General features: G+C 41.4%; 4 protein-coding genes across 10 annotated transcripts in view; 1 reads left to right on the top strand and 3 right to left on the bottom strand.

Annotated features, from left to right (window-relative positions):
* LEF1 (lymphoid enhancer binding factor 1) overlaps positions 1-12,125 on the top strand; it is a 70,938-nt gene extending 58,813 nt beyond the window's left edge. For 2 of the 4 annotated variants that reach the window (XM_068136894.1, XM_068136892.1), the window contains one exon: positions 10,572-10,660. Coding sequence is in view for 2 of the 4 variants with exons in the window: in XM_068136893.1 (XP_067992994.1) it covers positions 10,572-10,651 (80 nt within the window). In the remaining 2 variants the exon portion in view is untranslated. Of the gene's footprint in view, positions 1-10,571 lie in introns of all 4 variants that reach the window. The other 2 variants (XM_068136893.1, XM_068136890.1) reach the window with 2 other exon arrangements.
* A 14,524-nt stretch (positions 12,126-26,649) lies between these two features.
* On the bottom strand, positions 26,650-48,768 carry HADH (hydroxyacyl-CoA dehydrogenase). The gene is made up of 8 exons (XM_068136889.1): positions 48,602-48,768; positions 44,772-44,900; positions 43,778-43,935; positions 37,901-38,027; positions 34,356-34,445; positions 32,785-32,857; positions 29,539-29,655; positions 26,650-28,726 (listed from the first exon to the last, which is right to left on the bottom strand). Exons 1-8 carry the CDS (start codon positions 48,728-48,730, stop codon positions 28,608-28,610), a joined length of 942 nt encoding a protein of 313 aa, XP_067992990.1. The 5' UTR covers positions 48,731-48,768; the 3' UTR covers positions 26,650-28,607.
* A 1,297-nt stretch (positions 48,769-50,065) lies between these two features.
* CYP2U1 (cytochrome P450 family 2 subfamily U member 1) lies at positions 50,066-64,857 on the bottom strand. Its single transcript, XM_068136888.1, has 5 exons — positions 64,378-64,857; positions 60,760-61,392; positions 54,882-55,043; positions 53,770-53,937; positions 50,066-52,980 (listed from the first exon to the last, which is right to left on the bottom strand). Exons 1-5 carry the CDS (start codon positions 64,799-64,801, stop codon positions 52,802-52,804), a joined length of 1,566 nt encoding a protein of 521 aa, XP_067992989.1. The 5' UTR covers positions 64,802-64,857; the 3' UTR covers positions 50,066-52,801.
* Positions 64,858-68,761: 3,904 nt separating this feature from the next.
* On the bottom strand, positions 68,762-108,887 carry SGMS2 (sphingomyelin synthase 2). 4 transcript variants are annotated; one of them, XM_068136886.1, is made up of 6 exons: positions 108,863-108,887; positions 82,954-83,609; positions 82,059-82,176; positions 80,151-80,304; positions 77,414-77,580; positions 68,762-76,585 (listed from the first exon to the last, which is right to left on the bottom strand). In XM_068136886.1, the coding sequence occupies exons 2-6, from the start codon at positions 83,406-83,408 to the stop codon at positions 76,382-76,384; spliced, it is 1,098 nt and encodes a 365-aa protein (XP_067992987.1). In that variant the 5' UTR covers positions 83,409-83,609; positions 108,863-108,887; the 3' UTR covers positions 68,762-76,381. The 4 variants fall into 4 exon arrangements, with proteins under 4 accessions (XP_067992987.1, XP_067992988.1, XP_067992986.1 ...); XM_068136887.1 differs by lacking the exon at positions 108,863-108,887 and adding an exon at positions 105,464-105,490; XM_068136885.1 differs by lacking the exon at positions 108,863-108,887 and adding an exon at positions 105,084-105,161.
* Positions 108,888-144,179: the final 35,292 nt, after the last annotated feature.

The raw sequence follows: 144,179 nt of genomic DNA, 5'->3' as shown, positions 1-144,179 counted from the left end.
GCTAAGCAGAAGTTCTTCAGTCAAACAAACAAGTCTTGCCCTTTGCAGGATGCCTGAGTCATGCTGATTTGAGATGTGGATTGCAGCGCTGGAGTTCTGTAGCCTACACAACAAATGTAGCTGGAAAGTAGCATTGGTTACACTGACTGCCGTAACTACTACACCTATTTTTCAAACAAAGCAAAAAAAAAGCAAGCAAGTGCCTTAAACTTCAGTTTTACAACTGATATTTCAGCTTGGTTGCCCAGGTTTGTGACTGTTGTATTTTTCCAGTGACTGTTGTAGAGTCTTCTTCTATGGAGACTGTCAAGACCCATCTGGATGTGTTTCTGTGCAACCTGTGCTAGATTCTATGGTTCTGCTCTGGCAGGGGGGTTGAACTTGATCATTTTCAAAGGTCCCTTCCAACCCCTAACATCCTGTGATCCTATGATCCTATTGATGTTAACGCAGGACTAGTAAGCAAACCGCACAATTTTACCTGAATTGATGCAGAGCACTCAATAGGGATTGGAATGAAACTAAGGTTCCAATGACAGTTAAAAAACAGGAGGTAGTTGGTTTCTTGGAGGCTTTGCAGTCTAGGGCTGACTATCTTGCCTACATTGAACTATTTTTGTTGGCATTGCTGTGTTTTCATTTTCCATAGTAGAGGGTGAGTCGACATAGAAGAGGGTGAATGTTCTGCATATGTTCTCTTTTACTCTACACCACTTCCTTCTTTCCTTCCCTGTAACAGCATGGAAACTGTTGGTAATACTTGTCTCTGTGTCCTCATGCATTTTGTAGCAGAGAGGATGAGAATAGTAGGTATCTTCTTCCACTGGAGGAGGAGTGCGCTGTTGACTCCATATATGCACATGAAGGCAGCCTCACTAAAGGTTGCGTGCCAAGTGAATGCTCTCCACTGGAGATGTACAGATGTGCTCTAGCTGGAAGTAAATGCACAGAATGATTTAGGGAACCTGAATGAGCCAGACTTCAAAGCAAACTTCTGAAGGTTAAGAGTCTTGCCCTTTCCAAGCCTAATCCAAAGAATGTTTTGCCCACAAGCATAATATCTTAGCAGGCCCACAGCAGAGCTGTTGTAGTTTTTACTGGATGGAGATAATAAGTTTGGGAATGCCTCTCAGTGAGTGCCACAAAGAGCTCTTGAAGACAGGAAAACACCAGCCTTCTTACTCGTAGGGATGGTGCAAGGAAGAGGGGGAAGGAGGGTGGGAGGTCTGGGAAGGAGACAAGCATTCTGTTATCTGAGAAGAATCAGAAATGAGTAGGTGGCAAGACCAAAGAAAGAATCTCAAGATCAGCACAAAGGAGATGAGGCAGGGTGCAATTACAGTGATGTAAGTGAGAAGGATGAAATGGTGGGAGGCTTGCATGGTGGGATGTTCTGAGGAAAGTAACGGAAGAGACATGCAAACAGAAATTATTTAAGATACTGTGAAAGTTCTGGGCATGTTTTTTTAGTGAGGTTTTTTTTTTGGGGGGGGGGGGTGTTTGTTTGTGTGTTTGCTTTTGGGTTTGGGTCTATGAACAATTCAATACAGAACTGATTGTTAAGGTGGACCTCTAACTTGCTTTTTGTCCTGGACATCAATTGAGCAGCAAAGTCAAGGTGGTAGCATTAAGTTGCTCTTCTTCCCAGGATTGTATACAGCAGCAGGCTTCCTAAGGCTTCACTGCTTAGGATTTGGCTGAGTTCCATGATCTCCTTCAGCCTGCTGAACGGCCAGTTTGTAGAACACTGGAATATTAGAGTGCTTTAGGAATACTGTGACCTGATACTGCTAAATAATCTGCCAATTTATCCTGGGGTACTCCAAAACATGTCACCAGACAGCTCAGTAACTGTTCCCAAGCAGGACTTTGTCTTCAGCTGACACAGCCCAAAACAATGTTTGAAATTAACTTTTTCTGTGTTGAGGAAATAACTTGTTTTTATTTTTGCCTTTTGAGAGTGGCATTAGACCTGATAATGCCAAAAGATTTGGAGTTTGGGAGAGGCCAGCAGGGAAGGGGAAAAGAGGAAAACTAAGATTAAGGACAATGTAGAGATTGGGTGTTAAGCACCTTTCAGAAAGGTGGGTATTTTCTTGTTACTTTTAGCACAGCCTTCTAGAAGACTTGTAAATGGAAGCTATTCTGTGTCCAAAGTGGGGATTTCTGATTTCCTACACAATTTGACTTCTGAAAGAAAGAAAAGGAAAAAAAAAAAAAAAAGAAGAAGGAAAAAGCGGGGGGCGGCGGGGGGAAAGCTGTTCTTTGTCATCTCACAAGTATTTTTAGATCAGGAAGGAAACAGAAGGGTACTGACAAAAATCAGTGCCAATTGTTCCACAACATGGCAATAGTTAACTTCTCATGGCTTGCAATGTACAAAAGGCACATCATTTGACATATGGCAGGATGCAACTGGGAAGTCTTCACAAGCTACATAATTTAACATTGTGTTTTGGCATATCTTCAAGGGCTAGAAAGGGTGATAGAGAAGCTTAATAGGCGTTTGAAAACCTGTGAGAAGTGTGTTTGGGGCTTGCTTGCGAAATTTCGTAACAATTTGCATTTGGATTAGGAAAGCTTTCAAAAATGAGAAAACTTGACTAGTACTGATTTGCAATCAGAAGAACTTAAAAGCATCAGATTAACACTGTTTAAACAATGATTTATCAATAACCTTTCAAACTTCCTACATGGAAATCAGAGCCAAAATTCGGTGCAGAACTGATTTTTGGGTAGTGTTATAACAAATAATCTGTGACCGGGTTATGTTTTCCTTATTACTTAGAAATAAAATGGAGTAAGGTGAAAGCAGACTAAGAACTGGACCACTCTACAGCCAGAGTACTGTGGAAAAGAGCTGTCTGATGACTGTGGTCATGGCTACCCAGGGGTTTCTGGCCAGTGTGGTAGAGAGGAGATGCCAAGAGGATGTGGTGCCTTGCTTTCTCAGGCACATTTTCTAACCTGTCTTGCCCAGTGCTCTGGAAATTGCTGCTGGACTAGTTGAAAATGAAACAACTGCTCCATCCTTTTCCATTCCCACTGACTGCACAGAAATGTTAAACATAAGTTGCAGTTGGCCTGTGTGAGCATTTGTGTGGTGATGGTAATGCAGAGACTTGTCCTGATTTGCTTTTAAGTTTGCGTTTCCTGTGTGACGCATTTCCTTATTTTGCCTGTGAATGTTGGCCGTCAGCACAGGCAAGAGGCACAGAATGAACAGAAGAGAATTTGCTGGATTGAAACTTTTATTATATTGAATACTTTTGCTAAATTCAGGCTTTTTCAGACAGGCATAGACATTTCCAAAGTTAAGAAGTGTAGCCCTCAGACAGATTCCTTCCTAAAACTTAATTCTGACCTGAAACTAATCTTGCTGGGGTGAAAGATGGAAAACCTCCTCTCAGGATCTCTGACATCAAGAGAAACGTCAAAAGAGCAAACCTGAAGAAAAGCTGCCGCCTGTTTAGGTGGCAGGTACAGAAGGGCACTGACACCTGCTGGGAGAGATGCAGCAGAGCACACCAGGTTCTCCAGTTCCCTTTAACAGCCTGGCGAGGAGCCTTGTGAAATGCAGGAGGGAAGGAAGGAAGGAAGGGTATAGAAAGCTATTTTGGGTGCAATCAGAGATTCTGTGAGGGATGAGGGTAAGTGAGTGTAGGGCCAAGTGTAGGTTTTCTAAATAAAAGTAGACAATCAACATGGATGTGGGAGTAGGGAAGCAAGAGCATTTGGTCAGTATTTACAAAACATTAGGGTTTTGCAACCAAAGGGTGTGACGAGGTCAGCTGTAAAGCTGACCTTCAGCATTTCATGTTTTAAACTGACACTGACAAAGGGAAACAGCAGATTATGCCACAGGTGAGCATCTAGAACCCATTTATTTTATCAGAGATGCTCAGGTTGCAGATGCTGCTGTGAAGTTGGAGATGCCTGATGACGTTTGAACTCAGCCACATTTACAGCCCAGCCCATTTTGTCTCACATCTGAGGGGTCAGCAGTAGGCAGCTTGGGCTAGGATGAAGGAACAGTGGGAACAACTATTGTTCTAACACTTCCTGTGGGATAGGGTGGGGACAGGGAGTTGACCACCATTCTTCTCTGGATAAAATGGTGTATTTTAGCAGATTTATAAACTTGCTACCAGACTGAGAATTCTAGGATTATGAAAAAACCTCTGTAGAAACAAGCTGTTTCATAAAGAAAATGTAAGGGTTTGAAATGTGATTTCGTTCCCACCTGGAAGGAAATCTCAACATCGTAGTGTTTGTCTCAGTTCTGTATTGCTGTACCAGCTTTTAGTATTGCATTTTCACATTACATGAAAGTTTTCCAAATGAGAAACTAATTCTGTATTCCTGAACAGCTGGAGTGCATGTAGTTCTAACACTGTCAAGGCCTTCCCCATTTGTTTCTGGAGACAAAGCTTGGGTGAAATCTGTCCTCTAGTTTCAAGAGAACCATATTCAAATGCTGTTCTGTCAAAGCTTAGCAAACTCCTACCGCTTTGTTTCTGCTTGCCTCTGACTTTAGAAGTTACATTTGGATTGAAGAGGTTTTCTGATATCTGTGAATGCAAACCCAGCCATCCTGAAGACAAAAAGCAAAAAGCCTAAGTCTGATGTTTCCAAAGTCACTGCTAATAGAACCAACCTTCTCATAGCTCTCAGTTCCTCACTCATCTACTTCTAGCCTTTATGCAAGCCATCTTTTAAATTTCTATCCTCTAAGGACAGGAATCTTTGCAGGGTAGAAATCCTTATCCAGGTTAAGACTGTGCCATATGAACAGCTTTCAAAGTGTGCAGATTGGAAAGCTGTACAAGGAAGGAAGCTCACAGCAGGGCCAGCTGAAGCACCAGAGTCTAGCCAGCTGAATATGTGACTGGCAGCTAGTTAGTATAGGTTTTAGCATCACCTTTCAGGACACTAGCTTTATGCCACTGGTTCCTGCAGTGAAGGTACCATTGGGGTATGTAGTTAGGTGCAATGAGGGAAATGGTGCCAGGCACCATCTCTCTGAATTGGTGTTTTGATACAGGCAGCAGTAAAGTGGGATCAAGGAGTAAGAGAACTCAGGAGGCTTAACTGAGCAGAGACATAATTTCTGAAGCTGCTTCCTCCTTGCAAAAGTAACGTATGTGTTTCCTTGTGAATATTAAGCTCAATAATAGTAATCAAATTATAACAATTCAGGAGTTCTGAGAGCCCTCTGTCCCTCATCTCTGGGATACCTGAAATTACACAAGGTAAAGTGTTGTTTGTTTGCCAAAATAATTACATACAATTAGTTTTATGGAGTGTGTCTTTGCCTCAAGAGTAGGTAAGACTGTGTTTTGATGAGTACTTTGGTTTCTTCCTCTATGTGCGTCCTTCGAGATACACAAATCTCCTGTTGTGTATTTCAGGCCAGCAGAGATTTTCTGCTGAGGTGACTTAATTGCATCAAAGTGAAGTTGGTGTGGTTTGAGTTCTGAGGTAGTTTCTGTGCACTGCTCTCTTCCACTGGCAGTGTTGCTCTGGGGATGCATATGTGTAGAAAAGTTGGTGAAGCTCAGAAAGATACTCGGGTTACATCTGACTTGCCTTGAGTTGCAACTGTTTAAATTATTCCATGTGCTAGAAGGTTGAAATGCTGAGATCGTCTTTCAAAGTACAGCCTAAATTCTAAGGCGTGTTAAACTGTGACAGAAAAGGTGATACACAACGGAAGGCTTACCTCTCTCATTTCTTTCCTTTGGAAGAATTTTCACTTAACATTTTACCAGTGCCTCATGTCTTTTCTGTTACAGCAGGTGAAAACTGGGGGCACTGGAATTGCTACTTCAAAACAGATGCATCTTCCTTCCCAGCTCTTGGTCTATAAAATAGTTTTTAAAACAGTGTTCTGAATATTTATTATATGCCATAAAGATACAAAAAAGAGGACGAGCCCATTTCTTCCTCCTTTGCACATGTCTTTTACTATATTACTCCTCTTTAAGAAGCTGCTAGTGATGGCTGCCTAGAGGTAACCCGGTTTTGATTATAAACATGAAACCTCTCTCCTCCCACCCTCAACAGGAAAAACACGCTGTGGGTCTTCCAGTACAATCATTTTGAAGATTGTAGCACAGTGATAGAGCTTCTAGTTTCATGCTGCCCACACCAGGGGCCTTTGATAAGAACCACACCTGCTTTGGCATCGCTGACTTCAGCTGCACAGAGTGGGAGCCCTAAAATACCTGAGCGCTTCCCGTGCTGACACTAACAGCTCTGGAAGAGGCCTCTCATGGAAGGGAGGCTATTCCGGCTCTTTACCTAATACCTCTACCTTAGGCCAAACTGAGAGGACAGAAGTTAGGACATCAGACCCCAGCTATAGTCAATGGAGAGGTATTTTCAGGGGTAGCTGCTTCAGGGCATCTAAAAACACCAGTGGGTAATTTGTTGCTGAAGATTTGGCTCACAGTTACCAGCAATGTGCTGAGGCTAACAGCAGCAATGCTGGGGGAGCAGGGAAAAAAGAAAATTACCCCTAACCTTGTTTCAGCAGGGCAGTATCTGTTCCAGTTTTAGGATACAATTTTATGTAGTTTCTTTGGGGAAAAAAAAAAAAAAAAAAAAAAAAAAAAAAAGAAAGAAAAAAGGCAGCTTGAAAGGTTTTGTCTGCTCTCACAGAGAGGGCTTTTTCATGTCTCACATAGGTCCCCCATCCATGAGCTGTAACAGCTTGTGGGACCCTGCAGCAAATTGGATTACTAAAATGACTGGGGTTTTGTTGGGAGGTGGGGCTTTTCGTTTAGAAACAACAAAGGTTGTGGAGTGTTTGTTTTTGTTTGCCCTGAACATTTGTAGGATCTGGTTCAGGCTAACCCCACAAACCATGGCACAGCTGGGCAGGAAGGGGAGCAGACTGCAGTACTAGCATGGTATCTGCTTGCACCTGAAACTCTTCCCCAGCTCTGCTGCCAGAGAAAATACAAAGGGGCTTCACAACCATCATGAACCTTTCAGATAAATAAGGACCTGGTTTTGCATATCCAAGTTCTGGAGTATTGGATAAACCCTGGCAGTAAGGTGAACAAGTTCGCTTGGGTCTTCAAATGCAAAGAGCAGCTGGAGCTGCCGGGTCTCTGAGTTTGCCGTGTTGTTTGAAATACTGGATTAAAAGCCTGGACTGGAGACTGAGTTTTTAAGAATACATGTAACTGCCATTATGTGTTGTCTTTTTTCTTCTTTCAGCTATATGGAAACAGCCTATGGTGGGGGGAAATGTTAAAAAAAAGGGGGGCAAAAAAGCACCCAGTTTAAATTTTTTACTTCCCCTTGCTTTCTGTGAAGGGTGAGCTGTCTCTTCTGCTCTGTGCTTACTCCTGTACTGATCCAGACACTCTGGATTTTTGTCCATAACCTCTTCTGATTAGCTTGACCTGGATGAAGCTGCATAATCCTCTCCTTTGTTCCAGCAAAATGGAGATGAGTTAAAAACTGGAGGAGGAGCACAAGGATCCACCCTTCAATCCACCTCATTCCCAAGCATGGGGAGGACTTCTGATCCCCCTCCAAGGCTCTTGGCCTCAGCTGTTGAGCTGTAGTTTTGCTGTAGTGATTCTTGAAATACAGTTTTATCACTTCAGTAGTAAGACTTTTCTTTATACACTGAACTGCTGCTGAATTTTATGTCTGTTCCACTCGAGGTGGGTTTTTTCCTTTCCTTTCCTCCTGCAGTCAGATGTACACTGCAAATGGCACAGACAGTGCCTCCTATTGTGGCTGGGGCTCAAGACTTCACATATGTAAAATGTGACTTGCAGCACTTTCTTTGAAGCCTAACCACAGCCAGGGAGCTGTAATTGCAGCCTTTGATTGCACCGACTTCATTTGTGGATTGGGCTTTGCTAGGGCATGCCTCGCTTGGCCAGACTTCAGCTACAGCCCCCCAGTGAAGCCTTAGATGTGGGAAGTCTTCAGTCTCCTTAGCACATGCCTGTGGTTTCTTGAAAAGAATCCTGATTTGACCTGTTTTGTGTCTGTAAGGCAGCACCATCGTCACTCCTGGGTTTTAGGTATTGGTTTATCAGTGGCAGGAGTAATTTCCAGCATGGAGCCTTCAAGTGCAGCTGGGGAAAGGCTGGGTTCTAGGTACTGTTCTCAGGACAGCTGCTGCAGCATTCACTTAAGAATAAAAATATTGGGGGCTTCCCTCTGCCTGCCCCCTTGCAGAACTGCAGTCGTTATCTGCAGCCTCTCTACTGGGTATAATGAGGTGCTGAGAGAGTCTGTGGAGAAGAGACAGGTCCCGCCAAAGCCGCCTTTGGATTGAGAAAGTGGCGTGGTGGCCACTGTTTGGAAAAGCTGAGGGCCAGAGCAAGGCCACGGTCGTTATTTTAACCTCCTGACTTCAAAGACAGCTTGCTGGTAAGGGAAGGGGGGAGGAGGCAGGGAACCATCTCAACAGAAGAGCATTTCATTTCCTTCGGAGAAGTAGACATTCCTGGCTGGTAATGGGGAGTAGCTCTGAATCACAGCGCTTGTATCAGACTGCTGTGAACTACTGGCCTGGCGCCTCAGGGCCATTCCTCAACAGGAAGCTGAATGTTTTCATGTAAGACTGAGAGGAAAACCTTCCCAGGAAGAGCAACCTGGACCAAACCTTTGAAAATCCGGGATGAAAAGGCACAAAATAAATATAAAGCTGCAGGGTGCTCTCCCCAGTGTTCCTCCGCTGTTTGCTTGGCCTCTCTTCCGTGCTCCTTGGAAAGGTAGAGCCCTTCACAGCGCTTTGATCCGCATGTGTTATGGAGCACTGTGCTACTTTATAACACACAAAAAAAAAGGGAGCAGGAAGCTCAAAAGCCTTTTTTTAGTTGGGACTTGGGCTGGTTTTATGAGGAAATAGGAACTGAATTAGTCAATATAGACCACCTCTGTTGAAACCACTGCTTTGCCAGTGGACTTTCAGCTGTGCTGTTTAAGAGGCCACAGTGGCTTTAAATCTCCTTTTGTGGCTACCAGCAGTAGGTGAGAATTTTTCATTATGTATCAGGGATGGTGATATTTAGGGGAGGGGAAAGCACCCTTCAAATTAAAGCTATACAGGAAAGCGTGGTAGAAATTTATGCTTCTCTCTGCCTTTCTTAGCCTGCAGCTAAGCTTCATCACTGTCCTCAACTTTCCACTAGAACAGTATCACGTGGGTGGCCTCTGATGAGGAGTCAACTTTAGTAAGACTTTTGGGGCCTCAGCTTGCACTCACTAAAAGCAAAGGATCCCAAATCAGGTTTTCTGCCCTGGAGTACATTATCCTGTGTAATTCCTTTTTTGGGAGCTGTGCTCAACCAGCACAGGCAGAACACCTTGTGCTGCAATGGCTCACAGGTAAGCTGCAGCAGATGGGGATTATGGCCCAGTTACAAACGGCCCTGGTTTAAATGCTGCTGCTGGTGGTGCAATGTTTGCAGCTTAACTCCGTGTGTGGCTCTTACAGGCTCAAGCAGTCTATTAGCATTAGTCTAGCACAAGTTTGACTTGTGGTTTTAAGCATTCCCTCATAAACTTGTGCTGTCTTGCCATGCATGATTCAAGGTGGTGGCAGTGTATTTTCTTTGTGTGACTAAGCATTTTGTGTTTCTTCTGGTGCAAAGTTACTCACCTTCTCCACCAAACCGCATTCCTGGGCTAATTTTGGTCATTCTGATTGGTCTCTCTGTTTGGCAGCTGAGCAGTGCCTGGAGGCCTAGAGAAGAATGTAGATTTTTTTTTTTTTTTATGATACCAACAATTCTGAGACCTTTACTGGAGAGCATGTGTCTGTCTGTGGAGAAATGCCTGACTCATGAGACAGTCTTTGGGTGGAGTCTCTCTTATAGCCCAGTTGTCTCGGTCAGAAGGGCAGGGGTGATAGGGGTTAGCTAACGATCAATTACTCTATGAATGAGCAATACCGATAAGCCTTGCACTGCTGGCCTTTTGACATGCTGTAGGAACATAAATCCTTCCAAGATCCTGGTGAACTTTACTGCAAGGTAAGAGGCTTGTGGGTCTTAGGCAACTGGAAGATGTTCCTTTCCTGATGAAGAGCAGAAAGAATCCTCCCCAGTCACATGGATGCATAATACAATCATTGTCCACACAAGCCTCATCCACCACATTCTTCTGCCCAGCAGCTTACAGAAGGCAGCATTTCTTCATTTCTCCTGAGTAGACATTTAATTGACCTGTTGTACCAAAACCTCAGGATGTCTGGGTTTGTAAGAGATACCTGGGTCAAATGTAGATAAACGAAATCCACTACAAAAGGATGTAAGTTACTTATGTAGTATGGTGAATGTCAAAATAGCTAAACCCCACCTTTGTAGTCGGTGTGGACATCTATCTACAATCCAAAGTACTCTCCATAGATACTCTTGCAAACTTCAAGCAGCAGTACTCTGCGCTTACCTTTGACATTGCAAACATGTATCCCGCTAATACAGTTGTGTCACAGTTACAGTGACACATCACCAGCTGCTTTAAAGGATATAAAACAAAACCAAAAAACCTTCATACAGTCTTTATCTTTCTCTCTCTCTCTCCCCTCCCTGTAGGTGGGAAAAGAAATGCTTTCTCAACTTGCAAAGCAAAGGCGGCGACACCAGGACCCCTTCTGGAGATGGAAGCTTGTTAAACCCTAGGTGTGTCCTTCATCCACACAGACCACCCCCAAGGAGTCTGTCTAGGATGTCATTCACTGATGTCACTGCTAGAGACACTGAACCATAAAGACAATCACTGCCAAAATCCTTCACTATCACAAGGTCCAGCCCTGACATATGTAGAGCAAATGAGCTCCTGGGTCAGCAGGCAGCTTTTTTGCCTTCACCTCTGTCTTGCACTCGTAAGCCCCCATCTCATCTGTGTCCATATCAAGTCAGCAAAGTAGCGTGGCTGTTTGTGCCTGCTTCAGCCACCAGGACAACCTAGAGCACAGCTGCCCCATACAGCACACCGAGGAAGGGGATTTGCTTGGGCCAGGATGCCACACTCGACCTTCTTGATATTTAATGGTGCGACAGGATCAATTTTTGGTTTAGCTTTTTTAAGAAACTTGAATGCTTTTATATTTTAACTTTTAGTTTGTAATTTCTTTGGTGTATATTTTACTAGGTATGAGCTTTTAAACAGGTGTCAGAGATCTGAAATACTTTTTAAATAAAAGGGGTTATTCTTTTTTTATTTGTTTGTTTCTTTTTTTTTTTTTCCTCTCTCCCTTTCTTTTTGTTTTGTTTTCTGACAGAGGAAAAAAAAACCTGTATGGAAGAAAAAAAAAAAAGGTGGCTTTTCTGTTAAACTATTTGTAACAAATAGTGGCCTCTCAGTCTATATAATACAGTGTCCTATAGAACTAAATAAATGTAACAGGAGTCAGCTGGTCAGTAGACACGTCAGTCTTGCATCACCTACTCTGTGAGCATAAGCAATACATCCAGTAAATCAGACTGCAGTGAGTTCTCCTTCTCACCCATTGCCCTTCTCCTTGTAAAAAGCCCAGCACTTGAATTATTACTTCAATTGTTCTGTATCTGTATCTGTTTTTGTTAGCCTGTTAGTGGGATTTTATGCCAGTTGTTGAAATGAGCATTGATGTACCCATTTTTTAAAATAGTAAGGCACAGCCTTCGCCAAAAATACTGTCAACCTTTTTTTTGTTTTCTTTTCTTTTGTTTTGTTTTGTCATTCCAGTTTGAGTTAAATGTGCTGAGCATTTGTTTTTTAATAAAAGCTTTGTAATAAAACTCAAGTTGATTGTCTGGCTTCAAAGAACGGCTTATACCAGAATCCTTCAAAGGTAGAAGCTCCTCCCCCCACCCCGTCACTACCAGCAACTTCTCTGACATCTTTCCTCTTTGGTGCAGGAACTGAAGTTCCACAGCTTTGACAAACAGACTCAGCTGCCCAACTTCTACTGAAACTCTTCAGAAGGAAAAAGCCAACACCCTGGTAGCCATAGATGAACCATTCTGGTTTGTGAGCACCACTGAAAAACAAGGGCTGTGAACTGCACGTGGGATCAGCATACCTGCTGCTCTACCTCCTGAGCCTCGTTTGGTGTGACTGGGTCAAGCTAAGCTTGAGTTGCAGGACATGACACAGACAACTTACTGCAAAGGAAGCTTTGTGATCAGATTGTTTATAACAGATCCTTAAAGCTCAGTTGTGTAAGAAATTTCATAATTAAAAATGTTCTCAGACATCTTCCTTTGAACCAGCTGCCCTGCACACAGACCCAGCTGTAAGCATACCACCAGCTATCAGCTGTTGAAATGTTTATTTCTAGCAGCTAGTGATGAGGTTGACTGGCTGCATATCAGGTGCCCACCAAAGCTGCTCCATCACTGCCCCTCCTCAACTGGACAGGGGAAAAGACAACAAAAGGCCCATGAGTCAAGATAAGGACAGAGATCACCCACCAGCTACCATCCTGGGCAAAACAGACCAGACTTGGGGAAATGGTTTAATTTGTTACCAACCAAATCAGAGTACAATAATGAGAAATAAACCCAGATCTTACAAACACCTTCTCCCACCCCTCCCAGACTCAACTTTACTCCACATTTTCTCTGCCTCCTCCCTACCCTGAGCAGCAAAGGGTGGGACAGGGAATGGGGGCTGTGGTCAGTTACACTTCATTTCTGTGCCTCCTTCCTCCTCAGAGGGAGGACTCCTCCCACTCTTCCCCTGCTCCAGCAGGGACACCCTCCCACAGAAGAACCCTCCACAAACTTCTCCAACCTGAGTCCTTCTACAGGCTGCAGCTCTTCAAACTGCTCCAGCGTGGGTCCCTTCCATCGAGTGCAGTCCTTCAGGAACAGAGTGTGGGCTTCCTGTGGGGTCACAAGTCCTTCCAGTAAACCTGCTCTATCATGGGCTCCTCTCTACACAGGTCCTGCCAGTAGCCTGCTCCAGCATGGGCTTTCCACAGGGTCACAGCCTCCTTTGGGGGTCTACCTGCTGTGGTGTGGGGTATTCCACAGGCTGCAGGAGGACATCTGCTCCACCATTAACTTCCATGGGCTGCAGTGGGACAGCCTGCCTCCTTATGGTCTTCACCACAGTCCACAAGGGAATCTCTGCTCCAGCACCTGAAGCACCTGCTCCCACTCACTCACAACTGACCCTGGTGTCTGAAGAGTTGTTTCTCTCACATACTCTCATTCCTCTTTCTGGCTTCAAGTTCTGCTGTGTGGCAACTTTTCCCTCCTCTTAAATATGTTATCCCAGAGGTGCTACCACTGTCCCTAATGCGTTTGGCCTTGACCAGGGGTGGGTCCATCTTGGAGCTGGCTGGTGTTTCCTCTATGAGCTATGTGGGAAACTTCTAGCAGCTTCCCACAGAAGCCACCCCTGTAGCCCCACCACTACCAAATCATTGCCTAACAAACCCAGTACAATTTAAGAAAAGCAGAACAAGTGATGAGGCAAGGGAATACTCCCAGATGGCAGGAGAAAAAAACCTCTGAGAGCACAGCAACTGCACACTGGAGTTTGCAAGGATTGGCTACATTTCCATTCCAGTCAGTTATTCCAGCCTTTACTGGAAACCTGTCTGCTTTTTGGGTTGGGGTTTGGCTTTGGTTTTAAAAAAGCAAGTACTTTAGTAATTGTTCTAAATCAAGGATTACTGCAGTGAGTTCTGTAAATGACATGTTCCAAAGAGAACAGTTCTTCTGAAAACATGACGACTTCATTTAGATTTCTAATGGCTACATAAAAAGCCACTTACCAATCCTTGCAAAAAAACCCCACCCCAACAAACAAAAAAACACACTAATAAAAAAATGCTCCCAACAGAGGCATTAGCCCTATGGTAGCAAGTTGTCCCAAGTACACCATGCAGTGAGCAGTTGCCTCTCCTAAAGACAAAAGGTCTTTCAGCTCTAGTAGAGGAGGAGAAAAATTCAGGAGCTAAAAATAACATCTCTCCTGTTAACATCCAGTGGGCAAGCACCATGTGTTGGGCTCATTCACAGATCAAAGACTTTTCACATATAGTGACTGTAGGAAAGGCTGACCAACATGCATGGCTTGGGATGCTCCTGTGAGAGTACCTGGAACAGAGTAATGCTGCTGTCCTGGAATACCCTCTGTGACCTGGGTCAGGGTCTGCTCCTGCCCCCCCACTGCTAGCCAGCATTTGTTCCCATGGGACTGGAAGAGCAAAGTGACTTGTGCCATCACTGCATCATGTCAGCTTGTCAGTGGAGACAGATGAGCTGGAGGAATGACCTATGATGATTGTGCTACCCTGGCAGCAAGACCAGGTGTAAATCCTTCTGATACCAAATAAATGATTCTGGGTGAGACTCCAAAAAGATACCTGAATTCCTGATGTGCAATTTCGGCAGAAGTCAGCACCTAACCATGTTTCTCCTGCAAGCCTGAGAAGATGATTACCCTGCTCTTCCCACAAAAAATGTCTTTAAGGATGTAAATGCTCCTACCTAGCGGCTGAGTTAATTATCCAGACACTTCTGCACAAGCACTCATAAACCTACTCTCTCCCTCCATGCCTCATTCCATTCATGCACCAAGAACAGTTCTGCACAGACCAAGGGACAGGTAGTTCCCATTCATAAGCACGGGTGCTATACTAGTAGCCAGGAAACACCCATCCTTCTCCCTCCCCTCCCCAAACACACAGCAAAGGGCAACAACACACACCAGGGCAGCTGAGCCAGGATTATTTACAGCTCATCAGGCCAACATCACAGGATGGTCTAGCTCCTCAGGCTTCTGGATCACCTGGACCAGAGCCATTTCCCCTCTGTTACATAAAAGAACAATGCTCCAGGCTAACTGGCTTCCTACACAGTGAGTGATGACAGTTTCACTAGTTGTACTGAGAGGGACTCACCAGCTCTGGAGAATTATATTCTGCTGTAGTTTCCTCTTTGGATTAGCTAACAGAAAAGGCAGTAAGTTATCTCCAGTAAGGCAGTAAGATATCTCCATGGTTAAGTCAATTTGCAGAAAACATGGGACCTAAAGGACTCACTCCTTGCTCCAGGCTGTAGGAAGCAGAATCCAGAGCACCAGTCATCTGCACTCATTTGAAACCACTACAAAGTGCAAGGCTTTGAAACAACCATTCCCTGTTTCCTGATGGCCTCCTGCTCTGATCTACATGGTGTCTCATTACGCTAAAGCAAGAAAGGCAGAAAATGAAGGACTCTACAGAGACTAAGAAATGCCCGCTAACCTCTCCAGTAAAATTCTACTCCCTGTCCTCCCAGGTAAATACTCATACCTTCAGGCCATGGGTTTTACTTTACACCTTCTCTCCCGCTGGCACACTCCTGCAACAACCAGAACTTCCCTGAGCCACCGAAGCAGCATCTGCTTGGCATCCACCTGGATGAGTTCCTGTGTGACCTGGTATAGGTGATCCTGCTTTGGCAGGGCAGTTGGACTAGATGATCTCTTGAAGTCCCTTCCAGCCCCTAACATTCTGTGATCACTGCCTGCCTAGCCTGGGATAACAAAGTTTCTTTTCTCCATATGATATTCTACAAAACACAGTTTGATAAACTCACCCATCCCACCTCCCAGAAGCCCAACACATATGGATAAGTGAAAGGTTTGTTCATCCCTCTCAAATATGGAAAACCAACATGAACCAGCAGAGCTAAGAGAAAAGTTTCCATCTGCCTCAGAGCATAAGAGCAACTCACCCAGTAACTTGGTCTTTCCTGTTCACAGTGCTAAAGAAAGGTAAATATCACAAAATCAAATTTTCAGCAGGGTAAGAAAAAATAGAATAGAATTAACCAGGTTGGAAAAAACCTTTGAGATTTGAGTCCAACCAATCATCCAACACCATCTAATCAACTAAACCATGGCACCAAGCACCCCATCCAGTCTCTTCCTAAACACCTCCAGTGATAGCGACTCCACCACCTCCCTGGGCAGCCCATTCCAATGGCCAATCACTCTTTCTATGAAGAATTTCTTCCTAACATCCAGCCTAAACCTCCCCTGGTGCAGCTTGAGACTGTGTCCTCTTGTTCTGGTGCTAGTTGCCTGAGAGAAGAGACCAGCCCCCACCTGGCTACAACCACCCTTCAGGTAGTTGTAGACAGCAGTAAGGTCTGCCTTCTCTTCTCCATTCTAAGCAATCCCAGCTCCCTCAGCCTCTTCTCATAGGGCTTGTGCTGCAAACCCCTCCCCAGCTTTGTTGCCCTTCTCTAGACACATTCCAGCAAGTCAACATCTTTCCTAAACTGAGGGGGCCCAGAAGTGGACACAGGACTCAAGGTATGGCCTAACCAGTGCTGAGTACAGGGGCAGAATAACCTCTCTGGTCATGCTGGCCACTCTGTTCCTGATACAAGCCAGGATACCATTGGCCTTTTTGGCCACCTGGGCACACTGCTGGCTCATGTTTAGCCTACTACCAACCAGTACCCCTAGGTCCCTTTCTGCCTGGCCACTCTCCAACCACTCTGACCCCAGCCTGTAGCTCTGCATTGGGTTGTTGTGGCCAATGTGTAGAACCCGGCACTTGGATGAGTTAAATCTCATGCCCTTGGACTTTGCCCATCTGTACAGCCTGTCAAGGTCCCTCTGCAGAGCCTCTCAACCCTCCAGCAGATCAACTCCTGCCCCCAGCTTGGTGTCATCTGCAAATTTACTGATGATGGACTCAATGCCCTCATCCAGATCATCAATAAAGATATTAAAGAGGACGGGGTCCAGCACTGATCCCTGGGGCACACCACTAGTGACTGGCCACCAGCTGGATGTAGCACCATTCACCACCACTCCCTGAGCATGGCCCTCCAACTAGTTCCTAACCCAACACAGAGTGCTGCTGTCCAAGCCACGAGCTGACAGCTTGGTCAGGAGTTTGCTGTGGGGGATGGTTTCAAAGGCCTTGCTGAAGTCCAGGTAGACTACATCCACAGCCTGCCCCACATCCACCTGGCAGTCACCTGATCATAGAAGATCAGGTTGGTGAGGCAGGACCTGCCTCTCCTAAATCCATGCTGGCTGGGCCTGATCCCTTGGCCATCCTGTAAGTGCTGTGTGATTGCACTCAGGATGACCTGTTCCATAATCTTGCCTGGCACTGAGGTCAGGCTGACAGGTCTGTAATTCCCTGGCTCATCCAACCGGCCCTGTTTGTGGATGGGCTTCACATTACGGACTGGCATAGTCCATAACTTAATGGTGGCCAAGATGCTTATTTGAAGAGGCAACTCTGAATTTGGACTAATTTCCTACAGCTAAGAAAACTGGCTAAGGCTGAGGTAGGACCATCTCTGTGTTTTTGAAGACAGAGAGAACAAGCCACAGAATCAAGGACTCAGGCCCTGACAAACAAAATGCCATATAAGGGTTAGTTTTTCTCAGCACTTGCCTGTGAAAGTGATGTGCTGGGTAATAAAATGGACAGTGCACACCAGAACATGGCAGTGGCTACACCCCTTGACTGAGCCAGTTTCAAAGGCCAAGATGAACAGGATCCTTTAAATCTAGACGCTGCTTTTGCTGCCTTGGAATGTTTCCTTCTTACCCTTCTCCTGTGAAATGTGTTTGTCACAGCTAAGATCATCAGCAACAACTTCCTCCTCTCCACTCAACTGTAAACTAGATAAGCAACAGTCATGTTTGTCAACTGCTTTTTTCCTGTTAAAACATGCTCCAACTCCACTCAGCTTTTTAGTGCAATGTCTTGAGGGCTGGAGGGTAGCCCTGAGGAGAGAGACTTGGGGGTGCTGGTGGACAAAAAGCTCAACATGAGCTCTCAGTGTGCACTTGCAGCCCGCAAAGCCAATCAGATCCTGGGCTGCATCAGGAGAAGTGTGGCTAGCAGGTCGAGGGAGGTGATCCTCCCCCTCTACTCAGCCCTGGTGAGACCCCACCTGCAGTACTGTGTCCAGTTCTGGAGCCCCTATTACAAGAGGGATGTGGAGGTGCTGGAACGTGTCCAGAGAAGGGCCACGAGGATGATCAGAGGGCTGGAGCACCTCTCCTGTGAGGACAGACTGAAGGAGTTGGGGCTGTTCAGTCTGCAGAAGAGAAGGCTCTGAGGTGACCTAATTGTCGCCTTCCAGTATCTGAAGGGGGCCTACAGGAAGGCTGGGGAAGGACTTCTCAGGATCTCAGGTAGTGATAGGACTAGGGGGAATGGAATGAAGCTGGAGGTGGGGAGATTCAGGCTGGATGTGAGGAGGAGGTTCTTCACCATGAGAGTGGTGAAACCCTGGAATGGGTTGTCCAGGGAGGTGGTCGAGGCCCCGTCCCTGGGGGTGTTTAAGAGCAGGCTGGATGAGGCTCTGGCCAGCCTGATCTAGTGTGGGGTGTCCCTGCCCATGGCAGGGGGGTTGGAACTAGATGATCCTTGTGGTCCCTTCCAACCCTGAATGAAACTATGAAACTATGAAACTATGAAAGAGTCCACAATCAAAACACCTTAATCTAAGGCCCCTCAACAGATTTATCAATGACAGCCTTTAGTCATGGTTTGACAATTCAGATTTTCCTATGATTTTGATACATGGTCCAAAAGTTTCCCTTTGTGTGGGCCTGGTGTGACTACATGACTCAGAAATAAAGCCATTCACAGCACTGAACAGTCTAGTTCTGCCTATACATGGTGTGCTGAAGCAGCTACTCCTCACCTGCAGGGGTTTTTCACTTGGAGTTTGGTTTTCTTTTGTTGGTTTTTTTTCCTCCTGTGTGTGTAAATTTACTGAAATTAGTGAAACAGAAGAGCAAGCAATTTCCCAACATCAAGGCAGTTTATTCCCTCCTTCCTCCGGTCTGCCTCACTTCACTCCTGCTCTAGGGTTTTTCTGTTCTCCCACTTCTCTCTTGTCTTTGACTGACTGCTCTGCTTGCTCTTGCCCTGCCTTCATGGGCAGCTGGGGCTTCCCTGATGGTGGAACAGCGGTGCTAAGTGCTCTTGTCGTTAGGAAACAGTCTGCCCATTGCTGATGCTGGAATCCCTGTGAACATAAAACAATGCACAGGTCTAACACCTGTACTGTATCTTCACAACAACACAGGTAAGACAACTGTCTTCAGTACAGTTTGGAAATACCATTTGGAGAAACAATGGGAGAAGAGACTCTTTTCAAGGCAAATTAAGGAATAATCTCCCTGTATATTTATTTCCCAAATGCATTTCAAGGATGGTGCTTCCTCAGCTCATGGATTAGTTGCAAGGATCAGATGCAATCACAAATAACTACTGTAAACCAGACAGCAGAATTAAGGGATATCTTAAATGAGATGCATACCACTACACTATGGGTAGAGTTACTCTAACTGTTACCAAACAATTACAGATACATGGAATATTTATCAGCCAACACCTGAAGAATTCTTCCAATGCCCTTAGCCCAACAGCTGTCTCACCAGCCTAACCCCCTGTCATTTCTATTTGGGAGTTATCTCACTTCCAGAGGCAACAGTAACAACTCAAGGAACAGTAAGAGAGCAGCATAAGCTGATGGGTGTGGATTTGAGTGTTTCACCTGAACTATTTTCTCTTGTGCACTATTGTAGCATTACCCTTCCATGATCCCAGGAAGAGACACACTTAAGGCCAAGGACTGTAACAAAGCAGAATTAACAGCTCACAGAAAAAGCAAAATGGAAAAGCATTAACGCTAGTCCCAGCTACCCACCACTACTGTGACTGCTGAACAATGCAGACCAGGCAGCACTTTCTCACCTGTCCCATTACAAGATTTCATCCAGTTTTTCTCAGATATTACAGTCAATACTTAAGTAATTTGTAGGTATGACCACTCCTAAACAGGACAGGAAAGCCTGTAAAGTTCTTTGGCTCATAGACTGGTTGGGTTTGAAGGATGTCCTTGCCAATTCACATCTTCACATCAATTCCATTCAAAGGTATCCAAAATCCTTCAACACATACTGGATTTCCAGCTACCATTTCAAGTACCAAATTTTGTTAATTCTCTGTTCCTCAGCAGATTCATCAAGTTCTCCAAAAGAACCTCCTTCCACACAGAAGGCAGAGAAAGTGGCACTCCTTCCCTGCCAGTAGCCAAAAACTTACATGCAGTATTAGCTAGTGGAAGGTTTGTGGGCAAGAAACCTTAGCAAACTGCTATGCACAAATCAGGATAACTTGCTGTATGGGCACTGCTTTTGTTTAGACTAATTTAATTTTTTAGATTGATTTTAATATTTCAATTCTCAATTTCAATCTCTATCCATTGCAAGTTGAGCTAGGTGCCTGAAGCTTTGCTCTACTCTCATAACATGAATTAAAACTAACTCAAAGTCAAACTGGTACCAGCCATAACTAACCCAATCCTATCTGTCACTGCAACAGCTGGTTCTCTAAAAACACAGTAAAAAGTGAATTTCAAAACCATAGTCCTCACTGGAAACTTCCCTCCTTATGTTAGCTGCCACTGTAGAAAAGCTCTGCCCTTTGCCAAAAAGCAGCGAGCCTGGGGGTGCAGATTGTGCCTATTGTATGACCGTTGACATATTCATCACATTTGCCATTATTTCTTCATCAGAAGCAATCCTTTCAGCTGTGAGCCTGTGCAAATCATCTTTAGGGTATAACCCTGCCCCTGAGGTAAACTATATGCTCAACTTTCATTCTAAGACAACCAAGTGTCCTTACAGATTTAGATCCAAGTAACAATACTGGCTTCAGTTCATAGATTTGCCAGTGTAGTGTCAGCTGAAGCAACAATAGCTTTCAGTCTTAGCCAAACATAAAATGCCAAGTCTCTAAGAAAGAGAAAGACTTCTTCCTCGCTTCAAATTAATGCTTTTGTTTAAAGACATAAGAAAGACGGTATCAGGAAAATCACTTATGTGAAATTTACATCATCTTTCCCCCTCTCCACACTCTCTCCTTTTTGAAAGGAGAACAGGCCACTTAAAAAACTTCATCTCTCCAGTATGGAATAAATTAAATTCTCCAAGTAGCTTACTGTAGAGTAGGAGACAGAATATATTTAGATGTTTATCATCAACCTCACTCTTCACAGACATTTTTAGTTTCCTAAAAGCACCCTGCCTGTGTTTCAGAATCCACAGCATCACCCAAACCTGTTCTCTCTCAGGAAGTTGTTTCTCTGTAGCCTATTTCATCCACACTCCTTCCTCAAAGGATTCACACCAGGCCTTTTAGGCACTTCAATATTATTTGGGTGCCACTGCTTGCTCTTGGGCAGTAATGTCCTGTACCCAGAAATCCATCCATAAGCAGTTGTGATAAGCCCTTGGCTCAAAAGAAAGCGCAGCAGGAGGGTGAAGAAACCAGGAGGAGTTATTTTTTCTTACTGTAAGATTGCTACTGTCTGAAATAATTTACAGCAAAAGCAGAATTTTTATTATGTTCAAGAAAGCAACTAAGTAGCAAATGGAGGAGGGAAAGGCTGAATATTGCTGTTTTCTTACACATTCTTTCAAGAACTGAAGAGGGGTAGGAGAACCTGTCATGCAAATCCACACTAGTTTTAATATTCCCCATTTACGTTCAAGATTGAAATAAAACAGGGACCCCCAAAACCAGGCTGCTTCATAAACATTTCTTCTTTAAGTTCTCAGAGGCATTTAAATGTTGAAAAGAAATCACTAGAATCTAGATGTCTCACCTGCTTTGACATTCTGAAAAACATCACTAGACTTCCAACTGCAAAAAGCTTTTAGAAACCTTACCCTAAACTGCAAAGAAGAAAGAACTGCAGTATTGTCTGTAAGGAACACACTGGCCCTCTTGTCATCTTCCAAGAAACAGGAACTTAAAGCAGTTGTCAGAAACATTTTGCCTTTTACAATCTCTTTGGAGAAAACCAACAACTCACAAGCCTGTGAAATAGGCAGGACACCTTGCACCTGCCTATGCTTGCAGCATTCTAGGATTCAAAACAGCAGCTCTCAAACAGAGGTGATAAAATGCAGTTGAAGATACAGAGCTCAAGCAAGGGCTACCAGTGGCTGTGGTGCTTCAGTCCAGCTCAGGGCATCACAGCACATTGATGAATCAGGGACCAGAGTCATAGGATCATAGACCATTAAGTTACCTACAAAGGCCCTGCCACCAGCAGAGCAGACAAGTCTGACTGTGCACAGTCATAACCCACTTATTGTAACTGTGTGGTTTTACCAGTTTCTATTGCACAAACTTTTAATAGATCTATTTGAGTATGTAAGGAGAATTAGGGTGCGAGGGGGGGAAAGAGGGAGTTGAGGGAGGCAGATTTTATTTGGTGCTAATTCACCACATGCAAATTCAAGCCATTTACTGCAGACCTACCACCAAGCATACACTTCTTCCCACAGCTCATCAGAAAGCCTCTTACTGGTGAAAGTGGTTAATCCACAAGATTTTTCTTGCTGAAGCCAAAACTCCAAATGGGGGTTAGGTTACTAATGACAAAAATTTTGTATTCCTTAAGTAGAGAATACTGTAAGGGTCTGTCCATTTATAGCAAACCATGCCAGCAGTGGTTGCTGGCAGAAGAACATGACAAGAATAGAAGAAGCTGTTACCAGGCAGGACAGAGATGCACCAAGCAAAGTAGCAGGGAACAACAGGCTAGGAAAAAATCCTGTTATCTGGCAGCATGAAACAGCCAAGAAAGCCACAAGTTCCTTAGTGCCCGCCAAGCAGAAGCCTTCAGCTAAAATATCCTCCTGTGCCCTGGCCAACTTACAGCATCTGACCCACGACTGGAAACAGAATCTGGCCTTATGCCTCATTCCACCACATAACAAAAGAAATGGCTTTTTCAATAACTAGGTTTGATGGCTTGTATTATTCCCACCCCAGAAGCAACCAACACATCCAGCCAGGGTTAGAGCTTTATGGTGCTAGTTTGTCTGCAGAGAATGCACTGCGGCAGCTTGCCTGTGATTTATAGAAAATCAAACTGAGAAACTCCAATAGAATAAAAGAGAAGAGTGAACTGAACAAGTGCAAAGCTGCTCCATGGGTACACAAACCTAAATCTGATCAATGGAACACTGGTAACAACCCCAGACCTGTTCTGCCATCATATACACTTAATATTCTACACAGTGCTGCATTTATAAATGGAAAAGTGTACTGGGTAGCAAATGGTACATAAAAAGGGATTTCAGCTTTAACATGAACTTTTGAGAAGATCATAAAATTCAAGACAGATCATTCTACAAATCATCTTTACAGTTACCAGATTGTGGCTCTACTTAATCTTTCTCTAACAGAATTCAACAGAAGCACTTCCCTCTGGCTGTGAACAACAGGAAAAGCTACTGAAGGAACACGTAACATGAAAAGATCTAGCTCTGAAGAGAATCACAGCATCTGCTTTTGCTCCTGTCTCAGCTCTTCCAAAAAGCAAAGAGAAACAGGCACCATCAGGTCAGTTTCACAATTGCTCACATGGCTGCAAATTGCAGTGACTAGTGCCATCACTGCTGTGGTACTAGTTAGAAAAGTCAGAAGATAGCACCACAGGTACAGGTGCAAGAAGAGTACTGCATCTCCTGAAAAAATTAACTTCCAAACTGCCAGGAGTGTATTTTAAAGGAAAGTTGGTCACTACAAACTAAAAAAAAACTTTAAAGACACTCAGTATTGTAAAGTGGCTTTCTCTAGATATAAGAATAATAAGCATCTATTAAACTCTGGCAAATATGTGGATACCATTCATTTATAAATAATGTATATTAATAGTTTTTACTAGTATGCATTTAATATATACTTGTTAGTTGCTCAGGGATGTGGTTGGGGCCCCATCCCTGGAGATATTCAAAGTGTGGCTAGGTAACCTGATCTAGTTGGGGATGTCCCTGCTCACCGCAGAGGCAGTTGGACTAGATGACCTTTGGAGGTCACTTCCAGCCCAGCCCAATCTGTGAGTCTACATTAGTATATATAACTTATATATTACATTAGTATATATTATATAATTCATATATAATAAAATTATTGATAAAAGATCTATCAAAATGGACACAGGCTTGAAGAGCAATACTCCTGAGAGATGGAAAACATTCCATATCTCAGGATGCAACACACTGGAAGCTTACACAAAGAATTCACTAGAGAACAGCAAGGATCTGTAGTTTCACACAAGTTCTCCTATCCCTCTGGCAAGGAGAATTTTTCATGAAATAAAATAGTCAGAAGTGCTTTCCCAAAGAAGCAACAGAAACAGCAGCTACTTTCTCATGGCTGATCATGCTCTTTTTTCCCCCTAAGGAACAATATGATCCCATCACCTTCATGTTACTACAACCATCCTTAAGGATCTCATGCCTCAATACTGCACTGCAATTAAAGTACAAAGCTAACACCTAACTCACTGGCAGACTTTACTGACCAAAGTCTGGCACAAGTCAGGAACACACAAGACCTTTTCACATCAAGACAACCATTTGGGCAGGCAAACAGGAAATGGCTCTTTTTCAGATAGCCTTCTTCTCCTATCAAGTACAGATATAACCAGACAAACACATCTCACTACAACTTAGCTTTATACAAGTTTCTTGGCCTTTTTTCTTCTCCAGCCTGATAAATATTCACTGATTTATAGTAACTGGATCTACAGAAGAGATCAACTGACAAACCTCAGAAGCTTCACAGGTATCTGAAAGTGTGATAAAGAGCCTTTATCCACAGGATAAGAGAGGAGAGAGAAGTGTGGGAGATGAACCACTAAACAGGACATTAAGGAAACAAAATCAAATGTTTAATCTCATTTTGAAGCCACTACCACATTTTTCAGAGGCCTGATTCACTGCTGGAGCACTGGGCTAATAGTATTTGGTCTCCTGGCTCTGAAGAGCCTGTGCTGGATGCTGGAGTTAACTCCTGTCGTAACAGCTTGCTATTTATAACAACTGCTTTTTGAAGGGCATGTGCATTGTTACTTCAAAACCCTAGGTTCAAATATTGTTTGGGGGAAAATTCCAATAGTCCAGGAGACAAGTAAAGATACTTTTTCAAGTTATTTTATGCAGTTGCTCAGCCAGCCCTTCTTCACATTGTATGAAATAAGACATAGGACCACAAAACTCACATCTGGACAGAACTGGGGTATTCAATTCAAGGCAGCAACTCATCGCCAGGAGGAGACAAGTGACATACATCTAATTCTTTGGCAGTGCTGCTTTCCCAACTAAATTCCTACCAAGGAAGGTTTTTCAAGTCTCCACAATGAAGAAGGAATCAATAAACTCCAATTTATATTCCACATTTAAATCTATACTGTGAGTTGATACTCACTTCTATTAAGAAACTTAATCTCCTACATGAATATGCTGGAAAAGCTCAATGAATTATGCAAACATGGATGCAGATTCAGAATCTCAGGAGGTGTGTACTCAAACAGGCAGCTGTTACTACATACATACAGGCATTATTGGTTTCAATGCCATTAGTGGAGAATGTTTATGTTGTTAGAGCAAAGTAAAATTTTGACTTCTGCACATTTAATTCCTCCTCAGTTCAGATTTAAATGCTGCCTCTGGACACGATGATCTTGAAGGTCTCTTCCAACCTGGTTTATTCTATTCTATTCTCTTGACTTCATACTCCATAAGCTGCTCACGTGGAGCATCCTGTGCCAGTCAAATTAAGATTTTGCTTTCAATTCCCTCTGTAAAGTTTGCTGCACTCCTATCTTCTTCCCAGCCATGTCAGCAGCTAGGATGACCATAGATGGAGCATGTTTGGCAGCTGAAATGACCCAGATGCTGAAACTGGAGCCATCTTCTCAGCTGCAGTAGCTGGGCTCACATCCGAATCCTCAGCTGCTGGATGTCAAGCTGCCCTCAAGATGTGCCAAGCACACATCTCAAAGCTTTGACCCAAGTGGGGCAAATGCTCTAAATCTGTGAGGCCTGCTGACAAAAAGGATAATGAAGACTAAAGGTTTAAGATTAGACAGTGTGGGAAATTAAACACCCTTCCCCTTTTCTATTCCTTATGCTTTTCCCCAGAATCTTTTCCCCTATTAATAGTTAAGGAAGAGCTGACTGGTGAGAGCAGTCTAATGTACCACATCCTAGTCTGAAGTATTGGCTAGCAGGAGATTCCCCATCACTCATCAACACTATATGCAGTGGAAAATGCCTCTTGTACCTCCACATCAAGCCACAGGCTCAGCAAGAGCTGGGAAATAATCTTTATTGAGGGAAAGAAGACACACAATTCCTTTAGCTCATTACTCATCGGACTGTCAAAGCTGCAGAAACTCTTGTACAAATCAGGAACAACTAATTAAAATCCTCCTTCTCACCAATTTCAACTTGATCTTGAAGCCAAGAAGGGACTTCTACACCCGCCATGCCTCCCCACTGAGGAGCAAAAGAAAAGGCTTACTTCGGTTCAACAGCCTCAGTGATTCAATCACAACTATGCATTCTGATCTAGATTTAAGGACAAGTATCTGAAGTTTCAGCCCTTTACCTTATCACTGCTTATCCTGGCACAGCAGTCCACACAGTGATAAAATAAAATCAAGTACCTCCACACGGCCTGTTTGCTACTGAGATAAAGAAGTCTCTTCTGAAACAGCAAGCCAAACTCACAAATGCCTCTTTCAGATGTATCTATTATAAATAGATATTTATAAATTCATAAATAAGGAAATATATAGTTAGAGCTCCTGAAAGAAAAACACCATTTTAGAGAAAGTTTGGGTCTCTAAAATATCCCATTTAATAGTGAAAGTATTTTGCACATTTAACATTAAATACATTTACAGCAAAGCATAGGCTAAGTGTTTCCAAACTAAAAATGATCTTCCAAAGTAAAAGGAGCAGCACTGAGTTCACACTGCCTAAATGTTGTAAAAAACAGACACAAAAGTAATACATGTTCCCATTTTTAAGTACTACTCGAAACAGTAGTTCTGAAACTAATTTCACCCTGCAGCACTTGAAAGTCACTGGAACTGATTTACAGGCATGAAGAACCTTCAAGTGAAACAGACTTCAGATGCAAGAAGTGGACTGTGTTTTAAGGAAACCAACTCAATTTAACAACACATTGGGGGGTAAAGGAAAGAGAATGTCTGCAGTACCATTTCTTTCCTTAAGCCTTTTGTTTCAAGATAAGCAAGTCAAGAAGATCTTTAATTAGCAACAAGGATCCAATAAACCAACAACTTTTATTCCAAAGATATTTCTTGTATGATCACGTCCAAGCAAATAGCATGTGTCAGCCTCAGTTTCTTTATATGCAGTCAGAATAAGATGTTGGAGGAGAGAGTAAGAGGCAACCTAAATAATTCTTCATAATTTCTTTAATTAAAAAAAAATAATATATATATATAAGCACTCAGTTTGCAGATCCAAAATACAGAAAGGAAAAGATGGCCATTACTCAGCTGAACTGGAACTCCAACCCTCATGCCCACTCACGCTGCAGTTCTTGGAGAAAAGGCAAGATTTGCAGCCCTCCCACCAGGAACAAATTCATTCTGCTAAGTTCCAAGAAATAAAGCTGCAAAACAGAAGGTACCTCACACAACCAGACACACCTATTTGTTTACACAGCACAGACTCCAATCCCTTGAAGTACTCAACTCAAGTACCCAAGTAGTAGTGTAGCATGAGAAAATGACACTTGAAATGAATAGCCAGTAAATGAAGCAAATTTGCTGGATGCTAGAAAGCATGTGTAAGCTTTCATCAGCTCCCTAGTTTAGTTATTGGAACAGGCTGCCCAGGCAAGTGGTGGAGTCACCATCCCTGGAGTTATTTAAAGGACACATGGATGTGGTGCTGAGGAACATGGTTTACTGGTAGTAACTTGGCAGTAGTGGTGGGATTTCAAGCTCTGGGTGAGCTCACTTGATCTCAAAGGTCTCTTCCAACCTCAGCAGTTCTATCATTCTATGACTTGACCTTTCAGAATAGAAGCTACCTATTTATTACATTTCTAGAGGACCTAGGAAAAAGAAGACCCCCCCCCAGCTGGTATTCCAAACTACTGGAAAATACCAGTACGAATCATGAGTTCTGCTTTTAAATGCTGTATTTGGAACCTTTTGTCCAGGTGACAGCCTGCCACTGCAGGATTATTTGATGTTTTCTTGTTAAACAATATGACATTAAAACAAATTATTGTTGAAGGCACTGTAATTTCCACCTACAGATTAGCACTGCACTTAGGAGAAACCCTAACAAAACACCTTTCTGTCTTTCCACCGTGACACTTGCCAGAGTGAAAGGAGACTGCCACCCAGTGGGCTGCAACCAAGCACATGAGCTGCAAGCTAGAACATTCAACCCAGAATTGTTGAAAACTTTATTTTTAAGAAAGTGTGGTTAATTTTTTAGAATTTCCCCTATTAACATAATAATGTTTCAAATCCATAACTTCACTTGTCAGCCTGTGCTGCATGTGAAAAATCAACCTTCACATGAAGGCACTGTACATGAAGGCTTGTCAGAATTATAAGAAAACAATGAATCTACCAAATCAAGCTCTCACCAGAGAAATAGTTACCTAGTGCAATCACTCAGTTCAGAGATGTCTTATTTTCTAAATGCAGTCTGTGCCATCCTTGTGGAGGTTTAAACTGAATTCACCTGCAATTGCCTGGCAATGCTGTGTAGCACAGAGAGTTTAACACCTCTGGAGTTCATTTGTACTTGTAAAAACCTTCTCCCGTCTTCTTGCCCAGCTTCTTTTCTTGTACCAGTTTGTTCAGGAGTGGGCTGGGTGCAAAAAGGGGATTGTTGGGCTCTAATGCATGCCATCCTAGCAGAGGAAAAGAAGTGGCTAAATTAGAAACAGTTCTGCATAAACAGAAAAGGCAACAGAGATCCACATCTCCTTAGAAAAACATGAAGAGCTCAGAAAACTGAAGGTGGTTTGCAACTTACTCTGGACTGAGACCTCACAATACAGCTTCAAAAAAAAGCACAGATCAGCACTGCTAATTATGAGCAGCTAGCATTCAGGCATAGTCTATTCTGAACCCCTTATAATGTCCACAGCCGAGCACTTGTAATGCTTCCAAAAAAACCCCATAAAATTAAGGAAAACATCAAAAAAAACACATTTAAGTACAAGAAAACAGAACAAAGGCTACACTGAACAGAAATTCAAGTGGAAAGAAATTCCAAGCTGAATCTCCACCTGTGCAAGACACGGTCACTTAGAACAATGTAATGTTGCTCCACAGTACTGGCTAAAATGAAAAGAGGTTTCCCTGTGCTTTTCATCAGAATTTCTTACCTCCAAGCACATGTTTCTCTTCCCATTGACTTTTTTTTTTTTTGTAGTTACATAAAGTTCCATCAATACTATTATTTTCTACTGGAACTTGATGAAGTCAGCAAAACCACCGTTTTTTCTGTCCTCATGTATGCAGGGAACAGGCATACAGTACAAGTACTGTACTCATACAGCTTTCTGAGCTGAATTCGCATTCCCTTCTCCTCAGCAGTTAAAAGGCTATGCCATAAGCATTCAGTTTAAAACTAATTAAAGAGTTAGATTTTCATTAGAACATGCATCTACAATTTTGCTAAAAAGGGGAAAAACAGAAGAAAATAAGCATGCAGTACCATCTATAATGTATTTACTGGTATCCAACCCAACATAGTCCAGCAGTTCAAATGGACCCATGGGATAGCCAGCCCCAAGCTTCATAGCAACATCAATATCTTCCTTTGATGCATCTCCTAGAGAAAAGATTGACAGTTTGATGAACAGAGAAGACTCTGCATATACTTGGCACCAGTAATAAATAATTAAGAGAGTGTTATTTCACCCTGGTGCAGCTCTTCACAGAAATCTCTGCACGTTTCAGAACCACAAAAACTGGAGTCAGCATACACATGCTGAAGTACAAAGCTAAATCTCTCTCCAAAAAAAAGAAATTTAAAAGAAGCCCTGCAGGCCTGTTTTCCATTTTTCTGGCTTCCTCTGGCATTTCCATATAGATCACTACACTACTGATGGAGCCATAGCTATGGTACTCAACCTGTCAGAAAGGCTAGAGAAAGAAATGGTCACTAAGAACTGAGAGCTTCTTTTAGAGCCAGCTGAATAGTGGAAGGCAGGCAAGATCTCAATTTCAGCTTCAGAAGATCAGCAGCAGCTTCTGAATGGTGCAAAGGACACAGCTTCCCTTAATCCACAAGAGCAAGTAATACCCAGCTGATGGACAAGGCAGGGATGGGATGGGGAGGAGAGCGGAAGCAGAGTAGCAGAATGAATGAAAGCAACTTTTACCAGAGGTTACTCATCAGCATCAGAAAGCAGACAGGAATGACCTGAGGAGATAGTGCAGGTGCAGTTAAACTTGTGAATTCCAAAATGGTAAAAAAAAAAAATTACAAATTATCAGAAATTTGTTATTCAGTCTGTGCCTATAAAAATATAAACCCTGTGTTGCCACACTGTCACAGCTGACATTCACCTCATTCTGGGGTGAAGTATGCTCCCAGTCTGCTGGGAATGCATACTTAGTAGTGTCATGAAAGCAGAGGCACCTTTTCTGCTTATTTCTAACACATATTTTGTTGAATACAGTGCACTTCTTTGCAGATCCTGTTAAAAGGATGATGTTAAACAAACCCCAGAGGTACTTGTTAAATAATGTCCATGCTTGATGCATTCAGGTAGTCAGGGTGTCCCAAACCTTGGCAGACACAACCTGTGCAATTTCTATACCTAAGATCAGAGAATCTTAGAAATACATTTCAAAAATCTCTTGTAAAGGCAGCAACTTCAGTGGAACTTCTGTATGAAGTAATAATTTTTATGTATCTCCTTTTTACTCTTTAAGCTGACAATTTCATTTTTTAAACCACATTTTATTTCTGAGAAACTACAAAGATTAGCCTTACCTAGTTCTGACATAAATTCAGTTCCCTAATTCAAACACAGGTGAATCCCTAACTCATTTGAAGCTGATGCAGATGCACATACTTTTTTACCCACAGATTTGTCTCACTTTGTCAAACGTGGGACTTGGCTACCTGACAGTACACAGTTTTGTTACAATACAATAAAAAACAGTAAAAGGGCAAACAAGGGTTGTATCCCCAGCTCATAGTAGTCTCCTAAAAAAATCAGACTTCCACAGAAACTTGACTGCCTGCTTTCTTTGGGGTTTCTGCTAAGAAGAGAGCAGTACAGAGCACCGCACAGTAGTATTTCTAATACGTCCCCTGTTTAAATCACAGATAACATGCTAAAGGTGTTTTGCCTATGCAGAGGCACACATTTAACCCAAGGAGATTTTGTGCATATAAAAACTCAAGGACTGACCCAATAAAATGGTATTTCAGTGCTTGGGGTTGCCAGGAGAGAGACCCAGTTTCATACTAATGTGGATGACAATCTGGCTCCAGTGTCTACTCTGAGAATTAACGCAAAGGGTATGATAAAAATTTAACTTGATTCAATGGAAAACACGCATTAGAAGGCAGCCATCAGGCTTTTCAAAACATTAACCAGCTTTGTAAATAGACCTCATTAGAGTTAAAAATTCATAAGTGAACTTTTAAGCAAGTTTGGAAACATCACACTGTTGAACAAAATACAAACAGAATAAAGATTAAATCGAAATATTGTTTCGTTTAGGCAGAAACCGGCCAATTTTAACACACAATCTCAGTGACTTTTCTTCTACAGTTAATTAAAAGTTCTATTGTCTCCTGAAATATGCATAATGATATGCATCACTTAACAAAGGCACCTTGCACACACACTGGAACACTCACACATTTTATTAAAACTGTGACTTTTTCTAGGGGAATAATGCCCCCTCACATCCACGCTTCTGCCTTTCAAGTCATTAAATTTGCTCTTTTCTCCCTTTGAGATGTAATTAGGTACATCTGTTGATGGATAAACAAGTAGTGTTGGTTTAGAGGTTTTTTTTTTTTCTTCCTGGAGATCAAACCATCCTTCTCATGTGCTATAAAAGAGATTTTTAATATTTAAAGCATATTTGGTGGAACCCTCATAATGGAGTGCTTTCATCTGTAAAAAATCAGTGATTTCAAAAACAAAACGTTTCAAATGACATCCTTAGTAGCAGGGAGCTATAAGCAATGCACTTGAAATAAAAGCAATTATAGCCTGTAATTTCTTCATCCACTATATTATAGGCTTGTCTCCTTTTTGAAGACATTACCAATGCTCTGAAAAATTTAGTGGTTCTTTGGAGATTTGTCATTATTCCTACATATCCTCACTATTAACATAATAGAGACCAGCAGTGAGATGGGAGTTCCTCAAGCACCTGTGTTGAAAAAAAGGACATAGAAGATGAACAGGGTGTTTTGTGGGGCAATGGTTGAGCCCAAATCACATGTATGTTTAGCACTGTAGTGTGACACTCAGTATATATTACCTACTTTAGGTGAAAGCTGGAGTTGTTTGCTCACAAGCCAAATATAAGCAAACTCTGGAGAACTTTGCTATGGGTCCCATTAGGGAGATTTTCAACCACTTTCATTAACAACTCAGGATGGAAGAGTGAAGTTCCTGGTTAGCTGGCAGAGAGTATTTTTACAAAGGCACTACGCACACCTTGCCACCTCCAAATCAGAAACTTTTTCCCCCACCAGAATTTCCCACTGAAGTAACTAGTACCTTCTGACTCTGCATACACTGACATTTCAAACTGAAGACAAGGTGTTCCCAGCTACACATGCTGGCTCCTATTTGATGTTCATTGTTGACTTCCAACTGTTAAGGTCTGAAAGTTTTGAGGGAATCCCAGGGCTTTTCTGAAGGAATATAATATTTAGCAGTTATTTGCCAAGATTCCCTGAATTCAATATCCCAACAAGTACCTCTCTCAAAAAGTCGAACAGCTTCCATCATGTAAGGCACCAAGAGACGGTTTACAATAAACCCTGGAGTATCCTATGAGAAAGTAAAAAAGGGATTTTAAACAAACATTCTTTAGCAGTACTACACTCAAGGCCTATATGATAGTTTAAATAAGTAGATGTAGACACTTATTGAGTCATCAACTGCTGGTGCTCTCCAAACCATATTTTTCACGATTGATCTGCTCAGTGCTAAAACACAACAGAGGAAATTCACAAACAAGGAATGGCACAGAAACACTCACCATGACTGAGAACAATAAAACTACCACAAGCTCAACTCCTTAATCTTAAAATAATTTAATGAGGCCAGTTGGCAAATGCCTTTTCTTTACTAAAATTCTGCTGATAAAATTTCCTGAATGATACCAGAAGAGCATTTCCAACATTTTCTTTTTTAGTGTGCTCACAAAAAAAACCCAAAACAAAACACCAACAACTCCTGGCTAAACAGTCTGCTTCAACAACAAACACCAACACTATCAATGGAAAGATAAGATACTTGCTGCCAGAAGAAGATAAACTGATACAGGACTTCTTTGATTAAAAAAATCAAAATAAATACAGAGAAAGTGCTTTGCAAATATAGTATTGTTTCATCCACTACTACTGTTTCAGGTGCTCATTGTTCATTCTGTCTCAATATTTAATCCAGAGAATTCCAAGCAACTTTTCTTCTACAAACAGGAATAAAAAATTTTAAAAGGACAAAAACCCCCAAAAAGTTCAGCCATTCAGACTGCATTGTCCTCTATCCAAGCTGATTTATAACTGTAATTCATTATATATTCTGCACATCACATACTGCAAAACTGTGACACAAACTGGGGGGGCTGGGGGAGGGGGAAGTCAACTAAGGCCACAGAGCTATTGAGGAGTACAGCCAGAATTAGTCCAGAATCCAGACACTGAATGACTGGCAACTACCAGATTGCAGGGCCTTCTTTTTATGAACAGATGTCTCCTGGGGGCTATGAAAATCAAGGCAAACAGCTTGCATAAAGCTACCCAGACCACAAGTTAATGGATTTGGAAAAAGTGGGCTTAGGAAGTAGGGTGCTCTGCTAGAGGGGGTAAAAAAGAGAAAAAGAGAGCTGCAATTCAATAGAAGATTAATATGGGTCTAATTACTTCAGTGTTAAGAAAAACTTGCAGTAAGCACACACCATGGAGGATTCATCCAGCTGCCTCACAGTAAAAGAGGTAACAGTCTTGTCTCAAGAAGGCCTAAAGGTGAGCTCCTACTTAACCTCTCCAGTCCAGGCTTCTGCAGGACTGGAAAAGAAAATAAAATGTAAAAAGCCCAATACTTGTGAGTTTTCCTGCTCTAGAAGAGATGTTTCAATCACTCTACTTTGAGGGATTTGTGGGTGTTTTCTTTATCAAAATGCTTTTAATAGGGAAGAGAAACTGGACAAAAAGCAGCCTGGAAGTTCTTGAAATGATCTTGTATCTACTAAAACTTACTACCTTAAAATTAGTAGTTTTTAAGCATAGATCTTTTGAACACCATACAATAAATATGTACTCACCTTGCAACTGACAGGACTTTTCCCTACTGCTTTGCTGAAATCCATAAGTGATTCAAAAGTCTTTTGGCTGGTCATTGGAGTCCTGATGACCTGGCCAGAGGGAATGTAAAGAGGTTGCAAGAACACTTATTTCCCAGTACAGCAATGATTAAATTGTAATCCAAAGCACTGTTCCAGAAATTCACACATTTATTTTACAAAAAAAACCCACCAAAAAATATTTCAGTGGATTTATAGGTAACAGACACATAAATCTATTTTAAAGGTAGGTACAACATTTTGCACATTTCAAAACTAGGTGTTTAAGAGAGTTTCCCACCCTGCCAGTATGGATGGTAAAATAGATCATCCTTTGCAACCACGTTTACCCATTATAGCGTAACAAAACAAACTTTAAATGCTACAAAGTCTCTGCCGCCTTGGGAAACAGCAACTTCATCTCTGGGGAGCCACACCAACAGATATAGTGCCTGATATAAAGCATTGTGACCAATGTAAACGTAAGATTTAATTCTAAAGGAAATGGAAAAATCTATCTTTCAAATCTATGACAGCCTCTTAGCTTTGAGCAGTACATTTCCACGTTTATTTTCCTCACAACCGAGTCTTTTGTCACATGGAGTTATTTTCAATACTTAACTGGGATGCACAAAGTCATTAAGAGACCTACCCTCAACCCCACCCCAAAAAGAAAAAAAGGAAGAAAATAGACCTGACAAAGTTGAACTGCTTGTGGTATTTGTGTTGAAACTGACCTGTGTGCTTTAACTGAAAACTCCTACACATCAGCAGTTATGGCTGACCTTGTTCATACCTTAAGTCACAGAGACATTTCCTCTGACTGATGCAAGGCCAACAAAAAACTGCTGCTAGGACTGAGGAAAAGTCTTCTTTGTCAGCAGTAAAGAGTGCTCTTTCACTTTGATATCAGATAAAAATATCTGAGATACTTACATAAGACTGTAACAATTTCAAGAATGAGCTTTTACTATATACTTCAGAATTTTGAATCATTAACATTAGCCTTTTGAATTGTTAGAGAAAGAAATCCCCTGGAAGCTAAGTGCTTCTGAGCAAGAGATCAATAATGAAAAGAGCAGGTAAGACTCAAAGGCACTACAGATTTGTGATCCATGAAGGACAGGTTCCATGACAGATGACTGGCAATTCCAGTAATATCTTTCATAGCTTTTATGCACTTCTCTTGACTTTTCCCTCAGTATCTCAAACTGAAACTTCTGTTTTACACAGAAAATGTTGTTTGACAGTGTTTGTCAAAACCAAGCTTGGTTTACAGCAGATCTGAAACATAAGCAAAGCCTTTAAAAGTGCATTTCAGAAGTGCATTTTAAAAGTGCATTCGGTGTTTTAAAACTTCATCAACTGGAGTGTCTCTGGGGTAGAACATTTGTTAGGTCAGGTGAAAAACCCTACAAATTGACTGACTACAGCATCCAGACAAGGATTGCTCTGATTTATTGGGGGGAGGGTGGGGTGAGTTTGTGGGGTTTTTTGGTAGTTATTTTTTCACAAGCAGTAAGTATCTTCTGTACTTTTCAAATCTTACTTTAGATTTCTAAAGACTATGATTTAATTTAGACTCGAGACAAGATGCAGAACATTTCACCCAGAGAGAGAACTTTCTGACAGCAAGCAGTTCTCAGAACAGAAGTCAATAAAGTATACGTTAACCTAAAGAATTATGCTAAATACTTCTGTTATCTCTGACAATACCTAGAGAATTCCTCTCTTTCCTTCTTACAACATTTTTCTCAGAGCATTTAGCCAGAATATACAGGATGCAATATAAAGCTAACAACAACAAAAAATTACCCAAACACACACATGTGTACAGTTAGTGAGAATCTGCAAGTATTGCAGCCCTCATCAGACACTCATATTCTGAACTAAATTTCATTTCAGTTAAAAGATTTAAACGTTTCAAAAAGGAGAGGAAGAGAATGTTAGGTTTAAGACAAAGAGCAAGCAATGACATAATACATATTTTAAAGGGAAACAAGCAAAAACAATTCTAATGAAGTAGATGTCAGGTGTTCAAAAGGCAATACTAGAAATATTCACCCCTGGGAAAGAGGGAAAGTATTTATAGCATTTAAAGGCATGAAGTATGTGAAATTTTGGGGTAGAGCTGCCAAAAATTTATAGTTCTAGCTGATCAGGGTCAGACATAACAGGGGAAGGTAAGAAAACGGAGAAGAGAGACTTGGGTTTTGGGTTGGGTTTTTTTTTTTCTGAAGCATGATCTTTACTTTGGAGGCTCAGACAAATTGTTGTGTCAGGTTATTTCTTATTCTGCTCTGCACTGCAGCATTACTAGGAGTTGCATGATGCAGCCAAATACAGTATGTTTAGAAAAGATATTTGAAGAGTTATGTAAAACCTTTGTACACTTCCTTGAAGTCTGGGAAATACTGTAATGCCTCCAGACAAATCATCTGGGATACTGAAATAAACATGACCGGCATAATTTCAAAAGTCACAAGGCAGTAAGATTTCATCTCACAGCCATTTTCCATGGGCCAATCTCTTTCAGGTGGTGTGCTCTAACAAGACAAGGAACAGATACAAGCTTGAACACAGAAGATTTCACCTCAACATGAGGAGAAACTTCTTTACAGTGAGGGTGACGGAGCACTGGAGCAGGCTGCCCAGAGAGGTTGTGGATTCACCTTCTCTGGAGACTTTCAAAACCCACTTGGATGCAGACTACCCTAGATGATCCAGCTTTGGCAGGGGGATTGGACTCGACGATCTCTTGAGGTCCCTTCTAACCTCTAATGTACTGTGACACTGTGAAATTCCTCTGATAGTCACTGGACAATTTTGTTTAAGCCATCGGCAATTCTTACTGCTCTCAGAGTCACAGAATTATCAGGGTTGGAAAGAACCTCAAGGATCATCTAGTTCCAATCCCCCTGCCATGGGCAGGGACACCTTCCACCAGATCAGGCTGCCCAGAGCCACATGCAGCCCGGCCTTAAAAACATCCAGGGACAGGGCTTTCACCACCTCCCTGGGCAACCAGTTCCAGTGTCTCACCACCCTTATGGGGAAGAACTTTTTCCTAACATCTAATCTATATCTACCCTCCTGTATCCTGCATCCATGCTTCCTAGTCCTACCACTATGCAACACCCTAAAAAGTCCCTCGCCAGCTTTCTTGTAAGCCCCCTTCAGATATTGGAAGGCCAAAACAAGGTCTCCTCAGAGCCTTCACTTCTCCAAACTGAACAACCCCAACTCTCTCACCCTGTCCTCATACTAAGTTTACCTGAACACCTGAAATGGTCATTACACACAAACAGCACCTCTGCTGGCAGTTCAGCCATAGCTTCAGGCTGAAAGACTTACTGCAGCCTCTTGTACCTGCCCCTCAACAGAGACTGCACTAACCTCTTACCACTAGAGGTAGCTTACTCCTCAGAAGAGCTGCAAGAGCTCTGTGTCATAAATTGAATTTTCAGTGATGACAACTGCATTGCTGTGCTACAGTGATTACTATGTTGATGTGCCAAGACACTTACCTCCACAAGCTTCATCATAGGCACAGGATTGAAGAAATGGAGGCCACCAAATCGGTCCTGCCTGGTGGTTGAGTTGGCCATCTGTGTGATTTGCAAGGACGAAGTGTTGCTGGCAAATATCGTCCGCCTGGAAAAAAGAAAGATAGGGACTGCATAAAAGACAGATATTTTTCTGACAGTGGGAGACTGTAAGAAAATTTTTGTTAAGTCCTCAACTCTCTTCAATTCTTTCAGTAATTCTGAAAACCTAATGGCATTTTTTAAATGGTTAACCCTTTAAGCGCCTATGGAAACCAAATCATTTGCCATATCAAAAATGCACTTTGGAGTCTTAAGAAGAATTTGGATCCTATTTTTTTAATAATGATCAGTGGTTGATATGATGAGCAAAGAGACAATGGGGGGCAAAGATAAAAACTGCCATGCATAGCATACTGCAAGGATAAAGAAAATTACAAGAACTAAGACACATGAAGTCCTTTCCCAGACACAAACCACATTTACTAATTGCATTTTATAATGATTTGAGGAGTTGTTGCTTTTTATTTCCCCTCCAGAAATATCCGAGAACCTCAGTAGCCCTGCAATACTGAAGAAAGACTTGGGAGTATTGATTGATGAGCAACTCAGCATGAGCCAACAGTGTGCTCATAAAGCCCCAAAAGCAAATTGTATCCTCAGCTGCATCAAGACTACTGTGGCCAGCAGATCGAGAGGTGATTCTTCCCCTCTACACTGTTCTTGTAGAACCCCACCTCAATTACTGCATCCAGCTCTGGTATCCCCATCGTAAGAAAGGCATAAAACTCCTGGAGCCCAGGGGAGGAGACCCACAAAGATGACCCAAAGGCTGGAGTATCTCTGCAATGAGGATAGGCTGAGGGAGCTGGGGACTCTAGTGAGACCTTATAGCTGCCTTCCAATACCTGAAGGGAATCTACAGGGATGCTGGAAAGAGACTTTTCATAAGGGTATCTAGCAATAGAACAAGGGGGAACGGCTTGAAGCTGAGGGAGAGTAGGTTTAGGCTGGATCAAAGGAAGAAGCTCTTCAGTATGAAGGTGGTGAGACTCTGGAATAGGTTGCCTAGCGAGGCTGTGTATGCCTCTTTCCTGGAGGTGTTCAAGGCCAGATTAGACGAAGCCTTGAGCAGCCAAGTCTAAATATGAGGTATCCCTGTCCATAGCACAGAGGTTGGAGTAGATGATCTCTAAGGTCCCTTCCAACCTAAGCCATTCCATGATTCTTCAAAACACATAAAATCAGAAACTAGTTTGGAGATTAAATTCTACCTTCCATGCTGGGCTGTATCCTACTGACACTTCAAGAAGTTATCCTGCTGGACTCATCAAATGTCAATCTATATTCTGTTTAGAGTTCACTAAGAGATAACTGAGCTTCACAACTGCGCTTTCAGAAGTTATGTCCACGTTGTGGGGACGTCTGATAGTGGCATTAAAAGAAAACATTTGGTAGTGAAAACAACACCCACAGTGATTTCTTCTTTTTTTAATTGTCTCAGGTTTTGAGAATTCAAGGAGAAGGAAATAAAAAAATCTTGTTTACACTTCTTACAAACATTCTTTTGGTACAATTTTCCACCAGAAAGTGGGCTTTATATTGTTCTGAAGTTGAGCACTAAAAAGAGTATTCAGAGTATTCTGCATTTCATTTTTGACCTTGCAAGGTCAATACATCTAAAAGACACCTTCACTGGAAATCTGCCACTGCACACAAGGAATTTAAATACTCCCATAAAACTTAAGCACATTGATTTGTGAGCTGTAATCACTGCTAGGTTTAGTTCCGGGTTTCCTTAAAGTAAAAGATTTTACCTCGGCCTCTGGTGTGCAGGTGAATACTGTAGCCTCACACAACATAAAACCTTGGAGGGAAAAAGCATCAAATCTGTATTGCATACAAAGTCACTTTATTTACACTTTCTGCTTTCATCAACACATTTATTTTAATTGAGTTTAAAACAGAATTTATATGTCTCTGACTTAGAATTACATCATCCCTGCTTCAGATGACAGCAGAATTGGAAGGCTTTTAGAAGCAATAGAACTAGGGAAGCCCCAGCGATGCTATTCCAGGCACCAGTGTGCTTTCACTTGGTGCCATCTAGTGGGCCAGGAGAAGACACTAAAACCATGGTCTGACAGAAGAGAAAAATACCACTTCAATAAAACTGACCCTTGCAGCACAGCTCCATTCATAGAATCACAGAATTAACCAGGTTGGAAAAGACTTTTGAGACCATCAAGTCCAACCTATTTGACACTGAACACTAAACAACACTTCTGTTCCACCGGTTTTATAACACGCTAGCACAGTGGCCCGTTCCTAGCGGAGCTTCCTTCCACATCCAAAGTTAAGTCCTAGACCAAGAGGTAAGAGATGCTGACAGGCATTTCCACCACACAGAAATAAAATGAAACAAGTACGCAACATCTCTTAATGTGAATACCCAAAAATTCTTTTGTCATATTCATTGCAATCCTGTTTGGGAAAGTGCTGCAATGTTTGTACACCAACAAGCCACAAAGAAGGTGGGGATACTCTATAAAAAAACAAACAAACCAGCATGACCTTTCAAAATGGAAACATGAGACTGAAACAATTAAAGAGGAGGAAAATAGAACAGAGCAGCAATGCTTTATTGCCTGCTCTGAAGATGATGATCATCTACTACAGTAACTACCATAAGGATCAATGTATCATAGTATCATCCAGGGTTGGAAGGGACCACAAGGATCATCTAGTTCCAACCCCCCTGCCACGGGCAGGGACACCCCACACTAGATCAGCCTGCCCAGAGTCTCATCCAGCCTGCTCTTAAACACCTCCAGGGACGGGGCCTCGACCACCTCCCTGGACAACACATTCCAGGGTTTCACCACTCTCATGGTGAAGAACCTCCTCCTCACATCTAGCCTGAATCTCCCCACCTCCAGCTTCATTCCATTCCCCCTAGTCCTATCACTACCTGAGATCCTGAGAAGTCCTTCCCCAGCCTTCCTGTAGGCCCCCTTCAGATACTGGAAGGCCACAATTAGGTCACCTCGGAGCCTTCTCTTCTGCAGACTGAACAGCCCCAACTCCTTCAGTCTGTCCTCATAGGAGAGGTGCTCCAGCCCTCTGATCATCCTCGTGGCCCTTCTCTGGACACGTTCCAGCACCTCCACATCCCTCTTGTAATAGGGGCTCCAGAACTGTACGCAGTACTCCAGGTGGGGTCTCACCAGGGCTGAGTAGAGGGGGAGGATCACCTCCCTCGACCTGCTAGCCACACTTCTCCTGATGCAGCCCAGGATCTGAGAGCAATGTAACATACACAAGCAACTATACAAAGCTCCAAGAACACAAACTAGCCATGCTCTCAGACATCCACAAAAAGCACTTGCTGTTTCACCTGGACAGTTATCCTGATGAAGACTACCCTGAGCTCCCAAAGCTCTCTGGGGTTCTCAACTCTCCTGGCTCATTATATTTTCTCTGAAAATTCAAGACAAATCCACTCCCCACCCCAACATAACACTTCTCTCGACAAAGAACAAATTTCCCACTCCTCCACCTACAGATTCATTTTCACAGGAATTGTAGATCTTTTAGGGAGAAAAAGGAAGAATTATTAAGTTAATTGTGCTTTGTTTTTCAATGCAACCATTTGGGTTTGTGCTGTCTCCAGATTTATCTTCACTGGAGAGATCATTGTAGTGCAAAACCAGGAGACAAACAAGTAGCTGTGACAGCGGAGGTATGGGACACAGTACAAAAGAGGAAAAAAGCAAAGTTCCCGGAAGTTTACATTCCAAAGGCAACATCTTGTCCAAGAAATAGTAACACATAGCCCCTTAAGTTTTCATCAGCTATCAGCTGGTGGTAAGGCCTGGGATTTGAATGAAGACAAGTCCTCCCTCTTCAGAAGCCTGGTCATTCATGATCTCTGCTTATAGCACAGACTTCACAGTGCCATCAATGCCCAGCACCCCATAGAAGCAAAGCTTCTCCCAAGACTCAAAGCTTTCTTTAGACAAACCTTGTCTTTATTACCATCAACCCCACTGTCACTAAGCTGATGCAACAGTAAGGCCATATAATAGTTCTAGAAATTTTGACGTGTTGACTCTTAACAAATGCTGAAGGATACCCATACTAACAAGGAGAGTTTTCCATCCCACCACAGGGCTGCATGGGATGAACGAAGCCTACTGCTTCCTTCTAACGCACTGAAAAACCACTCACCAGGTATTTCTGCCTTTCACCACGCTACTGACCCAATCTGAAACTCCATGCTCCTCACATAATTACAAATTATCCTAACAGCAAATAGTTTAAACACCTGGTTACTAAGTTTCACTATTTTAGCCGCTTTTGTCTGTTTTCATCTAGACTTTTTACACTGCACCATTCTCTTCCCCTCTCTTTATCCTACATGCAAGATACCTGTACGTTCACCATCATTTCCAATTCTCTTGTCCAATGCTCTTTTCCCCAGTCCTGCAAAACCATGCTTTTTGCCACAGGAAGGAGTATATCTGAACAAGTCCCACAACTTTTTAACAATCTTTAATGCAAAATTTGATGTTTCAAGGCAGCTGCGCTTATGAACAGCTCAATCTTACAAAAGAGAGCCTCAGGGTTCCAAATACACATATTATTAAATGAAGCTTCAAGTCCCTGTGCCTGCTTTTCCTTGATGACTGGTTCCAGTTTGCCACTTAGCACACTCTAATTTGCTCATTAGCTTTTGCTGATGTAGGAGAACACAAACACAGGCAACCAAGGGTCTGTTTTCACAAAATAAGCACAATCTAATCACGATCAAGTACCCTGTTAATTGCCAAAGGCAGCTACTTACTTTTGTCTGTCAGACTAAAGCTAAGGACAGGTTACCCTGTGCTCAATGAGCTGCTGTTCGTCATCATTTGATATTCTCAGAAGTGTATGGGACAGCTTAAAAATTTCCCCAGGCTAATACGTCTAGTCTGTGCTTTTGCCAAGAAAGGTTGGACCAGGTTATCCTTGAGATCCCTTCCAAGCATCTTTTCTCACTTGACATTAAATGCAAGCTGTGACTTGCCTAGCTCTTTAGTTAAGACAGTCTAGAACACCTCTTACCCAACACCCCCAGATTTCACTGCACCACCTAAAACCTCGACCTGCAAACAGGCGAGGTCTTGTGATCCTGAATCATCTACCACAAGGATTAAGCCCCTAAGACTGAGAAGCTCAGCTTACAGCATTTTTGGGGTTGGTTATAATTCAACAGTGATCTTCAACAGTTATCAAATATAGTTCAAAGACAGTTCCATGGACTGAGTAGCTGAGTGAGTGCACACTAATGAATTGTATTTTTATCTGAGAGAGTAACCAGAGATGAGCTGTTTCCAAACTTTCACAAAACAAAGAACTTACGTTCACTTCAGCTACTGCTGAGCTGTGACAGCTGAGATTTCTTAAAACTCCTTTATGCCAGGTGCACTGACAACAAACACTTTATCATCCCAATTCTTTATTTAAATATGGGAACATGTATATTAAGTACATCTCATGTGTTCCATGACAAAGTTATCCTACTCTAGAGTACTTAAGATTTGGATTTAGATTTGAACTTGCTGAGTAGATGGGCTAACCACACCCAGGAGCACATCAAATGAAGCAATGCAACAAGTAAATAAACCTGATCAATACACCTGGAATTGATTGTAACATATGCACCTGGCACAACAACTGCTCTGTATACCTCACAGCCTGGAATCACTGTTGTTTTTTTTTAAAGCAGCTAAGGAAATGCACAACTAACAGTACAAGAATAAAAACAGAAGATAGAAAGGTCTCAGTTTCAAAATGTAACAGGAAAAATACACATACTCTGGAGCAAACTTATCCAGCCTCTTGAAGAGTTCATTTTTAACTTCCAGGTTCTCCACAATGGCCTCTATCACCAGATCTGTGCTGTGGACCACAGCTCCTGCATCTGTGCTTGTTGTGATGTTCTTTAAGGTCTTCTCAACGAACTCAGCACCAGCCTGAAACAATTCCAAGAAGTTGCAACATCTATTTCCAAAATTTCCAACTTCATTTTTACATGAAATGAAAAATCCCCTTATGTGCACTGCAATGATTCTCAGCCCTCAAAAATTCAGGCTGCCACATCTCCAGATCAGTAAGGAAGTTCCAAGTACATACAGATATAGTGCTCTCACTGGCAAAATTTTCCTAGCCAATCAAATATGCTTTGAAGGGAGACCTCTGAATTCATTCTGCACAGAAAGACAAGCACAGCAACAAATAACCCATAAGATATGATTTTAGATGCATCAACTGCCCCAAAGTCACTTGCTGTATGTTAAGTCTTACTTACTTAAATGCCAAGTATTTTATACATCTAATTCATATTACTCCAGGGTTGTTAAACTTGCATAACTTGCACTCTCATTTCCACTGCAGTAACCCTGTGCCCAAGCCTTCTGGGGTACAGGGGGATGTAAAGATTCCTTACTAAGCTATTAAGACAATTTTGTTGCTATTTGCTTTTGGACAAAATTGGTGCATTCCCAGGTAAGTGCTCAATTAAGTTAGGATAATTTGGCACCATCTCACATTTAGCATGTGTTTTAAAAAGTCACCAAGTTGTCTTAAACCTTTATCTCAAGGCTGAAGCAAAGAAAATAAGGTAACACGTTTCAAACCACCCCGAATCAAAAAAGGAAAGTCCAGGTTCTTCAGCACACTCCAAAATGTTGTCTTTTTAAGCTATTGTATTAATATGCTCTATAATGTCTAACTGTAAACTATATCAGAACATCAGCATGACAGGTTTTATTCTCCTAAGTCTTCCTAGAGGAATAAAGTAGATGTTAACCTCAGGCTTGTCTGCAAATTTCTTCTTTGTGACTCTCTTCAAGCTCTCTTCAATCCCTTTTGTAGACTTCTTAAGGATTTCCTCTGACTGGTCTACTAACACCACAGTGTGACCACTGGCTGCTGCAACCTGAAAGTTAAAAGAAAAAAGAGGATTCAACATCAGTATCATGAAACAAACAACCATACTGATCTGTGTTGGGCAGGTAAGACACCAGGCAAAGAACCAGGCAGAAGAGAGGTAAAAATCACTGAATGAAGACTTGCACACTCTGCTAGAAAAATCATAAATACCTGCACAAAGTTGGGGCAGAGGGAAAGGAATAAAGGTTTCAAACGACCTAAGGGAAAAAGCAAACAAACAAAACACCACAACACATTTTTCCTACATCTGCAGGCAGCTGAATTTGTGGCTATGCCTAGAGAATAAAACAGCTGTCTTGAAAAGAGCCAAGTGGCTTAGTGGTGATTGCTGGATCTTCTAAGGAAAAGGGCTGTGGAGACCAGACCTGAAATGCTGGCAGGGTGAGCGGGTGGCATAAGGGATGGCTAACTCTGTTTTCATGGAATAGTACCTATCACAACTCTGCTGTTAGGCCATAAGCATGTGTGTCCCTGCAGCAACGGGAAGGTAACATTGTAGCTGGGAGTGGCAGTGAAACATTTGCCACTCATGGCCTGAACAGCCCACATATTCTCCTTACTACTGATACCGTACAAACCCGGGCTCCACTACAGACAGCACTGCTGGGTTGTCTCTTTGGTTGGTATTCAACTAATTTTCCAACACATGAAGTCACCTTCTCATATTGCAACAGTCTGTTAAAAATAATCAGCTGTTCACTATCTATTTCTTCACTATTGTTTCATTTGTGTTTCTCTTGTTGTTTAGAAAAAGCCAATCTTCATTTTCAGAATTCTTGAATTAACAGAGTTGTAACATCAGTGTGGAGAACAGATGTTTAAAACCAGTCAGTGGGAGCGTATTTTTAAATCACACAACTTAGGAGCTTCCCTCCTGCAAGCTTTTACTTTACATCAGACCTTGCACCTGGAGACTAAAGACTCTCTCCCCTGCCCACAAGAACTATTCCAACAAGTCTAGCTGAAATGAGAAATACAGAGATATGTTCTGTAGAAAAGCAAGTGCTACCCTAATCTGAGTTGTCTCACTAATCCAGCAAATAGAGAAAAGCCAGACTGCTGCCGAACAGCAGCGGTTCAGCTTTAACAAGGCACCAGTCTGCAGCTAGATAATTAATGCATTTTCACTATAGCCATTTCATAAAAACCAATCAATCATAAATAATGTTCAAACGAAGCTTGGACTTGCACTCCCAATGCTCCCAACTCACGTTGTCAGGAGAAGCTGACCTCTGCTAAAATGTGTGAATGAAAACCAGGAGTTTGTGACTTCTGATTCTGCCACGTGAAAAGCACTCCTCTGTGAGAAAGGCATTAACCGACTCCTCAGCAGTCTTGTTTCCTGCTATTAAGATCACTGGATAGTAAAGTCTGAATGAACTTGTGTTTGACTTGCAAGGAGACAGTAGGACCTTTTGCCATTTTTATTCTTTCCTGTTCATGTAAATATGCTAAGAATGAGGTGGGGAAAAGGAGATATTACTTTTTCTAGGGTTTGTTTTCCAGCTGGTCAGTGATTTTAACTGGATAGGAATTATAACTGTAAATGGATAACCAGTGAAACATCTCTTACAAATGTGCTTGGTATTGATTTTTTTCTTCTGAAGAGTGCAGGATCTTGCTTTACCATTGCAAATGATCAGCAATGGATGAAGTGTGTGGAGTCCAAGTCCAAGCTTTGTTTGAGCATTATTTACCAGAGATTTGACAGGAATGTGAGAAATCTTCAGTCCTGAGAATCACAGAATATTAGGGGCTGGAAAGGACCTCAAAAGATCATCCCTGCCAGAGCAGGATCACCTAGAGCACAGAACACATCCAGGCGGGTTTTGAATATCTCCAGAGAGGGAGACTCCACACACCCCGGAGCAGCCTGTTCCAGTGTTCTGTCACTCTCACAGTGGAAAAAAATGTCCTCATGTTTCCATGGAACTCCCTGTGACTCAACTTTCACCCACTGCCCCTTGTCCCGTCATCAGGCATCACAGAGCAGAGCCTGGCTCCATCCTCTTGGCACTCACCCCTTATATATTTATAAATATTAATGAGGTCACCCCTTAGTCTCCTCTTCTCCAAGCTAAAAAGCCCCAGCTCCTTCTCCTCATAAGAAAGAGATTCCACTCCCTTAATCATTTTTGTGGCTCTGTGACAGACTCAAGCAGTTCCCTGTCCTTGAACTAAGGGGCCCAGAACTGGACACAATATTCCAGACACAGCCTCACCAGGGCAGAGTAGAGGGGGAAGAGATCCTCTCTTGACCTAACCACACCCTTTCTAATACACCCCAGAATGCCACTGGCCTTCCTGGCCACGAGACCACACTGCTGGAAAGAAATCCATTAATTAAAATGGAGAATTGCTATTTATGAAATCCAACCTCACTGTCAGTTTCTACCTGGGGATGCCTGAATACTCCAGTTTGTGAAGTCTGTGAACTACTACTATCTTGGGCAACAGGCTCTGTGGATTAAGTAAATACATAAATCACTGACAGGGCCTGCTCAGTCTTCTGTCCCAAAGCCATCAAGTTAAAGGTGAACTTGAAGGCCAAATGACTGACACTAAACAATAGGAAAAGAAGCCCTATTTAAATATTAACCATTTCACAATTCTGCAAATGACCAACAGCTAAAAGTTCATTTTAGCTGCTGCATTCTACTTGAATAACCCACAAAACATGACTTGATCTGCTTCCTGGGCAAGGCAGAAGCTTCTTTCTTGGATCAACATTTACAGAATACTACTACACACTATGTGCTTTATAGATACTGCACATAATGGCTTCAGAACCAACGTAAGCAATTCCAAACATCAAACTCGGTTCTTCCCTACCCATCTGACTGGAGGGTGAGTGGATTAGGCAGGCAACAAAGCTTTGAAAGTTGAGCAAGCAGCCAGCAGCGCTGCAGCAACACTTTCGACTCCTCCTCAGCAATCAAAACAGAATTGGCAGAAGTTTGCCAACACAGAGTCTTCACCCACGGGTTTTGATGAGTCCGCGCTGCCCACGCCAGCTCAGCTACATCCTTGATAGGCCAGGGCCACGCTGCTGGCCTGTAGCCCAGGGCTGTCCGTGCAAAGGCAACCGCTGCTCCCAACACACACACTCACCCACACACACACACTCAGGCTCCGACCCGCACTGCGTGACGTAATTTGAACACAAACTGTAACACACATGGAGAAGTTCTGGTTTGGGTTCTTCTTTAATATTGCTCCTGCCTTGCAGATTACGATGGAGTTAATCGAGTGCTGACTCAACTCGCCCATGCTGGCCAGGCCGGGCCAGCACAGGGCACCTGCGGGGAAGGAGGGCGGAGCGGGGCTGCTTCGTCCTCCCCTGCTCGCTCGGGCCGGGCTGGAGCAAGCACTGGAGCCGGGCTCAACTCGAAATAAAAAACTGAAGTGGAATGCAAGAAGCGAACGGGACGCCAAGAGCAGCAGGGCAGGGTGGCTGAGGTCCTCGATGCTGGCTCTGCCCGGGAAGGGGCCCCAGTTGGCAGCGCAGCCTCCGGAGGAGCCGAACACCAGCGTGGCCTCCGCCTAACCCCACTGGCCCGTGGAAAGGCGAGCCCCAGCCCCAAACGACGAGCCGTGAGGGGCCCTTACGCTGCACGCCCGTTCCACGGCCGCCATGCTGCCGCCTCCCCTCACCCCAGCTCCGCCGCCAGACCGAGCCACACTCACCTGAGCGATGCCAGCGCCCATGAGGCCACCACCGATGATCGTCACATGCTTGATGATCAGCTTCTTGGCGGCCGCGGTGGCTGCGGCGGAGGAAGCGGCGCGCACGAAGTGGCGGGTGGCGAAGGCCATAGCGAAAGCGGGTGGCGGACAGCGCCGAGCAAGAGGCAGCGGGACCGGGCGGGGCGAGAGTCACGCTCCGCCCCGGGGAGCAGCGCGGGGCGGTGGCGGGCCCCGCGGCCGGCTGCTCGCTGCCCCGAAAGGCGATGTCAAGTCCTTCACCTTCGCTACTTTTAACTCCTCAAGAGAAGTCAGGTAGCAACAGCAAGGTCAGCACAAGGGTTAACCCCACCCTTGTAGGCTGGCGTTGCGCCCGAGGCGGGCCCGCCGAGGCGGGCTGCTGTGAGTTCTGCCCTTCCAGCGGAGGTCACCGCGCGGCCGTCAAAGCCTTCCCCCTCCTGCTCTAGCAGCTAATTTCTCTGAGCACTCCGTAATAAAAGTATTTCCGAACTAGGCAGGGATTTTATTTTCAGGCACAAACTATACAGTAAGCCAAAATTAAATCAAAATACTTCTATTATAAATACTAATGGCTGACTCAACATAATTTTCCATCTTAACTCCTTTATCGCCAGAACAATTGGCACTTAAGTCAGCAACAGCTGACAACTGAGCAATGACAGCATATTCCACTTCAGTCAGTATGGGGATAAGCATTAAGCAACTTGTTTCTTCCAAGAAAAGGAAAGGAATATTCTCACATCTCTGCAATGTGTGCAAACATGCAAAGCAAAATACTCTCCCATTCCTCACTCTGCCTCATCTGACATCAGATCAGCCAGGACCAGCTCCCAGGTAGCTCCAGGGAATAGGACACAGGATTCCCATGCACAGCTGCTGCTCTCCAGTGCCCCACTTTCTGGACATGCCAGTACTCACACGCATTTCTGCCGCGCAGGTCCTTCAGTTGTGTCCTTCTGAGCCCTCCCTTTCTGTGGGAAAGGCTTTCCTGCTTCTACTTGGGCTCCCTCTGGGTCAAAGGCCCCAGATCTCTACCCCCACCCCCCAATCCCAGGCTCTACCACGGCACCCCTTTCCCTCTCCCCTCTCCAACCCCTGCTTGCCAGGAGTTCAACAAAACTACACCTTGACTCTACCCACAGTTTTCTTTCTCACCTTATTCCTCCTCCTGGTGGCAACTCAATTTGCCTGACAGCTTCCTCATCTTTACTGTTTCCTTTCCTTTTACTCCTCTAAGTAACTGCTGTAAAAACATACTCTATCATTCGATCAGAACATGCCTGGTGTTGTATTTTCCTAATTTCAATCCATTCTCCCACCTCCTTCACTCTTCATACAAACTACTTTTTAATATCTTCTCACACAAAGCTTTCTTTGTAAGATGGAGGCCACCAAACACCACAAGCTGAGCCGACAAGTGGAACTCATTAAAATGACTATACAAAGTTGCCAAACACTTGGGAATTGACTTTATTCAAAATAAAATCACACTGAAGCAAAGTCTGAAGTCCTTTTTAAGAACATTTTCAGCATTGGGAACTGGCCACCCACTTACACAAACACATTTTTCAGTAAGGCATTTGAGATGCTTCCTCTGCTAATTAAAAAAAAGAGGGGAAGACCACAAACCAAATCTGCTACCACTTTACTTACAGTTTACCAAAGATAGTGACACACTTTTAAACCCCCAGACACTGAATTGCTTTTATGCTATTGTTTAGCTACTTCCATGGCGTCCTGTGAAAGTTTCAGTGCATCTGGAAGGCATGAAAGGCAGGTCTTTATTGGCAACTCTTGCATTCTCTTGCATTCTGGCAGACATTGACATGGTCTCACTGTCACATTGGTACCTTCAGTTTGTCGTGCCATGTGGCATTTCATTGCAGGTATCACCAAAAACTGCACCCCAAAGTACTATTTGTAGAAGGATAACTTCAAAGGACAGTTTTCAAAAGGTGACATTTTAGACTAACGCCAGCAGGCAAAATGAGCACAATTGGGTACAGTTCCACATACTAGGGAATTATGTGAATTGTGTCTTTTTTGGAACCTGTAAAACAACAAACTAAAGTGTTTTTTAAATGTGTCCTCCTCGATTGAGAGGACAGGTACTTTACATACACAATCAGCTGCACACCAACATTATTATGGTGCTTAAAAAGGCATTTCAACATAAAGATAAATATTATCAGCATTTAGGTTCAGCTTTGCAATTAAGCATATTCCATTGTAAGGATTTCCAGGCAAAAATCCCAACTGCACAGAATCTATTTACTTACTGAAAAACAGCAAGTTACAGAAATAAGTGCTTTCTACTCCAACACTGTCAGCCTTTAGTGCACGTTTACTTGCATTGGTACCAAACTCAGCTGTTTGTCGTGCTACGTTTCATACAAAGAAAAAAAAATACCACAAGCATGGGCTGACCTATAGAGACTAACATTAGCCAACATGAGAACTGGAAATTCTCACACAAACAGTTGAGTAACTGACCAACCAAATACCTAATTTGGACATTAAGGCACTCTGTTGTCAGATACAGGTAACAGAAAAACCTTAATTTACATCCAAAATAACTACCTTACCATCTTTGCTAGGCACTACCTGGCTCTTAAAACTTCAAGTCAAACTGTAACATAACCAGAGGTTGAAGGTGAAGAGCTGACTCTTCTTTTACAACATAGATTTATTTTCTGCTATGGAATACCCAATTCCACTTTACAGTCAATTTCACATTCCAGTCTAGTAAACCTGACGTTAGGAGGACTGGGAATATTCTCTAGATCTCCAGTGAGGGGGAAAATCCACAATTCCTTAAAAGAGTTCATATGTACTTATTTTCTGTGATATAAAATTCTGCCAGATCAAAAGGTGTATACAGAGATTTAAGAACAATTATTTAAAGGTTAACTGTTACATGTCCCCCAAAAGATTGCTTCTGATGTTTGAGAGATCTTGCAACTAAAAGGCAAGACTGAATGCCCCCTTCTAAAATACCTAACAGTGGATTGATAGTGGTGTACAGCTTTGCATGTACAAAGGTGCTAATATTGTAGGAACTACAGATCTTTTTACTCCATATGGAAGATAAAATAGAGAAAGCCTTTAACCTCAAACCTCAAGTCTGTCAGATTTCTGACGTTCCATGCCTAAATGTGTAAAAGACATCTGTAATGCCATACTGATGCCATATTTGAGGTGAGGCTCCAGATTCCAAAGCCAGACAGGTTGTGGCAGTGCTGTCCACGAGGACTGTCAATGAAAAACCTGAGTGCAAGCCCCAACTCTGTGATCACACATATAGAGATTTCCCAATCCTGGTCTCATCCAGCCTACAGCCACTGATGTGGGGAAATCAGTGAATGCAAAGTGGCAGCATGGATGTTGTCTGGAATATGTGCTTGGCACTGGAGCACAGACTTCTGTTTCTTGTTAGAGAAGTCTGCTCTCATTTATATTCTGAGATAAAACATTTGCATCCAGTCACTACCACACTCCTTTCAGGTTCAGAATATGATACAGTCAAGGATTCATTTGGTTTCCAAACCTGAGTTTTCAGAGTTGGAATCTACTTGCCTGTAAGTGAGCCCTGACAGTTAGGAATATTTGGATCCAGGGATCAAGATACTGATTCAAGATACACCTATCAGTTACTTGCAAGAAAGATTCCTCCAAGGTTAAAAGAAGTGTTGTTTAGTCATTATTTAAGCTCAGTTATAATGTTTCTTCATACAGAAAATGCTAACAACCTTTCATTAATCCCTTTACTATCAGATGGATGTCCTTCACTCATTTGGTAAATTACATGTTTACATTCTGCTTATACCAAAATAACAATTACTATTTCTTAAGGCATTAACAGATACTTTGGACCATTCTCTCAGTATTACCATTAAAAAAAACCCTGCTACTAAGAGCTTATAGACAAAGGGGTTAAGCCCAGCAAGTTCTAACAGCAAACTGGAAACTTCACTATCAGTTAATTTGTGGAACGCAAGAGCTGACAAAAAAAACAAAAAAAAAAGAGAGATGTTCTCTTTCAAGAGGTATAAATGGATCACTCTCAATGACTATGAAAGCCTGTGCAGTTGGTGTTTTCCTGGAAAGTAACAAAATAAGCTAGAAACAGAGTTGGATTTTTAAAGTGCAGTAGTTCTTTGCTTAATCTTTTCTAATCGTCCATCATTTCTTCAGAGCTATTATATCAAATGGACATGGAGCTAGAGTCAGACCAAATCTTCCCTCCATAGACGGCTTTGAAGCATTTTCAGGGTATAAAAAGGTAAAACTTTGCATTAAACTCACAAAAATCAAGAACAGCTCCATTTTTGCCAACTGCTCTCCCATGCACACACGTTTACCTAGAGAACAGTTAGAAGAGACACGTTATTGGTTTTGTACTGCTGATCCATTTGTTAACACACATTCAGTGCTTGTGCTAGCACAAAGGCTGAACAGCTATCAACTCTCTTTCCCATATTTGAGTCTGAGCCTTGCTCAGCAGTACCATTTCCGACTAACAGCATTTACATTAATTGCAAAAGTATTATCAAAGGGCAGCTCATCATTTCTGCCTGGCAACTGGAGACTTTAGGATCCCCACCCATTCTGCGAGCCACCAACTGCAATAATGGTGGCTGTAGTTGACTCCAGGGCAACTTCTACATCTCATGCCTCCAAAGCCCTACATTCAAACTACCACCAGCCCCCACCTGCAACTGACTACATGTGGGTACCTTACTGTGGCAGGTGCAAACTACCCACTCCCAAGGATAGAGTCCTGACAGACCTTGAGCCAGGCTTGCTGTGGCACCCGTCGGTCTGGGACTTGCCCTTCCAGTTAATTAAGACATTGACCACAGCATATAAATGCAGTATAAATGCAGTTCTGCTATGGAGAGGGGCTTGCTTGCTTGCTGGTGTGTCTGCTGGCTTTGCTTCTCACCCTCTCCACAGAGAAGAAGCTCGGCAGCCTGGAAAATCTCCCTTGGTGACTATATATATTGGGTGTTCAGTGAGAATTTCCACATTTTGGGTCATCTCTTCAAACAGTTGAAATTGTTTTCCACAGTTTTTCCCAACCAACATTTGAACTTGTAATTTTATTGTGTTGCTAATGAATTCACAGTTTTTGCCTTCACAATACTTACCCATTCCAAATGGAATGAAGGTCTCTTTCTTAATGAGCTGGCCATTTTCATCCAGAAATCTTGATGGCAGAAATTCATCTGGTTTCTCCCAAATGTTAGGATCTCTGTGTACTGACCACAAGTTGGGCACAATCACACTGCCCTTGGGAATAGTATATCCCTGCAGCACTTTAAACAAAAGCACAGACAGAGGATATGACAAGTTGCTAGCAGTAAACATGAGAGACATACTATTCAAAAGACAACTAGAAGATGCCACAAAAAATGATACATATGCCTAGCTGTGGGCTGCACGTGTAGCAGGAGCTTAAGGCAAAGGTGATCTCTTGCCAGCCTTCTTGAGTCAGAATCACACAGGCCACAGCAGCTGGAAAAACACCAAGTTATACCAACAGCTCCCTGTGGGGAAAAAGCAGCAGCAGCTGTTTAGAATGCACTTTGCTGCAGGGAAGTGCTGTGACCTAGTTTCCTCCTGCTCCTGTGCTGTCACAGAGCCCCACCACAGTGAAGGTGGAGGTGAGGAAGTGGAACAGGGTTTGAACTCGTCACAAAAGGGTTTTGAAGTGACTTGTCTCATTTCAGCTTGCTGTACCTCATTGTCCTGCAAGCCCAAAACATTTTAAAAAGCAGAACAATTCAGAATGGGTTTGAAAGCCAAGTATTGCTGCCTCCCACTCACTTTAGCCAGTGTTCACCTGTGTTTATGATAAAAGAGCCAAACAGTATGACTTGGGAAAGAATACTCGTTAACATCTTCCACAGAGGCAGAGCTCAATGGTATAAACATTTCAAGCTTCAGCAAACCAACTGCTCCAAATTGATGTCTTCAGATCCACGTCAGATGGCCAAAACAAACTCTGCTGCTTCAGGTACAAAGGTGAAGTCTCAGCTGCCAGCTACCACTAGGCACATCAGTCAACATAAGCTGACCCCAGAAAAGAAATTGCTCTAAATTAGAAAACTTCTGGCTGCTAGGTCAGACATCAGCATCTCCAGCCCACCTACTCTATAAACTTGAGTTACATGTCTAATAAACGAGGTCTTTAAAAATTCTCACCAGATCTTCATCCACAAAAGAAATGTTGTTCTAACAAGTCTCTGCAAATGCTTACCAGCGGTTTCTGAGGCCATTCGAGGGATAGAAAGGGGAACAACTGCTGTCATCCTTTGCACTTCCATAATGGTTGCCTCCGTGAAGGGCATTTGAGCCTTGTAGGTAAGAGAGGGAACTTTGTCACGTCCCAGAACTGCTTCAATTTCTGCTTGAACCTTCTCTATTCAAAGGGAATAAGAAAAACAGAAAAAGAGGCACAGTATGTGAGAAGACATCATCTTACTTTCACTTGCCAACACTTCATTGTTTACCTAGATTTGACAAAAATTACTACATATAACCATGCCAAGATAAGCCTTAAGAATAAAACAACCAAGTGCAATCTTGACAACTGTCAAGAATAAAGTTACTGAGATGACAGACATTGCTAGCACTTGTGTACTGGAAAAGTGCAGGAAGAGTTCTGTTCCAGTTCCAAATGTATTCATAATCCCAGTTTAGAGGTTTAACTACACAGTGATGTGAATGGTGAAAACAAGCTTCTGGCCTGCATTAAAAAAATTAAGAAAAAGAGACTACAGGCTGTGTGTGTCCCATGTGGCCTCTGTCCCTGGAAATATCCAGTTCTCAGAACTGGGAAAGGTGGTGAAGTGTTCAGAAAGCCTGCCATGCAGTTGCTTCAGATACTTCATTCTGGAACAAAAATTCTTGTGCTGTTATCTCAAGTGTTGAAGCCATTTATTTTGCTGCTTCCTACTTTCTATTCTCAGAAACCAAAACTCAGCTAGTTCCCAGTTCCTTCCCCAACAAAGAACTTCTGCAAAGGAAAACCAAAAACTAATGAGCTTCTCTCTCCTCAAATTCATGTGAGGCACAAAGCATCAAAATATTTCTTTGCTCCTTCCATGTCACTAAAGGCTCAGCATACAATTAATGCTCTTTGTGGAAGTTTCCACGATGCAAGATTTGCTTTACCCACATAGAGAATGACACACCTTTTCTTTCACCTAACTTGGAATCAGGCTGCACAAAAAGACAATCTTGAAAGACACAACTTAAAAAATGAATCATTAATGAAAAAAGTCAGTTTTTAGCCTCGATACCCTGAATACAGTGTGGTTGTCCTGCTTGCCTTTTTCCAAGACTCAGAATCCAGGCTGCTCATATTCCAAGTTTCTTTTTTCTTTTCTCTTCTTAGTACTGATTCAAGAGTAAATAAAAGCTCAATGCAAAAAAGTTTCTGTTTTCAGAGGAGCATTTGGAAATACCACGATATGTGTTCAACAAACATTTGCTGCCGCCTACTGGGTTAGCCAGGAAAACAAGTTCTTACATGAGGAACACAGAGTGCAAAAATACCTCAGTAACAACAGATTTGGTGTGGCTCTTGTTTGCCTCCTCTGTGGGATTTTGCTGCTTTTTAAATGACCTGTTATAGCCCTGTATTCAGAGATGCACAGCCACAGTAATTTACATTAGTAAAGTTTTCAACATTAAAAATAATAATAAAGAATGGAGACTGTCTCATGCCAAGCATCACACCAGCTTTATATCCTGAATAACATTTCTTCAAAGTTTGTACTGACATGTGGAGCTACAGAGAAAGCCATCAATCACATCACCAATTGCAAAAATATAGACTTCAAGAGCTCTCTGCTACAACATGGTATTCAAACAGCTTCAGTGCATTTCATGCATTTAAAAATCCCACAGATCTTGAGAAATTAAGGACTAAAACCAAGTGAGGGAACAGACCACACCAAACACACGCCATTGCTTCCCTATATGCACCCTCACACACAGTCATGCACTCTCACACTCCTGTCCCCTGTGAAAAGCAAAATTGTCTTCCATGAACAAATAGATTCTTTCTGATTTTTCCCCTGGTAGCATTTCATGTGCCTTTCCATGTCTGTAATATTTGCTGCTGCTAAAATTCATGCAGTTCAAGTACTTCCTGGATAAAAAGAGGCCCACATATGACTCTCAGGCAATCAGGACACATAAGGAATGGGATACTAGAAGGAAGAGAATGACCCTCCACAACTAAGTGATACACTCTGGGACTGGGCTGAAGTGCATGTACACTAATGCATGAAGCATGGGCAACAAACAAGAGGAGCTGGAAGCCTTGCTGCAGCAGGAAAGTTATGATGTAGTTGCCATCACAGAGACGTGGTGGGACGACTCACATGATTGGAGTGCTGCAGTTGATGGCTACAGACTCTTCAGGAGAGACAGGCAAGGAAGAAGGGGTGGAGGGGTGGCCCTGTACATCAGGGAGGCACTAGATGCCATTGAGACGGAGATTAGGGACGATCGGGTTGAGTGCCTCTGGGTAAGAATTAGAGGGAAGGCCAACAGGGCTGACATCCTGGTTGGAGCCTGTTATAGACCACCCAACCAGGAGGAGGATGTTGATGAGTCATTCTATAGGCAGCTTAAGGCTGTCTCAAGATCGCCTGACCTTGTTCTCATGGGTGACTTCAACTTGCCTGATATCTGCTGGGATCTTAACATAGCAGAGAAGTGGCAATCTAGGAGGTTCTTAGAATGCATGGAGGACAGCTTCTTATCCCAGGTGCTCCGAGAGCCTACCAGGGGCAAGGCTATGCTTGACCTCCTCTTCACCAATAGGGAAGGGTTGGTGGGTGATGTGGTGGTTGGAGGGTGCTTAGGGGCCAGTGACCACGAGATAATTGAATTCTCATTATTTGGTCAAGCCAAGAGGGGCGGCAAGAAGACCTCCACTCTGGATTTCCGGAGGGCGGACTTCAGGCTACTCAAGGAACTAATTCAGAGGGTTCCTTGGGATAAAGCCCTTAAAAACAAAGGGGTCCAGGAGAGCTGGTCCTACTTCAAGGAAGAACTGTTGAAGGCTCAGGGACAGGCTGTGCCAGTGTGCCAGAAGATGAGCTGCCAGGGCAGACGGCCAGCCTGGATGGTTCATGAACTTTTAATGGAACTAAGGGAAAAAAAGAGGGTGTATCACCTTTGGAAGAGAGGGGAGGCAACCCGTGAAAAATTTAAGGATGTTGCTAGGTCTTGCAGGAAGAAAATTAGGGTGGCAAAAGCGCATTTGGAGCTTAGTCTGGCCTCTGCTGTGAAGGACAACAAAAAGTCCTTCTATAAATACATTAATAGCAAGAGGAAGGGCAGAGACAACCTCCACTCCTTGGTGGACACGGAGGGGAACGTTGTGATAAGGGATGAGGAAAAGGCAGAGATACTTAACACCTTCTTTGCCTCAATTTTTACTAGCAGGACAGAATGTCTTCCAGACAGCTGGCCTCCAGAGCTGGCAGAAGGAGCCAGGGAGCAGCATAGTTTTCCACTGTTCCAAAATGGGGTAGTAGGTGATCTGCTCAGCCACCTGGATCCCCACAAGTCCATGGGAGCAGATGGGATCCATCCTAGGGTGTTGAGGGAGCTGTCAGAGGAGCTGGCCAAGCCGCTCTCCATCGTTTTTCAGCAGTCCTGGCTCACTGGAGATGTCCCAGAGGACTGGAAGCTGGCCAACGTGGTGCCCATCCACAAGAAGGGCCGGTTAGATGAGCCAGGGAATTATAGGCCTGTCAGCCTGACCTCAGTGCCAGGCAAGATCATGGAACAGGTCATCCTGAGTACATTAACACAGCACTTAGAGGATGGCCAAGGGATCAGGCCCAGCCAACATGGATTTAGGAAGGGCAGGTCCTGCCTGACCAACCTGATCTCCTTCTATGATCAGGTGATCCGCCTGGTGGATGTGGGGAAGCCTGTGGATGTAGTTTACCTGGACCTCAGCAAGGCCTTTGACACCGTCCCCCATAGCAAACTCCTGGCCAAGCTGTCAGCCTATGGCTTGGACAGCAGCACTCTGAGCTGGGTTAGGAACTGGCTGGATGGCCGAACCCAGAGAGTGGTGGTGAATGGTGCCACATCCAGCTGGCGGCCAGTCACTAGTGGAGTCCCCCAGGGATCAGTGCTGGGCCCCATCCTCTTTAACATCTTTATTGATGATCTGGATGAGGGCATTGAGTCGATCATCAGTAAATTTGCTGATGACACCAAGCTGGGGACAGGAGTTGATCTGCTAGAGGGTAGAGAGGCTCTGCAGAGAGACCTCGACAGGCTGGACAGATGGGCAGAGTCCAACGGCATGAGATTTAATGCATCCAAGTGCCGGGTTCTGCACATTGGCCACAACAACCCCATGCAGTGCTACAGGCTGGGGTCAGAGTGGCTGGAGAGCAGCCAGGCAGAGAGGGACCTGGGGGTGCTGGTTGATGGTAGGCTGAACATGAGCCTGCAGTGTGCCCAGGCAGCCAAGAGGGCCAATGGCATCCTGGCCTGCATTAAGAACAGTGTGGCCAGCAGGAGCAGGGAGGTCATTCTGCCCCTGTACACTGCACTGGTTAGGCCACACCTCGAGTACTGTGTCCAGTTCTGGGCCCCTCAGTTTAGGAAGGATGTTGACTTGCTGGAACGAGTCCAGAGAAGGGCAACAAAGTTGGTGAGGGGCTTGGAACACAAGCCCTATGAGGAGAGGCTGAGGGAGCTGGGGCTGCTTAGCCTGGAGAGGAGGAGACTCAGGGGTGACCTTATTGCTCTCTACAACTACCTGAAGGGGGGTTGTAAACAGGCAGAGGTTGGTCTCTTCTCCCAGGCAGCCAGCACCAGAACAAGAGGACACAGTCTGAGGCTGCGCCAGGGGAAGTTCAGGCTGGAGGTCAGGAGGAAGTTTTACACAGAGAGAGTGATTGCCCATTGGAATGGACTGCCCGGGGAGGTGGTGGAGTCGCCGTCATTGGAGGTGTTCATGAGGAGACTTGACTTGACTTGGTTACATGGGTTAGTTGATTAGGTGGTGTTGGGTGATAGGTTGGACGTGATGATCTTGAAGGTCTCTTCCAACCTGGTTTATTCTATTCTATTCTACTTAGCTTATTTATATTATTTGACTACAGCCATGGCAAAGGCAAATCAGAGAGCAACAAGAGAACTGTTGGAAGTCAGCAGAAGAGAGAAAAATAAGTAGCAGATATGTATGGTACAATGCAGTAGGGAAGAGTTAATAAAATCCCAAACACAAAAATCTTATGCATCTCAAAATGTATCTGATTTATCTAACTTGCATATCAAGTCAAGCAGTGGCAACACACAACCATTACAAATAGAAGAATAAGTCTATGCAATAGAATTTTACTTTGTCCTTGGTGGACTCTCTCTCCTGTTTACCGAACTGATGCCCTAATTTGCAATCTTTGCTCAGCAGTTTGGTTATTCTGTGCAACAAACTATGATCTTGACCTATTTAAAGAAATTATTGAAGACAGGTGTGTTCTGTAAACAACTATCTGTTTGCTTACTTGCAAAGCAGCTGTGGCACGTGAACATCTCGTAATCTCAAATACCTGACAAACAATATTCCAGGACTGATGGGGAGAGGGCCTTGCAGCGATGCTGACCAGCTGATGTCATGGATTTGTGTAAGTCCTATTTGCTTAAGCCATCTCAAATTTGATCTTCTACAGCGGGTGGTGTTTTACTTTCCCAGACTCAAAAACCTCCCTGCTCAGGAAGGCATAAAAGCAGACCCTACCCTTACATATTTCACATCCCTTGTACCACTACTACAGGCCTGAAATGCCACAATTGACCTTTTATGGTCAGGTTCCCTGGAACTGCTCAGGAAAGATAAAAGTTGTCCCCGAACAGAAGAAATGCATAGACTAAAAGGCCATTCAGATACTTAATACACAGCACCAAACTAGAGATCATCACAGCAGAGCAGGATAGAGAATGTCCTGTTAGATATCAACCTTTCAAGTTGCACATACTCTCGTACTGTTTGCACCCCAAAAGACTTCTCTACCATCACTGCTTCTGTTTTCGAACATTCATCTAGAGCTTTACAGTCTGGAATAAAACGCCTGCAATAAAACCAGTCTTACCTTGTACTTCTGGGTAGAGAGACATGTAGAGCAGACACCACAGTAAGGTGTTGGAAGTAGTGTCTGTGCCTGCGATGAAGAGGTCACCAATGATGAAAAACAGGTAGTCTTCATTAAAACTGCTCTCTTTGTTTTTCTTTTCCTCTTCTGCATGGATGAAGTACATATCAATGAAGTCCCTGGGATGTGCTGCATCCAGTGTATCCCTGTGCTGTGCAATGATTTTCTTTAGGAAAGCTGTAATATCTAATTCTGTTTTCCTAAGCTCCCAGAAAGGTCCAAAGGGAAGGTAGTACAACCAAGGGCAGATATTGACCAGCATCATGTAGCTGTTCACGCTCAGCTCCAGTGCACGGGCCATGTTCTTCAGCATCGTCTTGAACTCATCATCTTCATAGTTAAACCTCTTGCCAAAGGCCATGGAGCAGATGACATTGGACACTGCGTTGCGAATGATGGGAAAGGGATTAAATGAATTATTTCCATGCTTCAGCATTTCCTCTTTTATAAACTTCAGCTCCTCGATGATTTTAGGCTCTAAGCTGTGTCTTCCTACTCCAAAATGACGCAGTGTTGAGAGAGAGAACTTCCTCTGTTGCTTCCAGATAGGGCCATAAGGTGCAAAAATGACACCTGGAGGAGAAAGAGTTTGAAACCAAAATGCTGTATTGTCAAGAAGAAATTGTTAGACAGGGCCTGCAACTCAAGAGCGAGAAAAGAAGGAAATGATACATGGCAAACATATCCCAAGCACTGAGCTAGGAGCTACAGGAAGAACAATAAGGTTCTTTTTAACAGATATGGAATAGGAGGAACAGGACTTCCCAATCAAGCGAAATTACTCTAATAGATACACTCACAGTTCTCTAAGTCTTTGCAATACACTAACAGATGCAGAAAGCATACTGCAAGTGCTTTATAATAAATGGTAACAGTTCTGCAGGAACTCTTACTCTGGGACAAGTCAGCCTTTTCTCCTCAAAGTCCTGAGACACAAATTCCTTCACCAAGGCAGAACAGAATATATTAAAATACAAACTGGTTTGCAGGGCTTTTTCCCCCCTTCATGTTGCACAAACTTCAGTATCATTTGTGCATCTACCTATTCCTGCTACAAACAAGGTTTTTCTTTAGCTAATACTCAAAACACAGGATACACATGCTGCAAACAAACTGGTAAGGTGAGGATAGATTCAGAGACACTTGGCAAAAGCCTACCTGATTTGTATCTCAAGAGTTTTGATGCCTCCAGGCACGTGTTCTGCATGACTGTGTTATAATGAAACACCACTGAAATTAAATCCTTTTGTTTCAACTATAAAGACTGCTTGCTTACAAACAGAAACACCTCTGTATTTGAATTAACAGACCACACACCAAAGGTACCACAGGACAACAAAATACACAACCTGCTATTTCTGAGGTTTAATATTTTCATGGTTAACCTAAGGAAAGTTAAAGTCATCAAAACACAGAGTAGTTCTGCTTTCATTCCTCCAGTAAAATGACACTGCATCTGGGTTCTTTTCTGGAAATAAAAAGGTACTTTATAAAAGTAACAGCAATTCTTCTGCCAAGTGCAAAGCTTAACGTTAAATTTAACAGGAAGAGAAACGGCCACAAGAAACTAGAATAGCAAGATGGACCATTAGAATAGAAAGATGGACCATCCTTATCATTACCTACATTTTTATTACAACTTACTGTTCATAGCCCCTATTTCAAAAAGAAAAATAAATAATAGATCTATAGCTAGAAACAGGAATCTCTAGATGTGTAAATGAGGTAGCTGCAGCACTCAGAAGGGTCTGCAATCCCATGTGTAACATAGCTGGGAAGATTTCTAGACAGATTTTCTGATTACATTATTTACCCATAGCAGTAACAAACCCATGACCTAGTTCCAAAGGCCCTGAACAAAATAAGCAGAACATCATAAAGAGTCAGAACAATCTAAGAATCAGCTGAACTTCATCTTCTCTGCACGAAGACATTCCTTAGGAAATTTATTCAAATGTCTGCTCCTTGACACTTTAAACACAGAACCAAAACTTACTCAGAATCCCTTTCTCAAGTAATGTTTGCTGGTAGCACTAGTGTCCTCAAATAGGGCAGGTGAAAGAACAGGGTTATTTAGAGCTGAACTTGGTCAAGCTCACGTAAGCAACACAACAGCTTGGTTAAGTTTTATGGACAACTAGGCAACCCTCATGTAAGAGTCTTGGGGCCTGAAGGCAGATATGGTGACCTTTCAGATAAAAAAAAAACACCTAAATGTGAAGCAATGTCACATCCCTATTGCAAAGAACAAGAAACACAGAATTCACTGCATTCAAGGAAACGGCAATTCACCATAAGCCTGAACACCTGTTACAGCACCACTAATTTAATGTTTAATTACTCTTTCCCTTTTCTCCCACAGTCCTTGCTAAATGATAAATGTACTGATCTAAAAATATTCATGCACTGTAACAACAAACACACACCAGTAAGATCTGTCTCAGACCAGTATCATTACACCAGCATCATTAATATTTTCCCTTTTTTTAATCCTTTAAACCAATTACAGCAATGGTATCCAATTGTTTTCTAACACAGTGTCTAGGTCCCTTACTTCTTATCTTTACTGGGGTAATTCTGACACAGTAGAAAAAATGAGGAAAAATGTTTCAGGCACTTAAGTAATAGATTTCTCTGGCTTCAGGAAAACAGAAAGACAAACAAGTTTCACAACAATTAGCACACTACAAGTCTGCTGGGCTAATGTTCCTAAACCTGCGATGGACTTAAAAGCTAAACATGAAGAAATTCTGTCAAGAGGCCATCACGTGTTTGACCTCTCTGTGACCTTTTTTTGTGAACGCTAATGAACTCTGCTTTGACCTACTAAAAGAAGAGAGAAAATATGCTCAGCAGGTTTTCATGATTCAGCATCGGACTTAGCAGTTAGATAATGGCTGGGGCTTGATGATCTTAAACTCTATGATTTTGGGAAGCTGAGTAATACACCTGCAAACATCTCAGCAACAGTAACCCTCCTGCAGGCAGCAGAGGCTGGGCAGCTATGGGCCATCACAGAAGACTGCTCCCAGCCATCATTACTTTGGAAAGAACTGAGGAGGCAGGCAATTACTCCATGCTGTTGCCAGTGTTCCAATTTTCTTGTCCTAATATAACTAAAACTAGAAAGGCCATGGGTTCCTGAAGTCCCTGCACAAACACCACTCCTTTTCCTGTAAAATAAAAAAAGATAAAGGGATCAGGCATTTCGGTCATCATGAGGTCATCTGTCATGTGCATCTCAGCCCTGTGGAGTTCACAGGGATGCTACATATTCACCTAAAGGTAGGACGAGTATCTCCCCGTATGCATTCTGTCACCAGCAGCTCAAAGGACGAGCACGATCAGCAAAAAGCAAGCAGATGGTTCAAGTCTGCAACTCACAACAGTCATTTAAACGTTCCAGCAAAGCTGCCACAAAACCGAACGGCTCCTGCTGGATGCTTTTCCTCTCCCTAGCAACTCATGCAGACGGTGTCAGCTCGCCCAAGCCGGACCCACCGCGACGGCGGCTCCCACCTGCCGGGCCCCTCAGCAGCCGCCCCCGGGGGTCCTTACCCTTCTTGTGAGTGATCATGACGACAATGGGGACGGAGGGCCGGTCGCTGAACACCTCTGCCTTTTGTACCAGCGCCTCCCGCACCGCCTCGAAGGTGTTGAGGACGATGACGGGCCAGCTGCCCACGAAGAGCCGGAAAACGCTGCCGTACATCTTGGTGAGGCCGGTGAGGAAGACGTGCGGGGAGAAGGCGGGGGAGCCCCGCTCGCCGTCCGGTACCTCCACCGCCCATCTCCTTAGCAGCGGCGGCGGCAGCAGGGCGAAGCCAAAGTTACCCACCAGCGGCCAGGGCGCCGGGCCCGGCGGCAGCCCCGACAGCGCCCGCGGCCGCCGCAGCAGCCAGTAGCAGCCCAGCCAGCACAAGGCCACTAGCAGCAGCTCGGTGGCCGTAGGGGCCCTCAGCAGCCAAGGCAATTCAACCATCCCTTCAGGCAGCCTGCGCTGGCGCCTCGCCGCTGAGCCCCGGCTCTCCTCCTCCTCTCCCCGCCCCGTCCTCGCCCCCAACCCGGCGCGTAGCAGCTTAAAATGGCGGGGGCGGGCGGGAGGCGAGGCCTGCTTGGCGCCCTGACCCTGTCCCCGCCGCAGTGTGGGCGGGTAGCGGTCCGCCCCGCGGCCGGGCTCCGCCGGCAGGCTGCAGATAACGGGGAAGGCAGAGAGAAGGGAGCTCGGAAGGTTTTCATCCGCCAGCGCCAGCAGCACAGCACTCAACACCCCAAAACAATGCAAGACTGGGTCTGCAGGGACGCAGTGAATGAAGGGGCTGTTCTTTGGTGCTGGTTTTATTTTTGTGTTTTGTTTGGAGGTTTTGATTTAATGTATTGGGGGGAAGGGGTGTTTCATTTGTGTTTTGTGGAGGTGGATATTGTTTTGCTGGGGGGGGGGAATTTGTTGGTCTTAAGGGGGGTTCCAAAATTCTCTTGACCAGATCTGGACAGTGGGAAAAAAAATTACTTCCTGTCCCAGGTCTGGTTGTAGTGGGGTTTAGACAGAAAGCAGAGGGAGGGTCCTTCTTTCTCTTCCCAAATTTTGTCTTCAATTACTAACCTGTGATACCATCCCAGCTTTAGGCTAAGTAGCTGCTTGGCAGATGCAGGACTGCACAGGGGCTCCTCAGAGCTGGACCTGAATGTCACTGGGAAGACAGCTTAGTTGTTCTTCCTCATTAAAAAATAAGCAACTCGTTTCCAGGGTAACTTTCTCCTCCTCATGAAATACACTTTGCTGCACCTTCGACTTAATCAACATCTCAAATGTTTAGGAATTGAATAGTGAAAAATGCTCCTGCATGGTCTTTCAAACCATTTACTGTGAAGTGTTTGAGTAAGGACTCTTGATACTCCTTTAGTAAAAAGGAGAAAGACTGTTGGCATAACGCAAGAACAGCATCTTTAATGTATGCTCCAGAAGTTAAAAATGCAAACAACAAGGCGTGCTTACCTTTTTAAAAAGAATGTTTGTTTTTCTTTTAACAAATAGTTGAACATTCAAGTAAAGGTAGTGACAAATGCCTCTTGCAAGAGTGGCTGTAATACATTAAAAAAGTTTTATTGCAATTATACAGACGTTACAGACATTTTAGAAATACATGAAGCTTCAAATGGTCAAGATCAGTTTTCTTCTATGCAATTAAGGCAACTGGATGCAATGGCTCTCTAATATAAATAGCAAATAGGTATTTACTAGCCATGGATTAAAGTAGAAAAAACCCAAGATCACAGATTTAAATTGGTAAAACAGAATGCAGCTTCATTTTATCTGTATTTGGTAGAAATCTGGTAGCGAATTACAATGTACCAAATAAAATGTATCTATTAGAAAAATACAGAAAAAAGCATCTGAAAGCTTGTCTGGACCAGAGATATTTCAAATTGGAATCTCAAGGAAAGTTTAAATTCTGCAGTCTCAAAAACAGCTGAAACGTTACTGGGTTTGTGTATCCTCTTTATGGAACAGTAATCTAGTCTCACTTCCTCAGTGTAGTTGAGAAGCAGCAGTAGATAAAACCGAATTCTCTCACCACATCCCTATGCAATTGAAAGATCGCCTTCAGGAGCACATGGCCAACACTAGGTTGCCAAGAGATCATTCATTAATTCTATGAAAGTAGTTTTATTTTGCTTAAAACTGATGTGAAATTTAAACTTTGCACAACATGTTAAATGGATGCTTCTACTCAAAAACACTAACATTTTTTCCAACATTAGTTTTTCCAATTAGAACCAAATATCTTACTTTTAAAGCATAAAATTAAGAGCAAAATATAACCAAGTACTTCACTAATATTTTGTATAACCCAAAATAACTACATAAACAAGATTTAACACTATGATGCTTTCCTTGGAAATCATCCCTCCTCAGTCCTACTATTGGTGTAACAAACCTCATCCCCATTTAATTCTGCACGTAAGGAAAATCCACTCCTCAACCTCTTTTGCCAAAAATTGAGTAATCCAAGCATTTGAGGACTCTCAATCGAAAAAAAATTCTCCATGAAACAAAAAACCCTCCCAGAGCAAAGATGCATTACAACATGTGTTTTTTAAAAACTACTAGTTCAAATGAACTCGTTTTTCTTTAAAGATAACCAGGTTACAGAGTTAAGGCCCAAGCAGAAACATTGGAAGTTTAACTAACAATGAACTCTCAAAAGCAATGTAATATTCCTGTCTGAAACTTTCTCCCAACCTTTGAATCCTATAAACACAACTGTTCACCAGTTATATCATTAAGTTGGCACTCATTGTCTTGAGGTATGGGCTGTGGTTTTACGTTTTGCTTAAGCTTCCAGGCAGCCTTTTTGTTTTTATTTCCAACCTAAGTTATACTGTGGCACTGTGATTTCCACAGGGACTTTGTTTTACAACAACATTCTCCTTCTCCAAAGAATATTGAAAATATTTGAAAGTTCTGAGTTGGGCTAGTGCAGTGACAATCAGTCATGCTTCTGTAACACATCAGCAGATAAGGCTAAAAACTTGCTCTCAGTCAAGTGCATGTCACAAGCTTGCAAAGGTTTTGGGTTTGCAGGGCATTTAAACGTGCAGCTATTTATCTCTGTTTCTATTTCTGTCAATATTGTATTTGGGTTTGGTCAATTAAAAGACAACCTGTTTTCTCTGAAGCATCTAGCAGTTAAAAGACAGGAAAGTTGTGTTTCAACATGGCTTAAACTCTTATGGATGACTCTGTTCTATTTTTGGATTTTCCAACTATTCTACTATTAAGGTCAGCACTGAGACCAGCAGCAAGACAATACAGACTGCTGTTACTAGACTACCCACCTTTACCCAACCAGAAACCCAGCCAACCCTGTTTTTATGACGATGGATTTGCTTCTGCTTTAAGTTACTCTAGACGTAGAATACTCTGCACAGATGCAGAAGTTCAGTAAAATAGATCTTAGAGAAGCTATTTATTAAGTACTAGGTCCAAGTGATTGAAGACAACTTATTTCAGTACATGAAAGGTAGCAGCTTTGTGACCAAAACTTCTGGGTGTAACTACTTTAGAGCAGGGGAAGTGTGCCACAGTATTCCAGACTACACCTTTGCGCATGCCCTCTGTTCACTCACCAGTGCACCTGGATACAGCACCCACCCTGCATGTTCACTTGTCCACATCAGGAGCATCATATTTATTCTGGAGTTGACTATAGCAGGATTTATAGGCAGATGATTTTACAACTGCAAGTTGAAAGTAAGGGCCTTTAACAAGAACTAAAAATGCTTCTCAATGATTTGGAAGTGTGCTGTCCTTCATTGTTCACAACAAAATCATAACCAAAGTGGAGGGCAAGGCAACAGGAAGGATAAAATGTTTTTTCCATCTTAAAAGGAAGGGGTTTGTGAAACTTTAAAACAAAGCTAGAAAATTACTTCACTGTTTCACAATCTAAACAATCCTAGTTTAAGGCTCTTTCACATGTTTTTATGATGTTCTTGGAATTGCCCTGAGAAGTCTGTCAAGTTTCACTTCTGTTCTTTTGTCATGGGTATGCGGTCACATTCTTTCACAAGTTAGTTCATCTGAAATTTCATCAGAAGATGGAACTCCATTGCATAATCAATGTGCTCCTAATGCAGTTTTGTCCATTTCACATTCCCTCTCTGCCTCCAAGGCTTTATCAATGATGACAAAGATTTTTTTAATTAACTTAGCTGATGCCTTAAATGCTACCTAATACAATTCTTACATTTTAGATCAAGTTTCAGAAGATTAAGTCTCCTAAGCATGTATGAAAACTTAATGTTGGACTGGTAGGCTAGACCATACACATTCCTAACATTTTCCTGCATTAAAAATACTTACTGTGATATTTTGCAGGTTTTACATAGAACAGAAGGGTCATGTTTATGTAAAAGGCATCTGGAACAGGCTTAAAAATAGAGAAATTTTGCTTTATTGAAAAAGTGTCACAACAGCTTTCCTTAACGTTCATGGGTAAGAAGAAAACAACCAGCTCTTGACAGTTTTAAGGAAATCATTAGCACCATAAATGGATAGAGGGTTTTGATTTTTAAAGGGGTGTGTGGCCCTGTAAGTAGCCCAACAAAGTATTGCATTTTATTGCACACAGGCTGACCACAAAGTTTCAACTTGTATGTGCTGAGTAAACCACATTAGACAAATTCTTTAACACATTTTTTTACCAAATTCATGGTCATCAGTGCAAGTGATTAAGACAGATAGCACCTCTGGAGATAAAAAGCTACAAGATGCTCACGTTATTGCTTTTCCTAAAGTACAGCTAGTGCAATATACATTGTTTTTACACAGTGAACAGACTGCAGTGTCTTACCAATCACAACTCTAGTATCCCAGGGCATGCAGCAAACCACAGCACTCATTTGTCATCCACTTCACCAAAAGAGCTCTAGAGAGCATCATCCTGAAAATTTGCAAAATAAAAGCCAACTCTTGCTAGTTCTGAGCAGTTTATGTAAAAATGAGGCCCAGCTTGCAAACATTAGTAGAACCTGCAGCACAGAAGGTCTTTAAGTAGCGCCTTTTGCTACTGCAGTGTTAATGCTGTACAGCATTTGCAGAACTGGCCCTTAAGGCTGTGAAAGAGGCCATATATTAGATCCTTATTGTGCAAGCATTACAACATTCCTCTATTACCATCTAGGGTTCCTCAGCAGCCAACCACTTTTCTCTAGGTTGGGCATTTTGCTTCAATTATTGCACAGAAATACAGCAACCTAGGCAAAAATCACACAAGAAAGGTTGTGAACTTGATGAGGATGAAGCCATATTGCAGTTAGATGTGACATCCTGCACTGGTTTTACAGAAGTCCTCAGAGCTGTTCTTAAAGACAAGCAAAACATGAGGACCAGAGCCATCAAACCATAGTTTCCTTCAGGTTCCTAGGCGTGACCCTGGCCCCACAAAACTGCCAGAATTTGTCTTGTTCACATTGCATCCATGCTCTCCTCAATCAGGAAAACCACCACAAATTAACTAAACATTTAAAGGTCAAGAACTGATTCCTGAGATAAAAAGTAAACCCTAGGATGTTACATTTTGTACGTGAAAGTAATTTCAAGTTTCAAATTACACGAAGATGTATCTCATGAGAAGACTTTTACCCTTTGGTGTTAAATTTTGGAGCCTTCTCAAACACAAATCCTACTCTTCTGTATGGAGATGCTTAGAAAAGATAGTTAATAGAAGCAGTTAAAAGACAGGAGCCCAAAGCAGCCTAGGCGAACCAACTATGAAAAATATTGGAATGCAAAACCATTTTTTACTGAAGTAACAAAGTTACTCAAAATATAAGAGGGGCTGGAATTTAGCAATATTATTTGAAGTCCAGATATAAATACTTCACTGGCAGAGGTAAAAGAACACCAGGAGATAAATTTCCTACATGTCCTCTCAGCATTCCTTCCACTTCTAATTAAAACCATCAATAATAATTATTTGAAAAGCAAACAAACCTACTCATTTTAAATGCAACCCACGTGCTTGAGGTAACAGCAGATTATAGACTGTGTCATATCAGAACACAGCACTTCAATGACTGGTTTTACAGTGATGTCTTTTCGCAGCCCCTGTTTTCTTATTTGTGAGTGAGCATCACTACATTTTTTAGCTCTTGCCACCTTTGGAACTGTGCCCTTGGTCAGACAGGAGCTAAAAAGGACAAGCAAAGGTAGCTCACAGCTGGTTACCATGCAAGTACACCATAATTTACATTCCCAAAGAAGCTTGCCTTGTATGTGGCATCTTATGCATATACCAGAGAGAGACATGCATGTGTGCATGGTGCCTGGTTCCCCAGCTTCAGACTAGTCCCTGACCACTTCTAATTAAAAAGCAAAAAAAGTGAAGCCAGAAGTCAAGATCAAACACATTTTAGCAAAGTTATGTTAAAATTGGTCTCAACTGACAAAGGAAATTCTTCCTTAAGTTTTTGCTGTTTCATAAAAGCTAACCTCCTCAACACCTTATTATGCAAAGGTCAGACAGAAGCTTAAGCTGATTATATTGACATAGCTTGAAAGAAGAGTATTTCTGCTAGAAAAACTCTAAAAACACTTTAGGCACTGTATACAATAGATGTACTTTTTCCCCCTCCCCATTGTTGTTTACCAGAACTAAGAACAGTAACAGGAACTAAAGGACAAAAAACCTGCACTCATCCAGAGGAAGGCCTGGCCCAACCAGTACAGAATCATTTGGAAAAGACTGTACAATTTGAACTCCAAAAGTCACAAACTTCTTCCAACAAGAAGTGGTCTGCCCTCTTCTCTCTTGGTTGCATCTTTTAAGTTAAAGGTTAGCCCACAGCGAATAGCCATCGAAAACTTCTCATAATATTTGCTAAACACCAGGTCCTTAGGAATTAAAATATTTTCATGGAAAACAAGTCAAATCTTCCTAAGTTTTTAAGCACCTTCACCAAGAGAGAAGGAATTCTCAACATTACTATTTTTATATACATTCTAGAGACTGCACAATATTGTCACTTCATCTTAAAAGATCACTGATTCTAAATGTTTTGTTAGGAAAGCTTACATACCCACAAAAAAAGGCTCAAAACTAGAACCTTCTGCTACAATATTTAAGTTTCAGGCTGCACTTAGCCTGAAATTCTGATATGCTGCTTTCTAGGTTAATAAGATTTAATCAAATGGCAAAATCCATGGCAACTCGAGCCAATCAGAAAGTGCTTCAGTATGTGTTAAGCACTGCAGCACTTGATTCTTGTTTTAGAAACTATTAGAGACAGGTTGGAGGAGCAGCTTATGCAAATTTGCTAACTATTTAAATATTTTAAAATCTCCAAGGATCTCTCACTGACTTGGGTTTTATTTTTATAGTGCAAGTTATGGATGAGAACCTGCACAGTCTGCAGCAGACATCTGTACTGTAGAACCAAGTGCTTAATACTGCCTGTTTCCTTAGAGGGTTTTTGGCAGCACTATTGCACATAATTTAATGCTACATTACTTAAGTTAGGTGCAGTTTTAGCTGAGTTTCATGTAAAAACCAAGATAATGATCACCATCTAATCCCATGTTTTCCTCTTCTTTTTCTTGCAAATACTAGAATAAAAGCCTATGTGTTCATCCTCAGTTTCTCAGCACAACTGTAATTTTTTTGGATCCTGGGATGCATCATGAACTAATATGTGAAGGCTAAGTTACAAACAAAGTTACTTCAGTGGCACAGTAAAGATTTTTTCTCACATGCACTTAAGCAGCTCATACTTGTCTCAATAGTGTCCCACAGAAGTGTTTATTTTTAAGGCCTGGTATAGAACACTCAATTCAGAAGTGTTCAATCTTAAAAGTGTCACTCTAAATTAGTGTGCCTGTAGAAGACTTCTATGTAAATCTAAATCACATATATGGTAAAAATATTAAGATAACAATGGAGCTTTACAGCTATTAAGTCTACAAGAAAGGAAAAATCATCGACTGGATGTGTTTTCAGAACTACTCCACGAATCTTCAAGATACTTGTTCAGTTTGGGGGGTTTTGTATTTAAAAAAAGCCAAATCAAAACCAACACCACCAAAAAATCCCAGCCAACCAACAACAATCACCACACAACTAAACTGCAGGAACAGTTCATTTAAATAAATGGAAACGCTTCACCCTTCACTGAAGTTAATGCATCTGGTCTCTAGAACTTTAAATTGTACTTCATATCCACTGTAAAGAGAAAAATAATTTGGATTAGTACCAGACAACTTAAGATAAATTGCCTATCCAGGGACTAATGATGGGAGAAAGCCAGAGTTCAAGCAGATTCTGATTTAAGACACAGATAAGTGGATTTGCAATAATCTGCTTAAGAGAATTCTCTCTCACATCTTAAAATACCTCTCAGTTCTATCTGTGTTACTGAGCTTCATTTCCCTCTTACATGAAGGCAGCACACTTAACATACAAATACAGCCTGCATTTTTTCTTTCCTTCTCTTCTACCTCCCTGTTTTTAAGGGGGGAAAAAATTCTAATACTAAAGGCCATAATATTTAGCACAGTTCTTTTTTGCTGCTACCCTACCTGCAGTTTTCTTTCCAACAGCAATGAATGACTAACATTTTGTACCACGTATGTCCACATGGGAGTGCTAAAGCACCTACCATAAAAACGTCCATTTTTATGTTCATCTCTCCTGGCACCAGAATTAAGCATCTGAAGCATGATCATGTAGCAGCACATTTCTTTAAATGCTGAAGATAACTTTTTAAGGGCAGGCTTAAATTTAGAGTAGGCATTTGAGAATGCTATAAAGCATTCAACAGCATCCAAGTCATAGCAATATACCAGGTGTACAAGTGCACTGCCTTTTAGTTTTGGTTTCTTTTTTTTTTTCCCTCTTTTCAAGTGCCTGTAAAGTTGACTTTGTAAATGCTCGTCAGGAGAGAAAAAGAGTATTTACAGACAGGTGCACCTCGTGTAACATCTTTTAGAAAAAAAGACTGAAACTCTAGGAAAAAAAGTTAGTGACATACTGCAAAACACGGTGTACACAGCCTAGATAAGGTACTAATCACTTCATTGTACACCTACATGAAGTTTAAGTTTCTCCTGTTCGTTTTAGCCACTGCAATCCTCTTCTTAGGAAGAAACCATGTCTTCAGCTTCATAGTGTTTAGATACAATGATCACCAAGTTCATTTTAAGAACAGTTTATGTACCACCTGCAGCTTGCAGTGGATAAACCACCACAGCAAACAAGTACTAGCATCTGTCATTACTTACCCCACTTCACCACCTTACATACAGGCCTAAGAAGTCTTTAAGTACATCTGCACCATCCAAGTTAGCAAAACCAACTTACAGCTATTGAAAGAGAGGTGGGGTTTTCTAATTAAACACATGTGCCATTTTGAGAGCTTTGATACGATGGAGAAAATGAAAGCACTTAAGGGAGGGCTGAGCTAGAACAAGAATCAAGTATTTTGATCAAGGGCTGCCATTTAAACTTTTCTTTTATATCATTAAAGGAGTTTCCAACAAATTCACCAGTAGAATGAAAGCCCACGCTGCCCAACAAAAGCATCAGCTTTACTTGGTTCTAGTTCATCATTCATTTTTTCCATCCAGAAATAAGTGCAAAAAACCCCCCCACAAACAAACCCAAAGATCTCATCCTGCATGAAGATAACCTACTTTGAGAATATTTTACAGAAATCCCACTGAGACATGGTGGTGCTTAGCCAAGACAGCTAATTGTCTGCATAGTGAAGTATTTATTATTCAGCCAGCAGATGAAAAGCACTGCTCAAGTTGCTTACTGGAGTGAGTTTCATCATGTTAATTTTCAAGGCATGGCTACCACTGATGAAAATAATTTAAATAAAAATAGTAGCACTCCAGGTGGCTAAACATGACCATACCCAAGGTATCACAAAGCTTAGGATTCACTTAAAAAACTTAAAATAAAATATATACCTCATGAAGCAGTGATATTTCATGGCAGATTTACAAGAGAGAATCTTGGGAACTGAACACATTTGTTTATATGATACAAAGGACTTTCATATAAATGTTTTGACACGGGCTTTTTAGCTGCTCCAGCAAGCACATGAAAACACCAGTATGCCCATGCACACAAAACTTCCCAGGGGCATGTTTTAACGTTCTAAAGAACCTCATTTTAAATAAAAACACCAAACATCAGGAGAATTTGGGGTTGCTTTTTTAGCTAAATTTTACGAAAGATGTATTGTAAGGAACATCGTTTATTGTATTACTTTTGATAATGCACAAAACTACTTGAAATGCAAATCAAGGATATCCTCAGGTACAAGTCATAGCAATTGATCCCCATAACTGGAAAAAAAAATAAATCACATCTGAATGCTCTGTATTGCATTTTGTAACCTCAACTGGATTTTTTAAAAACAATCTGTTCATATATAAACTGTGTTCACGCTTGTCAATCAGTTCAAAATATTCTTAAAATAAGCAGCACTTCTTTCATCTTAGCATCACTGCAACACAATGCAATTTTATCTTTGTCATCAGGTTTCACTGAAGATTTGGAAATAAAATGGACCTGCAGAAATTAATACAGAACACAAATGGTTAAACAAGGTATGCTAATTTTCTACTTCGCCTTCCCAACAATACAGAACAGTAAAACCGAACAAGAACCAGGTTAGTTTGGGTTTGTTACACGTTTGCTCCATGGTCGTTTCCCAAATTCTCAGCCAACTTGCTTGAGCAACCATTTTAGTTGGACTGAAACCCTGGGGGGAAAAAGTATTCTGCATATGAGTTCTACCACAGTGTCATTCAGTATGAAATGGGTCTAGGAAACAACTGAAGAAATGCTACTGTTGAAGGTATTTGCCTTGGCACTTTATTTTGAAGCTTAAGTCACAGAAATATGTGCCAACAAGTAAAAAAAGAAATTCAATGCAGAACTCTTAAGTTCCCAAGCAAACCTGCTACATAGTTTCAGCAGGAGATAGCTACTAAAATGTAAAAGTTTTTTAAATATAGCCCCATTTTGGACCTGGCCCTGCCTTCCTCAAGCAGGTGAGATCGTAGGACTTCTCCTGAATTAAGAACTGTCAGATCACTCTTTCCAGTAAGTAGCTTTGTTTAGTAGGAGGTGTTCAACTACACAGCAGCGTGTGCTTTTGTGTATGCAGGCACATACACTGATAGGCACTGGATAGCTGTATACACAAGGCCAAGCTGCAATGAAAGACTTAGAACCTCTGATCTTTCTTAACAATAAAATTTTTGGCTCCTTGAGCTCTAATGTTAGCAGCTATTTGTAATTTGCAGAGTCCTCATGTAGCACAACAGTTTAAATATAAAATTTCTAATAAAAATGTAAAAATTGGTATATAGTGGAATATATGGAAGATAATGATGGTAAGTAGCATTGTAGGGTCGTAAGATATTCATACCCGCAGAGTGTAGAAAAAGTCAAGGCTCAATTCCAGCTGTACTAGTCATGCAAAGGCTCAACCCTCATAAGCAACAAAGCACTTCCCACAGCTGTGTTCAGGGTTTTTTTATATATCTCTATATGCTGTTACCATGCCTTCACATTTTAGTTTGGTTTTGCCCTTATGCACTCCAGTACTCTGAAGCTGAGATTTTTTTGGGGGTGCTTCTGTGGATGAGTGATAGTTAACAATGAAAGTGTTAATGTGGTCTTTGGCACCGCTGTCTCAATAGTAAAGCAAAGTCCTGCTCCATTTTTTCTTTAATAGAAAAAAAAAAAAAAAAAGTAATAATCCCATCTGTGGTGCATTCTGTTAGCACTGAAGAGTAGAATAGGTCTGCACAGCAAAATGATAGGAAAACATTAAGTGTCTCTACAGTTGTCTTTCCAATCAATTGCACAGAATGTTGGTCCACTTCTTCAGTTAGTGTAGTCCTCTTAAGAGCTTTGGTTACAGCATTAATGTTTTGGTAAAAAAAAACCAAACAAAAAACAAAAACCCAACAAAAAACCCCCGAACAACAAACCACAAAACAACCACCAACAAAACAAAGCAGATGCTTTCCTCCTCCGCTTCAGGTAGATTTTTCATTGTCCTCTCCTGTCTTCTGAACCCGTGAATACTTTTTGCATGAAGATTTGAAGCAACTGGGAGGCCAAGATATGGGCCAGGAAAAGCTGCAAGGAACTGAGCCTTGCACGTTCTTCTCGAAGAAATAAAATATTGGGTACCACCATGCTCGAGAGAGAAAGTTTGTCTGCGATGACACCTTTAAAGTCTGTATCAGCACAAGTAGGTAAAGAGGAAAAGGAAACAGACAGTCAGTTGAAAGCATTATAACTGATTATGACAACTACAAAAATGAAGTATTTTCATGCATTTCTGCAAAACCACAGTGAATTTAGCCTAGAAAGAGTACTGAGTGTATACATCATAATCCAAAAGTACACTACAAACTGAGCATTTTTAATTCAAAGGGATGCATTGGTGCTGTATTAAGTTTAAGGAGACCAAGCACTCAGGTCTTTTTGAACACAAGCCCTTTCAGGCAGATCATGTTTCCATTCATGACTAATAGCTGAAAACTGGTTTAAAACAGCTTGAGAGCTATGTTTCTGCTTGAAAATATTCTTGAAACTGTAGCAGACACCTTTTGAACAATCTAATTCTAGTGTCAGAAGAACTGTCACTAAGTTTTAGGATGGTCTTGTTAACTTGGGTTTGCCAGGAATTACTGAAGTACTGTTTATTGGTAAGCTTAGACAAACAAGGGCTGTTCAACTACAGCAATAAAACCCTGGAGTAAAAGAAACAAACCAACCACCCAAAAACCAAACCAACCAACCAACCAACCTGCTCCACATTAAGCCAAAATAAGGAATTTAAAAAATAAAGGAAAAAATTTTGAACTAACTTAATAGGGACAGATTTAAAAAAATAACTCTAAACCCATTAAACACTTAAACCACAGTGAAGTGAAACTCCTGACCCAATCTGTTTCAACTTCAACAGGGAATCTCTTTTCATTTCAAAATTGAGAACTACTTTTGAGCAGTATTAACATATGCAGGTTATCCATTGATAGTAAAAGTGTATTGTCACTCACCTTTTCATTAGCCATTGAGTGGTACCACCAGAAAAGCCGTGTGGTGATATAGTAAGCAATAATGACATCCACGGTATAGTGTTCATGAGCAACAAGGATACAAATTATGCCAGCAGCGCTCATTAGCCAGCAGATTAAGTGATACCACCAGAAATGACGTGGTGAATCTGTGAAATGAGGAAGTGATGGGAGAAAAAACACACAACACAGAAAAGAAGCCATATACATTATTGCAGCAACCACAAAGGGAAGAAGAACAGTTAAAAGAAAATATAGAAATTATGGCTCCTAAGGTTTAGCACAACTAATTTATACCACACTGGTGCAAGAGCACTGTTTTGGTACAGGAAACAAGAGTAAAGAATTATGCAAACTTACTGAGTTCTTAACTCTGTGAAATGAATCCAAGATGGGCTTGCAATCAGCACCATTATAATTTTCTGATCAAATTAAGTTTTGCAGCTAAATCACTTTTAGGGTATGGAGTGCAGGGGAAGAGACCGAATTCACGTAAGATATACACTTCAGGTAAGATATTCACTCAGGTGTACTGCATCTCTGCTCTTTTTACAGTCAATGCTCAACTTATACCCCAGTGAAATATCTAGAATGAATATAATCTAAGTAGAGGTTCCAGGAAAAGACACCCCTGTTTTAATTTCTAGGTTTTTAACTATCTTGCATGAAGCCTCTGTTCTGTGAAACAGAAGACACTGTACAGGAAAAGTACAGTATGTGAATTCATACCCTTTCATTAAAGATTAACAGATAGGAGTGAAGCTATTCTTCAGAGTGCATTTACATTTAAGCACTTCAGTGGAAAAGTTCTCCTGCCCTTCTTTCCCCATTGAAAAATGCCCTGGGTGTCACAGTGACCATTCATAACTTCTGACAGGCTAATGGGATTCATTTCACTCGCAGTGGGAGGTTTTGGCACCCCTTGCCTTGTGGGGCAATGGTCAGCCTTTACTTTCACACAATACCAGCAGAAAAGTCACTGATCTCAACAAGCCTCCTCAGTAGTTGTTTGAAAGGCCTGTGCAAAATAGTTACTGGAGGAGGACTTAAATTTTGGTGCAAGTGTCAAAACCACAAATCATCTTAACTTTCTCCAAAACACTTGATCCTGATTTGTCTGCAATTAACTAAAAGAAAAAGGAAGAAACTGTAAGGAGTCAAGTCATCAAGAAGCTGATGCAAACCATCCCAAGTAAAACAGAGATACTGAGGTATAAACACTATTCTGGGCACACCAAAAAAACTAAAATAATCTAGAGTGCAGGAGAGTAAGTTTAGAAGTAGGAAAGGATGAAAGGAGAAGTAGAGCTAAAAGTCCACTAAGCCAGAAAGAACCTCAGAATGCATCTTGTACTGAAGACATCTACAGAGCAGGAAAGAATACCATAAGCGATGCCTAATTCACAGCAATCATATGGCTTAAGCCCTTGCTCAGACAGCACTTTGCTGATAGTATGGGAGGCAGAAAAAGGAAGTCCATGCATTTCTCATTTATAAAGCACAAGTCCACCAAGATAAGTGCCCAAAAATTAGGCAGCAAAGGGCTTATTACATAAATTTGTACATTTTCTCCAGCTCCTAATGACTGAAGTACAGGATCTATACTAGCCCCAAAATACTGGGTTATCTGCATCTTTCCTGGTACTAAAGGCTCTAAAGTGTATGTGACCAACATTAGGCTGCAGGAACATACACAAAACAAGGCAAACAAGTCTGCTATTAAGCTATTTTCCTAAAACCTTTCCATTAATGTCAGTTAGTTACAAATGCCATTCCCCCAGAAATGTTCACTGCACAAGAAGGACCTAGGCCTAAGAATCAACAGGCTATCATCATCATCTTAAACTACTGTTGGAAGAATGTCTTGCATCCACAGAATTGAAGTATGTCATATTAAAGCAGTGTTCTTAAATTGTGGGATTTTGTTTAAGGAAGTATGTAGTACTGTAACACTTCCCTCCATCAACAGTTTAAGTCATTCAACTAATGCTGGCTAGTCTTATTTTTGTTTCAGGGAGAATTCCCATGAGCCAAGCTAGTGTTTGCATAGCTTGGAATACAACAGTAGGAGAGAAGACTCAATTCCAAACATTTGAACTGGAAAGGGAACTCCTCAACTCCCCACTATGCATTAATGAGCAGCCAAGTTCCCAGGGTGGAAGCATTGCTCACCATGTTTTGGACAGAAACTGTGGAGAATTGAGCACCGAATTCTCAAGCAATGCTGTGTGTGCAGGACAGATTTCCTGCCCCCCCGCCCAGGCCCCACAGCAATGCAAAGCAAAGGGGGAAAGCATGACTCCACCCTGTGTCTTCTGTGTGCTTACCAAATTCTTACCAACTAAGTGCAATAGGTAGGAGGCTCTAACAGAAAACAGAGCTAATCTGCATAGTTAACTGTAGTCTACCCAAAATCTGGATAAGCTTTCAACAAATAATGAAAAGCTAGCTTGCTTCACTTAACCTGTAAACACTTTTATACAGAGACAAAAGTGACATATCTAGTCATATTAGACTCTTAAAGCCCACACCACTTTCACTACACCCATATTCCATTTTTGCTCAGTCATGATTTTTATTTCAAAGTGGTACAGGTACAACTTGCATACCGCTAACTAGTAACTTTGAAGGGCAACAGTTTTACATGCACTTCTGTCTTGTATTTTCTCAATACAAGGGATTTGGATAAAGAAAAGTGTGTAGAAGCACCATCACTTACACTCTTTGATGAACAGATAGATCAGCGTTAACACCACAGTGTGACCACTGAAAAGGAAGTCTCCACACAGGATGTGTGATCCAGTTATGGAAAGACCACCACCAGAAATTAGACGCAGGATCCTCTGAACCTTGGCTTGAGAATCTCCATTCAACTGCAACACCAGAAAAAAAAGGTATGAGAGTTTAATCCACCATGACTTAACTTCTTGTCCAAACATATGTAGATTCAGGGAGACGGGGAGAATAAGACCCAAGATAACTTCATTTTCTTTGTCTTTCATATGTTCAACATAAGCATGCATATAAGAAGCTGACAGGTGATAAAGATCAGCTTGTTAACGCTAGCATTCTCTCTCTGCTTTCCCAGGCTGTTTTAAAATCTGCCTTATATGAGAATGAGATGCAAAATACACTGGAAGAGTAAACACTGAAGATTGGTAAGGTCAGGTAAGTCATAATAGCTATTTACAGAGTAGACAAAACTCCTTCATCAAAACTAGTTCCCATATAGTACCAACCTTGCATGCTGCTTCTGACAGTCTGTTGAGAGCTGAGCAATGCATCTATGCGACAAAAACTTCAAACCTGCTTAGTTTTAGATTAGGTTATAAGCTCTGCCAGGACTTCAATTTAGAGTTGGTTTTTTTTTTTTTTAATAGCTTTTGATTTCTCATAGAAGAAACTAAGTGTTTGCCTATTATCTATCTGTTTAAAGATTAACTCTAGAAAAACTCCAAACAAGATGAAGGGATAATTGACTTTTCCATAATCAGAGAAATATTCACATTAGACAAAAAGGGAAATTCAGAGAAACTATGGAGGGTTTTTTTTTTAAGAGTTCCAAGTAATTAATCCTTTCAGTACTACAAAGACATTTCCAGAGACATTTGTTTTCCTGTGCTTACCTCTTCCCACTCCTTGATCAGTCTACTACAGAATTTCCCAAAACAGTTGAGTCTTTGCCATATGGTAGGCAAGTAAAGTTCTCTCAATACTGATACTTAAGTAGTTCAAACACTATATTCCTAAATTGTCCCAGTGTGAAAGAATAAGACTGCATAGACCTGATGCTGTACTTCACAGGAAGGAATATCTTACTGGTCTTGAAGTGATAAACTTACCCCCAATAAAACTGACAGTTTTTGGTCTCAAAACACTTATTTCAGCAGTACACAACCAAACTGTTTCTTACTCTCTACAATGCACTCTTCTTGCAGTGCAGGCAAGATGGTCCAGTTTGCTCCATAACAGTTATATGACTACAACTTCCTTAGTAACATAAAACAACAGTAACAAAATTCCTTTGTGTTAGTACTTAACTACACTTTTTTTTAATGTTCATGTAGAAATACTAGGATGTACATGTTTCTGTATCAGCTCATTTAAATAGCTGACTTGTTTTAGTCACATTTATATACATTTTGTGAGTTGGAAGCAGAGACAGGCAGTTGACTTCATGTATTGCAACAGCTCTTGACAGGAGAGCTGTGAGAAACAGGCCAAAGCATGACATAATATTGTGGACTCTCAACAGGACACTGAAGCACAAGCTTACACATTGGTCTATGCATCACCATGTTGTCCTTAGATAATCTTGTCACATAAGAAAAATTATTGCTACAGTAATACAACGATTAGCTTGAGCCTTCAAAGCAAGTTTACTAATTCAGCAGCAGCACTATTTCAACACAGCCACTTTCCTTTGAAGCATCTTAACTGCAGCACTAACTTGAGGATCCTTCTGTACAATGCAACTTTTGCTTTATCACAATGTTTCTGAAGACAACCAACTGCAAATAATCTGTGGTGTTTAACAACACTAAGAGCATTGTCCCCTGTCTGCTCTAATAAGCACTAAGCACTCCAGCAGAGACTTAAAGCAAGAAGCAGGACACAAATGTCTTACCTTGGGTGCACACTGAAAGTGCATTCCAGGCACAGGTAAGGTGGTAACATACATAGTAATGCAGCGGTACAGGTACAAAGTTCCTATTATAAAGAAAAACCTGCGTCCCACTATTGATCTGAAAGGAAGGGAACAGACTGAGAACAAAGTTCACATGTAGAATTTACATTAACACTTAGAGCTCCAGCTTTATTACACAGCCGAAACGCTAGAATTCAAGAGCAGCCCTGCCTCCTGCTCTTCATCACACTGTTCTAAAACAAATACCAAAAATACAAATTTAAAAAGAAATACCTTTCTTCACGTTTTCATCTTGCCAGTCCCTAATAGAAGGCACTAAAGCTCCCACCAAAGCTATCCAACCAATTCAACATAGCTCCAGTCCCACTCAAGTGTGAAGTCAGGCACGGTTTTCCTTGCCTCAGTGACCTTCTTATTAATACTATATTATGACCACACACTTGACTTAAATTATCTCTAAGTTTAAGCAATGAAGACAAAGGAAAAAGCTTCTAGTGTAGCTGTAGAGGGCACTAGATTCTACCTCAAATTTGAATGAGATTTTTTACATCATTATGTTTCCCCCCCCACACTTAAACATCACCATATCAATAAATATGTTTTGAAAAGCCCAGAATAAATGTTCCTAGGGCAACACCAGGACCAGAAATTTAGATTTAAAAACACATAGTTCAGTAATCAGGAGAAGGCTGTGATTCTGTATCCAACATGGACAATGGAGCATCTCATAAAGAAGTCATCCCTTGGTCATTTTCCCTCCGGCCCTAATCTACAGTATTGCTGTGGATTTTATCATGAAATTTCTTCTGCATAAAGTGAAAGAGGAAAATCAACATTCTGAAAACATACAACCACCACCAAAAAAGCTACTTACTTGTATCTTAGAAATAACCACTGGAATATCCATAACCCGACTAGTATCATTCCGTTTATTTCTGATACAGAAAAAGCCCATTTCACACGATCAATGTAATCAAAAAATTTGTCAGGCAAGGGAGGGCTTAGCTCCTTTGGAGGTACTCTCTCATGGACCACAGTGATCATGACAGTTGTTAGAATCAAGTTGAAGAGAGCATAGACAAAGGCAATACCCGTTTTCCACCATTCCAAAGGAAATTTGTTCCTAGACTCAGCAGGCATAGCAATCTGGATGTAGTCAGGGTATTTCTTTGTCGTTTTTCGCAAGCCATTAGACAAGCCCTTCGGTTTGCTAGTGCCATTTTTGTTCTCTTCACTGACTGAGAGAGCAGGTCGTGAGTAGCCATTAGAAGTCTCATTGGTTTGACCCTCCATATGCTCTTCAAGTTTTGCTGTCTCAATGGTATTCATTCTCAAGCTGTGTGGCCAAAATCAAGTTTATCGGTGACCAGTTTCTGGGCTCTCTGGCGTCTGTTATTCCTTGAAGTCTGATGTTCTTGTTCCTAGATGATTTCTGTAGAACTCTAAAAAGTGTCCATTGTGCTTTCACTATCCAGATAGTGTGAAGCTAGTGGTGAAGACAAATCTTTCTTTTCCCTAGAACTGCATCATCTGGGAAAAAAAAAAAGAGGGGAAAAAACCACAAAACAAACCAGAACATATATTGAGACTTTTAGAACTAGTAATGGGACAATGAACAAGTATCTTAAAAATGCTGATTCAAAATTCCATACAAACCTACTTACATTCACAGTCAAAAGGCAAACTATAGACAGATGGTCACTGTGAAATCATTCAAACCACTTTCTACTGAGTGACTTGATCAATCTCTGATCAGTTTAGGCACTAGTACCAGTTTAAGCAGGTATTTTGAAGGATATGAGCCCCCAACTTTATGATCATGATAGCTCATTTGCCAGAATTAAAAATAATCCATGTCTGCAGCAATATTGAATTCTATTGTTTAGGGACGTTCCACACAAAGCATCTGCTTGTTGACCCTATGGTTGCTACAGGTATTAACATGGTTTGTCCATACAGATCAGGCAATCTTGTTAGTCCAGGTGATAGGACAGAAGAGTACTGCTAGACTTCATTTTGTAAGGCATGAAGTATTTCAGATTCATCTAAGAAGCCTACTTAATGGATAGCTCCAGTAATTTTTTTTTTGGTTGAAACACTCTGATTCAAGAAAAGAAAAAAAAGATGTGTCTACATAGCTACTTCAGCACCTACTAAAAATACCTGAAACTTCAGTGAAATGAAAAAATATACCTCTAAATTAGATGCTTAGCTATGGTAACCTATATGAAGAGCAGACATATGGATCTGTGTTTGTCCTTTAATGAATTAAAAATATGTCTACATTGGTTTCTTTTAACTAGAAAGACGTAGCAAGATTCATTATCACAGAGGATTTATTTCAGGTTGCATCTGTCGATTCAATAAAGTCTCCTTAGATGAAGAAATTATATATGTACATAAATTTTATATCAACATTTTCTACAAAGTGAAGAGAATGCAGCTCACCTCTACAGATCTGTCATTGCTCTAGTGAAACAAAGGCCAATTCCCCCTCATCTTTAACATTCTGTGATATCACTTATTTGTGATGTACCTGTTTTTATTACTTTGTTCAGCTCCCATTGCATATGATAATTACTTTTGCTAAGTGTTCACTATCTACCAGCAAATTATAATTATCTCTTTCTACTTGCTTCTCTAAGAGAAGCCTACAATAACACTACCTCAAGTCCCTGCATGCCAATACAAGCTGCCCCAGTTTGCCATGTTATATGTGCAGTTAAATCAGGATGGAACCCAGAGGCTCCAGACTTCCTAACTGTACATTACAGAGCTTGACTTAAAGAGAAAACTACCTACTTAGGAAAACCCTGTCCATGAACTGATCTCAACAGCAAGGACAATCGAAAAACCAAACCAGCCTGGAAAGTGAGGTCTTGTGGTCACTCCCTCCTCATCCCCCCAAAATACAGAAGGCATTTAACACAGTCAGCACATACATCCCCCTGATTTCCTAGTTGCTGCTCTTTCTTCTGAAAGAAAGAAAGGATAAAGGTTCAGATCTCAAATTCATACAACTAATACTGAAATCAGGAAGCATTGCTAAATTATTCTCTCTGTAGTGATCCCAAAATCCACTGTCATTGGTTGACTTCTTCTAAATCCCTCATCAACAAGTGTATGAAAGCTAAAACACAAAACCCCTGAACAAGAATTCTCCACCCATGCCCCCCCAAACACCATAACAACACAACACCCAAAAACACTAGTGAAAGGTGGTGATTTCAGATGCCTCCATAAGAGGATGCTTAACCCAGCAGGCAGGCAACAACCTCTCATGCTTCACACAAGTGAAAAATCATTCTTTGAGAGAGCTGCAAAAGGGAAGGCTTTACTTAAACCAACAGAACATTTCGCTTTTACAATTCCTGCTCTTAAGACACAGACATTCTTCTCTTCCCTCTGTATGAAAGAATGCTTAAGTGACTTAAAAAAATAAATCTGAACCTAGTTACGTTTTGCAGCACAGTCTGATCTAGCAATCACCTACTAAGTCAACACCTTGCGCAACACCGTCAGCAAAACTTGACACATTTTATATCCTGCGCAGCTGAAGCGTTCTTGTAAGTATGCATTTACTGAAAAACAGAGCATCACAGTAACCAGTAACCTTTGTTATTTCCTTCTCTTCCCCACAAATACCTAAAACCACTAGTAACATAAGGACAAGGAATATTTTCAGATATTTAATGACATCTAAGGAAGCCCTGAAGATCAAAATGCATCTGAATTACAGAAGGACTATTGCAACCTAACAAAGTAAAGTCACACTCAAGTTTTTATATGAGCTTAAGCAAAGCAATTAGACCTACGTCTTGCAGGGAAAAGTTGTGTTCCTTCCTGGTATTTTTAAATGGATTGGAAGGCATATTGATCTGCCATTTCTGATGGCTCATCAAGATTATTTCAAGCAGAGTGCATACTGTGGTCAAACCTTTATTTACACTGATAGTTCAAGGTGCTATATATTATCTGATCATCAGAACATAAATGCTTGGCCCTTTACCTTTTCAACCTGCTTACCCCCATATTCTTGAAGCAAGCAGAAAGTCTATTGACAAAACACATAGAACCCACTCAGCTTGAAGCTATCACTCCCTTGCTGTGTATGTGACCAGCCAAATAAGTCAGATACAGAGAATCAACCACCCTATCATCCACACCTACAAGTTGTAAAAGGAACTCCACAGAAATACATAGGTTTTTCCTGTCCCCGGTTCCCATCTTGCCATGATGGGTGTGCTGCTTTCAGCTTCCATGTGCTACTTATGTTAGTTTAGGTAAAATAACCTATTGTTACAGGGGCTTTGTTTGTGAGGTTTTATTTGTCTTTTTTAAACTTGGAATATCCCCATAAAATAATAAAATAGGAGGTACTCATTTACTGCCTAGTAGTAGGCCTTAGACTTCTCCAGTAATCAGACAGCAATGCTCAAATCTGGTCACTAGCATCCAGGGTCTGAAAACCAAACCTGATTTTTCTAAGCTATGGGAGATCTATGAGGGCAGACTCCAAGTGTCACATAAAATTGGGCAAGTAACTCAAAAGATTAAATAATATTCCTTTAAGGGATACCCCTGGGGTTTACAGTACCAACAAGGTTGGAAGAGACCTCAAAGATCAGAGTCCAACCTGTCACCACAGACCTCATGACTAGACCAGGGCACCAAGTGCCACGTTCAGTCCCTTCTTGAACACCTCCAGGGACAGCGACTCCACCACCTCCCTGGGCAGCCCATTCCAATGATGAATGACTCTCTCAGTGAAGAACTTTCTCCTCACCTCCAGCCTAAACTTCCCCTGGTGCAGCTTGAGACTGTGTCCTCTTGTTCTGGTGCTGGTTGCTAGAGAGAAGAGATCAACCCCTTCCCGGCTACAACCACCCTTCAGGTAATTGTAGACAGCAATAAGGTCTCCCCTGAGCCTCCTCTTCACCAGGCTAAACAATCCCACCTCCCTCAGCCTCTCCTCACAGGGCTTGTACTCAAGGCCTCTCATCAGCCTTATTGCCCTTCTCTGGACACATTCAACTGTCTCAATGTCCTTCTTAAACTGAGGGGCCCAGAACTGGACACAGTACTCATTCCTTGAGTTTTATTTTTGGAACCACTTCAATCCATTCTTCTAACCCAAGGCATACCCTCATCAATTAGCAGAGCTTAACAAGCAGTATTATGGCAGAAGTCCTAATTACCACAAGGAACAGCATATCTCAAGAAAAATCTTAAGAGTACAAAAGATGAGGAAAAAGATGAGGGGTCCTAAATGTTTATTATCTTGAGCTTCCAGTTGTTCTCATACAAATTGCTCCTTCACTTGTCTTTTGAATGACAAATAGAGATGCAGCAAATAGTTGACTGGGGATACAGTTTTGAGGTAAGTTTAAGAAAGCACATACACATTTGGCTCTTTACGTTAGACCTTAAGAATAACAAGCAGTTTTATTTAGCTTCTTAGTCATCCGATTTTCACATTTCATTTTCTCCTTTTCACATAAAGGTCATTTTCACAAAGTTAGCTCAAAATCAGTGCTTCTCATCCAGTATCTGGAACCTGTACAACATTTCTCAAAATATTAACTTCTATGCTTTATCATGGACTGAACAGCCACAATTAGCACAGGCCTTCCAAATAAGTAGGTCTGAATCTGATGCCTCAAATATGAACAATACGGTTGGAATAGAAGCATCCAAAACAGTAAGACTGATATACTCTGACATTGAGGGAGGCTGCATAACTCATATAAAAGATGTTCAAGGTTTCTAGGTAGTAGTAATTTTAACCCTCATTCACTTTTGTTAAGGTTGGCTCAAACATGAAACAGCTGTAACGCAGTCTTGTATTTGGCAGCTGCAGAAATAGGATCTGTAAATAAAGTACTGCAGAAAAAGAAAATTGTACAATTGGAGATACCACAAAAGTTATAGTATCATGCCATAATTAGCTGGAAACAACAGTTACCTAAATTCTATTCAGTCAAATCTGTAGGACTACCTATGGGTGAAAGCTAGCCAAGAAGCTGGGTAGCCTCTGCTACCTTAACAGCAATAATTAAAGGCTGGCTTTTGAAGCCTTCTCCATTTTTATTTTTAAACAACCCTGAGACCTAGACTTAGGTTTGTTTTTTTTTATAGTACCCCTTTTCCCATGCTATATGTATACCTCACAGTGTGCAGACCAGTGGGAAAAAACAAAACAACAAAACAAAAAGCAAAACCCCTGAAAAAAAATCCTGCAACTGCCAAAACAGATCTAAGCACAGTACACTTCAGTATGCAGATACAGGACTGAGTTTAATAAGTTTGCTTATCATTTCCATTTTACTATGGTAAAAATGTGTTCATAGAGTTGTACAATGGTTTGTGTTGGAAGAGGCCTTAAAGATCATGTAGTTCCAACTCCCCTGCCATGGGCAGGGACATCTTCCACTAGACCAGGTTGCTCAAGGCCTCGTCCAACCTGGCCTTGAACACCTTCAGAGAGGAGGGATCTACAACCTCCCTGGGCAATTTGTTTCAGTGTCTCACCATCCTCGCTGTAAAGATTTTCTTCTTAATATCCAGTCTAAATTTACCCTCCTCAAGCTTAAAGGTGTTCCTTGTTGTCTTATCACTATAAGCCCTTATAAAAAGTCCCTCCCCAGCTTTCTTGTAGGCCTCATTAAGATGCTGGAAGGCTGCTATAAAGGTCTCCCTCGAGATTTCTCCATGCTGAACAGCCCCAGCTCTTGCATCCTGTCCCCACAGGGGAGGCGCTCCAGAGCTGTGCTAATCTTTCAGCTATACAATGTTTGTTTACAATACATAAAATGCATGGACAAAGCAAACTGCAGTTAATCAAAAAGTTACAAGTTGACCTACATTCTGTAGCAGGCTGCCAACATTTCTTGGCCACATGATGCTATAGGAGTGCAAGCAAGATAAAGCTGTACTACCGAAGTGGTGTTCATTCAGATGCTCTCAGGACTGAGATCATATTGTCGCTGGCAATAAATTTCACCTTTTATAAAAAGCATTAACTACTTACACATTATAAAAGTCTTTTCAGTAGCAGAAATAGAGCAGATAATCCCTCTACCTCTTGAGAAAGGAATTTTGCAATTCTCTCATTTGGGATTACTAATGTACCACCAGAAGCTGTCTTTTCGAGGACTAAATCCCTACACTCACCTAGATAGAAGGGAAAAACTTCAAGGTTATTTGTTTTCTATTTGTGCAATCCCAGTTTTAACAGTTCTGTGGAATTCTGTTTTTCCCCACATCTTACAAGTAAAAAGGGGGCTAGTTTCCATTTTCTTGACATTTGTATTCAGTGTGCTCCACTGCAGTGCCAGGTGTCTGAAACATTACATCCCCAAAAGCACAAAAAAAGTCAAAATCAGAACAGTTTCAGTTGGAAGGGACCTCTGAAGATCAGTTTTTAATCCTCCTGCCATGGGCAGAGACACCTACTAACCAGGTTTGATCAAGGTCTCAATCCAACCTGGCTTTCAACATTTTGCAGCTTGGAGCCCCTGCAATATCTCTGGGCAGCCTGTTCCAGTGCCTCACGGCTCTCAAGGAAAAGAATTTCTTCCTAATGCCTGATCTTAGTCAAGCTTCATCCAGTTTGAAGCCACTACATGTCTCTGTTAAAAGTCTCTCCCCAGATGTCCTGGAGGCCCCCTTCAAATATTTGAAGGCTACTCTGAAATCTCCCTTGAGCCTTCTCTTCTCCAGACTAAACAGCCCAAACCCTTTCAGTCTGTCTCCACATAGGAGAGATGCTCCGCCTCTCTGATTATCTTTGTGGCCCTCCTCTGGACCAGCTCTAACAGTTCCATGTCCTTGCTGGGGGCTCCAGAACTGGACACAGTACTCCTCTACTCTGCACTTGTGGAGAGTAGAGTATTGTGAAGAAGAATCCCCTCCTCCTTTGATCTGCTGGCCATGCTTCTCTTAATGCCACCCAGGATTTGATTGGTTTTGTGGGCTGCAAATGAACTTTGTGGGCTCATGTTGAGTTCCTCATGAACCAGCATGTGTAGATTACAAGTAAAATGTAAATTCTCTTAAAAGCACTCACCAGGATCCCAGTGACTACCTGAGCAAGTAAAGTAAGTATCTTTGAGTTCTTTTAGCATTCTGAACACTGCTGAGTAGGTTTGTCTCAATCATGCAAAGGCATTTTCAAAACCTTCAACTCTTTGGTCCCCAGACTCTAAAGGATCATATTTGTCAACCAAGTGTTTCATTCTCTTTACAGGTGCTTCCTATCCTGGTTATCTACGCTTACTGTTTAAGAGCCAAGGTCACAATATCTGTTAACTGGCAATTATTTGTTATCTTTTAGTGCTGGAGTTACTCATTCTGGCAATAATCTACATGGGTATGACAAAGACAGGGGTTTTTACAGGTTAACAGCCATTCCTAAAACAAAGGGGTTGAGAGTGGTCAGTCATGTCTGTAGAATAAGAAGCCCTAACACAACATTTTGTTTTAGAAGCAACCTCAGAAAATCTCTAGGGCTCTGGCCAATATCAGCTGTGACATCAGTGCTCAGTGCTTCATCCAGCTGTACCTTTAACACCTCCAAAGATGCACAACCTCTCTAGTGAGCCTGTCCACTTCATCATTTTAACTACAGAAGTTGTTTGGGTGGTTTTTTTTTCACTGGTTACTTTTGATTGTTCTTTGGTTTTGGTTTGCTGGGTTTGATTTGTTGTGGGGTTTGTTGGTTTTGGCAGGGTTTGTTTGTTGGTGTGTTTTTTTTTGGAGGGGGGAGGTTGGTATCTTTTGGGTTGTTTTTTTGTTGTTGTTAGGTTTGGGGCTTGTTTTATGGAGCTTGGGGAGTGTGTGTGGTTTGGGTTGTTTGGGAATTGGGGGTTTTGTTGTTGTTGTTCATTTTAAATCTACTTCTTACAAATCATGCCCCTTATGTCTCATCCTCCCACCACTATGAAGAGCCTGGCCCCAGTGCTCCTGATAGGTGGTAGGTATAAAGGGGCTACTGTTTGGTCCCCTTAAGCCTTCTGTTACTCAGGCTGAAGCACCACAGCTCCTCAGCCTCTCCTCACAGGGCCTGTGCTCCAGCCTTCTAACCACTCTGATGGTCCCTCCACTAGGATGGTTTCCAGTTTGCTTTCCCAGGATCAGTGGTCTAAAACCAGACACAGTATACTAGGTACAGCTAAGAATTACTGAGCAGAGAGCACTTGCCTATAAATACTGGCTCCTATTAAATACAGCTCAGGACAGCACTGCCTGCCTCCACTGCCAATGCACATTGCTAAATCCTTTTTCAACAGGGCCAAAAGAAATATTGACCTTTTTCCAACAGGCTAAAGACTCCCTCATGACTTATTCACTCCAGAAAAATAAGATTAAGTCGTCTTCCTAGATCCATCCTCTCCAAAATGAGCCCATCTCAGTATTTCAGATCTGGACAGAGAAGTCTGCTGACCTGAACTGATACTTAAGCTCTGAATTAGCTGCTTTTGAATAAAGGCCAAAAAAAAAAAAAAAAAAAAAGGAGTGCTCTATCACAGCATATTTTGTAACACTGCAAAGAAATGTTTGGCTTATGTCCTTTTTTCCATTTATTAAAAGTGACTATTACAAACACTCTACAAAGAGTGGAAGTCACTGTTGTACTTCAGTCCTATCCGGCAAAATAATTCCAGAAGAGTTCCAAAAGAAACTTCTGGATCATCAGGCTTTTATGTAGCTTGCTGTCCAAGCATTCCAGCCTTTTCACTGCTGATTGTTTCCATTCTGCTGTAGCTTTGCAAACACTGTTGAAGAACAACAATCCAAAGCAAGACCCTTCGCCATGAGACAACAAGGTTTATAGATGTGTTATGAGACTAGCAGTGTATCTGATGCCCCACATCCTTTCTAGCTCACACAAGTTGCAGATTACTGGTTGTGGCGGGGCGGGGGGGGTCCCAGCACAGAAAGCAGAAATATTTTAGACTGTTTTGTGAAATCCTCTACCTAGTTACCATGGGGAAAGGTTATGCTTCATAATGGAAAGTCAGACCCAGAGATGAGTCACCACTTCCAGGGTGGTGAGGAATCACAGTGACTAATGTGTGCTTTAACATGACTCTGCTACAGCATTATTAGCTGTCAGGCACCTAGAAGAGGAAATCACACACTTGAAGTAAATTTATCAGTGATACACCCTAGCAATATTTGGAAATTTATGAAGATGATGGTGCCTGGTAGATTTGTCCCCTGTACTACTGCCCAAAAGCAGCAGTGCAAACTCCATAAAAAGAGGTCACAGTTATGAGAACATTCTGAAATACTTCCTGCAGCAAGGAGAACCCTCTTTCTACAAGTCTGAAGTGAGCAGACAAACTGCTCACATCTTTAGAGCATTTTACAACATTAGCAGGTAGTAAGGAAGGAGTACATAAAAGTTGTACAAGCCTAACAAAAGCTATTTTTGCACTGAGATATACACAGAGGCTCATACCTCAATGCACATTTAACTAAGGTCTTACAAGGCATAGGACATCAAAGAGACAACCATTAACTGTAATCCTCATTTAGTGATAGCAGAAAGACAGATGGATAGGACAAGGCACATTTAGAACTATATGGCATCATACTATAAAGTAGTTTCCCATATGCTTCAATTCGATTGGCATATTCCAAATGATAGAACTCTCACAGGAGCAACACTTGCTGTGTGCAGAAACTCAAGCAACGAGTGTCACTTCTCAGAAACACTGGTACCTCCTTCCCTCCCACATCTTACTGGTGTAGCCTGTGTATGTATCCTGATCAATATTTGACCCTCTGTGCCAACACAAAATCTAGCACTCCACACGTTGCCTAACAAAAAACAAGTACAAGTCTCTGAATACCTTCTCGATGCATCCTAAAAACTCCAAGGGTTTTCAGCTTGCTGAACTGACATTGCTGCTTGGAAAGCTTAATGAATATTAGTTATGAGACAACATATCCTCTGTCATTAACTGTAAGCACAGAGTGTCTGAAAATCATCATGAAACTATCTGCTCCACTATTTTGGTCTTCCCCTCTACATTCTTGCAACAGCTACTACTAGTTCCTAACCTCACCTACCACTAAGCAGCAACAGCTTGGCTCTCACAATACCACCAACACCACCATTAAAATAGAGATGGAAATACTCAGACCCCTCTCAAGCTATTTGTTCACAGGCTCCAACAGATGAATCTACATTTAGCTCCCACTCTGAACATTCACTTCCCTCTTTTTTAGCAGCTTTTCACATTATGCTTTTAGAAGCAAATCCCGACAAATTTGTTTCTAACACCAAGAAGTTAGACTACTGCACCATTTGAGTGACTACCACAATCAACCTGCATAGATGTTTCTGTAGGGAATTGGAACCACAGCAGAGAATCCTTTGATAATATATTATTCAAGCTTCCAGATTTTTACTGAAATTCTGCCCATTAAGTTTAAATACAGCAGTCAGAAATGCTAAAAGTTACCACAATCTAAACCTCCAAAGCAGTCCCATGGTCTTCCTTAAACTTGTTCAAGTGTTCCATTAGATCAAGATTTTCTATTAACAGAAGAAAATACTTTCCACATTATGCTGACAAGAAAAAAACAACACATTTCCTTTTTGTATTATTTAATTACTCATGGAAGAAGACACTGTTTAGCTTTAAATGCTAAAATCTTCAGTATTAAGTACCTCAACACTTCCTTCTTCACTTCTCTTTTTATGCCAAGCTTCTCAGGCTCAGCGTAGAGGTTGTACTACTCAATAATCCCTTCACTTATTTTCCTTCTCAGCTAACGATACAAATAGTTTATTGCTTTTTACAAAGTTTTTTAGAAAAGATTTAAGGAACCATGTTAGTAAAAAAAGATTTAAAGAACAAAGTTTGTGATGCTCAGCCCAAATTACTATTTGCTAAGCTTCAACAATCAAAACTATTCCTGCAAAGAGAACAGCTAAGTACCATCTTCAGCACTGCTCCTACAGAAGTCATCATTACATTCTCACTGTAGCATTAGACAGCTGCTCTGTAACCTTGTCCACACACACAGTATGACTAGAAAGGTAGAGGCTAAATTAATCATCTAACAACTAGAGTTATATTGATCTTATCCTACCAAGTTGTGAAACCCAGTGTGAAAGTACTAAAGTTACTCTGAGTCTACACAGAATGTTTTTCCAATACACTGTACCATGTACCGCAGGTAGCAACTTCCAACTCTGTAAGCTACCTGCTATGCCCAAGGAAGGCTCCTAGTCATCTCTGAACCTCTTATCTTTAGAAGCAGAGAGAAAGAAACGATCAAAGTAATCAAGCATGAATGTGAGGGAGAAATACAAGCTGGCCAAAGTGCCTACTAAACAGCATTTTTATCAGTTGCTCAGATGTTGCAGCTGATCAGTTTATTTTGGTTTGTTTAAAAACTTGAACACTTTGAACTTGGAGTGAGAATATTATTTCCACAGTTAACACACAGAAGATGGTACCCAAGTCCACTTCTAAACATTTGGCTTACTGTCTATGAGAAACCAGCAGGGGAAGGGGTGCAGAAAGCAGCATTCAATTAATCAAGATGTTTCAGAAAAGACATTTGGAAAAAACTTATTTCCAGATATATTTCATACTTATAGTATCAGTCAGGGTTGAAAGGGACCACAAGGATCATCTAGTTTCAACCCCACCGCCATGGGCAGGGACACTCCTCACTAGATCAGGCTGGCCAGAGCCTCATCCAACTTGGCCTTAAACACCTCCAGGGAAGGGGCCTCAACCACCTCCCTGGACAACCCATTCCAGGGCTTCACCACTCACATGGTGAAGAACTTCCTCCTCACATCCAGCCTGAATCTCCCCACCTCCAGCTTCATTCCATTCCCCCTAGTCCTGTCACTACCTGATATCCTTCTTGGTCACATTTTCACGTGAGGCCCTAGAGCTCTCTAAGTGCTTTCTAAATAGAAAGCATTTTATAAAAATGATCCAAAAAGCATTTTAAAGAATTCTTATTCCATGTCCAGTGATGTTTGTGTTATCCCATACAGTGATGAGGGAAAGGAAACACATAAAGAGGTGTCACAGACTAGCTGAAATGTGGAAAGACTAACTGCAAAGTGACAGATTCTATAAACTGTTCCCCCAAAACACAGCACAGCAGCCAGAACTGTTCAAGAGAGTTTCATCTCTAGACAGTCTCTAAGACTACTGATGTTGTGAATGTGTGCTAGGTAACCATGGTGTACAGTAAATAAGTGATGAATCAACCCAAACCACATGACCAGTTGCAGAAGTCTAAGGAAAGAACTAAATGTTCAACTGGAAAAAGTGTGATCACTTCTGAAAGAAGAAAACACAGAACTCAGCAAAATTAGAACACAGTAAAAATATTATTCTGTTCTACCAACTGAAGTCTTCTCAAGACAAAGGACATCTGATTATTCATTTTTGTTTCTGCTGCACTCCTGAAAGGATCTTCCTCAAAAATACCCATTATGCCAAAAGAGATTTTCATGTATAACCAAGGAGAGTTCATGTACTGGCTTTAGAAGTGACTTCTAACTTCAGGGCAAACTGACATACTACAAAATAATTATCTGGAACTGAACTTGAAAGTTGGACCTTATTGTGGCTTGGATTTCAGGAGCTTTCATCAACATAGCACTACAACACTCCAAGGCACCTACTTAGGTAAGAACAGGCCAGCATAAGGGCTTGCAGAATCCAGCCACTGCTAAAACCAGCTGTTCCAGAACTTGCTGCATGGCCATTTCACAGCTAGAGCTACTGAACATGCCACTAATCTCAACTACTCTAAGAGAGAGTATCATCTTGCCAGGAGTAGGACAGTGCATCCAAATATCAGTGGCACCAATACAACCCTAAGAACTAGCATCTATTCTAGAAAGGCAGCAAATGGTATAACAGGAAGTCTCATAGGGACTCAACTTAGGTCAGGCATGTCAAATATGCTTGATAGTATTATCTTCTGTTAAAATTAGGAAGTTACTATTTCTCACATGAGAGAGAATATTAAACATGTGAATACCATGTCTTGCATGACAGGCGTTAAGAAACAGCCTCAGGGTAGCAATTACAGGACTGCAAATGACAGAGTTAAAAGCCCTCTAGAGTAACGCAAAGCAATCAGGAAGAAAACAAAAGACATTAAGCTACAATAGTGTGGCCAGCAGGAGCAGGGAGGTCATTGTGCCCCTGTACTCAGCATTGGTTAGGCCACACCTTGAGTACTGTGTCCAGTTCTGGGCCACTCAGTTTAACAAGGACATCAAGACACTTGAACTTATCCAGAGAAGGGCAACAAGGCTGGTGAGAGGCCTTGAGCACAAGCCCTATGAGGAGAGGCTGAGGGAGCTGGGATTGTTTAGCCTGGAGAAGAGAAGGCTCAGGGGAGACCTCATTGCTGTCTACAACTACCTGAAGGGTGGTTGTAGCCAGGAAGGGGTTGGTCTCTTCTCTCTAGCAACCAGCACCAGAACAAGAGGACACAGCCTCAAGCTGCACCAGGGGAAGTTTAGGCTGGAGGTGAGGAGAAAGTTCTTCATGGAGAGAGTCATTCAACATTGGAATGTGCTGCCCAGGGAGGTGGTAGATTCACCGTCCCTGGAGGTGTTCAAGTGGGGATTGGACATGGCACTTGGTGCCCTGGTCTAGTCATGAGGTCTGTGGTGACAGGTTGGACTCTGATCTTTGAGGTCTCTTCCAACCTTGGTGATACTGCATGATACACCCTAGCATGAGTTGTACTAAAATCTTCATGACAGCTGGGGCAGCACAAGATGGCCCGAAACATTCTACACTAATCCTAGCTCATGAAGTCTCTTAAAACTGTTTTATCAAGATAAGATACAAAGGTGGGGCTGGTTCTTATCACACATGCTGCCATGGTATGGTTAATTTAGCTGGAAGCAGAAGTCCAACTGGGATATTAGCAGATTTCACCCCATGTTAAGCTGCTCCACACCCCTAATTACAGCAGCAATAATTAGTTAGTTCATGCAAACAGCCTAGGCCCTGCAGTTTTAACTCGTATTACAGATCAACGTTCATTTCATTTAACTGCATTAAATTATCTCTACTGTATTTCTGTATAAACAAAGATAGTGGTTCACATGTTACCCATACAGAGGGGGGGTTTTGTTGGTTTGGTGTTTTCTATTTTAGAAGAGAATGGAAAGAATTTATCCTAAGCCCCAGAGCCAATTTATGCCCCACATCTCTCCTTCCTAATACTTGGACTTTTTAGAAGTCAGTTTTTCCCTGTTGAATTGTATTTTAAATAGCCACAAGCCCTTTTAATGGCATGCACTTATGAAAAAAAGTTTAAAGAACCTGTCTAAAATAAGTTCTTAGTTTGCAAGGAATGTAAAACATTGCTCTGGCATAAGATACAGCTTGAGTTAGAATTCTGTAGTTTAACTCTTTTAGAAGACAGGATTTATACTTTGCAAATAAGGTAAGCAGGGGCTACCTTTGAGCTAACTCGATCTACAAACTCTCCTAGATCTATTGGACCTATGGAAAAAGATGATTTGTGGAAACAGTATTTTAAAACAGTAACAATAATAACAAGTCATGCTAAATAGTAATACTTTTTTGTCCATTAAGATGATCTTTTACTCTATTGAATCACACTATGACAAACACACAACAAAAATACTGTGCCCTGCAGTGTACATCCCTTTTTGATGAAAAGGGAAAGGCCTGTAACCGGACTCTAATTGACAACACTACAGTGTATCATCATAAATACATGAGTGGATTTATCATGTTCCATTTTCAGCAACACATAACTGTATCATAAGCTATGTAATATCAGTCTAGCATCTGCTGAGCAAAGCAAACTATTGAAATGAAGCATTTTCATAAGCAGTTATGGAAGATCAATAGAGCAATTCCTTGAGCAAATTGTGAGGCCTAAGCATAACTCTTCTAGCAGCCCTTATAATTGCAATGCATGCTTTGACACCAACTTTTTCTGCGTATTACATGCATCACAGTCAAATTTTGAACAATCTGTGTTGCCTTGAACACATATTCTAGAAAGGACTGCAGTGCTAAAAGCTTTTTGTCCCATTTCAGTGAAACTGGGTGCAGGAGAATAGGAAGAAAGCACACATGCATGCACACTCAAAAAAAATGTGGGTGAAGTAAAAGAACATAGTTCTGGTGTTTGCTGTTAATGCAGCACAATAGAACACTCAGCTTCTGCTTTCCTGCCACCCTTCTCTGCATTCCAGGCCTCTGAGGGGGAATAGTGTCCCATTTTAACTTCAGTCATTCAGTACTCAGCCGCTCACATGTAAGAGCTAAAGAGTTTAGCCCAAACCCTAAGATGTTTAAGAGTTTAAAATAAACTTTCCCTAAGTCCAAATAAAGAAAAAGCAGCAAACAAACCGTTTACGGCAACATTCATCCTGCAGAGTAAAACTAAGCCAGGCAGCTACTTGTTCAGGTTGTCCAAATATAAGAAAGCAGTGTACACAGGAAAGTGTAAACTGCCTGCTCAAAAAAGAAAGAAACACTACATGTTAATGAAGAACACTTTTAAAGCATGCAAATGTAATTAATTCAATTTTTCTTAGAGTTGAAAATTTCTTCAGCCCAACTGCTTTAGCTCTGTTATTTGACAGGCACCATGCCTTTTCTGGTGGCTGATATGTTGAGGTGTATTTCAGCCATCAGCAGACCAAGCATCTGCACCTCTTCCAAGGCTGCGGCTCAGAAAGTGTCTGAAGTCAGTGTTATTGCTCATTAAGCAGAGCCAAACTGTGTGTTCACAATGAGCCTCTACAAGACCAAGATGGTGTGCCAGGAGACAGGAATGAACTCCTGCTAAATGACATGCTCAAAAAGGTATAGAAAGTCAGAAAAATTGAATTATGACAAGTTCATGCTTCTGAAAATGGCACTGTTAAGAACTCTTACATAGCACCCTGACAACTTGGTACAGTATTATGAAGATAGGAAAAAACACAAGCCTTGGTAGGAATTTTATCAGGCTCCTAGTACAGAGGATCTAAAAGCAGCATGAGTTAACATTTTAAAGCTGCAAGATACTGATAGTTTCTGTACACTCCTGAAATAGGTAAGTCACCAGAAAAAACAGCAAGTACAAACTAATCCAAATTAGATTTATAGTGATTAATTAATCTCAGCAATAAACAACACAGTAGGAGCTGTCAAAATTTCAGTTTAATGCTTTTGGGTTTATGTTGAAGTTGTAACACATGAACTTCAACCAGAAAAACTGGCAGAGAATGAAATGACAGAATTGTACACTAAGCACGTTTTTAAATGCTGTTAAGACAGTAACACAACATTTCAGTTTTCATAAAGTCCTTTTGAGGCAGCAGCAGCGATGGGAACAGTTTGCTTCAATACAGTCTGTGTTCAGTCTTGAACCATGACACAGGCAGCAGTATGCGGCACCCTTATAAAGCATCTACAAACAGCAAGTGCTGTTTCATATTTATAAGGTTGATATGGGGGAAGTAAAGAAATAAAAATAAGTTGGGTGAGCTGTAATTACTGTAGAAATGTATCAGAACTATCAATAAGCGATAGGGTTATGTTGTGCTCTCCAATTAATGACTATGAGGCATGACCTTCTCTGCTGCTGTTTCTCTTTAGCAAATTGTCAACTGGAAAAGGAGACTGCTCATTTATGTCTTCTCTACTAACCAACTGTCCAGCATTAGAGAGAACACAAGCAGGAACTTGGGTGTGTTCATAAGTAAATATTTTGTCACTTATGTACATTTCACATAACTGAAACTAATTGTGAGAAGAGATTCAGCATTTGTCACACAACTGTTTAAGGCTATGGGAGGCTAGAAAGAACAAAACTTCTAAAAAGACAGAAACTAAGAAATGAAAACATATTTCAACAGAAAAGACCTACCAGTGAGAGCAGGTGGCTTCTTAAAGAACTTTCACAGATGGAAATGTTCTACTAAAGATATATTGGAAAGGTAACATATGCCAAAGCACTTGTAAAAACATTTCAATAAAGGAAAAATCATTACCTCTACCTGAAGTCTTTAAGCTAGATCTTACAAGATCCAGGTTCTACACAGGGTCTGCCTAAGGCTCACTCTTTGAAGCTGGACAATATTTCTGCACTCTGATATGGTTACAAGCTCCCACTTAGTTACCCAAGATTTTAAAAAGGAAAAAATACCACAAACAAAACACCCAAATTTAATTTGTAGTATTGAAGGCATGAACACCAGAGATCTGCAATTAAACCCAACCAACCCAAAACCCACAAGAACCCACAAAGCCCACCTGTAAGTCACACACTACAAATGCAAACCCCAGTTAAGTTTCACTAGTCACTAGTGCTCACAGTGACACTTTGCCTTTGGGAACTTGCATGAAGATGAACACTGAATAAACACACTAGTATGATTTAACTTGATTCTTGGAACACTGGAGTTTGCAATAGCAGTGAAGTGTACCTGGGCCTAAGATATCAGAAGCGCTAGGTAAAAAGATCTTCCTCAAATGAATAAAAGTTACATAACTCTACATGAGACACTGATTTATGGCAAGTAACTGGTAAACCAGCCTCAAACATGTTTCACTAGCAACGTTACCAACTGCCTAGGGAGCTTCTGAAAACCAACGATTACAAACTGCTGCAGGCAATTTGTAAATTCTCAGATGATGAATTACAATGAACAGCTTCCATGTATTTAGCTTCGTGGTTTTGCTTTACTGGCTTTGTTCAGTTTCTTTGATGATGTCCTTCTCTTGCACCATCAAAGTAACATTACCATCATTGAAGATACATCTTTAATACATCATTATTTATTCTCCAGACTTTTCTATTCAGTTTCAGCCTTGATACATTTATATCTTATCTATGAAATTTAATTCAGCTCCACATGCTCCATTTAAGATTCCAGGTTACTACTAAATCAAAAAGAATCCTGAATTAATTTTAAATTTAGCCACTCTTTAGCAAAAGTGTCCAGAGGTGCTCAGCATCAGTTCAGCTTAAATCATCCATGTTCAACTGATGCAACTTTCCAAAACATTCAGTGATGCACCCAGGAGACTCCACATATTTTTTCAAGACAGAGCAGGTGTACAACCCCACTCCACTTTGCATCAGTAACCACAGGCACATAGAAACACAGCAAAGCTTACTGTGAAGCCCGATGCACTGCACAGAATTCTAAGGAAATCAGAGAAAAGGGAACAGAAGATTACAGAGGGGAAGCAGCAAGAAACAACTCCAAAAGCCAGGAACAGCAAGACATTGCTTTGTGTGGCTGCAAAACCCACCCTTTGAAAGCCTCAGTTCCACTGACAGCAGCAACTCAGATTTAAAGTTTATTATGAGTAAGTGGGATAGTGCTTGAAACTTAAACATGACAGTTACATAAACTGGGGAAGGTAAATGAAGGTAAGACTCTCTTGCTCAGGTACCTTCAAGTAAACAGGATATTCTCCTTTTGTAGGGTTACACATCCAATAAAAGGCATTTTAACTTTTAAATTCTTAAATACTAGGTGTTTTATTACAAAACTGCCTTCTCAGAGTGAATGCAATGAGTTTTTCCTAAGTAATCATGCTCAATAATTATTTCATTCAAATATTTGGATCCAAACACTGTTTTATTATGGTCTGAAATAACAGCTTCAGGTACTCTGACAAATTACTGAATTTCTTCATCTACAGAACAGACTAGACTTCAATATTTTTTAATGTCATCAGACTGCAGACAGCAAGAGGCCACTTGTCACTGCATATTCTCAATTGGCTTAATACCCAGTAAGGCAGGAAGCTTTACTCAGCAACCACAAGCACAACCTCAAGGCACAGTAGTCCTCTTGTATTACAGATACTACATATATGCCAGCCAGAGGGTAACTAACAGACTTTCCTGAAGCTAATTTAGTTGCAGCATCCATCTTAGTCTTACTCAAATTTGTATCAACAGGTATGAAGTAGACTTCCAAACCCAAATGTACTGGTAAGAAGTACTTTACTCAGTCTTACACATGTCCACACAAGAGCTATTCTGGGGAAGAGAAACAGTGATAATAACATAACCAAGTGTTAGGTCCTAATATAGGAGACACCTGTGCTTCTTAGAATTCTGGAGCCTCACTAAAACAGTTGAATTCAGTACAGTTAAGGAATATCTTTCAAACAGGTGCAGAACAGACAAGGCAGAGATGTGTGTTACATTAACTTTTCCACCATAGCTTTTAAGGTCTTCAGCATCTGCTCAGACAGTGGTGCCTGAATGCCTGACATTCTTAGCATCCACAGCATCCTTGGGGACAGTGGTGTCCATGGTACAAACAATTCTCCCATCAGACGGATCTCTGAAAACAGTGGACCTAGTGTTACATTAATCTTCCCAGCATCTGTTCAGACTTCTGCAATACCATATCCATACTAAAAGTGTCACAGCATGCGTGTTGTCCGCTGCCCACAAACAGGATCAGAGAACAGTGCAGGCCAAGAATCCATGAGAATTATTAAAAATCCAAGCAGAAGATACATTAAATTCTGTTGTAAATATCTGCATCTTCAAAGGGCATTTCTATACTAGGAGATTTAACTGTAATGAGCCACCCCTTGAAAACCCTTCTTCAACATTCCCTTAAGAAAAACTACTCATTTTTAAATCTATCACTTCTTTCAATTTTTCATAATTGCTAAAAAAAAAAAAAAATCAATATACTACTTTCCAGTCTTCATACTCTATTTGCTATACTAATACATTGTCAATAAAGAATTCTCTGGGTTTTGGAATGAAAAATACTTGAGATGAAGTCTCTTATTTAGCTCTCCTAGAGACAGGGTGGCATGTGTGGGGGTTGTGCTTGGTTCTTTTTAAAAAACTGATAAGGAAATAGGAAGTTTTTCACAATACTGCACCCATGATATAATGCTGTTTACTTAGAACATTAAGTCCTGAACTCAGAACAAAAGTATTAAAACAGGATTGTTAAACCCTACAATCCTGTAGGGATTAGTGCACTACAACCACCTTTATGATCTAGAAAAACAGATGCTCATTGAACTATGATGGGCATGTGGATATTTTAAATTTAGGGGTACATAACATGATTCCAGATTCATATCACCAACCTAAAGATGGAAGAAAAAAAACCATCTTTGCTCTTTAAGTTCTCATTTCTCCACTGTATACATTCCACTTCAAGGACAGTACAGAAATCAGTTTCATTAGAGGCCTCTACCTATATACTACTGTCATCACCTTACAATTTTATCTAAATTGTACACCTTACCCCCCACACTTCAATTTGTCCAAAAACCCTTTGTGACTGCACAGGGTACACTTAAAGAGTATTTTTCTGAAGGATAGAGCCAAGTATGCTTCTCTAAAGTCAGACATAAATTGTAAATATTTACTGAAGAGCAATGTAAATCCTATTTAAAAAAGCACAATTATATTGACCTTTGTAGTAGATTAGGCCCTCTATTGTTCAAGTTAGGATAAAGTAAGTTATGTTTAATAGAGAAAATGTATCTAAGGCTATACAGTCTCCAAAAATCTGCCCTGTCAAATAATACACATAAGCAATTACATTAAATAAAAAATAGGTGTGTTATTTTTAGGCAAATCATTTGTTAAATGCAACTTTAAATGAAGCTTGCCAAAGCTTCTGTAAAGCCTGCTGTCTCAGAAAACGCTGTGCACCTGCTGGGTTTATGCTAATACCTCTATGGAACCACTCCCCTATATAATTAATCAGGTACAAATTAATAGCTGTTAAATGGTTTGATGATAGAGATTTTCCTAAGGTCTTACAAAAAAATCAAATAAAAATATTAGAAATAGATTGAACTGAAAACCATCTAGCCTACACTGTATTCTTCTCTGAAGAGTATGCATTAAGTACTTTTCACAAGAATTGTGAGATGAATTTAAGCCAGAAACCACACTACATTAATAGAAAAGTACTCTGTCACTAAGTCACTAAGTTTAGTTTAGCTGCACTTCAGGAAGTTTAAAAGTGGCTTCAGCCAAGCGAAGCACAGAGCAACAAATTAAAACCCAACAACAGGCAAAAGAACAAAAGAAAAACAAAACTTGCAGGAACACACCTTTGCTCTATTATGATCCTTACAGTAACCCTTTATCTTCCTGAGCTGCAACCACGCATTTTGATGACCCTTCCTGTACAGTAAGTACGTGGTACTGCTCCATTGCCCACATCAAGAACATAAAGATTTACTAGCGAACTAAGAATTTTCCAAGCATTACATATTTGCAAGAGAAATCGACACAGGTGCCCTCCCTAATTAAAGATTCTCTCCAAAAGTAAAATTAAGACTATTTCACAAGTAAAACATATATACTCCACAAATGAGTCTGCAAACAGAGGCTTGCCCTTCCCGGTCTTTACCCAATTCACATGCAGAGGTCTTCTATGAAAGAGGGTCTGTTAAGTGCCTATATGTGGTATGCCATGCTTTTAATCCACCTGTGCCGTTCCCAACTTACCTACTGCGCTGCATATACAAAAGCTTTCACTGCTGGCAGTTCCTCCTCTACAGGCAGTTGGAAGTCTTTTTTGGAGCCTCAGGGCTCTCAGGTTTGGGCTTTGCAGTTCCTTCTGGCCAGACACTCCCACCAGTGAGGCAACAGCATGCAGAAGCAGCTAGAAAGTTTGCCGCGATCTCTACCTTCCCCTGCAATTTGGTCCTCTCCCAGCCTCTTCTCCTTCCTGGCGCAGGAGACGGGCTTTTAAGAGCGTCAGCGGAGGCGACACTTCCCAGAGAGGTTCCTACCCGCAGCGGTACCTCAGCAGAACCGCAGCTGGAAGCGCTGCCCTGCTGAAGGGCGGCTCCGGAGCGGGGACCGGAGAGGGCAGCGCTCACTCGGGGCTGCCGCTGTCGTGTTTACCGCGAGTCTCATGCTCGCCACCGGAGCCGCGCTCCTGCCTGACATCATTCATTCTCTTACACACGCACCCGCCCACTCCATTGCCGAACGGTGACTCACCCCCGGCGCTGTTGCTATTCAGAGGCAGGGCTAGAAAAACCGGCAGGACCTCTACGGAGCCCCCGCCCGCCGCTAAAGGTGCCGGGTGGCGGCGCGGCCCAGCCCCGCCCGCTCCCGGCTCAACCCCCCCCGGTTCCCCCTCCCCCCCCCGCCGCTCGGAAGCCGGCCTGTGCGCGCGCGCTGCCCGCCCCGCTGGCTGGGAGCCTCCGTTCGGCACCTCCTTCGGGGTACCGGAGGTCTGGAGCGATGCGGAGCTGCTCCGTGCTCTTCCACAGCTCCTCTCGACCTCCCCCACCTGCCTGCAGCCTCTGTGCGGATCCCATCTGCCATGCCCACAAGCCGCCTGCTCCTCTCCAAACCACAGAACGCCTCTGCCGTACCGCGGGGGAAAGAATTCCGTTCGCTCGCCAAAGGGGATACCGGCGGCTCTGCTGCACCCACCAACCACTTGTTCAGAGATAAGCATTGCGCTCGGTGGCAGAGGCGCAGATGCCTGCGCCTGCACCGCTTAGCGCCGCGCCTCCACAACCAGGCCAGACCCGAGCGCCGCGCCTGGGATCCGCGAAGGGCTTCCCGGTTTTGCCGGGGAATTCAATCCCAGAACTGGTCTCCAATGCAGGGTGGCTGTCACTGAAACCCCCTGCTCCTCACGTGCTTCACCCACACCTAGCTCTGCTTGGAGCTTTTTTAGGGGGTGGAAGGGCCAGGGCTTCTCTTTGGTTTTAAAATAATTCCTCATCATTATATAGCAACCAGGATCCTTTCGGAGGCTTCCAGCATAACAAACCTGGGATTGGCAGGGAGTGGGAAGGTGTCAACTCACCCCCACCGAAACTGACTATGGCCGTGATACACCTGTCTTGCCTTAACGTCACAGGGCTTCAGCGATACACAGTCTACATGAGCCAGAGCCCGGCTCCACAGCCCGGAATTCAAGGAAAGCACCTGACCCCCTGTTCGTCACTCCCCTGGAAAGCCCCCTTCACCCAGCTATTGGCTATTCTGCTTGGCTTGCTCGGACTTTGTTTTTTTCCACAAAAGCCTGGGGGAAGGGAAGGGGGAATCTGCTTTATTCCAGCACAGGGTGGAAACATTTTTTGCACTCTCAGAGTTCTGTGAGGCAGGGGAACTCTGATCTGACAGGGGCAGGCAGAGTACTGGCACAGGCAGGATGCCAAGATTAAGTTTTCCCTCCTGCAGGCTTAATACAAATAGTATATTATAACCAGATAAACCATTCAGCCAGACTACTGCTGTTCCTGTTGCTAGGTGAACACACATACACACCTGTAGCACTGAAGCAAAGAAATTTGCAGCATTCTTCACTACCTCCTTTGATTCCTGCCCTCCCCAATTCCTCTAACTGGGTAATGCAGGAATCTGAAGAAAATTACAGATACCATGGGCAGGACAGGATGTTTGCTTTTTACTGGCTATAAAAATGTATGTGTGTGTATATATATGCTTAACTGCATACATTTAACTACATGCAAGTTTTTGCAGAACTTGTTTTTACTTTAAGATCTTTTACAAAGAATAATGACTGAAGGAGCAACAGTTTGAGAGTAGAAATATTAACGAGTATAAAACTATTTACAGGCAAATATATTGTTGCAGCAAATGCTAGGCAGAGGCCCTCATCTCTTTTAAGGACAGTTAAAAAGAAAGATGGGAAAAGTTACTAGCATTTTCCTAAATTTAGATACAGCAGTCATCTGAAACAGTGTCTTTACTTTTAAATGTTATTTTTTGAAGCATTGCATTTGAGAGAGGAAAAAAACATTCAAGGCTACACTTCACATCCAACCCCACAAGCTCATCCTCACAAATGACCTGTTGAAGAAGCACAGAACTTGGTGATGGAGCTCCTGTGAGCCCAGATATGCCTCTCTAAAATGTAGCTTGTAGGAGATGGTCTGTAACTAATTTGGTAACTACTGTGTGCAAGTCTTGCATAGCAACAAACTTTTGAAAGTAAGTGACACACTTGTGAACTCATAAAACTTGGCAGAGGAACCAGAAACACATCACTCAATCGTTACTTTACACTAGATAAGTTTCACAAGATCCTTTTCAGACAGGAGTTATGAAGGGGAAAACTTAAGACCTGAAGAATGATAACTCTTATAGGAAAAAGAAACCTCTCACACACATACAAATTCCATGGGGAAACCAACGTAAAAGTCACATACCAGCTCACCTCCCAGGGAGGCAAATGGGAGAGAAGGAGGGAGAGAAGAGTGTTGAGGAAAAAGTTACTGTTCTCTTCAGCTGGAACAAGCCCAGCATCTTTTTCATTACTGCTTATTCCCCCTGCCCCCCTTCCATGAGATCAGCAGGGATATTATTGGAAACAGGAATTCTATAAACAAACACTGCCAGCCTGTGCATTAAAATTCTGACTATTTCCAAAGAGACACTCAGGCAGTTTCCAAAGGCAGCTACCACCAGACTCCTGCTTAGTTCTGCCATGGGACAGAACTACAGCTGCAAGATGGAGTTTGCTGGTAGAAGCAAGAACTGTATAGAAGTTTCTAGTTGATGCTGACTTTACAGTTAATAGAGTAGGCAGTGGCACAACAACAAAAAACAAACAACCAAAAAAACCCAAAAAACCCACCACCAAAAAAAAAACAAACCAAACACCCCAAAACCCCACCAAACTACTTGTGTAGCTAAGCCACAGCAGTTATCTATACTGAAATGCAATAGGGAAGAACCATAAATCTGTGCTCATCCCAAGCAGCTTCAAATGACTGCATAAGCACACATTATAACGAGCTCACAGGTATTCGTAGCTTTTATTACACCTGTCTTAAAGGCAGAGAGATGAAAACCTACATTGGTATTTTACCCTGAAGTGTTCCATAACCCCCTATAATTCTTCCTTGCTTTTTCTTCAATAAACATATAAATCTGAACAATCCTGCAGACTGCTTCTGGACTAGCATTGTATTCTGTACCCTGGTTCTCGCAGCAGCCCTATTATATCTATGAACATGCTAGTTAATACGCCTGCCTTGAAACAGAGGAAGTAACTCCAGAATGATTTAGTATTCCCATCCAATTGTGAATGAATAAAATATACTGGGGACAAGTGTATGTTGACTATCAATTCATAAAGAGATTCATCACCAGCATGCACTCATTAAATACCTAACAACACCTAACAAAATTGTTACCATTTCAGAATTAGATGCATTTCAGCAGTGATACGAACCCTATGTTTCCAAATAATTATTTTAATCAATTTACCAGGTGTTTTTTTTCCCCCTCACCAAGGGCTTTAGAATAAGAGAAGAGCTTACCTTATAGGTTCACCATTACTATCACTATTTTCTGGCAATTAAAATAGATAAAAAGATATCCCACAAGACAAGTTTTTCCATTACTACTTCACAAGCATCACAGTTCAAAACTACAGTACTACCCTGCTACTGGAGAAGGGAAGACCTTAAGAAACACATTTATAAATCACCACAGCTACCACAACCACGACTTAAGCAGCTTACATAGCAAGCCTCCCTTGACAAGTCACGAGAAGCTGAACCCAAATAAATACGCAGAGTACTCTCTACTATGAGGCACTGTCAAGACAAGCACCGCTACAAGCTTAGAAGTGCTTGATTAACACCACCACTTCACAGGCTTTTACCATCAGCAAAGAAAAAACCTGAGTGAAGCTTACTAAAGTGAGCGCAATCCACTTTCAGTCCCCATGAAAGAAAACAACTCCAAGTGAAGAAATACATATACTGAACTGCCCGCCCAAACATTACCTGCGGCCTCCCGCTCCAGCGCTGCCGCCCCACTGCTGAGGCGCCACTGCTGGCCGCCCGCCCTTGTCTCGCTTTCAAAGGAGGCGGGAAGCGGTTACAGGCCAATGGCGGGCGGGCGGGCGGCCGAGGGGACAGCCTGCCGCGCCACGCAGGTCCCTGCCCCTGCCCCTGCCCCTGCCCCTGCCCCTGCCCCTGCCCCTGCCCCTGCCCCTGCCCCTGCTTAAGCCCACAGCCGGGAGGGACAGACCGCCCTTGTCCCTGCCAGCTGTTAGTGAGACTGGTCTTCTTCCCAAGCCTGCCAATATTGGGGCTGCTTGAAGCATCTCTGAAGGGTAGTGCCTTGCTTCATCTACTCTCTTTTAATTTCTGAGACTTGCAAAACTTGTAATTGTAGTTTGCCATTTGTCTAATCTTAGTACTTTATACTCCCCCAAAATTGCTATATAAGCTGTCCTCATAACCAAAAGTTGAGCAGACTAAGTTTTCCAAACTAAATTTCTAAAGTCTTAATGTCCTTGGATAACTTCAGGAAAAAATGCTGAAGCTTTGTGGAATTTGTACTCCCTGCTAAAGCTCATGGGAAAGAAAAAAACTGTTTTAGATTACAGTGATTGTGTTTGTTTGTCTGTTTGTTTCCAAACTGAAAACAAACCTTGCACTTGCTCCTCAATGTTTCACTTGCATAAGCAGAAAAGGTGTATCATGGACATATTGTACTTTTTCCCTCTGGATACATCAGACTACTGTGTTGAGTTTTGGGCCCCTCACTACAGGAAAGACCTGGAGGTCCTGGAGTAGGTCCAGAGGTGAACAAAGCTGGTGAAGGGTTTGGAACACAGGTCTTGTGATGAGCAGTTGATGGAACTGTGAGTGTTCAGCCTGGAGAAGAGGAGACTGAGAGGAGACCTCAAGCCATACAACTCTGCAAAAGGTGGGTGTTGGTCCCTTACTTAAGTAACAAGTGATAGGAGGAGAGGAAATAGCCTCAAGCTGTGCCAGGGCAAGTTTAGATTGGACATTAGAAGAAACTTCATGGCTGAAAGGATTCTCCAAGACTAGAACAGGCTTCCCAGAGAGGTGGTTGAATCCCCATCCTTGGAGGTGTTTAAGAGATGCAGAGTGTGGTGGGTTGCTGAGGGACATGGTTCAGCACCAGACTTGGCAAAGTTAGGTGGACATGAGTCACCAATGTGCACTTGCAGCCCAGAAGGTCAATCACATCCTGGGCTGCATGAAGAGAAGCATAGCCATCAAGTCAAGGGAGGTGATTCTCCCCCTCTGCTCTGCTCTGGTGAGATCCCCACCTGGAGTACTGCATCCAGTTCTGGGGCCCCTATTATAGGAAGGATCTGGACATGCTGGAACATGTCCAGAGAAGGGCCACAAGGATGATCAGAGGGTTGGAGCACCTCTTCTATGAAGACAGACTGAGGGAGTTGGGGCTATTCAGTCTGGAGAAGAGAAGGCTCGGAGGAGACCTTATTGTGGTCTTCCAGTATCTGAATGGGGCCTACAAGAAAGCTGGTGAGGGATTTTTTAGGGTGTCAGGTAACGATAGGACTAGGGGGAACGGAATAAAATAGAAATGGGTAGATTCAGATTGCACGTTAGGAAGAAGTTCTTCACCATGAGGGTGGTAGGATGCTGGAACAGGTTGCCCAGGGAGGTGGTGGAGGCCTTATCCCTGGAGGTTTTTAAGGCCAGGCTGGATATGGCTGTGAGCAACCTGCTGTAGTGTGAGGTGTCCCTGCCCATGGCAGAAGGGTTGGAACTAGATGATCCTTGAGGTCATAACAATTCTATGATTCTAAGGGTTGGACTCAATGATCTGAAAGGTCTTTTCTAACTAAAACAATGTATTGATTCTGTGACTCCTGTGGAGTGGGCTTTGTCAGGGAGGTAGGGTGGAGGTGTAGGGCTGTTTGCTTTTTGGTTTTAGTAATGTTTTCGGTATTCAAACTACCTGAAATCTGACATTCTTTAGAAGCTGTGAAATAAGAGAAATGGTTCAGTTTCTTTAGACCAGTTTCCCTTATGATTGAAGCCAAACATTGATTTTTCTATCTAAAAATATACACATCTGAAATCACTGACTCCAGCTTCAGAGCTTTTTCCACACACAAGAGCAGCATTTGAAGAAATGTTGTTCTTGTAGAAAACAATGCTTTGGAAGAAATAATGAGAATGCAGGTACTTACTCACCACAGGGTGTAGAGAAGAAATGGGAGATCAAGGAACAATACAAAATAATATCTAGTTCATTGCCTTTATCTGCAAGTATGAAAAAATCAAGGTGATTCTAGGAAACTGCATCTACCAGAAGTATGGGAAATATTCTCAACCTCTTTAGGAAGAGAGGTAACATTTTTGGAAACAACTAGTAAATCAGAAGAATGATGCCAGGCAGCTGAGAAAGCTTATTAAGTGTTTTCTGTACCACCATAAGAAATTCTGGATATGACATTAAATGCATGAAAATTAAAAGAAGACTGCTTAGCTGTAGCAGTTAGCACAAACCCAACTGCCAGATGCAAGACAGTAGCATTTTCTTTGCTGCTCAGCCGTATCTACTTCACCATATCTTCATGCTCCTGAATTAATCTTCTTTGAACTTCTTTGATCCCATCTATCACACATAGCTTGTTTTTAATTTCTCATCTTTAGGATTTTGTGTAGCAGGCCCATCTGAAGCAGAAGAGTTGTGCTGAAACTTCAACTGCTAGCAACCATCCCCTTCAGCATAAAGTTTATAGGGCTTTTCTCCAGTACTAAAAATACTTAAAAGCCCCAATATTTTAATACAAACAAATAGTAGCTGAACAAGAGTTACTGGATGACCTCTTTTTGTCTCTGTGTGCACACTTTTTCTGTGAAGGACGATTTTACATTATTCAGCTGGGCAAGGAGAAAAATACAGAGAGAAAAGGAAGTAAGGCTGGAATGTGAATGACCAATCCAAGCATGCTATGATTTACCCCTTCACACTGCAGTTTATCAGCAATATAATTTTTACCTCATTATATTACATTTTAGGATTCTATTAGTATAAAGACCTTTTTTTAGCAAAACTTATTTTTAAACCTAAGCAGCTGACACAATTGCATGAGGGACAGGCGGCCTACTTAAAAAGTGACTGCTATTATCATCTGGATGTAAATTCAGTATGAAATATATAGGGAGATCTATCATGAGGGCAGCATCCTATTTAGTCTGCTGTTCTGGCTTTGGCAGCAGGCAGTGCAAGAAGCTTCAGAAGAGGCACAATGGCAGTATCAGTGAAAGCTTGGAAAAGGACAGAAAAGAGTAAAGAATCCTTCTATTCTAGCTCCTTATGCTTTTTATTTTCATTCTGGCAAGCATAACAGCATTTTCTCTTTTTAAATCAAAGCACCAGCACCCAGCAAGTAGGACTTAATGAAGTTATGCTCTGAATATCAAAGGATTGCTGCTTTGGGTGCAGTTTTTGTGTAAGGCATGATGCTCCTCAAATATGTAAGCTCTTAATGCAAACCCATGTCTGTTTCTCCAAGAGTTTAAAAAGGTCTGAGGAAAAATAGAGGAAGGTATACAAAATTGTCTCAAATGAAATATAACTCTTATACTTTGCACAAGGCCATGGAATAAAGTCTGACTGTGAAATAATGGCTAAAGACATTCTGACAGAAATCCTTCAAGTGAGTGAATGAGTCATGAACTTCAGAGATATGAAGAAGCAAAACACAGATGACTCATATCAATTATGAATTTAAAATCTGACATGCTTCTTTTGATACACTGTGTATTAGCAGGGCTTTAACATGTGTTCTTTTTTTCAGAGGGCTCAAAAGAAAAGTGAGTTTGGTGAAAAGATGCACAGATACTGTGATACTGTGATTTGAAATGTATCCAGAAATAATTTGGGGCTTATTTTCCAATGGGAGTAAAATGTCCTGGTTCTGCTTATGGAAAGTCATGACCAAGAGATTTGGTGCAAAGGCCACAGTTGAGAAAATGTTGACTGTAGATGACTTTTTAGACTGAAAAGCACTTCCTGGTAAGTCTTTATGCCAGCTTGTATGTATCATTACACAGATATGACTAGATGGCTTCTGATGGCATGAAGCCAAAGTAAAGGAATCTGGGTAGTGTTATGTCCTGCCAAATGTACATTTACTGTCATAAAAACGCCTTCCAAAGCGTCTTTTCCTTTGATTAATATTTTTTAATTGGTTTTGAGGAGAATGCAGAAGGGAGAAGGGTTCTTCCTATTATCTGATGAGAAAAAACATTAAGAGTATTCTCAAGTCTCTAGCTTGAGAAGAGAGGCAGACCTCAGATGAGGAGATTGACAGTTTCCCATTAAATGAGTCAATGGAAAACACCATAGCATAACCTTGACTTTAGGTACTACAAGTCTGTATGTAGGCAGACCTTCAAGATATCTTCATTGCTAAGAGTAGAGATTCTTGTTCTGCTCTTATGAATAAATCACAAGGAATTGTAAATTTAGATGTCTCCAAGGTTGCACACACTAGGAAAGGCACCAGAAAGTAATATGGCAATGGAAGAGTATTCTGCAATTGAAGGCTGATGAGAATATTGTATCTAGTGGGAATATAATTGATGCTGATTAATTATGCACTGAGCTGAATTGGCATTATGCCTGGTCAGGGATAGGCATATGAAGTATGAAAGTCTGAAAGATCTACAGAGTGACAGGCTTTGAAAAAGGAACTGTACTGGAACCAGAAATATGAGGACCCATAGCTTCCTTTCAGAGTAAGAAGAAAGACAAAGCATGTTATACTCTAACTGGAGAGTAAAGCTCCTTTCCACCTCAAGAATAACTGAGTGAGTTGTGGAAACACTGCTGAGCATCTAACCACTATGAGAAAGTTTTGGAATCCATAGCCCTGACAATAACATCCCTAGTGAGTTACTGATCAAATGTAATTAATCAAAAGACCTTTTTTTAACACATTTTCCTTAACCTCACATCATAGAAATAATGCCATGCAAGCATTTTTCTAGTCCATCTGGAAAAGCTGCAGTACATGTGGTCTTTTCTAGAACTGAAAAAAACCAACATTGTAAATATCCAGCATGTGCTCTCACTTTGATTTCTTATTCCTACTCTGCTTGATACTTGTATTTTCTACATTATTTTATACCTTTGTTAATTTCTTCACAAAGAAGAAATGAACATTTTTTTTGAGGAAAAGGCTAATGAGAATAACAGAAAACTATTGCAATAACAGAATTATGGCATAGTAGGCAGTTATGGCCTGACTGGATATTGTGGAAACTGTGAATTAGTTATAGCACCTCCTTCTTCTATGCCTCTCTGCTGGGGCCTGGGACAGATGCAGGCTGAGGATAGCACAATGCACAATACAGTGGAAAAGAATTTCCCCATCACCTAAGAGCCATAAGTGGAGTCTGTGTAGTGACTTCTGGAGAGTTCATGCTGCAGTGTTTATGTAAGTCTGTTAGACGCTGTATTTAGAGGTACACAGATTTTTTTTTTTAATATCTTCTAACAACCTATTCTTACTTAATGCAAAATGCACTTCTTTACATCTTACAGAATTGTTATTTTGCTGCCACGTGGAGACATGGAATAAGGACAAACCATAGACAGTCCCCAGTACGCATTTCCTTGTTTGTGTTTCTGACTCCTAATACAGACAGAAAGAAGGGGAAACAGATTTTTAGTGTAGGCATAGGATACCTCCTACAGTAAAAAACATCTGAAATATAAAAATATAAAATCTGGGAAGTGACAAGTGTCCTATACTCCTTACATCACTGGAATCATTTGGAGGTTAACTGTCTTTGATCCAGAGAGCTCCAGCCTAAGAGATCATGATCTAGCTTATACTGGGCATCCCTAGAACAGAAGAACTAGAACCGACCAGTGGCCAGTAGTAATCACTTCCATTCCATGCTTTTTCTATGCATTACTACAGTCCATGTGCTGATGGTAACATGTTTATGATCCTGCAATCCTTTTTTATGCAGACATCAATTCCTGGGAGAATTTTTGCTTCTGGTGTATTTCCTTTAATCAGACACAATACTTAAAGGTCACTTGTAGAATCACATAAGTTTCTCATGTGGTGAAGTTTTTATGCCACTATCCTTTCAAAAATCCATGCAGACTGGGGCACAAATGAGATGCATTCAAATCCTGCTGACTGTGACTGCCCAAAGAGACTTAAAGGAAAACTGTAGCTTATTTGTTGGTTTTTGCTTCAGTTACTGCAAGCAAAGTGGACTGCAGTTTGCCTACATTTGTCTACTTAGCTGAATTTTCCTTGAGCCTTCCAGAGTTATATCTTGCTTCTTGACCTAAACTCCTAAGCAGTGTTGTGTTCTGCCTGTTACAAAGCTGTCACATTCAGTGCCAGGGTTAGCTGTAAATCCAACCAGAGACTCAGGCAGGCAGAAATGGACCTCCGGGTGTCACCTAGTGCAACACTCTCCTCAAAGCTGGGTCAACACAGAATTCAGGCCATCCTGCCCTGAGCTGTGTGCAGCTGGGTCTTGAAAACCTTGAGAACTCACAATATCTCTGGGAAACCTTCTCCAACGCTTAAATATCATCATACGGAAATATATTTTCTTGATATCTAGCTGGAATTCCCTTTCTCCACTTCTCATTGCTGTTTCACATTCTCTGTTCCTGCACCTCTGCAGAGAGCCTGGCATTGGATTCTTAGTTGGTAACTTTCTCTTAAGCTTTGGAAAGCTACTGATAGGTCCTCTCTAGGGCTTCTCTTGTAACAAATTTGTCTTCTGCTCTAACTACTAAATCTCTAAAGTGTTTAAGGAGGTACTGGATTACAAGGTCTGTTGTCAGTGTAACTCCATTAAGTTCTGTAGGTCACAGACAAAACTTAAGGAATTCTACTGAATTTCTGTAAGACAAAATTTTCAGAAATATTTTTGTGGACTTGACATTTTAAAGAGAAATTCAGAATCACATTTTATTTCAGTCCTTAGCATCCAAGCACCAATAACAATAGCCAGCTCTTTCTTTATACTGATCTAGGAGGGAGTGGCCAAAATAGAATTGAAAAGTCCTTTTTCTGTCATTTGGGAAAATGTGAAAAAAAGTTGAGAACAACAACAATTTCTATTCTGCAAGTTGTAAAATGGTTACTTAAACTTTGTTTATCAAGAATAGAAGGTGTAGTATGAGAATAAGGTATGTGTCAGGATTAGACATAGTTGTAAGTATTTCATTGTGACATTGAATAGAATTAATAGAATAGAATAAACCAGGTTGGAAGGGACCTTCAGGATCATCGCATCCAACCCATCATCCAACACCACCTAAACAACTAAACCATGCAACCAAGCACCCCTTCAAGTCTTCTCCTGAACACCTCCAATGATGGTGACTCCGCCACCTCCCCAGGCAGTCCATTCCAATGGGCAATCACTCTCTCTGTATAGAACTTCCTCCTAACCTCCAGCCTAAACTTCCCCTGCTGCAGCTTGAGACTGTGTCCTCTTGTTCTGGTGCTGGTTGCCTGGGAGAAGAGACCAACCTCTGCCTGTCTACAACCTCCCTTCAGGTAGTTGCAGAGAGCAATAAGGTCACCCCTGAGTCTCCTCTTCTCTAGGCTAAGCAACCCCAGCTCCCTCAGCCTCTCCTCATAGGGCTTGTGTTCCAAACCCCTCCCCAGCTTTGTTGCCCTTTTCTGGACACGTTCCAGCAAGTCAACATCTTTCCTAAACTGAGGAGCCCAGAACTGGACACAGGACTCAAGGTGTGGCCTAACCAGTGCTGAGTACAGGGGCAGAATGACCTCCCTGCTCCTGCTGGCCACACTGTTCCTGATACAGGCCAGGATGCCATTGCCCCTCTTGGCCACCTGGGCACACTGCAGGCTCATGTTCAGCCTACCATCAACCAGTACCCCCAGGTCCCTCTCTGCCTGGCCGCTCTCCAGCCACTCTGACCCCAGCCTGTAGCACTGCATGGGGTTGTTGTGGCCAATGTGCAGAACCCAGCACTTGGATGTGTTCAATCTCATGCCGTTGGATTCTGCCCATCTGTCCAGCCTTCTGAGGTCCCTCTGCAAGACCCAAGACATTGAACCCAAGCCAGCCATGAATTTACCCAACTCAAAATCTTGAGGTGTATATACTGTGACTGTTACTCTTCTGCCTAAATTTACTATAGCTTTTTGGTTCATTATCAATTTAATCTTCCACCTCTGCCATTCCCTCCCTGTGCTTTGCACATTTTCTGATGGCTGCAGTACTTTTGATATAGTCCTACTTTCATTCAAGGTTTGGATGATCAGCCTTCTTGTCTTTATATGCTTCTCAAGGTGCCAAAAAATTAAGACTTTGCTGAACAACAGGAACTTAAGCACTTAAGTCAGTCAGAAAATACAGATATGGTTCTTTTTTACATACTGTAAGGGCATTTTCTTTAAGTGTTAACATCAGGTTTTACTTAATTTTAATGATTTTTAATTCTCCTTGAATGATTACTGTCTAGTGGATATTCACTTACCTTTTTCTAAGCTTTTATTAGTAAAAATATAATTTTGACTGGGTTTTATCCATATTCCTCCATTCTTTTTCAGAAAGGAAATTATGTACATTTCTCTGAGTTATCAGATTTAAAAAAAAAAATAGATTGCACAAGTGGTAGCTTTTCCAAGATTCATCTGCACATTGGAAACAAGATGGGGATTCCTGACTTCAGCTCACTGATCTATATAGTGTAAGCCAACATCACTCTATTTTTAATCAGTGGGAAATTTAGTGTGTCTAGAATAAATAAATCCTGTCAGTTTGAAATAATCCCAGGATTCAAACATGCTAGTAATAGAAGGAGTGGTTGTGTGAGTGTTTACACTGTTGCAAGGCAGATCAGGCTTCTGGCATACAAAGTATGAGAAGAAACTTCAGAATCAGAAAGTGCTGGAAAAATCCTTTTAACATGACCATATTGTAATGTCAGAGGGGAAGAAGGCCACGTGAGCCCACAGAGTTATGATAAACTTTGTTAGGCTGCCAAACCCAAATAATAATAATGAAATAATCCCAAACTGTAGAGAAGATAGGGGACACTATAAATATAATGTTTATCTTGGGATTTTAAAATAAAAGTCTGGAATTCTATTTCCAGTTCTGCATTGTGATGTTGGGCTAGTTGCTTCTAATTATAGTTCATATATATCTTTACTGGATTTTGACAGCCCAGTTACAAGGGGCCTGTGACCACCTTCCTCTATCAAAGATTTTTGTGTGTTGGGACTGTATTTTGAAACTCTCAAGTGAGTTTATATTTATATTTTTTGGGGGGAAATACCCTAATTTTTCTCCCCATTTATCTGTACATTTGGAAAAAATACTTTGAGACCCTCACCTAAGAGGGGAAATCTGGAAAACTGACTGCATGTCTGCACTTGTATTACCAAGTATGGGTAAAAAGTTCAGGGTTTCTCTATGTATTTATTGACTTCCCAGGATTCTGCATGACTATATACTAAATAGGTTGGTGGGGGAGGTGTATACAGGTATATTGCTTACATTGTTTAAGCACTGCTAATGTTAGTTCAGCTAAGACATGAGCCATGGCACCCTAAGAGCCAGTAGATGTACACACGTATTAGTTGCAACCATTTCAGCTTATAGAAAACCCCTGCTTAGTCTACAGAAATTAACTGTGTAAGAGAAACTGCAGGCTCCTCTTTAATATTTCACCAATATGTCCCACCATTTCTAAAAGTAGTAATAAAAAAAAAAAAAAGTCTTGACATCCCTCATATCAATACAAATAACATCAATACTTGGATGTACTTGGAAAAACGTGAACTAAAATATAATTTCTTTAACTATTTGAAAAATGCACAGGTTTTCATCAGAAAATTTGTACTGACAGCAGTTGTGTGTATTTCCTAAAAATATATTTACAGGAGCACTGAAAAAAAAAAGAAAATAAGAAAAGACATTCACCTTGCTGTTGACCTCTGGTTTTGGCAAGATGATAAGTACAAGAAAGTGAAGATCTGTTCTTACCATAAACAGGAAAAGAGGCTTTATAACAGCAGCATTTGCTAGCACCTCTAAAATTAACTCTGGGTCAAGCTTTCCATGATAAATTCCTTTTTTAGAGTTAATACAGAGCAGCTCAGCTTATAAACACATTAAAATATATATTTCAAACAAGTCAGTCTGGAAACTAAGCTTTAAAATAGTACAAGTGGAAACAAAAACATAGATTTATACGGAGTGGTCCATTTTCTGTTATAAATTGTCTGACCTATAATTTTCCCATATTTTCCTGTGATAGGAACATAGGGGAATTTAGAGCCTAGCTGGCTGGAAGTCACAGCAGAGGTTAGGTTCAAAGGCATCTCTGGAGGTCATGCAGTCCAGCCCCTTATCAAAGCAGGACTAAATGCGAAACTCTATCAAGCTGCTCAGTACTGGCCAGTCAAGATTTAAGTATCTCTAAGGGTGTAGGTTCCATTGGGCTTTTTGTCAAGAAATTCCAGTGCTTAACCTCTTCACTGGGGCATTTTCCCCCTTCCATCTATCTGGTGTTTCCCTCTTCTGCTCCAATAATCCCCATTTAAATAATCAGAAAATAACATTATGAAGGAAAAATTATTTTACATCATCTTCATAGTAGTTTATGCTAACACATTTTACTACACGCTGCAGCAAGCCAGAAATGAGTGTTTCCTGAGGAAGCAGTAACCCCTCAAACCACATTAACCAATGTCAAATATCTAGTAACCATCTGATCAAAATGTTAATTACTTTTGATCACAACTTTGTGTTAAACAATACAAGAATATTGTCAGGTAGTTAAATATGAGAAAAGAGCTCTGACAGACAATTTTGACCTTTAATAACTGACATGCTTTCATATTAAATCTGAAAATATTTGTTTGCATTTTAAGCTTTCCTGAAGTGGGCATACAGCAAACACCAGGATAAAATGTTAGTGTTAGAAACGTGTTGTGTCACAGTGACTAAAAAGGGGTGTTCCTGGGATGCAAATAGGTCTATACTGATATAGAAGCAGCAAGCATAATCAGGCAATAATTGCTAAACAAGGACAACCATGAAAAGGAAATCAGCTACAAAAAAGATTAAAATATCACAACAAAACAGACACAGCAGAACCTGACTTCAAGACAACTAAAAGATGTATTAATAATCTGTGCAAGAAATGTTAATTTGCCTAACAATGATTAAAACATTCCCCTGTACTTCTTCCTTATATCACTGCAGTTAGAAAATGTAGGAAATTGTTTGTCCCAGATACTCAAGAAACGCTCAACAGGCTTACATGCATTATATTTAACTTATTGCAGTAAAAGGTGGGTTTAGCACACTGAAGGAGGGGAGAGATTGAATACATTTCATCATAGCCCAAGCAAAATGTAAGGAACTTCTTGAGAGTCTACCAGAATACGGCAGTGTAAATTAAAGACTTTTCTGGTCTTCTCATGCCTAGTGTTTAAAAATATTTATAGTCTTCTTCTAGGAGAAAAAAAAACAAAAGTAGCATTGTGTGTTTTGGTGTGGCCCATCAGAAGGCATGCTTTCTGCTCTATCCTTAGAATAGGAGTTTCCAGTGGAAATTTCTGTGGTATGTGCACTGCTCTTAGTCAGTGAGTGATTTCAAAATTGTGCAGAACCCAAGACAGAGACAAGAGCTTCACTGCCAGCAGTGGCCTGTGATCACAGCAGTTGCTGCTCCAGCTGCTGGTGTCTCTGAGCCTCTAACACTAAGAAGGAAGCTACCTAACACCTTCTAAAACCATGCACTTCTCTGCTGATACTGCAAACTAAACTAAACTCTTCTAAGTGAAGAGAAATAAGGTCAGGTTTTTCAATATTTCCCTCCACTATAGATAATGGCAATGGAAGAGGCAAAACTGACAAATAATTCTGAAGGATATTAAGTCTTAAAGGCAAAAGTACAAGTTAGACACATCACTTGATCCTAATGGTGGCTCACTAGGTTTTAAGATCCTGCACAGGAAGTGCTGAGTAATTCCAGCATTATACAGAAGACTATCCCCCATAAAGGCATCTAGGTAGCATTAGTTTAAATTCAGAATATCAAATGCGCTAGAGAATCTCTCAGGAGCAGAGGCAGTAGAGGAATGTGGTTTAAAACACTGACAGCAGCCAAGGTCAAATGAAAACGTAGGCACTTTGTTATTTAAATTGCAACGATAATGGCCAGACCTGGGGAGGGGTAAATTTATATTATACTGTACATAGTCAAGTCAAATATTCAACATTATACAAACTGTTTACCCCAGGAGTAAACCCTGTCTTGGTTCATCACTGAAACTTGAAGACGGACAAGAACTAGTAAAACATGTCAGATTTGGGAGTTTGGCAAAATTTATGTTTTGATTAAAAATTAAGCATAAGTTCCAAATGTTTATTTTCTCCAATCTTAAAGCAGTAAATATATGTGTGTATGTATATGTATATGCTATTTTTGGAAGTAGGCAAGTCCTGACTATGATGTTACCTTGTGCTGGTGGGTGGTAAACTCTGCATATACACATTTTAGAAAACCATTTTGAGGTTCCACAGTACAAAACCATGAATGCTGGGCGTACAGTAAACATAATCTATCTTCAGATGTTGCTGTTTACAGCAACTAACCACTTACACTGGTTTCTGTCCACTTTTTTTGAGATGAACCAACTAGATTCCAGTTAGATGTCAATTAAATGTTCAAATTATATACTAGGGCATCACTGGATTCTAGATTCTCCTGAATTATGGTTATGTGAGTTGCTTCAGTTGCAAAACATGTCTCAAATGCAGAACTTTCAAATCAGATCCAAACCATTCCAGACAGAGCCAGCTATCATGATTCACATCAATATTAATGTTTGAAGCCTAATTATAACAGTGTAAAGACTTATCAATGTACTTTGTAGAACTTAAGATGCTCACAGACAAAGACATTTCTATGCATTTTTTCTCCCTATTTGTAACCATGGAGGCAAAAAAAAGCCATCTAAATAACTGCATTTCCTGATGTCCAGTTTTGTTTTGTAAGCACATAAATATGGCAAAATAGGTATCAAACACCTTGCTACCCCCATTATGGAAACACAGGTTCTAACTTAGCATATGCACATGGATTTTAAATAGGAATAAATCCTGAAAAACAAATAGCCATTGTTGTTCCCTACACTGAGCACTGAAAAGCAACTTTTTTTTTAACTGATATTTATGTTTGTAATTAGAAGAATGATAAAATAACTAAAAATCACCAGTAGATACTGGATTAATGGATAGCTTGTATGATTTAAAGAAAATAATATGTACTGAATTGGTGCCTATGTTTGCAATTAGTTCTGTGAGAAGAACAGCATGGCATTTTGCAATAGCTGGCATATACAGCAGTGGGTATGCTTTATAGCTGTATTGATCCTTTGTGGTGTCTTATAAAAGGAGCCTGTAAATTATTCATGACTAAACCAAATTAGATTCTTGAAAACAACCTTTACTGAACTCCATTTTAAGGACAGCAGAACTGTAACATCACCTGGCTTAGCTGTAGTGATTTCTAACAATCATTTGGTTGCTAATAACACTTCAGTCACTATGTAGAAACCACCCTCAGACACTGAATATAAAAGCAGTGGTGCAAAGTAAGTTTAGATAGCAGGCCTCAAAAGGCACTTTAATGGGATATCTCTTTGCCCTGGAAGTTTTAGCTTGCTTCCTTATGTTGTTTCAGGGCAGGAAACAAAACTGTGGGGGATATTAAAACATCAGTCCTAAGGGCTTGAGCTTAACACTCTTCAACACAATGGAGTCAGGCCTTCAGAGGGCACCCTGAAACAGTACTGGGCAAAGTCGCTAGTCTCCTTGAACTCTTCAGTTTAACAGTGCAGAAACAAAAGTAAATTTGTAAAGTGGTCATCTGATTAGATGAATCTGTAAACATGTCATTTACAGAAAATGTATTAACTAGATACACTGATCATTGTTATCACTTGCAATATAATGTGTGACACTTGCATACTGGGAAGAGAAGAAGTACTGACAGCTCAAGAGTAGGATTAAGCATCTGTTACAGTCTCACATTTTTTACTAAGAGATTGGTAATCATATACTCACAAAGATCTGGCATCAGTTTTAGTTTCTTTTTGATTTCATTTCTTTTCTTCCAAGCCTGATGTGCAAGACATTGAGCAGCTAACAAGTACAGCTGTGCTGTCTTCTTAGGCTGAGGTCATCCTGAGCAGCATATAAAATAGCTAAGTAGTGTAACACTTGCAGCACAAGGACTCTCTGCCAGCAAGTTATCCAAATATTTACTTACCTTTACAGGCAGATTTTACAGCTGACATTGAACTGCCTGCTGCCATGGCTACAGTGCTTCCAGTAGCTGAGCTAGTTCATTTGAATCTAGTTTGGGTTTCTCTTCAAAACTTTGCAGACATAACACTACAATGTATATGACCTCAGTTACAATGTACACATTTTTCTGTTCCCTTTCCATAACATAGAAGACACTGGAGGATTAGGGTAAGTGCATCAAAGAGAAAAAAACCTTACATAAAAAGCACAATTACTCCATGAAGACTGTAAAAGGATTACATGCTACAGCACGTAAAAGTAGCTGGATTTAAAGGTGCTTCTCAAGATGATTTAACACCATGAACTTCTCAGGAAACACTGAAGGCATTCTAGGATTTTAATCTGTGCTATGAAGAGTCTTGGAGTTTTGAGTCTGCAAGTAAAATCTCCCTTATTTCTTTCCTTTTTCTTTTTTCCCTTTTCCCTTTCTTGTTATGTGTTGCTGCAGATCTAGCACAGCCTTTCCTACTGCTTTAAAATAATACAAATCATGTTACTATAATTAAAACTGCACTGCTGAATTAGGAAATGGATTAGACACTGGAAAATGTAGTCAAGCTCAGAGTGTTTGATTTCAGTGTACTAGTCTTGTACCAAATCCAGATGTATTTACTCACCCTCCATTTCAGTGAAGCACTCACAGCAAGACCTGTAAAGAGAGAGGAGCCCCATAAAATTTATGTTAATAATTACAATACAAAGCCCACAATTTTTCAGTTGCATTATAAACTCCCACATAACTTGCCTTTAGATAGATCACATTTATGAAGATAAAAATAGATCAACCATATTCAAATAGCTATGCCTTATAATTTTATTTACATGTCCTATTGCAACCTTCCCTTGGATTGTCTGATTCCATGTATTCTCTTCACTATAAACCCCTAAATATTTACACAGTGAGTACTTATCATTAAAACTATATGTGTGTATATATATATATGTATATGTATATACACACACATATGTGTGTGTGTATATATGCACACACATATTTGTGCAGCTAACTCTTGAAGGATTATGCTCCAAAATTATTAATCTTTATATGAAAGAGATGCAGCTAATTTGTGGACTATGCAATTCATCTGGTCTAGTCTGGCTTTCTATAACTTTGGTATTTACTGTATGTAATGTAGGCGTTAGCCAATCTAAAAAGGCAGAATTTAACACAACCCGTTCAAAAGCTTTTTGGCTAAATAATTTCTCTTCTCTTTCTTATCATTACAGAAGAGTAGGGAACTAGCTTAGCTGATGCACACCCAGCAAAAGATAAATATGAATCTTACCCTATCAGACAGATCTGGAGTCTCTGAAGAATGTGTTAAAGTTTATTTTCTGTGACCTGCAAGAGGCAATGAGGTATAGCTTCAAATTAAAATAATCTTGCACTGAAATTGTTAAGCAGTAACAATCTCTCACTAGACTTTTTTTTTTTTTTTTTTTTTTTCCTTCAGATTGTCTAGCCCCCACTTAAATTTTGGTATTGGGAGGAGACTTTTATGAACTGGATAGCTGTCAGTGGTGCTTTTGAAGAACCGATACAGAGGATTTCTCTTCACTTCTTAAAATGGTGGAGACTGCACATAGACACCATATAATGTTTTGGTATAGCTGTGCCACTTCAGGATGTGGTTTAATGGCCATGGTGGTGTCAGGTCAATAGTTGGATTCTATGATCTTAGAAGTTTTTTCCAACCAAAACAATTCTATGATTCTATGATGATTGAGTCAAGAAGCTTTTAGGCATGATCAGTATTTTGGAGAGTACTACATCTCAAAAAAACTACTTTCTGTGGATATCTTGTAAGGAACATTGAAAGACATAAGGACAAAATTGTTCCTGAAGCCTTTCTTTTCACTTCATGGAGGGTTGTCTTTGTTTCATCTTCATTGCTACAGTTATAAAAGTTAGGACACTCCTCAGAAATTTTAGGCAACAAATTGATAAGCAGTATCAGTAGCATGCCATAATTCCATTAAGCCAGTGTTGAGCCTAATACATACATGGTATAAGGAAACCAATACTATCACAAGATTCTACTCTGCTCCTTGGAAATTGAGAGCAGAGGTGAGAACTCCTTATGGGTATGAATAACCCTATGGCACATTCATTGTACCCACATTTATACTTTTGAGTGATCTCAGTAAATTACTTGAGTAATTGCAGTTGGCTGAGTGGTTTTAACTGGTTTAGCATTACTCCCTTGTCATCTGAAATTACAGAAAAGACAAATTGTGTGTCTTTGCTAGCTGCAACTCTCCATTGCAGAAACACTAAATTTCAGGTTAGCTTGCCTATAAATACCTCCTTTGGGGAAAACCAAAACAAAAACAACAAAAAAGTTGTAGCAAGTTCACAAAACTTACACAACTTCAGTTTTCTCCTAGCATACAGGGATGTCTGGAGCACACACCTATCAATGCTGCTACACACCTATGCATATAGCTCTAGGATTGTAATAATTTTCAGATGCATAGGCAATGAAGCAACTGTCAGAACAATTTAAAATGAGGTGACATAGCTCCTATTAATATTAGTAAGAACTTATTATATAGTGCTGTAAAGTGATTTGCACTAAGAATCCCATCCAGTGTGTAAGCATCCATCTGCTGGAAACACTTGAAATTTACTGTTAATGCATTTCTGTTCAAACAGGCATCAGAGATTCGGTGTGTTTTCTCCTCTAATTAAAAATATTTTCATTCAATGGCAAAATATTTTTGTTCTTGTTCCAAGAACACACCACTACAACCCAGTGTTTAAACCAAGTGTTTTCTTTCAGCTGTCTTCAGATCCTTAGCAGCCAAACTACACATGCCTTTAGTGGCTTCTACTCAAGCTTTCCAATATAAACCAAATGGCTTTACTCATAAATGCATCAAGGAGAAGCTGCATTACATGGTAAATATCGAGTCCACTCGACTGGAAAAGGTTACCATTTGTTTGTGAGAAATAAGCATCCTGATACTTCAGCCAGCACCTGGCTAAGTTAATTCAGATGCAGTCACTTATTTCTTCAAACTATACCGGAAGAGATCTGAGATTTATTTCATACTAAATATACTGATAATACTTTGAAGTGAAATCACTATGTAGGATGTCTATCTGAAGCAAAAGTACAATGTTACAGTATCACAGTATAACTAAGGTTGGAAGAGACCTCGAGGATCATCGAGTCCAACCTATCAACACAGACCTCATGACTAGACCATGGCACCAAGTGCCACGTCCAATCTCCCCTTGATCACCTCCAGGGACGGTGACTCCACCACCTCCCTGGGCAGCACATTCCAATGACGAACAACTCACTCGGTGAAGAACTTTCTCCTCACCTAGAGTCTAAACCTCCCCTGACGCAGCTTGAAACTGTGCCCCCTTGTTCTGGTGCTGGTTGCCTGGGAGAAGAGACCAACCCCTTCCCGGCTACAACAACATTTCAGGTAGTTGTAGAGGGAAATGAGGTCTCCCCTGAGCCTCCTCTTCTCCAGGCTAAACAGTCCCAGCTCCCTCAGCCTCTCCTCATAGGGCTTTTGTTCAAGGCCTCTCACCAGCCTTGTTGCCCTTCTCTGGACACGTTCAAGTGTCTCGACGTCCTTCTTAAACTGAGTGGCCCAGAACTGGACACAGGACTCAAGGTGAGACCTAACCAATGCAGAGTACAGGGGCACAATGACTTCCCTGCTCCTGCTGGCCACACTATTCCTGATGCAGGCCAGGATGCCATTGGCCTTCTTGGCCACCTGGGCACACTGCTGGTTCATGTTTAGGTGGTTGTCAATCAGCACCCCCAGGTCCCTCTCTGTTTGGGAGCTCTCCAGCCACTCTGTCCTCAGCCTGTAGCTCTGCATGGGATTGCCGTGGCCAAAGTGCAGCACCCGGCACTTGGACTTGTTAAATGTTACTTGAGAACATCCCAGAGAGTTGCAAATTAGATATATTTTGGAAAAAATAGATGCAAACATGAAGTAGGCAGTGCAACCTGACAAATTCCTGACATGCACAGACAAAAAATTTGGTCTTCAGATATAATTCTATCAGCTGCAATAATAGAATCTGGTTTTGGAAGGCATGAGGCACAATAATCCAGATGACAGAGAATTTAAATAGGGAAAGGAAATCTTCCTAATCCTCAGTATTGCTTTATTACATCATTTGGTTAAATTAGATCATCTGTACCAACTGCTGCCTTCAATGTGCTCCCAAATGAGCACAAATACTACTACTAATCTTTTTGTGGTTTGTTTTATTTAATGGTACCCAAGGTCACAATTACATTTGGAAGAGTTTCTTGTTAGAATCATACGGGAAACATTTATTGGGAGGAAAATAATTAAGAATAAAATAGTTGTATCAGATCAAAGGCTTCCTCCCTCCCACCCCCAGTACATTAAAAGCAGATCTTGAATTTATCATGCAGGTACAAGTCAAAGACACATTGTTAATGTGAATTTGGTTTGACAATTTTGGTAGTACAAATAACTTGCAAATGCAACTCCCCTGAATATTATGTTTTTCTATCTAGCAAACAAATGGATTTTAAAACTTGGTGAGGGAGTGTCAGGTGGCTAAAAAAATACATAGAAACCCTAGTGTTTTGTTATATAACAAACTATAACAGCACTTCAAAGCTTTGGAAAGGTTTCCTTATATTATTGGTTTAGGGTGTAGCTGTGTGGAAAATTGTAAATGTTGTCTTTTGGTATCTACTTTACAACCCTTTGTAATCTTGAGATTTATTTATAGCCCAGAGTGGAAAGAAATCAAGATTAAAGAGGCCCATTAGAGCATCCTTTGTAATCAAATGTTTTTCCCATTTCTCCTGAAAACAAAAGTACAGCCCGCACGTTTGGCTGCCTGAGGAGCTCACCCCAGGAGCGTACAAGTCAGGATCCTACAGGGGAATAGCTCTGTGGAAAAGCCTAGGCTGCAGGAACTCACAGAGGAGTCACAGACAAACCGCCGATTTTTGTATGGAGAAGGGGGCGACTTTGTTTCGAGCTCGAGGGTTTCACCAGAAGCAAGAGGGAAAGGCTAAGGTTGTCTTGCCTGGGGACAACACAGGAGTGCTCGGGTATTTCCGAGGCGCTGGGACTGCCTCCCTAGTTGACCGGCGCACAGAAGCAGTCAGTCGCCAGGTCCCACTCCGGGCCAGTGGTGGCCCCAGGCGCCTCCGCCTCCGTTGCTGCTCTACGTTGGGGCTGCCCTCGCCGAGCGGTTCCGCGTCGCCGGCTACGCCAGCTCGGCCCCTGCCCCAGCGGCCGCAGCAGAGGCCGAGACGCACGGTGCCCTGCGGCCGCCCCCGCGCTCCGCCCAACGGCGGCCGGGGCCCACGCCTGTGGGCGCCTACGGTTTCTGTCAGCCAGAGCAAGCTCGCCTGTTAGCCGGCTGTCACAACGGCTGGGGCCTCCCGTCTCCTGTGACAAGTGGCGCCCGGCCTGCAGAGTGGGCGAGGCCTGACTGACAGGTGCCCGCAAAGGCCATCCGGGAGACCTCAGGGCCCGGAGGCTGAGAGCTGGTACCGCAGGGCCGCTGCAGAAAGCTCTGGCCGCAGGCGGGTACGGGCCCAGATGAGTTCTGGGTACTCTGGCATGCCCCATGCTGGGAAAACGGGCGAAATGACTGATCCAGGGCAGCTGGCTCCATTGAGGGCATGGCTATGGCAAGAGAACGAAGGCAGTGTCCAGCAGGGATGAGGGAAGTGCAGCTGTGGATGTTGGTTATAACCAGAGATAAGCAACCAGCCAAACAAGGGCACTAAAATGCAGAACGCAAGACTAGGGTAGAGAAATTTGCTATGAGTTACTATATTTAGCCTTTTGAAAATAGTTTCCATGGTAAGTAAGGTAGGCCAAGAACTGTGTCTAAGTTTTGGCTTTCCTCTGTTGTTTACAAGATGTTCAAGGCAAGGTTTATAAACACAATTGCTTTTTATTGGGCTATCTGCATTTTTTAGCAAAACCAGTTAAGCTTTAGGGCAAATAAAACCTTCAGGATTGTGCAGCTGTAGAAAAGTGTCATGGATACATAAATTACAGAAACCCCTTCCAATCTGCCAAACACTTCCAGTCTAAATAAGACTGGAAAGCTATTGCTACACAGAGAATATCACTGGGGAGTGAAATGGGGTGGGGGTATACAGAAGTCTTACAAAAAAGGGTTCTGTCTCATGACCATCAGAATGGTGAAAACAAGCCCTCATTTGCTGTAATGGAAATAAAAGTAAGGGGGACAAAAATCTGTATCTCCTGTAGTGGTTTTGGAGATGACCCTGAACTACAGTTACAAGAGCAGCTGGGTATGCTGTAAAAGAAACAGAATAGTAATGTTTTCTGAAATTTCAAGAGAGTTTGCCTTATTACCAGCTAACTGACATCCAGGTGATCAGATCACAGCCACATTTAATTTAAATTTTGTTCCTTTATATTTGGACCAAAATATTCTTGTTGCTTTTTGCTTCCTTCATTGCTTAAGACTCCTCATCTGCTTTGTTTTTCTAAACACAGCACAGGATCAGAAAAAAAATCATGGACTGTGGAGTCTAGTTCTGAGGTCATATAATCCCATTTTAGTTTATCAAGTTTTCATCTTAAAACAGGTGTGGGGGTTTTGCCTTCATACTCCTACTGGGAAGCTGTTACAGTACCTTGTATCCCTTACAGTTGGAAACTTTTCTAATCTCTGTGATGAATTTTCATGGCAATATACTCTGGTGATCTTATGCTGATACTGAGTTCTGTTTGAAGTATCTTTCCTTTCGCTGGCTCTTTTATTTTCCTCCTTTATCCTCAGTGTATTTGGGGAGCAGTAATAAACTTTTTCTCATATTTTCTTTAAACAAGGAAATAAGCTAAAGAAGGTAAATCCTTCCCATCTTCTCTATCAAGATGATGACCCATTTTACATTATATCAAAAAGGTCCTAACAAATTCTTCCACAGTAGATTGCACCTTTGCCTGTCTATAGGAAAACTCTGGGCAGGGTTTCATCTCCCTGGTAGTACACTGTTCTGATGCAGCAGATGAATATATTAGGTTTGTTTGTTTTTTTAACTTTAGTGTCTCTTCTAAGCTATGAACTATTAGTTGGGAATAGAACATTCCTATTAATAATTCCAAAGTGTACAGCCTTGCACTTTGTACATTTTAACCTCATCCCCAAGTTCAGTGACCTCTATGATATTCCAAGCCTTTTCTAGTTTGACACAGCCTCCAGATTTTGTCATCAGAAAATGTCATAAGCACACACTTACACTGTGCCAAAATTAGCTATGATACTATCCACTATTTTTAGTTGCCAGACTAATCCTAGAGAACTCTGCTGGTAACTTCACTTCCCTTTTCGATGCAACATGTTGAATCTTCGTATTTTTTGCCCTGGTGATGAAGGTAGTATAATCTGTCCCACACTGAGGAATTTGGGTTTGTATCTGTAATTTTGATCTGATTTCTGTTTACTTCCTAACTCTACATTCTTATTTTCTTTTACACTGAAGCTTTCTCCCCATTGTGGGTTAATTTTTGATTGGCTAATATACAACTGGTTTAATAAGATACATCAACATTAGGCTTATTTGTTTGTTTGTAACTAGAACAAGAAGGAGTTGGGTTTTTTTTTTAGCTGAGAAAGGTAATTAGGTAGATCCCATATAGTCTGCTTCACCTAAAATGACTTTACTCTTCACTGTTTCAAATTTCCTTTTACCTTGATGTGTAAGTTGTTCATTCCTATGCTGTGTGTCTTAAAATCCTGCTTACTGTTAAAGTCAGTTTAATAGGGTTGTAGTTGAATTAGTTACTTCTGCTTCTTCTTCTTTCCCCATACTCTGTATTTGCTGGTCTTCTGCACTATGATACAATTCTTGCCCTGTTCAGTGCATTAATGAGCCCTCTGCTTTTCACTTCACCATTTCTGGCAAAGTAACAGATGAAGAGAACCAAATCATTCAAAAAACAAGCTGGGTAGGGAGTACTGTACTATGGGGAGCAGAGCTACGGTGCCTAAAGCAGTAGCTATACAGGATTCATTTGGCTGTCTGCCTAATGGTCAGCACATTCACAGAGGTTGTATCTAAACTATTGAGTAAAAGGAGGAGCCTTGCTGTAACTATCTCTTGTAAGTTAATTGCTGAAATGCCTGGTTTTCCTTGGTTTTGCTATTAGAAGTCACTGGGATTTACTGTAACAATTACTAATCAGTTTGATCTGAATCATTCCTCTCTATCATATGCTATGTTCTTAAAAAGTGATACTTTTTTCAGTTGCTTATATTATCTTGACCTTCTCAGATAAACTTCCCAATTATCACGTGATGTTTTTTCCCTGTGTGTACACCAAAACAGGAAAGATGCATCAACTGCACAGTGCTCCGACTGACCAGTATTCTGGAGAATGTTGTCAGAATTTGCAAAGGGCATGAGCAAACCCAAAGATCAGGGTATTTCTGCCAGGAATGGTACAGATCCCACTCTGTAACAGATACTTAAAATTGAATCTTGCCATGTTGGCAGAGCACTGCAGAACTGAAACTTTTAAGGCATCTGAAATCGTCATGTGAAAAATAAAACTTGTAGTTTAGATCTTTACAACATCCATCTCAAACTTACTTTAAAAATACCAATCTAGGATGAAACAATAATTTCATTGTTTGCCCTGTGCTGTAGAAAGGGATCATGAAGGAGAATTGCAAACATTTCAAGAAGGAATCTGAACTCCTGCTCCTTGCGTAGGGAACTGGATTTTTCTTTGCAGTGTCTGCTGTAAATGAGCCATTTGGCATCCCCAGTAAAGACTTCAGAGAAATCTGATTTCTGCCTTGCACTTCAAGTTCGTATTTTTGTAGAGCATGAGTTTGAAGTTTCACCATTTGTCTGGAAATACGGAAGGTTTTAGTATTTCCCACTAGGTTCTAACTCACCCATATTTACCTGTCTTAATCTCTTGACACTCATTGTACAAAGCTTTGGCCACAAGTACTTTGGAGCTGTTTCTCCTGAAGCCAAACCATCTGAAAAGAAAGCTCTCCTAGTCTGATGCCTTCCTTTTTTAACAGTGGTTTTCAAGGAGATGAAATAGCTTATTCTGCAGATTTGAAAACATCACTGGGCTATGGGGTTTTTGATTACTGTCATGAAATGTAAATAGGTAGTCACTGTGAACCATATCTGCTATTTCAGGGTCATGCCTATTAAGATGGAGGAAGGCCTCTACTTTCCTAGGCATCAGATAGATTGATCAAAAGGGCCAGAAACCTGTGGGTTCCCTTATTGCCAAAGACTACATTTTGCTTCATTTTTTTTTATAAACCACAGTGAGTCAAGGCCTTCAAATGTGAGCTCTCAAGTGTGAGATTACAGATTCTGAAGTCTGCCTTGTCTAGATATATCACACGGGTTGCTGTAAATGTTAGGTCTACAGCTGAGCCTTTCAAGGCAGTGGCCTGAAAATTACAGTCTTAGATGGAAAGGGTGAGGCTGAATTGAGGGGCAAAGGAAATTATACAAACTTCCAAATTACATAGATTGTGACAAGCACAGAGGGTGGAGGAGTGTGATTTGAGTTACATTATATGGGGATGTCCATCCCACATTTTCCTTGAGTCACAAGATACATCACTGTGTCATCTCAGAACCTGGACGATTGCTCTTTTTGTTCTTTGAGCTGCGAATCTCATGCAGTGTGAAGACATGGAAAACCACCTGCTGGGGCCCAATTACATTCTTCTGAGTAAACATGAGAAGCTTGTATTGTTTAAAGTTCAGGAAAGTCTGTGAGAAGTTTATTTGTATGCTACATCTTGAACAATTTGTTCTTCTGTATGAAAGATCTGGCAGCCAACATTGTGCCTTGACCCTCTTGTGACATACTTACTGTCTGTAGACAAGAAAAAACTCACTTGAGAGTTTGGTTTAACACAAAGGTTAGGGTTCTACACTTCCCTGATGTACACAAACAGACACAGAGGTTGTTTAAAAAAACAAGTGTGTACGTTGCTTATCTTTGCTTTCCCTTTTTTTCCTCTTCTGTTTTTGACAGGTTAGCCTGTCTCTCTTTAGTTATATCTCTGGTAAATTTCCTAAGAAACCTATGAAATTTTCTATGAAGAATACATACTTTGAGCTAAAATTGATATGCTAAACTGTACTTGTACAATTTCAAATTACATGGGAAGATTATGAAGGACAAACCCATATGCCAGATCAGAATAAGATTTTATAGGCTGCTGTGTAAATATACACAAAGTGGTTCTTGATGTGGTTTCCCACAATAGTTGCTCTAGGCTTTCATCTGCTGCAATTTTCACTGAGTGCCATAATAGCAGGTTCCACAAAGCCCTCCTCATTCATTTTTAGCTCTACCAAACCAAAAGAGAAAAAATAAAAATCAGAAGAGAACAGCTAGTAGCTAAAACCAGACTCAGAAAAAAAGAACTTCTGCTGGTAAACCTTTTCTCCAGCCATGGGGGGGATTGGTCACTACTCTGCTGAAAAACTGTATGTATAGACAAATATTTAGAGTGCAAATAGATGAAGATGGTTCCAGGCACATTAAGCAAGGTGAATGTGAGTGGCAGAAAGAAATGAAGTAATTTTGTGGTACAGGTCAGTTTAACCAGATCAAAGAGACTAAGCACAAAAGCTCAGGATCACGTGGAGCTACCCCCACAGCAGGTAGCCAGCTGTTCACGTGCAGCTTTGAAATCATGTTCTGGATTAAGTCATTTAACAACTCACCAAGCTAAGGAACTAAAATCAACGTGAATTGAAAACAATCATAAGGTGTTTGCTGTGAAGATACTATCCCTAAATCAAAGAATTTTAATAAAGCAGTAGAGGTGCTCAAAACTTATTAAGCAAAATTGAAATTACTCATTTAGAAGGAACTTAATTTCTGTCTCTATCTGTGATGTATTTTTGGTTAATTGAAGGGGTTTGAAATCATAAATAGTAACATAAACAAGAAATAAGCACATTTCCTGTCATGACCCTTCCCCTGATCATCGCACATTACCTTTCTGTGACAAACTTCTAGACAAGAACCTTCCCTGACCTGTCCCCCTGCAAAAACCCCAAAACAAATATGGATGAAATAGTAATTTGGCCACAATTCACTTTGTTCAAGTAACAAGACCACACTCTTCATTCTGTTCTACTTCCCAGCTCCTACAGAGAGGGAGTTCAAAGCTGCCTTACTTCAATGTAGTCAATGTAATTATTTAGGTAAATTATTGAAGTTGAAGGTCTGTGTAGAAGCATTTTGGCTTAGAGCCTAAGTAAAAAATCCTCACACTTCTTCCCCTCTCTACTGCAGACTGAATTTAAGTAGCACTCTGTTACATGACTGCCAATTGAAGTATATAGATTGTGCTCACATGTGGTAAGCTAAGCCTGGATGTAACCATTTGTTCTGATCAAGACAACCATGTTTATTACCCTAAATAAGTAGTGAATATGTGAACAGTCAAAGTGTTGTAATGATGAGCACTGATGTTTGCCTCTGAAATTGGGAAGAAAGGGTGACTGCCTGCATTTCAAGTAATTTCATCTTAGAATCATAGAATCAGAGCATTGTTTTGTTTGAAAGAGACCCTCCAGATCATCAAGTCCATCCATTAATCTAAACCATTTACCTCAGTACCACATCTACACAACTTCTGAATGCCTCCAGGGATGGGGACTCTACCACTTCACTGGGCATGCTGTTCCAGGTCTTGACAACCCTTTTGGTAAAGAAATTCTTCCTAATACCTAACCTAAACCTCCCCTGGTGCTTCTTGAGACTGTTGTCATCGTGTCCTGTCGCTTGTTACTTGGCGGAAAAAAGACTAACCCCTACCTTGTTACAGCCTACCTTGCTACAACAGAGGTAGTTGTAGAGAGCAAGAAGGTCTCCCCACAGCCTCCTTTTCTACAGGTGAAACAGCTCCAATTCCCTCATTCACTTCTTGTAAACCTTGTGCTCTAGACCTTTCACCAGCTTTGTTGCCCTTCTCTGGACATGCTGTAGCAATAGCACCTCACTGTCATTCTTGTAGTGAGAGGCCAAAATTGAACACAGTATTTGAGATGCGGCCTCACCAGTGTCAAGTACAGGGGACAATCACATCTCTAGTCCTGCTGGCCATACTGTTCCCAATACAAACTGGGGTGCTGTTGGCCTTCTTGGCCACCTGGGCACACTGCTCTCTCATCATCAGCTGGCTGAAAGACCAGCACCTTTTCTTCCAGGTCCTTTGCTGCTGGGCAGCTTTCCAGCCACTCTGCCCCAAGTCATTAATGGGGTTGTTGTGACCCAGGTGCAGGACCCAACACTTAGTGTTCTTGAATCTCATACAAATCTCTCTGTAAAGGCTTCCTACGTTTAAGCAGATCGGCACGCCCACCCAGCCTTCACAATTACAGAGAGTGCCCTCAATCCCCTCATCCAGATCAGTGATAAAAATATTAGAATTGTCTTTAGTACAGAGCTCTGAGGAACCCCACTTGTGACCTGCTGCCAAATTGATTTAACTCCATTCACTACCACTCTTTGGGCCTGGCCATCCAGCCAGTTTTTCATCCACCTGTCTAGGATATTTCTCTAGGGGGATGCTGTGGGAATTGGTGTCAAATGCTTTACTAAATTCCAGGTAAACGATATCCACAGCCTTTCTCTCATCCACTAAGCAGGTCACCTTGTCACCAAAGGAGATCAGGTTAGTCAAGCAGGACCTGCCCTTCATAAACCCATGCAGAGGGAGCCTGATCACCTGGTTGTCCTGTACCTGCCATGTGATGGCACTCAAAATGATCAGCTACATAACCTTCCTTGGAACCAAGGTCAGACTGACAGGTCTGTACTTCCCCAGATCCTCCTTTCAGCTCTTCTTGTAGATGGGTGTCATATTTACTAACCTCTTGATCTTCTGTTTTGATTTCCAGACTAACAAAAGTTTGAAAATGGGAGGCCATTGTATAAAGGAAATTTGGATGTGAGTATGTTGATGATTCTACCAGGGGTACACCTTGCTTAACAAATTCAAAGCTTGCTTTGTTTTCTACCTTATTTAACTTGTTCTGTTCTGGTTCTTTGTCCTTCAAATGTTCTCTTTTTTTACACATTACTGTGAGCTTTTTTTTTCTTTCTTTCTTTTTTTTTTTTTTTCATTCTCTCATAACATCTTGAAAGATGATTCTGCAGCACAGTTTTCTAGAGAACAAAAGCACACTGTTGAAACATTCTTCTTCCTGCAGGGATGTACTTTATAGCATTGCAGTCCAGCTCTGAGTAATAATGAAAAAATTACTCATCACAATAACACATCTGCTAAGATTCCTCTTATTACTCTCAGGCATTCAGCTGACCATTCCTTGCAACCTATATGTGAATTAGCATATAAATGACTATATATTAAACTCTGGATTTTAAAGGCCATATACATACATAGCCTTCATAAAGATCTAGAAATGCCAAACTGCAGCCACATCTGTCGTGGCCAAATGAAACACAATGTAGTACATGAGTTAATGCTGTCATAAACCAGGTCAGTTTGTCCCTTGGACTCCTACCAGATTGTGCTGCTTGCTCCTAGTACACTGGGCCTGGAATTTTTTAAACTTCTGTAGTCTGAAGAGACTCCAGGTGCTTGTCTGTGTATTTGTGAGGTGCAAACTTTAATGCTCCCTTCTGAAACTGAACATACAGTTCAGCAAACTGACTCCTGTGCCTGTTGCTAGCTTTTCAGGATCTTAGTTATATAAGGACACTTTCAAGAGGAATTTGATTTGTATGGATATTTTAGGCTATGTTTTAGTTCTTTGGGCATACATAGATGTGAAGGCAAAGACTTAGTGCGTGGAAAAGAACTAAAATATGATCTGTCTTTACTTAGAAGGTAGCAGATTTATTGTTTAGAAAACAATATCTAAGTGCAATGCACTATTTTCTTTCAAATTACTAGAAGTCTATCTGTTCAATGTGCCAGGACTCCTTCCTGCAACTGCTCTACTTGCTTTGGCTGAAAATGCCTATGTAGGTTAGTTCTTCTTATTCTATTGGCCGCTCTTCCACAAGACTTTTTTAGCTTTTTCATCACTTTATGGAACCAGGCGATCTGTAGCTTAAATGCCACATCTTTTTCTCCTGCTGCAGACCAGAAAGGGTGCATTGTGATAGAATCAGCTCCTTGGCCTAAAGATAATAGGCAAAATGTTACAATCTTATGCTAACTTCCCTTGGACTTCTGCTTCAAAATACAGGGAAAGAAATAACATATAGACTTGCAATCAGTGTTTTAATTCTAAGATAAACACAGTTTGTAATCAGACCAGTCAATTCTTTGTAACAGGTCCACGAGTAGAAATGTGTTCCACATAGACACAGTGTATCTGTAACAATTTCTAACAGTCATCCAAGTTTTTTCATTGTATTTTCTATTAAATGAGCCATTTGATATTGGGAAGAAAGCCTGATATGATTAGAAGTGTTTATAGCAGGAAGATGCTCCAACAAAGACTCACGATAAGGACATGTGCCTAGAGTGCTCATGAAGTAATGGTTCATTCTTACTGAGACATTTTACAAGCTGACATTTCAGAAAAGCTTTCCCACCAGATATACAACTTCTCTCCTAATTTCTTTGCCTCCTTTTCTCTCCCCATCCTTCACATGATGATGAAAGGAGCTCTTTTTATTCTTCTTCACTTCATGGTGTCCTGCTCTGAAGACCTCCAAGTCACCATTCTAGGAGCAATGTTATTTAGGATTTCTATCCCTGGTTCAAAATTAAAGCTTTGCTGAACAGACAGCTACCAGCCTAGAAACTTAATAGGCTGTTGATTAATTGAATGTCAGGTTCTGGATGCAGTCCCATCTAGTCTGTTCACTGAAGAGCTTGTCCAAGAGGTTGCCCAATCTTTTAAAGACAGTAACAATAATTCCAGACCATTTCCCAGGAGTGACTCTTGTTTGGGTCTGTGGTTAGGGACCTCTAGTGACTCAAAAGATTACTTCAGTAAGAATGCAAAGTTGAATAGGTTTGCAGTGTCTGTGTTTTAGAGACCTTTATAAAACTCTCCTCCCCCTTCACTCCTTCCCCCCCACCCCCACCCCGTTTTTACATTGTTTATAGTCATAAGAGAGAATTTTTGAGGAGGCAGAGAGGATCTGAAGTGACTGGATAAATGGGTCTGACCAAAAGTGACTTTGCCCACAGGAAAGAACAGTTAAACTGCTGACATTTTTGTGTTGTTCCTATTTCAGTTTTGCTGGCATGTTTGTCAGCATACCAAAGAGTATTGTTCTCAGACATCAAAAGATACAGATATTAGCATTTAGAGATTGATCGTAGCTCTTAAAAAGATCTTAGCTCTTAAAAAGAGCTAAAATCTTCAGCTCCTTTTGAGTGCACTAACTTAAATCAGTGAGAGATTCGGGTATAAACACTTCACAGGTTGTTCTTTGTGTCACTCCAACCAAAGCCACAGCAAAGTCAGGGTGAGACAAGCATCTGTCCGAGGCACTGAGGTGAAAGCTTGCTACTTGGGAACCGAGCTGGCTGTTAACTAACCAACCAATGAAACAGCTGTTGGTGCTGCCACCTTTAGCCACAAAATGGGACACAGGAAGTGATCCAACGCTGGGTGTGAATTCTGTGCATAATTCTGGTTGGTAATACATTGCATTGAGGGCTGAAGCAGTTATTCTGGGAAAACACAAATTCTAACTTCCTTAGAGATGTCTTGAAGAAAGTCCAATTAAAGCTGCTTCAGATTTGCACGTCTGGGAAAAAAAATTAACCTTTAGGAAACTGTCTGTTGTTTGATTAAATATTTTAAAGTTTTCCCTGTTCTTGAGTCACTGGATTTAAGCATCTTATGAACTGAGCTAGAAATGTGTTTTGGGTCTCTGTTAACTTTGGCCCTTTGGTGTTCTCCAACAAAATACATTGTATAATTCTGTACTAGCAAATGTCAGAGTGGTTGAATAACTGTTTAATGTACATGACATAGTAACATTTAGGGTGTATAAAAAGCCTTTGGTTTCAAAGCATTTTCCTCAGATTAAGTATGTACAGTAAAAAGAATGATTATTGCTATGTTACAGGATGGGAAACTAAGCCACAGAATGGTAAGTCAAAAATATTTAGAATTAAATAGTAAATGTGCTTGTACTCCTTTTTCAGGGATGGTTAGCATTTACATGGATTTTGTAGTTCTGGGTAGTCCTCCAAAACATGACAAAAGGCCTGATACTGAACAACGGATAATGGAGGTAAAATGTATAAATTGCTTCTTCCCTTTCAATATGCATTTCATGATCCATGTCTTGTTTTTTAATAAGCAGACCATACTCTTCTGGAAACTTTTAATGCACTTTTTCAGTAGTGAATCTTAAGAAGCTACCTTTCGAAGTTTAGTGATTCAGTGGCAACTCATTGATCTATCTTTTTAGTACCCAAGTGTACAACACTTGTAACACCTTCATACAGAACCTTTTTTCCATCCTTTAAAGTTATTGTGGACAACATTCTATTTATGATTTGGAATCTATCTATCTATCTATCTATCTATCTATCTATCTATCTATCTATCTATCTATCTATGTCTCTACCTACCTACCTACCTACCTATCTATCTCTTTATCTAACTACTGGATAGTTCCATTTACAAAAAAAGTAAGGCTTGAAATTATGTGTATTTATCAAAACTGCTACAGACAACCAAAATCACTTTTAAAAAAATCCTTAGAAAAATAATTCCTGGGATAAGCATCAACTAGATTCTCAAAATGTGCCATGGTGGTTGCACTGATGGATAGTTAGTCTGCTACAGCTGTTTCTAGCAGGTAAGTCTTCTTGGGATACAGTCCACTATTTAGCAGTCAGAAATCTGTCAAGATGAATTAGATGTTAGATATTCTTAGGAAGCAGATTGCATGTCCAGAGCAATAAGTTATTGAAAAGCACTCTAATGGCTCACTTTCCATTTGCAATAAATCAAATGACTGAAGAAGAAATTGTTATTATGAATATTTCTTAGAAAGGGTCTTTCCTCATTAAAGCAATTTTTTTGGCATTCAAATGACAAAATCTATTATTAAGCTAAATTATGTATGGGGCAAATAGCAAAGAGAAAGTGGTAGACTATTTGTAGCTGCTGAGAAAACAATTCATTAGTACACTAACACTGGAAATCTTAGACTTTGCAAATTTTTATGTAATATATTTACTCTTGGAAGGAATTTCCTTTTCAGCATTTGTGATTTGGCAAAACCACTCCGAGAGACATTAGACGCTGGGATTGTTGACAAGTATGGAAGTCCTCTGAATGCCCTCATCCCTAAGAAAACAAACTGTAGGTTCATCTTCACTTTTTTTCTCAGTCTGTCTCTCCTACTATGATCATAGCTAAGAGCTGGTCCTTCTTTGGCTTGCAGGTAGGAACTGTTGCATATCTCATCTTAATCTTTTGCTTACCTGAAAGGAGCTGTGCCTGCTCATCCCATGTTGGACATACAGTGGCAGAGTCACCATCTCTGGAGGTATTTAAGCAGCATGCAGATGTGGTGCTTTGGGACATAGTTTAGTGCTGGATCAAAGGTTGGACTGGATGATCTTTGAGGTCCCTTCCAACAGGATGTTTTCTGTGATTCTGTAATCCTTCTCCCAGTTTTCTTCCCTAATCATCTTCCTATCTTCCTGTCTGATAACCTTCTGTTCCATTCCTAATCACCAAGAAATCCTTCTCCCAGTTTTCTTCCCTAATCACCTTCCTATCTTCCTGTCTGATAACCTTCTGTTCCATTCCTAATCACTGAGATCTCATCCGGTTTAGTTTATTTACAGGTTTGCCACAAGATTTTTCTTTCCACGCAATGTCAGAGATGTGGAAGGGGAAAAAAAAGTAGTTTTCTTCAAATGTTGAACAGACTTCTATAGGAATAGAGCAAACACCTTTAATGTTACTCTGTCTTTACTTTTGCTTCACTAGAGATCCCTCTGTCCGAGGTTTCTCAGTATTGCTCCTGATGTTTAAATAAACAATACACTTGTCCTTTCTTGTATCTACCAAACCCAGAAATTATATAGTAACTAAATTTTAAATAAATATTTGTCATATAGGTATTTTTGACATCAGGAACACTCTAATTGGGAGCAGATATTTAAAGAATGCCAATTACCTGAAGAGACAGAGATTCAAGCAGCAAAGTATTCAGGTTTGTAGGTGTATGTCTAGTTCCTAACTAAATTCACTAGCACACCTGAAAATGTCAGCAGTTGCCTAAGGCTACCTACAGTCACTGTGAACCTATTGAGTACATGGGTAGTCAGTTTTCTTCAGAAATATAGTACTTAGCTCTCTTGGAAAGTTAACTCTTCATGCTGTTAATGACACAGAACAAAATAAAACAGATCAGAAAACGACCAAGCTGAAAGCCTGAATTATTTCTTATTCATCGAATGACCTCTAGTGGTGATTCCAGCTTTTACAGCAGTTGTAATCCCACTACTCAGAACGTTCTAGAGATGGGCATTTTCTGCAAAATATGGAACGCAAGGATCAACTTTTTCACAACTTTGCTGTATGCACTGTTGCTCTACCCATGTCAGTATTAGTGTTTTATTTCTCTTTACAAAGTGAACGCCCTGTGACTTCTGCAGGAGATTTAAACCAGTGTTCACGCATCTGTGCTGCCCCTTGCTGCCTCTCTTTGCTAGCCAGTACCTCCCCCAATCGACCTCTCCTGAATTTTATTAGAGACAGCCTGCCACCGGCCCACACAAGATTGCTGCATACCTTGTACCTCTGTTTGGCTTCTCAGAACATGAATGCATTACCTGGAACTGGCCACCAACGATCATCTCTCCCTGCTGGCCAAAACAGACCACTTCATTCAGAGCACTGACAGCACATGGAGTGAGTTTATCTGTCTAAAGAGCAAATTCATCATATGAAACACTTGTAACATAATTGGGAAGAGAGCTGTAATCCTCCGTATTGTGGGACATGAAAAGAAGTCTGAGTTGAACGCTCAGTGGTATCTCAGGAAACAAATGATGTTCTCATCACCCAGGGGTTTTATTATAATTTCTGCTAATCTCTGTGTGGCTTCTTTAAACAGCTGGACCAGATTATTCTGATGGGCATATGTTTTAGTCCAAAGGTTAAAGTATTTATTAAAGCTTTTGCTAAAGAGACAGAATGAATTCCCAGAAATAGCTCCTCCTTTCCCATTTCTCAGGAACGGGAGTTATACAAGAATTCCTACATTTGCCTGTTTGGTATGTAGATGAGTGTATCTTGTCTGCAAGCCAAGCTGCACTACAGCTGAGGGATTCACATACTAATTTCATTCATCTCAGGCAGCTTTTGGCAGTCAGCTTTTCCATTACACAAACACAGTGACAGAAGAAAAATAGCACCTCCAACAGGAGAACTGCTTCATGTTCCCCCTTCCAATGTCAAAAAATAACTTGAGAAGAGCTTGAACAAAATGCCTAATCTGTCTGTTTAAGAGGCATTTTGAAGTTCTCACTTACTAGAATGGTGTCAAAAAAAAGAGTGATTTGTGTGAGAAATAGTTTAGAAACAGTCCTGACACAGCACTGATGCAGGCAGCATCAACTACATTGCAGACAATCTTTCTGGAAAAAAAAAATAAAAGGAGAAAGGCAAACTGCAGCCAGCCTACACAACTGCTTGAGTTACACTTCTGTGGGTATTTTCTTAAGAAAAAAAAAATTGAATAGATGTATCTCCTTACCATGAAGTCAGAATTTGATCAGAGTGCTTACTGGAGGAGCAATTACAGTGTAAAAGAAGTTTCTACTTTAACTGCTGATTAAGTGTATTCTAAAGCATCATCCATACAAAGAATCATCGATACTGGCTTTCTTCCCAGAAATAAAAGAGCATGTATCCTGCAGATAATGTTTGTATGCAAGGCATTTCCATGTTTGTCTATCACTCATATACAAGAAGGTGGTCAGTCTTTAACAACAGAATGCTTTGTCTATAGTCTGATAGGCAAGTCTGATTCAGTTACTCATTTCATGTTCTGATTGATGCTTGGAAGATACTCAAAATAATCTTGTCTGTTTCTGAACATCCTAAGGCTTGATTTAGCTCTGTTGTTTCATATGACATCTTGGGACAGACTGTCTGGTTAAACACTGTGTTAAAAAGGAAATATCAGGCACTATAACTTTTAAATGTGGTAACTATGTGGGTAAATGTGGGGCTGTACAGTCTGCAGAAGAGAAGGCTCCGAGGAGACCTAATTGTCGCCTTCCAGTATCTGAAGGGGGCCTACAGGAAGGCTGGGGAAGGACTTCTGAGGATCTCAGGTAGTGATAGGACTAGGGGGAATGGAATGAAGCTGGAGGTGGGGAGATTCAGGCTGGATGTGAGGAGGAGGGTCTTCCCCATGAGAGTGGTGAGACCCTGGAATGGGTTGTCCAGGGAGGTGGTCGAGGCCCCGTCCCTGGGGGTGTTTAAGAGCAGGCTGGATGAGGCTCTGTCCAGCCTGATCTAGTGTGGGGTGTCCCTGCCCATGGCAGGGGGGTTGGAACTAGATGATCCTTGTGGTCCCTTCCAACCCTGAATGAAACTATGAAACTATAATTTTTAAATGCTATTTTTTTCCTCTGCTTATTTTTTATTTCTTTGGAACACAAACTAGAAAGAAATCTTCTCACCTTTTCCCTAATGTGGTCAGTAGCTCAGATCTTACTGAAGGTTGACACTGTATGGTATGCTGTGTCTCCCTGTGGTAGTGAAATAATGCACATTGGGACTCTCACCATATGTTTGGGATCGATTGGTGTTAGTATAAATGGCTGTGCAGAAGTTAGCTCAGTAGAGAATTAGTCTCTGTGTTACGATGTCTATGTAGAATTGAAAGGATTTCCTTGAGTTGTGGTCAGCATGCCAGTATGTAGAACTTGCTCTGGGCTGTCAGTCCTTCTTCAGTGGTA

This window comes from Melanerpes formicivorus, unplaced genomic scaffold (assembly GCF_026170545.1).
Source record: "Melanerpes formicivorus ecotype bairdi unplaced genomic scaffold, bMelFor1.0.p_v2 SCAF_4, whole genome shotgun sequence".
NCBI classification, from domain to species: Eukaryota; Metazoa; Chordata; class Aves; order Piciformes; family Picidae; genus Melanerpes; species Melanerpes formicivorus.
This window is presented reverse-complemented; position numbering and strand designations above follow the sequence as displayed.

Coding starts and splice junctions, on each gene's coding strand:
- HADH (XM_068136889.1), bottom strand. CDS start 48,730: ATGGCCTTCGCCACCCGCCACTTCGTGCGCGCCGCTTCCTCCGCCGCA. Junction 44,901..48,601: donor TGGGCGCTGGCATCGCTCAG/GTGAGTGTGGCT, acceptor TTTAACTTTCAG/GTTGCAGCAGCCAGTGGTCA. Junction 34,446..37,900: donor CTATGATGAAGCTTGTGGAG/GTAAGTGTCTTG, acceptor CCCTCTGGCCAG/GTCATCAGGACTCCAATGAC.
- CYP2U1 (XM_068136888.1), bottom strand. CDS start 64,801: ATGGTTGAATTGCCTTGGCTGCTGAGGGCCCCTACGGCCACCGAGCTG. Junction 55,044..60,759: donor TCTCTACCCAGAAGTACAAG/GTAAGACTGGTT, acceptor CCCTTTGAATAG/AGAAGGTTCAAGCAGAAATT. Junction 53,938..54,881: donor AATGGCCTCAGAAACCGCTG/GTAAGCATTTGC, acceptor TTTTGTTTAAAG/TGCTGCAGGGATATACTATT.
- SGMS2 (XM_068136886.1), bottom strand. CDS start 83,408: ATGAATACCATTGAGACAGCAAAACTTGAAGAGCATATGGAGGGTCAA. Junction 77,581..80,150: donor CTATCTGTTCATCAAAGAGT/GTAAGTGATGGT, acceptor CTCATTTCACAG/ATTCACCACGTCATTTCTGG. Junction 76,586..77,413: donor ACTCAATGGCTAATGAAAAG/GTGAGTGACAAT, acceptor GTGCTGATACAG/ACTTTAAAGGTGTCATCGCA.